Source organism: Vidua chalybeata, chromosome 4, assembly GCF_026979565.1.
Source record: "Vidua chalybeata isolate OUT-0048 chromosome 4, bVidCha1 merged haplotype, whole genome shotgun sequence".
NCBI classification, from domain to species: domain Eukaryota; kingdom Metazoa; phylum Chordata; class Aves; order Passeriformes; family Viduidae; genus Vidua; species Vidua chalybeata.
Window position 1 is genome coordinate 2,511,402 of NC_071533.1, and position 113,464 is coordinate 2,624,865.

Genomic DNA, 113,464 nt, shown 5'->3' on the forward strand with positions numbered 1-113,464 from the left:
CCGAACTCGGCCGAATTCGGCTCGGCCCGGCCGAACTCGGAGCCGCTCGCCAGGTTCGGCCGAACTCGGCTCGGTTCGCCTGAACTCAGGGCCGCTCGCTGCCTTCGGTGGTTCTCGACTCGGTTCGGCAGAACTCGGAGCCGTTCGTGCGGTTTGGCAGACTCCACTCGGTTCGGCTGAACTCGGAGCCGCTCTCTGCTTTCGTCTGTACTCGGCTCAGTTCGGCTGAACTCGGAGCCGCTTGTCGGACTCGACTGTACTCGTCTCGGTTCGGCCCAGCTCGGAGCCACTCGCTGCCTTCTGCCGAACTCAGCTGCACTCCCCGCAGCTCGGCGCCCTGAGGGCGGCGCCGCCTCACGTTGAACACGCGCAGCCCGGGGCTCTCCTGCTGCCGCGTCCCGCGGGCGGCCCGGCCAGCGCACGGACACGAACGGGAGCGCGGGGTCGGGCAGGAGCTCATTAGGCAGTGACTGCAGACGCACTAATTAATGGGCACGAGAGCAGCAGGCCGGGTTCGGCCGAGCTCGGCTCGGTTCCGCCGGACTCGGAGGCGCTCGCGGTGTTCGGCTGTGCTCGACTCGGTACGTCGGAACTCAGAGACACTGGCCGCGTTCGGCCGAGCTCGGCTCGGTTCGGCAGAACTCGGAATCGTTCGCCTAGTTCGGCTGACTCGGCTCGGATCGTCCGAACCCGGAGCCGCTCGTTGCCTTCGGCTGAACTCGGAGCCGCTCGCTGCCACCGGCCGTACTCGGCTCGGTTCGGCTCCGCTGGGCTCGGCACCGTGAGGGCAGCGCGTGCCGGGCCAAGGCGCTGTGCGGGAAAGCGGCGGCCCCCTTACGTTAAGCACCGGGCTCCCCTCACGGCTGCGTGAGTCCCCACCCTTTCCTTTGGGGTCCCCGGCTGCCGAACGAAGGCTTCGCCGGGGCTATGAGCTGTCAGTTTCCCCGAGGAGGGTCCCGCAGCGAAGGGGTTGCCGTGTCACATTTCACACGACAGCAGTTCGAAACTGCGCCTAATCGAGCTCTCTTCAGCCGAGCTCAACCGAACAGAGGAGACCCTTACAAGCCGGCCAAATCGAACCGAGCTCGGCCGAACCCGGCCTGCTGCTCTCGTGCCCATTAATTAGTGCGTCTGCAGTCACTGCCTAATGAGCTCCTGCCCGACCCCGCGCTCCCGTTCGTGTCCGTGCGCTGGCCGGGCCGCCCGCGGGCCGCGGCAGCAGGAGAGCCCCGGGCTGCGCGTGTTCAACGTGAGGCGGCGCCGCTTTCCCGCGCGGCGCCTCGGCCCCGCCCGCGCCGCCCTCAGGGAGCCGAGCCGAGCCGAGCCGAGCCGAGCCTGAGCCGAGCTCGGCCGAACGCAGCGAGCGGCTCTGCGTTCGGCCGAACCGAGGAGAACCTCATGATCTGGGCTGAACAGGATTGAGTTCGGCCGAACCCAGCCTCCTTGTGACTATTAATGAGCGCGTCTGATGATGGGCTTTTAGACCAAAGCATTTTCCCTGTTGAATTCCCTGCCTGTCTCCCTCTTCCCTTTTCTGTGCTGTCTCAACCCGCTGAACTTCATACCCCAAACCTGCCTTGGCTCCTCTTTACCCTCCAGTAAATCCAATCTTCCCTACTTCTCTCATGTCCCTCTCTTTGCTATATTCCTTAACTTAACTTAAACAAACTATCCCTGACCCGTAAGCTTTGTTTTCGGTTAGATTCGGCTCGGTTCGGCTGAACTCGGTGCCGGCCCCAGCGCGCACCCTGCCGGAGCCGAGCCGGTGCTGCGGCCCCGCAGCGGCGCTTCCCGAGTTCCAGCGGTGCCGGATCGCTCTGGCGCTCGCCGCACTGCTCAAACGCCGGGCGCGGCCCCGCCTGCACCCCGCTGCAGGCGGCTCCTTGCTGCTCGCTGCCCGTGGCACATGTGCCTGTGACGGGCCCGACACTGCGCGGGCAGAGTGAAACAGCCCCTGCCACCCCCCGTGTCCCTGTAGGGCCCTGCCCGCTCCCGGAATGGGACCCGTGTCACCCCACACTGACAGCCAGGTTTGGTCCCCGATCATTCCCGGTGAGAAGCGATCCCAGCGATCCCGAACGACTGCTGCTGTCAGAGCTGCCCGGCGTGGAGAGGGGGTGGCCGAGTCGCATTTCACACGAGACCAGTTCCTCTCCGGAACTGCCCTCCGTGGGCCTGCAGCCCAGCAGCAACACATGGCTCTCACACACCATAGGCCCCCTGGGATGCTCATTTCTGCAGCATGGTTTATTACACAGGAACGTGAACCCTGATCGATGCTTACTTCCAGTCTTTATTCTTTCCTGTAAGCAGTTCCATGGAGTCAGAGGCCTGCTGCAGCACGGAGGGACTGAGCCAGCTTTGCACAGACCAGCCCTCCTCTGCCCCGAGCACAGCAATGCCTCTGTGCAGACTGCAGGAGCAGATCAGCAGAGGTGGACATGCCAGGCAAAGTGCAAGTTCTCCTTCTCGGGCAAACATCAGCAGCTCTTGCTGCCCCTGCGATGCTCCGGGACAGGCTTTGGCAGAGCTACCGTGCTCTGCACCTGCCCTGACAGGCTCGTGTTTCTTCTCTTTGCTGAGGAGGGGACCTGAGCCAGTGAGGGGACTTGGTCCTGATCATGCAAACAATGATCACTCTCTATCCCAGACAGACAACTCCTCACGTGTGCTCCAGCCGGAGCACACGCACTCCTTACCGGCTTCCGGCAGGGCACAGTGGCCAGGAGGTGACACAACAGGCAAATTTGTTGTCCTTGCTGCCTCAGGACAAATGTGGTGACCACACGTTGCCCAGAGCAGCACTTGCGTAGCTGCACTTTGGAACTTGCTGGCTGTGAAGGCTGCAGGGCAATGTGGGTTTCTGTGGGCAGGGAACTCCAGGTCCTTGGTGCCCTGCTGTACCAGTTTTGGTTTAACCACTGGATGTCACGTCTCAGGGCACTGAGGGACTCCAGAGTTAGGGACAGGCATGCAATGAAGCCTGCACTGCAACAAGGTGGCCAAGAGGAACATTGTGTCAGCAAGAGCTGCTCTCAGCTTTAATTCCTACACACAGACACTGCACTTCCCACTGTTCCCACCCTTCCGAGGCAACAGCAAGTGCTGCAGCACCATTAGCAAGATGTCTCCTTTCAGCTCAAGCCCAGGGAACACAAGGCAGAGCACAAACCAAAGGGACAATGACTTCCTAATCTGCTTTTCTTCCCCTTGCAAGAAGCCAAGCTTTACCCAGACATCAATGGCTTTTCCAAGGATTATCAGTCAGTGTGCTATCTTCTTCTACCATATCCAATAAAACACTGTTCCAAGCTGGATTTCTCCACATGATATGCAAAACCCCAGCAATCACTGTACTGCAAAGGCTTCTGTAAAAGCACCGGGCTTTGTAAAGGTACCGGAGCGTGGGCACTGCCAGGGGAACGGGCGAGGTCTCTGCAGCACCAAGCAGGTCGCTGCTTTGTGACATCCCTCAGCTGTCCTGGCATTTCCTCTCACCTCCACTACAATCACATCAGCTCCGATGCTGATAGAAGGTGCTCTTGAACAATCTGAAATATGCGAGACTTTGTGGCACAAGTAAAACCAGGTCCTGGCTGACCCTGTGGAGTTTCACACACCATTATCTCCTGCCCTTCCCTGTCGCCCTGTTCTTTTAAAAGTTTTCAAGTTCCTTTAAAAGTTTTCCATGCCTTCTGATGTTTACACATTTCTACTGGAGTTCTCACACACTGTTCATGTAAATAATGGTTGTTTTGCATTCTTCTTTGTGGGAGGAGAGAATTTATGAACTGTTAGTTTGACCAGTGTGGCTGGAGAGGTGGCAATTTCATCCTCCAACCCACTGTCACTTTTGGAATTCTATATATTGCGAGGTCAGAAATAAAAGTTACTTCTTTTTGCTCTTTTGATCTTAAGTGTGAGTGCATGAGTTATTTCGTGTCGTAGTGCGACACTTCCCCTCAGCCCCAGGTAACATGAACCAGCACAATTTACCTCACAGTTCAAGGCACCAAGGTCTGAATGCTGCAGGCCCTCATCGGTGGCACAGGGCATCGTGTTTCTCTGGAGATCAGCAGATCTTGTAGCTGTGGAGGATGCTCCTCTGAGGAATTTTTGGTGACTCTGGCTTTGGGACTTCTACAGGATCCATTTTTTTCATTCCAGTATTCCAGCTCACACAACTGGATTACTTTCCAGTCACTTCCTAACTGCCTTTTATCAGGAAATATTGACAGGCAATACATGCTTGTCAACAAGATACAGCCAGCAGGAACTTCAGAGATTCCACAATTCGGCCACACCTTATCTATGAGCAGTGCAAGAATAACCCTTTTACCAAACTTTTTGGTAACTGCCAACAAACACAAGAAGTAAAAACCAGGAAATTGGGGGCAATTACTTCTGCACCATCAAAACTCTATGATACTAGAGTAAGCAACTCTAGTCTGTTTTAAAGACAGCTCAGCTCACATTCCATCACAGCCAGATGCTGCAGCCTGGCAGGGTGTGGAGGGATCCCAGCTGGGACATGTCTGAGAGGAGCTCACATCCTCCCTGGGCCACACACACACCCCAAGGTGAGAGAAGCCACCAAAGTGTAACACTTCAAAGCCCATGGTACTGTGCTGCTGCAGCTTGCCACTGTCACCGGCCAGGTCAGCAACGATGTTCTTACAATCTTTTCTGTGAGCGAGGGGTGCCAGGGCTCTACAGCCACCTGCATGCAAGAGAATTAGGGACATGGATAAATGCTGCAGACATCAGTAGTTTATTGGCATGTTTAGTCAAAACACATTCAGAATGGAAACTTAAAAGTAAAAATACTTTCCACCTGCAACAATTAAACTAGAATCTACTAGCATATAATGCTTGACAAGTTACAGCAATAAAGATGGTAATCCACTGTCTCGAATACCTACTAAAGTCAAGATGGTCGGCCAAGTTTGTTGAAGTAGAACCGTAATGACAAAATACTCCCACCATTCACAAATCAGCGACTAACAGTAATGGTCAGTGAATCCCTTCCTTTGCTCTAAGAGGTACATTTACTATTAAGAGGGTCAAAGAACACGTAAGAGTCCACAGTACAGCAGGTGAGCTATCACCATGTAAACTTCTCTGGATGATGTTCCAAGGGTTCGTGTCACTTAAACAAGAAGCAAGCCAAAAAGCAGAATGGCTCAGGAGCTCTTTTTACTACTCCGTTTCTGTTGTCAATTATTTCCAGTGCCATTTGCCATACAAACGAATTAGGTGGCAGCAGAACACCACAGCACTACAGAAGGAAAAAAGAACCTCCAGGCTACACAAACCACACTGGTGGCAAACTGCTAACTGATGACAGCAATTTGTCCGAGGGCTTCAAACCTAAGGAGTGGAGTTGTGTGGCGAGCAGTTCAAGTACTACAGATTTCCAGGTAACAGCTGAAATGGCAAGACCTTCAACAAAAAAACTGAAATATGAAATTGCCAAATGCTAGAAATGTGTCCCAGAAAAAAGTGTATGAAAATAGTGCAAGACTTACCATGGAACACAGAAGACCTCAAGTCTGGGAGAGACCAGACAGATGCCACTTCCCCTTGCCTAGCGTATCAGAAAAGATGAGCAAAATCTTCCGCGTTACTCGAAACCAGCAAATGATTGCATAATCCAGAGCCAGACTGCCAGGATGCCCTCCCTGCTTTTGCTTGAAATTGCCCTTCTTTAACTTGAAGTCTTCCACGTTCAGAAGCAGCTGTCGGGGGTCACGCTTTTGCACGGACGCATGCACAAACACCCCCTTTGCTCCCGAGCCCGGAGCCAGGGCTCGTCGCAAGGCCCGGCACCGCCTGTACTGCCTGCTGCAGCGGCAGTTTATGGGAATGTGCTCCGGGACATCATCCAGAAACACACCTCTCCACGGAGAGCCCACCAGTCACACTGCAGAAGAGAATGCCTCCTTTCTATCCGTCAGGCCAGAGCCACATCAGTGTCAACATCAGCTGAGAGTTATGTGCAAAATGAGTACAAGTTTTTTTAAAAAGTGCAAGTGGAAAATGCAAGAACTTAAGAGCTGCTGTTTAGTTCTCTGAAAATTGCAGTATCCCCATTTGAAAAGCTCACCTTTACAAAGGATGCTTAGGTGTACCCATTACGAGCTGGCCAGAAGCGTCCACCATTCTGGACTGACTTCTGAAATTCAGGTCCAAGAGAGCTTAGAACTCCACTGTCTTTAACTCTGACACTGATTAAAGAAAAGAGACAACCTGGAGACTACTTGGATGCCTTCATCCTCCCTTCCCCCCACTGCAAAAAAAAAAACAGGCAAACTTGTTAATTGAAGAGCAAGTGGATGATCATTTTAGCAACGTTTACTCATTGAAAGATACTGCAATTTTTTTAATACAATTTTCCGATTATTTAAATGCTTTGCAGCTGCTTGGCTTTGCAGCACAGTACTTCATACACCATACTGTACAAAATCACCAGCAAGACTGGAATGATGTATTCATAGAAGGCACCATCATGCTTATTACATTACCAGAGAACTCAAATACAGTCAAGACAAGTTTCACTGTACAACGCTTCTCGAAGGGGGAAGGGGAAGGAGGAGTGTGTTGAGCAGCCATCCCTGCACTGAAGAGGGGAAGATAGAAAAATCTGATGTGAGCTATCAAACTTGTTGCATACTCAGGGCTACGACTTGGAAACTCTGGGTTCTGGTTACAGCTAACTGGATTCCTTCTGGAACAAAGGTGTAGTCTTATTAAGGTTTGTGTGTGTACAGAGGTTGGTCACAGCAAGCAGAGCAGATGCCCGCATCGTTCCCCAAGCTATTCTGTCTGAGTAAGAGGATGAAGGTTTTCCCTCCGATGCCTCCTGCAGCTGTCAGTATAAATGAGTTCAGAGGACCCATTAGTGCATTTTGATGAGTGCGTAAACACGAGTTTGTTTGGAGCCGAGTGTTCTAAGAAGGAAAAAAAAAAAAAAAAAGCCAAGCTTCTCCAATTGCACAAATTGCACTATTTGTGTTTCCAACAGTAGTAGGCAGAAACGGTAACACTTACACAAAATGTGCAGCAGAGGGTTTTTGACTGAAAGGACCTGAATTCTACTGGGCATGTCCTTTAGTTCAACTTCTGTTGCAGATAGTTAACTGGTCTTTTCTTTTGTTTCTTTTCTCTTTATTTTTAGTCTTCAATTCTCCACGTATACATTTATAAATTAAGAGTGTGACTCCTGTCGTGAAACTGGGGAAAAATGTCCACCTCAATTTAAACTGGAAACCAAAGGATGTTTTCACATCAAAGAAATGATCAGAAGGGCTGTGTCACATTCCAAAGCTAAAAAAAAAATTAACAAGAATGCAAACACGATGGATAATGTACCACTGCCAAGACTGTCTGCCCACAGTGGAGATTTCAGCGACGCTGTCCAGTGAAACGGCCTTCCATCTGCCCGGTTCCTCGTCCAGAGCCAAGTTTTTGTGCCATGCCACCTCGTGGAGGAGGTCCTCTTCCGTCCCGGTCCCGCATCATGCCACCACCCACTATTCCTCGGGGCCCCCCCGGGCCTCTCTCATTGCGGCGGATATCCCTGCGCTCGTCGCCGCCGCCGCGCGTCTCTCGCTCACGAGCGGCTCTGGTTTTTTTCTCTTCCACGTTCAGGCGCACCTCCCCGCGGAACATTATGGGCTTATGGGGAAAAGCGGTCAAGGCACACGTTAGTCACCACGGCACAAAGCCCATTCCGTACGAGGCACGCGAAAACTCTGCACTGGCTCTGGGGCCCACGTGCCCAAGACAAACGTGACCTGTTAGGGGCTCCCTGCAGCATGCAACCTTAGCCCTGTGGAACACCATTTTTACATTCACTGGGGCAAGCAAGGAAGTAAAGTGTTTGTCTCAAGCAAAAGCAGCATTGTCTTTAGCCTCTTCACTGCCAGCTTTAGTCTTTTCACTTCAGGGTTGAAGTTCCTGAAGAATTGCTCTACTAGGTCTCACTCCCACATCACGGAAATGAAAACTGCTGCTTTCTCCCTTCCAGCTCCTCAAAGCAAAACTGCAAATAACCCTGCTCCCTCCTCTTAACCCCAGGGTGCAGAATTCAGAGATCCATGTGATGCTCTTTGAAAGGTTACCTGTTCCACTTTCAGCTAAAGGATCTCTAAAAATAAGTTCTGAGCTCTGTGTGGAGCACTTGTATAGAGGTAAAAATCCCAAATTCCACATGGTGCAGTTTGAGGAACACTGGCAAAGCTTTTAAAGCTACACAGCACTCCTAACAGAATGGGTATGCTGAAGCTGTTTTTCTTTCAGCTGTTTTTTGAATGCCAGAGCCAATGGCAATGCAAACTAGGATGACCCACAATACATGTGGTTTAGGGCTTTTGGTCCATCCCTGGAACAGGATACTCGGTACCCAATGCCAATACTTACTTTTGCAACTAAAATTCGCTGGACCGGCTCAGAATCGTCAAATACCACGAAACCGAAATTAGGCAGTTTTCCTCCCACTCCCTTAGTATTTATGCGAAGTTCTACCACATTTCCAAAGCCTGGAGAAACACAAGGGAAAAGACACTTTATGAAAACCCACAGCGCCAGCTCTACCCTCTGCTCGTCCCAGACATCTGTAGGGTGTAAAAGCTTACCCAGTCCAAATCAGTGTTATTTGACTTTTTAACACAGTCCCTGCAGCTGGAATCACTACTTACTCATGAAGAACTCTTTCAGTTCACTCTCATCAATGTCGTGTGGCAAGTTCCCAACAAAGAGCTGGTGGCTGTCTGGATAGCGAATTATCCGACGATTATCCGACTCATTCTGCTCCATGTCTCCCCTTCCTACCATCAACACAAAGAGGAAGGCAGACCCACTGAGGTTAAAAGATGTGTGTAAATCTGCATGAACACATCTAGGGGCAGCAACAAGCATATTCACTCCAGCCAGCCTGGACTCCAAATCATACTCCCTCATTTCTAGTTGAAGGCAGCAGGCACAGGCAGTTCATGATCAGCCAAGCAGGACACAGGGACAGACAAGGCCTCAGCAGACACCTCTTATTAACCCGTCCCAAGCAGTCACACAAGCTCATCCACGTTACCTGGCCGAGGTCCTCGTGGTGGAAAACCCGGTCTTTCCCTGGGACGCTGCTCACGAACACGAGGAGGTTGAGACTGAGCTTCAGGTTTAGTTTCCACTCTTGGCTAAAAGAAGAGAACGTGCATTATTTAACACTGGCCTGGTTAAAAAAAAAAAACAACAAACCCCTAAACTCACCAAACCAAAAACCCTCACAACACAAGACATGGGTAAGTGGCATGCACAAAACAAACTCCAGAAGACAGACATCGGTGTCAATGTGTTTGGGAGTGGTTTTTTTCACCTGTCTAAATTCCTCTGTACCAATCCAGGACTGCAGTGTTCATTTATCACTGTTAAAAGGTGCAAAGCAAACATCTCTCAATCAGAGCATCTCCCCAAAACTTGGCTAAGGTGAATTTTCTATGTTTGACCAGGCATTGAGACCCCAACATTCCATTATTCACAAATCCCTCAACCTGACTTAAATCATAGAGGGCATAAAGCTTCCTCAAGCCAAGCTCAAACTTCATGGATTAGGAGGCAGTCCCAGATGAACACAAAGAGATGGGCAAATCAAAGTTCTGTCCAAGTCCCTGAGGAATTATTTTCCTCCAGTGCAGAACAACTGTACGAAAACTGTCAAAAAGAGGAGAACAGAAGCCCTCAGAAGCGTAGTAAGCATTTCCTGAAATGAGTTTCTACAGACTACCTCTTATGACACGCTTCAACTTTCCTGATGTCAAGACCATGATGCTCAAAATATACCCTTCATATTCAGGTACTAGAACACCCATTCCAACTTTTTGCAAGCTAAAAATTTACTTCATGAGAAATAGACAGAACAATAAAAATGTTTCTGTGCAGACTGCTGGTCACTGAAGCAATTCCCAACATTTTAAAAATTCCATTTTCTGTACAACAGTTAAGCAGCTGCTGGTGTGCTGGGTTCTTATCTTAGAAAAACAAAATTATCCTTAGGAGCACAAAAATACACAAGTAGCCTGCAAGTAAGATTAAACACAAGGTGAACAGCTATAGGCCCAGACTGCTGGGGAGAAGTTGTTTATTTTAAACATCTCCCTTATTTTCCTTTAAGGACTCAGGACAACTGGTGGTTCCAGACACAGCACTTCCCAGGGGAAAAATGGATTTTACATGCAACATGCAAGTGTTACACACCGAATAAATGTCTCAGCCCTCTTATCACTTGTGCTCCATGCAGCTAGGCAATAGTCTGTCCCTATAACACTTCTAGGATCACTTCTTCAGTTCCAAGAACAAGCTTGGAAAATCAGCCTTCCTGTTAAATCTTGTTCTGTTGTATTTCATGAGTCACTGGAGCTCTTCTGCCATCTTTCACTCACACATCTTGAGCACATTATAAATTACACCTCAAAGGCAAAACTTGATATACCTTCAGATCCCCATTTCTTAGATACTCATGGCTATCAGGCTTAAACTCTCTCCTTCTGTCAGCCCCAGCCAAGACCTGCTAAGTCACTGATGTCCTGCCAATTAAATCCCAAGTAACAGCGACCTTGTACCTGCTTGCTTTGTGTGTCACTCATCTTCTCACCCAGCACACAAACAGCTGATCTCTCTGGTTGTTTTCTAAGGAATACCATCCTTTTTCATAGAAAAAGGCTGCCTCAGTGTCTCAAGAGGAAAGCCTTTGTACAGAACTCTGCTCCCCAAAACACTGCCACAGCTGGCAGCACCACAAGACTCCAGATCAGAGCTGCCATTTATAGCCCAAGCAGCAGCTCATTGCAACTCACGTCTTCCAGCATGTCCCAGCAAGCACAGAGTGGATGGAAGGACACTGAATAAAGAGTTCAAGAAACCCAGATTACCACAGGAACCAAGTATGCCACAAACCTCAGCCTGGCGGAGTTCTGATAGCCATTAAGGAAAAGGTGGCACTGTCTCTCCTCTTCAGAAGCTCACATGGGGAGGAAAAGGGACTCACCCCAGAAGACAAGAATCAGGCCCTTGCCTACCCCTGCCCCTCTGCAGCCCTATGACAAGCAATGCAGTAAAAAAATGGGAGATAAAAGTACCTGAAAATGCTATAAGGAAAAGTCCCAGTTTGCCAATGTAGCAGGTTGATTTCTAATCATCCACAAGAGCAAGAAATGCTGACCTGTTTTGCTCCACAGTTGTAAGGAAACAGGCCCTGAACCAGTTTATATCCAGAACAGCATGTGTGCAGTCCTTTCAGGAGTTAACACTACAGGGGCTGTATTTTTAACTTGATGGGGGTGGGGGGGAACTGTAGTGGTGCAGAGAAAAGAGTGAGCAGGGCAGTTCAGTTATTTCTCTGTAACATCACTGACACCAGCTAGAACAGCATCTCAAAGGAGCGACCCACCCACCCACCTGGGCATCTTCTGTCCTTGTTTACATGCACAGTGTCTGGCACTAATGGATCCCTGAGAACAGGGAAAAGCTGCTACTGATTTGCAGCTCCTTCCTCAGGTGCCTTTTCTACCCAATTTCTACATACCGCATCTAAAATACTTTTAAGAAAAGGAGCTCAGAACTGACTAATTCTGGCTACAGAAGAGCCGAGAGTTGAAATTCCTGCCATGTCCTGCCATGTCAGTATTGTTCAGAAATTTCTACACACCATTATTTAAAACATAAAGTCAAAGCAAAAGAAACCAAAAGACCCAAAGCACAACAGGCAACAGAGGCAACACAGAGGAGTTTAAGGGGACATCTATAAGCTATCTCCTGCTCTCTTGGGCAGATCATTTGAAATTATTTTTGCAGCCAGATTATAACCATCCACCTTCTCTGTGGCAAATAAATTTAAACCAATTTTGGCTTTGCATAAGGTAAACCTATCCTGCACTAGAAAATCCACAGTTTTTACAGGTTAAATACCGCCTAAGTGTTCAAAGCCCTGTTTAAACTGATGAAGACAGACAGACTTCCCAACTCATTACGTAGCCTTTATCTGATGTGCATAATAGTCCCAGCAGACCAGAAGCAACACCACGTAAGGTGTTGGGGTTTGTTTGGTTAGTTTTCTTTCATTTTTCTCTTTTTCTTCCCTCTTTCTTTTTTAACATGCATTTGGCTGAAGGCTAGTCCTAGACAGACATCTCTCTGTTACCACAAAATTGAGAAGAAACCAGTGCAAGAACAACAGCTGCAGCAACCCAGCTATTCTACAGAAAATTGCAGCCTTTCCAGAAGGCAGGACAGGAGCAACTCAAGATACAGCGCTCCGGCACACCCTATCAATGCACGGGGGTAAGGGACACATTTTCTGGTTTGAGCACTTTTATACATATGGAGGAAGCTGAATTGAGAGTCTCAGAGTGTCTCACACCACCTTGGCATGAGCAGGACATGAACTGTCACCAGGTCAAACTTGCTCTCCTCTTTTCCCTCCTCACCCAGTCAACCTAGGAATGGGAAGATAGCATTGTCCAGGCAAGGAAATGTGAATCCTTCCATTCCTCACACAGTCATAAGTTGGTACAGGGTTCTCTGATAAGCTGATTATCCATGGATAAGGAAATCCAGCATAGTCCTGTGGATGTTAGCCTTACAAGGCAATCTTGCACCTCAGAAATGGTGCACTCTCTTTTTACTGCAGGGCCACTTCCATCAATGCCCTTTTCAAACACACTTCAGAAAAGTAACATTCTATGGGGAAGTGGTGTTTCCCCTTTAAACCAAACCATATGCCATTAAGTTAGGTTAAAAACCCATGAGTGATTTCCTGTTTCCACAAGACCAGATTTTAACATTACCGTCACCCAAAGTTACACCAGTTACACATTCGTGCCTTTACTTGCGACAAGGAGGTGAGTGCATTAACACTTAAGACACAATTAATTTGTGCAATTTAAGTCAAACAAGTTGATCTGTTAATTTAAAAAACTGAAGCAGTTTGCAGAAGTAATGAGACAATCCAAGGTGTTCACAGATGGGTTACCTGTGAGACTGGTGCTTTAACATGGGGTGGAATTCCAGAGGAAGAAACAGTACCACTAGGAGGCAGGTTTTTACTGGTCACTGAAGCCCAAGAGAAAGCCTGCAGGAAATGCAACAAACCTAGGCTACTAATCACGGCAAACCACTGACATTCCTACAGGGAAACTCGTCTGCTAAAAATACACTTTTGGTTCATATCTGACTATTAAATAATGGTTGTGCAAGCATTACAATCGAGATACAGAAGGGTTTGCAGTTCCAGCTGTCTGTGGATTCCAACAGCATGGAACAAGCATGTACCGTGCCCACTACCGCTACTCGAGTGAGCCCAGTGCCCTCAGCATTCCCAGATAACTGCTTTCCATGATGTAACCAAACCTAGAACTGAAAACCCTGTAGTGTTAAGTGTCTTTTGCATGAAGAAAGGAAGCAGATGCCTGAAGTTACAATCAAATATGAAGAAGAGAAAAAGGATTGGGAAAAAAATATGGGAGACACACTGGAGCTAGAAAATGATCTCGCTCCGGCTCTCCCTGGCTGCTCCCAGGACTTTGCAAGCCTGCAGGTGTAAGCACACCAGAGGACGCACCGTGTGCAGTCTGGTTTCTAAGATTAGGCATCCTGCCTCTAGGAGACACTCAATGCCCCCAGATTGGTTTTGAACCTCTGCTGCAGCAATTTTGCAAGTGTCAGTGTGTTCTATTTATTTTCAAGGAAAGAGCAGCGGTTCCCATTGTATGAGATTTTTGGCAGTGGTAGCTACACGTGTTTTCTTAACATGTTAACTGCACAATTAAAAATGTCTACACATGCATATACCCACACACACACTTTACAAGAAGAGCTTAAAATCTACCATAGGTGATGAGCAGCACTTAAAAATAAAATTTTTTTTCCTTTTTTAGTGAAACTTCACATTTTTACAAGTTCAAAGGTCAAGCCTAGTTGTTCATACAGCATGACACTAAAGAGAGGTACCAGTTTAGCCACCCAAAAAGGCAAAGTCTAAAGGCCAATCCGGTTTCCATCTGCACTTAGTAGCACAGATGTGACTTGTAGCTAACCTTTGGTGGTTCTTGCGGCAGCGAAACAGGTTCTACAGGAGGTGGAGATGGAGATTTCTCTTCTAGCTCCTCAAGAGTCTTTTCTTCTACTTCAGTTTTCAGCTCCTCAGCTTTTGTTTCAGATTCCAATTCTGGCTCAGGTTCATGAGAAGATTCTTCCAGTGCCTCCTCTATCCCATTGCTACAATAGTCAAATGCATTTGATGAGCTTATCAATTGCTTTGCATTTTATCATATTTTGTAAGCTGTGCTATGGCAACAGCGCTGCTATGAAAAAGATCTTGTGTCTCCATTTGCTACAACATGGCTTGTACGTATACAATACAGTGAGAAGTGAAGCTGTATTCCTGTGCTGGGTACAAAACCAGATTTTACTTCTGCTGAAGCAAAGACATGTTCCACAGTTCTCTGCAGAGAATCACACAGCCTTTTAACCCTGGAGAAGAGGTGCTCAACTCAAGAACTGCTGCTTCTAAAAGAACACGAACACAGTGAGGACTAATGGACAATTAAGCTACACACATAAACAAAGCCAATTCTGGAATGAAACCTACTGTTTCTTTACCAAAATGCTACACAGCTTCCTTACCAAAGCAGCTGTGAGTCCCATTTACAGAAAATCACATGCAATTTCTTCTCTGCTCTGTGTGGTTGAAAGGTAGGGGATCTGAATATCTTCTCTCTTCAGCCACCCCAGAATCCTACCTTACCTCCAGTCACCTCTGTCTATACAGCTCCTGTTGCAGGTTGCCACACGCCCAAGCGACTCTATGATGAGCAATGCCTTTACAGCCTCTTTCCAAAAGACACAGTAAGCCCAAAACAAGACCTGACTTCATGCTCTCAGGCATCCAAAACATACTGCATTATCTTGAGCAAGTCCCTGCCAGAATTCCAAATTCCAGCAGATTCCACTTCTCCATCGCATTTCTCATGAGAAGCATTAAGTGACTTGTATTTAGTATTATCACTGATGCATTCAGGAGGTATTGTCCAGTGATGTCATACATGGTTTTTTTAACAGGGGAACCAGAAAGTTGGTTCTGGCCCTCATTATGCCACTACTATGTTTCAGAAAAGTCACAGGGTTTGATGTTGTTTGTTTCTTTGTATTTGTGCAGGGTTATTTGGTTGTTTTTTGTATTTTTTTTTTACAAAATGAGAATTTTTTTTGCTTTAATCTTGCTTAGATTTGCAGACACTCAGGACAAAGACATATTCTTCCAAGAAAGCTGTACAGCAGGCTCTCAAAAAGTATGTCTTTCTCTCAGTTCCAAGTGAAACCCAAATTTAAGTAACATATCCATATGTCCCTGCTCAGCGCAGGGGGTTGCACTAGATGACCTTTAAAAGGTCCCTTCCAACTCAAACTATTCTGTGATCAAACATCCTTTTGTTAATGTACCTGTGACATAAATCACATCATACCAAGTCTGGATTACAAAGATTCCATTAAGTGTGTACATACATGGGAGTCACTTCCTTTTGAGACCAGAAGTGAAAATAACTAACAGACATAAAATAATACCCCATTTCTTTTCTTCAATAAAGAATCTATGTCTCAAAATAATGTAATGTTAACTTAACACAGATCACTAACAAGCTACGTGTATTTTTCTAAACTATCTGTTAAATCACATACAGAACCTAAAGCCAAAGCAATTCTGTCTATGGTTTTTATTAAGAAAGCAACTTGATATAATAAAAAGGACTTCTTACGTTACAGGATGGTTTTCATAATAAGTACTGCTTGCATTTTCTTGCACAGGTTCAGGTGATGGTTGTCTTTCCTCCTGCTCTTCTTCCACCTCTTCCTCAGATTCTGACACAAAAAAAAAACCCTTTGTCATCTCTTATAGTTCTCCACATGTGCACACAAGCCACAGTTAAAATAAAAGCATATTAAATTACTAGCTTCACCAACAAAACATGGTAAAATGAGCTGCAAAAAAAGATGGAAAAGGCTGCCTCTCAGTCAAGAGGCTTGGCTGTTTACAATTTTCACAAAAAGAGGAAGCCAGAGACAAATTACTGCTAGGAAGTTCTGGGAGGAGGTTTTGAGGATCTTTTAAAGCAGCAGATGCTTTTCATACGGTGGCAGTGAAAGAGAAAGATTGCACTATTACCTCATGAATCTCAGTGCTTCAGACTAAGAAGATGAACCTCAAATACAGGGATGATTGCCTAAAATGCTCTGTTCCACAGAATCGATATGAACAGATTCCAGAAACCACCCAATGAAAACGCGTACGTACGTTCTGGCTACACTCTGATTTGCTCCGCCTCATTGAACAGAGGGGAAAAAGCCCAACTCAGGTCCATTTCAGCCCTCAAGTAGCAATGAATTACTGAGTGTGATGATGATGTGAAAGTGAACTATGTGTCATATTTGAAAGCCAGTTAAGACTTTTCTTCAAATTGCATACAAATTTGACTGATCACAGAACACAAGTGTGCCTGCTGCAGCTATGGCAGCAGAAGTCCAGTTGCTCACTGCTTCCATTTTCTGTCAAGCTTCACCCTCTGTGAGCCAGTTCAGCCCTTCAGGGAACACAGCACAACTACAGGACCTTCATTTTCCAGAACATTTTGGACCTGCAGAGCTTCAGTAACAACAGCTCTGTGCACCATGAGAAGGCAACACAGTTTGCATTCCAACATCTCCACAAGACACTTCTGCCAGCTCTGCACACAGGAGAGAAGAACAAGAATGACACAAACCCTGTGCATGCAGTCCTTCTCACCTTCATCAAGTTCTCCTTCTGAATCCCCAAATACTTCATCTTCGTATCTGAAGATATCATTATGGACATAGAACTTGTTTGGAACAGATCCCTGTAAAAGAGGAACATGCAGTGTTTAGCATATATGGAGTATCAGCAGGCAACAAAAGGATGGACTACAGACCTAAGTTTCGGGGTAACACCGACATTTTGCAATAGGATTATGCCACTGAAGTTATTTTCTGAGTTATTTTCTTCTTCTCTAAACAAACAATTGAACAGTAGTTTTTGCCCAACTGAAAAAGGAAGTCTCAAGGAGAGTAAAATCTGCTAGTTTTGCTAAGTCACAGCAATCATAGGTCTTAACTAAGTGTACAGCCCCTAAGTTTCACTGAGGAATTTCAATTTTCTCTACTACAAAAACTTTACAATGAAAACCCTGAACTTTCATGTGGTTTCATATGCTTACAGCACTGTGCAGTGAAACAATCAAGAAATTCAACAGGAACCTAAAACATTAATCTCCAGCCACACAATAGTTCAGGATGCAGCGGGGGGAAAGAAGTAGAAAGAACACAAGACACCTTCTACCTGTACACAGCTTTGCTCTCACCAAGAGCTAAAGTTGAGCAGTAACCTGTGTAACCCATACCCACCTTTGCCATTAGACTTGAAACACTACAGCAGAGATTTGATCTACAGAGCTGAACCTTGTTTTTCAAAAAAATTATTTGTGTCAATGGCAGCTCCCAAATGCAAGCTTCAATTTTCTTTGTATTACTGCTCTAACACTTCAAGGAAATAAAGCAGCTCAGGATGGGTCCAATACACTAGTGCACTCACACACTGTGACACATTTAATGATACTCTCCAGACCAAGTTTTAAAGCCAGATCCTATTTTTTGTCCCAGTATGACAAATTGTAGCTACAGGTGAGGTCAGTTTTTTCCATCGTTATTTGAAGCTTGACACAATCTTACATATACTTACTTCTGGAGCAAGCACAAAAGTCTGCATGAACTTCCTCATTGGCTGCCCGTTGTTTGACAGCTCTCCCATGACTTGCACGACCACGCCATCGCTCAGAGTGGCATGAGCATCCACGTGACGGATCTTGGTGTGGCACTCACTGAACTGCAGTGACATCACCTTCTTGTGTATCTCCTACAAAGAGACAGATACTTTTCAGCTGCAGTGAATTCCGTACAGAGCTTTACATCTTTTACTGACACGAGTCTCAACTAACCCCAAAGGAGCACTTCCATGAGGCTCAAAAGATAAATACAGGAACCAAGAAGTGTCTTTCACTGAGAAGAGTCTTCCTGAGCTCTCTTAACTTTTAATCGGAAGTTTTTCACTAGGATTCAAGTATTTCTCAGAGTAGTCAAACAGCATACAACTGCTACCCAAGTTTTCCAGCTGCTTTAAAATCTATGACCTATTTTAAGGCTTTCATTTTTTAAGGGCTTGGGAAAGGGACAGGATTTAGCTTGCGTTATAAAAATAAAGAAAACCTCCAAAAATACCCAAAAAACAAGTAACGCCAGCCCCAAAGCAAAACAAACAAACAAAACCAAACCAACAACAAAAACCCACACAAAAACCAAACCAAACAAAAAAAAAACCACCAAAAACCCAAACCAACCCTTTACACATTGGTGAAGTACCAAACATAACAGGAGCAGAGAATATCTGCACTGCCAAGATTTGTGTGCCACAAATGACATTCTGCCAGTGAAGGGAAAGGAATCCAAGCCTGCCCTGGACAAAAAGACACACTGCTCAAAGATGTGGCTGCCACATGAAGAGATGTCCTAGGTGACAGACAATTCTGATAATGCGGTACAACCAAAGCAATCCTCAATTCACTTCATTAATTTCTTCAGATAGTTTTGTTCCACTTCAACGAAACTCCGCTCATACAAGAATTTCATGAAACTCACAAAGATCAGTCTTTTCCTGAGGAACTACTTCTAACTGAAACCAGATACATTTGTAGCCCAAATCTATCAGGACCTCTTGATTTTGTTTCCCATCCTAAAGGTATTTTCTACAGCCCAGATGCAAAGCTGAAGGATCAAACACAACTGCCAGTGAAAGCAGAAATAAGCAAACAAAACCCCTCAAGCTAACAAATTCCTATCTGCCTCTGAACAGGAAGGAGTATCACAATCCATTACTCACCAGGTAAGAAAGTCAAAGTCACTAGTAAAGAAAATCCTTGTTTTATTCTGAACATTAATGAGGATTACAGGACAAATTGTAATACTCACAGCTTGACCATACACTGCTTCTTGTGGTTTTCCACTGGCATCCAGTCCTCCATGAACATAAGAAGAATTCCTGCCATAAAACCTGCAATCAAAGAGATGTAAAAGTCACAAAGTGAAAAAATAAAACCAAATCCAAAAATAATTTTAGCCAAAAGTTATAGAGCTCAATGCTTCACAAATTTCACCAGATTCAAGAGGCTCCAAGAATACCGGAACAAACAAACTTAATATTCAGCAGCGCAGTTTGCCCGAGGTGCTGTAGCAAACTCCTAAATCAACCTCAACCTTTCCCTTGCTTCCTTTAAGGAAGGTGGTCACTTTGGCTGGAAGGTTCCTCACCCTCAGAATGCCCTGTCTCTGACAGAGGCATCAGCCCAGCGAGGTACAACCCTCCTGCCACTCCCCTGAACGCTGTTCTCTTCACAGCCTTGGCCAGCACTGAGCATGTGGTTTGGATATTTAAATACGTACACTGGCTTGCAATATTCTTCTTACATTTCAGAGATCCTCTGGCACTTTCATTCCATTTCCACATTTTGAGCCTAGAATAGTCTGATCTGATTTGAATGTTACTGTCAGCTTATAAAGCATGTGACAAATGCTTTATATTTTCAGTACATTTATATTAATAGAAAGAAACATTGTATCACCCTGTGTTTTTATTTAGGAGCATGCTTTGCCTTGGGGGTGATTGCCATGAGGTCCAGATGCTAATACGTACCTTTACTATCCAGCCTTGGATGGCATATATGAAATAAGGCTGTCATTAAGTACTTCTGTGAACTCAGTGTCACACAAGAGTGGCAAAAACATGGAATATTTCTCCTTAATTGAACAAGCCAGTGCAGAGGGTCAGCATACAGAATTAAACCCTAGATCTTCCACATTTGCCATTTCTTGGTTTATTCTACTGAACTTAGAAACTCTTTTTAGTTCTACTTTTGTGGAAATACAAGCCCAAGACTTTTACTCCCTTGACTATGTCCAGAAAAAAGTCTGGGAAATACTAGATTGTTTTCTTTGGTACCAACCACATACTCATGATTTTGAGCACAGCCCAGCATTTCTAACAGCAAGGAAATACAGAAACTTAGCTGAAACAAAGCACAAACAGATAGGAAAACATATTTTCTCTAAAACATTTCCCTCTAAATTCCGAAGTAATCTCTCTGAAAGTCAGCAGTTCTTACCAAGGGCCTTCACAGGGGACCAAGAGTTTTAACTTGCTTTTAAGGAACTGCTCTGGGTGGTAGAGTCCCCAGTTAAATGGAATTAAAGACTTTTGGTTAAGGGGCCTGAAAAGCCTTATAAATTCAACTGAAATACAACAGGCATTCAGCCACATCGAGTAACACTCATTCAGAGGGCAAACTGATCTCTGCTGCTCCTAAGGCTTGAGCAAGCTTTAGATAACAATCACCAACAGGATCCTCCATGCTCGTCTCAAGCTTTTAGCAGGATGAAACAGTAACACTTGTTGTCCTAACTCCCTCACTGCTGCAAAGAGCACATCAAGCACCAGGACACTAGGGAAACCCGAATCTCTGTGGCAGAGAGCAAGCTGCTGTTGAGACTAACAGCAAGATAAAGAGGAAGCATAAGACACCCTCCCTGGAGAACATAACTCAGAAAAAAGGTGCAGCCAGAGAACACAAAGGCAAATGTCCTCCATATCTGAGCCTGACCAGAAGAAAGGGGCAACGGTGGCAGAGACTGCAAGTGGCTAGAAAACATGTCATACAAGCAGCTCCAGAATTGGGTAAGACTAAACCAAACTGAATCAAAACCTCTTGGACTCTTCTCTGCAGAGGTAGTTAAGAGAAATTCCACAGATGCTGCTGTTAGTGACACTTGTGCCACCTTTCAAATGGACAGAGAATGTTCATGAGCACAGAGTAACACCTGCACCAAGGCAGTTTGCTCAAGAGTATCTATCCAGCCTCCCCTGCCTCAGCAGGTATTTTTGGAATCTGTCCACATTACCATTTTATCGCCTTAGAAGCAGCACACTTTTCCACAAAAGAAATACATTGATAACATGCCATACATCCACATGATCTGACTTGGTTCTAGAGCCTAGGGAGCTAGCAGTAAAATGAAACAGTTTTTCCAACAGCCCAGAAGTTAGCCAGGTCCATCTTGTCCCATACTCAGGAATGAATGTCTGATTTACAACAAACAGGACACATTTTTGTTCACAAACATTATCACTTGGTGAGTGTGAGTGTTACCTGTGCAAGAAGTCAGGAGCTTTGTTTAGCAGGGTGTAGTACTGTCTCACAAACTCCCGCCCTACGAGCAGGGGACTTGGCTTCTCCATCACCATTTCTTTGGTACTCAGTGTCAAACGCTGTAATTGAAAATATTCATATTACTTGGAAGGCACCCCTATGAATCACAACTTCCCCATAAAAGGATAAACGTTGTGATATTAGAATTGAAACAATTACGCATACAGGACCTTAATTGGCTAGAAAATACTCAACCAACTCAGGACACCATCTCCCACCTCTTTTGAGTAAATAAGAAAATTTCAGTCTATTCACGTATTACCTTGATGAAAAGAGAGTAAGTCCCTTACAGAACAGGTGCTTTGAAAAACATAAAAAACCACCCTTAAAAAATGAACAAACAAAAACCCTGTTAAAAATCTCCTGCACCATTTACTTATCCCCTTGGCTGATGAATATTTTAAAAGCCCAGTTCAACAGCCCTGCAAAGCAAACAGGAATACACTTTCTTAAGGCAGCTGGTACCTCTGCTTCAAAAGGTTACTGTCACATCTGTAAGATGAAGAGGGGAGTACCAATATGAAGTAACCAAGTGGCTGGATTCACATTCCGTGAAGACAGGGAAGGGAAACCTTAGTGTCACAGAGACGAACAAAGTCTTAGGTACTAGTTGTCCAACCGAACCGCGTTTCACTTTTGTCATAGCATCACCTAAGTTGGAAATGACTTCCAGGGGGTCACCTGCTTCAACCTGCTATGCTCCTACCCATCCATACTGTCCTGCAGATCATCCATGTCATATAATAATCCTCAGTACTCTAAAACACTTTTTGATGGCTTGCCAGTACCCAACATGTTGCTTTTGCCAGCTCACTTAAGACTACCACTGTCTGAGATCATAAAATTCCCTGCAGTTCTCACACAGATGCTTCATCCACTTTCTCTCTCCAAAAATTAATGTGTATGCAAGGAAACAGGCAAAAAAGACCAAGTCAAAAATCCAAGTTTCCAACTTGGGAGATAATCCTAGAGTAAGATTTTTGGGTTTTTACCAAAATAACCTTGACCCATCCATCTAAACCAAAGGCCAAACAAAAGACTGTTTGCAATTACAGCCAGACAGCACATAAAGCACATGAAGTGAAACTGGGAGATTAACCTCAGCTTAAGAAGGGCCTCTAATAAAGGCAGAACACACACAGGAACAATGCCACGAGCATGTCAGAGTTCCATCATAATGGAACTCCGAAGAAAAAGGCCCACATACTTGGCTCAAATAGTTTACACTTCATGGACAACCAAAATTATCGCAAGCCAGCAATCCAAGCCACAAGACAATACCAAGAAATGCCCCCAAATACAGTTAATCAGGAACCACAGCTGAAACGACAGTCTCAAAAACATGCAGGTAAAGCAGAAGGCAAGGCCTAAAACACAAGTCTTGAACTTGGAGATAAGAAAGCACCAAACTTATGATAGGGTTATCCAAAACCCTATCATAATACAGGGTTTGTAAATAAACCCTTTGATATAACTCAACAATACTCTGGAACACAGTATTAGTTTTGCCTCACAGGAAGCCCCAGAGGAAGTAATTATGCTAATGAGACACAAAACCAAATGTCAAAATTCTAAGGGACATCAAAGATTTGAGCCCTGTGCATGCTCAAAGCAGGAGCAAAGGAAAGAAAACAAAATATGAGCAATTTGAGGATCTTCCCAACACAACTCACACTACAGCAATGGCATGCACTAGGAAATTCCACTTAGAAACCAGCCTGAAAAGAACAAGGACATCTCTGTTTCTACAGGTGAGACTATTCTTTTATTTTGTTGCCCTGCCTCACAAGTAGATGATGAACACAAAACTGGTGACAGGATCTTCACCATGAGCACCTGGGATAATACACAAAGATGGAGCCTCATCAGGATTTTTTTGGAAGAACCTGTTAAAAAGCAGATGATGGCCACCACACATTCTTATGAATATAGCAATAAGCAAAGTATACTTGTTAACAAATTTCTGGCATTCCTCAATGAAGACTGAAAATGTCTCTGGGTAGAAAACATAATAATCTGTGACAAGTCATTACACTACAGGAGATCTGTATCACACTACCTCTTGTCTTCATTGGAAGCTGTCCTATTTCCTCTCTGTGCACCTCTTCTGTATTTCACATGACAGCACCATGGTGCTTGACATACATGACACCATCACATAATTTTAGAGGATGTCTCAGTACAATTCTTCACCTGTCTCAGTATTATTTCCTTTTATTATTTCTTCAAAGAACTCAATAGGGATAGCAGAGCCTTAATGAACTGTTCAGGTCTCCCAGGTCATTAAAAGGCAGTGAAATAAAATCAGAGGTACTCCTTGCTAGCAACATGGGTGCCATGAAACCAGGTTTTCAAAGTATTAAAATCTCCACATGCACCAATTAGTACAGCACCTCCCTAAAGACAAGGACCTGAGCCTTAGCAGGCCCAAGGGGTTTGGAGGTAAAGACATCAGTGAAATTTAAGCCAGAAGTCAGGGCATGAGCATCAACAATTTAAACAGGCCAAATTTACAAAGAACAGTATGTTCATGGCTTACCAGGCACCAGGGGAAGCCCTATCGATACCAACACTCTATAAAAGCTCTACTTCCAGTTTCCATCAGTACACACTCAAGAGTCAGTGAATAACAAACTAGGAAGGAAGACTGAGTGTTCTTCTCAGCTGAATGCAATGAGCCACACTCGTAGATCAGCCTGAGCAGCCATTGAGAAATAAGAACTTATGGCTCGAGGCACTCATGCACACACTAGCCAGAAACAAAATACTGCTGTTAGTCTGAGATCCCAGCACTGAGGTGGCAACCACCAGAAATCAAATACACTCGTCTGCTGGCTCCTTTATGGTACAACTGTACTGTTAAAAAAAAATCCCTGCATCATGCACAATGGCCAAAAACCACAAGCCACATGGACAGGGTAACAGGAACACCCATGCAGCTGCTGCTCATCCACAGGCACTCCTACCTACATCCAGCTGACATAACAACTCATGGACAAGATTTAATTTCCACTTTATCCACTACTTCTGATTCTTCTGTTACCAGGAAGGCACGCTAGATTTCCAGTGCTTTCCTCAACCAAGGAGAATCAGGAGCCACACAAAATATTTTGCAGTACACTCACTAGCTGAAAGGCACAATGCAACATGGAATCTCAGAGGTGAGGAACCCAATTCCAAAACTTTATGGGGCAGTGAAATACTCCTTGCAACTTCAACTGGTGTGACTCAAGTTTACAACAATAACTTCAGCCTACAGGCAGGATTTCTTTCAAGAGAACAAAAACAATGAGAGAACTGGCACAGAAAATAATTATTTGCAATTCACAGGCAAAAATAAGCAAACAAACAAAAGCAGAAAAGATAATTTCCTCCAAAGAGCAACTGTGTAATACTGAAATTCACCTGACACCTTCCCATAGCCATGACAAATAAGGCAAGGAATCAGCCTTTGCAATAAGGTGCTGAGGGCTAACAGGATGAGGTACAGCCCACACGGAGACAACTCTGTTGAAGTATGTGAGAATCAACTACAATCACTTCTCATGTCCATGCTCCAGGAAGAGCATGCAAAATCATTCAACCTGTAATCATCTTTATACACAGAACTTTATTAAGCTGTGTTTGTCTCTTGTTTAAGTGAATGAAAAAAAAAAAAAACAAGGAGAAACCAAACCCCAATTCATCATCCATCAGTTTGCACAAGAGGGCAGCAGCAATTTGTTTCTGAACAAGTAGTGAAGGCTGTGTAGTGAAATGTTCCTCGGCATGCATTTTGCTCAATAAGCAGCTCTGACATTAGCAAAGCTTTTTTCCTCCTATAATATATGTAATTATTATTATTATTATTATTATTATTATTATTATTATTATTATTATTATTTCCCTTGCCCTGTAGAAAGCAGAAGTATGACTCGTCATCTGTGGCAAAGCACTGTTACCTGAGGCCATGACTGAGCTACAGAATGGTGGCCTACATGCTCAAATTTAGGTATCCAGAGAATAAACTTTGGCACAAAGTCTTTGGTTGTGCCCAAAGAGGTATTCCAAAACCACTTTTATCCTGTTTCAAGACAGACCAACAATACTGAAGTGGCCTGGATGTTTCATCAATTCTACTTGGGAAAAAAGAAACAAAAACCAACTAAACCAGAACAAAGCTGAACTGAATTCTGACAGTAGCTGAAGAAAGCTACCTGAACTTGAACATAACCTCCATCAAGAGAAACTTCTAAGCTTTGCAAGGGAGTTGTGGGCCTCACCAGTTGTTTTAATAAAAAACTATAAGCAAATAAAATCTTGTTCTATTGACAAGCAAATTTCATCCTCTGAACAAGTCATCCATGGATCAATTTGTCCATAACTATAGGCACACAGACATCAAGCTATTATTTTCAATAAATCTGTAACAGCCTGGCTTGTTCATATATCCACAAGTTTGCAACTTTTGTCCAAGTCATTAATCAGATTTGAATACACCACTTAAAACAAAAATAAATTTGAGAAAGATGTTCTTGCAAATCAGGAAGATGTTCCCCACACAGCGGGCACACTAAGCAAAGCCATAAGGGACTCAGTGCCACCTCGCACACCTCTGGAGCTGAAGGGAAACAGAAGGAAAGGGGAGAGCAGCTTTCACAATCTTGGACATGTTTGTCCTGAAACCAGATTATCAATTTTAATCTGTGTTTCTTACTGTAGACAAGCAAAAGATAATGCCTTGCAGAGCTCGCTTTCTCATGCAATCCATAAGCACAACTCTGAGAAGCCATCAGTGGCACACATGGTGTGAGCAACCACAGCTCGAATAAAGCTGAAATTCCACACTGATAGCCCAGCAAAGCCCTGCAGAGGCACAGCCCTGCAGAGCCTGGTGGGCACCCCCTGGACAGGCAAAGCTGCACAAACATCCTGAAGGGGCAACCAGAAGGCCCAGACAACGCTCCAGTATTGACACTACCATCCCTCTGTCATGCTCTGCAAGGTCAGCACTCAGAGCATCCTCCATCTGCAGCAAAGACCAGCAACCATGTGCAATCTACCAGAATCCCTTTACTTTATGATCTCCTTTACCTGTGCGCTACATTCTGAACTGGCTGAGCTCAAAGGCACAGCATGCAGTTCTTTCAAAGCAAGCTCTCTTGAGAGATCGGTTTAGTTTTGGTTTGTGGTTGGGTTTTTTTGGGAGGAGTTTAACAGCACCCTGTGTCTTAGGCACACAGCTGCCACAGGGGACCATCCTTTGGGCAATTTAGCTGGGCAGTCCAAAAGGGCCAACACTCGCCCGGAGAGCAATAACAACAATGATCTGCTCTGGGGGAGCCATTCCACCTCTGTGTCATCATCCAAGAGCAGGTTCAGTGCCTTTCTCCTACTGTCTCATCAGATACATCTATTAGTCTGAAATACCCATCTTTTCATGTTACTGGAGTTGAAACACAGTTCTTTATTTGTTAAATGCTCTCAAAAGCAGTGACATCCAGCACCACAACGACTACAGCAGACTAAAATCCAACAGTGTGCCTCTTAAGGTACAGTGGCTCCTCACTGTATTTTCAGTGCTGTGAAACAATCTTAAGCGAGAGAATAGATGCTTAATTTGAATCCTCGGTTCCATAAAGGAAAACAGTTATGTGGATGATGGACATTTGGTTTTCTCTTCAGTTAAAGCTAGTTTTCAGAGAAAAGATTTTCCACTCCCAATGAAAAAATCACCAAATACAGATCATAATTTCACACAGCAACCCCACATCTGCTAAGCAGACAATTGTAAGAACACTTCCAATGGCAAACCAAGATAATGTTTCTGACATCCAAGCAACCAGGGTTCACAAGAAGAAGGAATCCTTCAGAATGACAAGCTTTCCTAGGGAGGCATGGCCCTGTACCCACACCCACAATCACAATGGACGCAGAATGCCTCCTGCAGGAGAAGTCAATGCTGGAGGTAAAGCAACACCAGTTTGCCAGCAACCACTTCTCAGCTCACAACCCAAGCTGACAAATCCTATACTCACTCGCAGTGCTACAGTAACAGAGCCACACTACATTCAGAAATTTGGTATACATTGATATAACTTCCCCTATTTCCCAACTGTTCCAAAGTACCTTGGGCATCTTTTGCAGAAAGCAGATCATTTGCACACTGAACTGAAGAACATACAGAGGCCTTCGGAGTCGCCAAACCAGCACGAAGGGCCACAGTAACAATATCTACGTGACTGGCTAAGACCTCCTGGTTGAAATTAAACAATAATGGCATATTGTCTCTTTCCCTCCTGTGATCATCCTTTTATGCAGTGGTACCTGGAAACAAGCTCAAGATCCAGGCTCACCCAGCTACCCAAGGAATTTAAAAGATTTGTTGTGGACATGTTCCTGGGCACCCACATTGCAACTGCAGTGACCTCCGAGGTGAAGGGAGGCAGAAGCCTGAGAACCCAATGAGCTCAACTCAGGTGACCATTGAGAGCAGCTCAGAAAAGATCTACTCAAGGCATCCAGCTCTGCAGAATAAAAGGTGCTCACAACAACTTCTGCAGTATCACTCCGTGTGCAAACAGAGCAGCCCAGGTTACGACTGGGGAAAGGGGAAGCGTAGAAAGGTGAGGTCTGCAGAGCTGGGGCAGCCCTTACAGCCAGGTTGCCACGCTGCACTAACTTGTAGGAGAGCAGAGGGACCCGCTGAACCGAGGATGGGGAGCTAAGGGAGCTTCAGCAGCACGACCGAGGCCGCCGCAGCAGCACCCTGCCCATGCCGAAGCCCACGTACCTCTGGAGGCCCCTGCACAGGGATCGATCCATGAAGTGAGAGAGGAAGCGGCGACCGCAGGGCCCAACACCACAGCCAGCATCGAGTAACGCGGGGCTTGGGGGCGCTTTTCCCCGGCCTCCCCGCGCCGCCCGGGGCGAGGCGGAAGAGCCGCCAAGGTGACGGCGAACAAAAGCCGCCCCCCCACCCGGAGCCGAGCCGGGAGCCAGCGGCCGGGGCGGGCAGCGAAGGGCAAAGCCGGGAGCCAGGGCGCTGCCCCGCTCCGCGCCTCGGCGCCGTTCCCGCCGCTGCCCTCAGCCCCGCGCGCGCCGTTCCCGCCGCTGCCCTCAGCCCCGCGCGCGCCGTTCCCGCCGCTGCCCTCAGCGGCTGCGGAACAGCCGGCCCCCCCCCCCGCGCACAAACAGAGCCCGCGCCGGGGCCTACCCTGCCCCCCGCCCCCCACGCCGCTCACCTAAGGGACAAAAGTCTCGGAGCCGGGGCGCGTTTTCGCCCACGCCGCCGGGAGCTGCGCGGAGCCGGGCGCGGCGAGCGTGTCCCTCGGGCGGCGCGCACCACGGCGCGGGCAGCACAGGGCGAGCGGGGCGCGGCGGCGGCGGCGGTGTCACAGCCGGGCGGGCGGGCGGGCGGGCGGGGGAGGGCGGGCGACCGCGGCTCCCGTGCGTGCCTGCGTGCGCGCGCGCGCCTGCGCAGAGCCGGGGGACGGGCGGAGCAGCCAGGGGAAAGGCGGGGCGTCCCCCGGCGCTCTCCGCCAATCACCACCGGGCTGGCGCGGTGACGTCAGGCGCGAGTGCGGCGGCCGGAGCGCTGTGGCGGGCAGAGCCGGCCCCCCCCCCTTTTCCCCTGGCCTTCCCTGGTCTCTGGCCGTGCACGGGTGTCCGGCCCTCACCGTGGCCTCGAGGCGCCGGTGTCTATGGTGGAGCGTGGCCGGGAGAGTTTGGTGCCCCTTGAGGCTGCCTGCCGGAGCTGTGTCGCTTGGACGGAGGTCTCGAGCCTGTAGAGCCACGGGGCGGTCAGTGTTGGGATACACCAGGGGTCTGCGGAGAGCTGTGCCCCCCATCCATCGCTCAGTTAGGGGTTTACAGCTTCTCACTGAAACAGAAACGTTTTCGATTTATGCTGAAATAAAAAACTATCCGTGATTACAGGTTGAATACGAGGTAACTCCTTTACTGGGGGGGCAGAATTTGCCCCTTGGAGTATATTGCGTTTCCAAGAGGACAGCTCAGGTGTGTCAGACATAGCTTTTGGAAGCAGCTCACTTTGTTTGTTGAGGTTGTGTATGTGAGGATGGAAATACTGAAATAAATTTTCGTTTATGAAAGAACCTGGTGTCGGTTGTTTCCTCTTTTCTTGCCGAGGACCAGAATCTCATTACACCAACTTGAACCTGTCAGGTGAGTTCTGCTGTGCATCTGCACTGGCCCAGAATGGGCCTTGAATCATCACTGTTGGGAAGGGGGCGGGGGGAGGAATCTTTCCTAAACTTTGAATATCTCAACATCTTCAGTTTAGTAGAAAGAGTTTTTTTTTTTCTTTTCTCTTACTTGTTTTGCAGCTGGTAGGGAATGAGGGGTAAGAGGATCTGGGCCTTTACAAGCTAGGGCTCTTGTGAGTGAGCTCCAGCTGGGTTTTGTAGCATCAGCACGCTGCTGGGCAGGCTGTGGGGAGAAGCAGTCAGGAATGCATAGCCCGGGTATGCATGACTGTGCTCAGCAAGGCTGCAGCACAGCTGGGGCTGTGTGGTGACTGCAGGCTGGAGTTGCCCTCCTCTGCATCAGGAAACTGCTGACATGTCTATGGTTGCTATAACCACCTCATCATTTGGTGACCAAACCTGACTGAAGGGTTCTTTGTTGCCCAACAAGGTGAAAACCCTCTGGGCCACGTGCTGGGTTCATTTCATTCTGTAGTTGATAAGGAAAATAAAATCCTCAAAGGTCTTGATTTAAACTGCCATGTGAGAGGGGTCTCCATGGAATGAAGTGAACTCGTTTTTGGAACTGATGGCATTGACCCTTTCTGTGCCCATGTGCTGTGGTTGCAATTTAAATTGCTTTGATTGGCTATGTAGAAAGCCAAACACTGTCAAACCGTACCAGAAACCATCAGGAAGGCAGCATCAGGCTGGGAGCTGGTGTATGAGTGCAGTGCCTGAAGGGTTTGAGGTTCTGCTTCTTGGCTGTTGCTCCTCGGCAGGAATCCCAAATATGTCGCAGTAGCATCCAATGGGGGCATTCAGCATCTGGAAGTAATTTAAGAACTTGGTGGTGCTCTTGGACTTGAACCGTCAGTCTAATCTAGGTAAGCTTCTGGCTCTCACTGAGGTGACTCAGTTTCAAAAGTGTTTGGACATTTTCTACTTGTAGTTAAGGGTAGCTATCACCTTGCTGCTTTTCATTAGAAGCGAATGCAGTTTCTGAATTCCAAGCCTGAGCGTTTGCCTGGGGGTTGTTGTGGATGCGCAGAGCCCGAGACGCGGGCGGGGGGAACTGTGCTCAAGTTGCGTGCTTTTGTACTTTTCAGACAGGCCAATGCCCCCAAGCCCCTGCGCATCTGCTGTTCGCTGCGAGCGAGCCTCTCCTCATGAGGCAGGCAGGCCGCGCCCCGGCACCCGAGCACCGTCGGGAAGAGCACCGGCTGCCGGCCGCAGCTCGGCGCTCCCGGGCCGTGCGGAGCCCGGGCCCCGCCCGCGGCCGCGGCCGCGCCACGTGGCAGCGCAGGCGCGGCGGCCGCTTCCGCGGGGCCGGGGCGGGGGCGGCAGCGCCGGCCGGGCCGAGCCGCCATGAACTTCTTGCGGGGCGTCATGGGCGGCCCCAGCGCCGGCCCGCAGCCCTCGGGAGCGGACACGGTGAGCGGGGGACGCGGCCGGGCTGGGGCAGGGCTGTGGGGCCGGGGCCGCCCCGGCCGGGGCCGCCCCGACGCCGCCGGCTGCGCCGCCGCCTCTGACAGGCCCGGGTGGTGCCCGGTCCTGCTCGGGGCCGCGAGCTGCTGGCTGGAACGGGCAGGGAGCAGCTCTCCCCTGCGGTTCCTGACCGCAGGCTGTGTGTCGGGAGTCTGCCCTGCAGTCGCGCCGCGCTGGCTTATCCCGTGTGTTGTTGTACGTACCCTTCCAGATCCAGAAGCTGTGTGACCGCGTAGCTTCGTCCACGTTGCTGGATGACCGGAGGGATGCTGTCCGTGCTCTCAAGTCTTTATCCAAGGTACGTAGCCAACTTCCTGAGTAGCCGCGTGAATTTCAAGTAGCTTTGTCAGGTACTGTTAACAAGTCTTTGTTTGGTGCTTGTCCTCGACCATTAACTGTTTTGTGTGTTGTCCAAACAGAAATACCGGCTGGAGGTCGGCATACAAGCCATGGAACACCTCATCCGCGTTCTCCAGACAGACCGGTAAGCATCCTGCAGCTGCTCTGGGCTGCTGGCCTGACCCTGCTCTGCTGCTGACACAGCAGCTGCTGACCTGGTGTGCTGTACGGACAAAGCTGAGAGGGCAGCTGGTCTTCTGAGAACTCCTCTGCCACCTTGGCTTTTTATGCTGGTAAATGTCCTCAGAGCCTATTTGGAGGTAAAAAGAAAGAATTCCAGGAACCGGGATGAGGGACAGAAAGACAAGCTCTGGAGTGAAGGTACTACCAAAGTATGTCTTAATGCTTCTCAGGGCTGTCTTTGCACTACTGTAGAGAGGTGAGTCCAGACGGATCACGTTAACTAAAGACACTGTTTGGAATAACCCAGATCAAGCTGTTATTGGGCAAAAGGGGAGCTAGACAGAATTAAGAGAAAAAGAATAAAGTCAGCAGGGGTGTATTTTTACTCATGCGTGTTAAAAACAAGTTGGGTTCAGGCAAACAGGAGAGCAGGGCTCTGAGGCTGCTGCTAAGGCAGATGGCATGAGTCTGAGTGCTCTGTGTGGACTAGAATGTAATACTTATGCAATCCAGTGTTTGGAATGTCTTTGTTATCCATCCTTGCAATCACTGCTGTACCTGACAGTGCTCACATGTTGTACTCTGGAACCTGTTTGCAGTCCTTGGATTTAAGCTTCAAATACTGCACATACGTGGTATTTAGGTAGGCAAACATAAGGGGATAGTCATTCAGTCTGGATTTGAACCTCAAGCTGGTCAATTTGAGAGAGTCATGAGCCTTTGGAATACCTAGATGGGCATAGACTGGAAGGAGGAGCATGTCCTTTGATGCTGGTACTGAGGAGAATTAGGAAAGCTGCAGTTCAGTGTCTACCAGGAGGCCTCCTGCCCCAGTTATGGATATAGGACTTGACACTGCCGATTGAGGCCTTTCTTGCCTGGCCAGTTATGCCAGCTGGGAAAAAGGTCTGAGGCTGCTGTCTAGGCAAGTCCATGTTATTCCTATTCTGCGGGCTGGGTAGTTAACATTGGATGTCTGACCTGGTGCAAACAGTGAAAGGGAAGGTTATAGGAGTAACTGTCACGGATGTGAAGGGGAAGCCCTTAAAAAAACTAGGTTAAGGAGCCTACTTTCATCCACTTATCTGCTCTGAGGGCAGATTTGAACTTTGAGAAGGGAGGCGGGGCTCTACTGATCCAGTTGAGAAGGCAACCTGAACCCTTTAGGGCAGGAACTTGAGGCTTTTCAGTGCTTTTTGGGCTCCAGTTGATCCTTTGGAAATTGTGGCGTCCTGCACATGTCTTGTGTGACTTAGGCTGCAGTGGAAATAACTAATAAATACATGGGGGTTTTTTTGGGTTTTCAGCTGAAGAAAAGATGTTGCTCTGACAAGATGTTGCTAGAGTCATATCTATTGCTTGTTTGGTGGGCCAGCACATGAGCTGGGCCAAGTGTTGGTTGCTGTGGCTTCTTGGAGAAAGAGTTGTAGTCTGTGTGTGCGATCAGTGCAGTTGTTACACGTTGGATTTCGTGTTACTGTTTGGTGTCAGTAATGGTAGAGGTGACGTTTCCTGGACTCTTCTCAGTGGAAATCAAAATCAGTTGAGCTGATTCAGTGTTTAATAAGTGAGTCACAGGCTCAGCTGTCCCCAAAGCCTAGTCTGATGGGAGGCTGCTGTTTTGGTCTGATCTTTGCACATTTCCAGTGTCCACTTGAAGTGTCCTGAAACTTTATGCAGAAGTGGAAAATGCTCTTTTCCACCTGTTAGGGTTTTTTTTTTTTTTTTGCCCTGCAGCTGCTTAAGAAGAGAGGCCAATGAGTGACTGAAGTTGTCTTCTCACATGTCACTGTGTTCATGTAAATCATAGGCACGTGCTGGTTTGTGGCCATTGCATGTGTTGCTGTGAAGTTTAAGATGACAGCAGGTTTAATTTGATTAGAAAAATATAAATTCTGCTTGTGTCCAGTTCTCAGTTCCTTGGATCCTGGGGTCTTGCTGTGAATTAGTTACAGCCTTTACCCTGAAACAGCAACATGCAACTTCTTAAGTGGAAGACATCATTTCACTTGCTAAATTACTTGTAGGTTGTCTGAAGCTCAGTCTCCTGCTCAAGGGCTTAAAACTTGTTTCATAGAAAACTGATTTCTTTTAAGTTTTAAGCTCTGTGAACTGGGCATCCTGGAGCCTGAGTCAGCTTTTACTTGCTCCAGACTTACATACACTAGAATTCTTATGCCATGTGTTTATTTTGTGATATGAAATAGTGATCTGGTAGAGGACTGAGTTGTTGTTGAGATGTTGCTACGTCCCACCAGGGATTATTTTGAATAAAATTTAGCATTTGACTGTAGAACTGGGCAATACCACTCAACTGTTGGTGTGGGAGAAGGCACTGGAGTGACAAGTCAACTTGATCCTTAACTGCTTTGTTTCTACATATATTAAAAGGTTTTTGAATTTCAGTGTGACAATTGAAGGAGTTGAAAGAATTTGGAGCTTAATATGTGGACCTAAGAGATGGCTTTTTTTTTTTTTTCCTAAGGCACAAACCTAGGTTATCCATGTGCAGGACAGTCCATGCACAGGTGCCCTCACTTCCACATGGTTCTGGTTCTGCTGTTTTTGGTGAATTTGGCACCTCGTTTGGGTGCTGTGGAAAATCACCACTAGCAGAGGCAGGTTGGCTGAGGTTCCTTGTGCTGGATTGTTGCCTTGCACAAAGGCTGCCTCTTAGGGATGCCTGAGAAGTCTTGTTTCTTGAATGGCTTTTACTGTACAGTAAAAGCTGGACAGTTCAGCATGAACAGAATAATCAATGAGATGTGCTGAACAGCAGCTGGTGGCAAGGCAGTGAACAGCAGAGGTGGGATGCTGCTGTCCTCATTTTGTGATGTCTTGTCTTTCAACCAGGGAAACAAGGCCATGCTTTTAATCATGTGTACGTTTAATGTGCTTATTCTTTTGGAGCTGCTGTAATTTCCCTATCAAGGGACGTTAAAGAACCCACCAAGCTGCAGCCTTGCTTTTCAAGTTTCCAAGAAAGACTTTCTGTGTGGTTTTAGATGTGGATCTGTTTCTTTTCTATGAAAAGGGAAATGTAGACTTTGTGGTAGTGTGTTCAAGAACAAAAATGACAGTAAAGGGAAAGCATGAGCAGCTGGAGATGTGGTCATACCTGCTAGATGAGGCTGCTTCCATGGACTAAAAGATTAGGTGGTTGTTCAGGCCTCTGCTCTAAACTGGCCTAGCAGCCTTGTGAAGTGCAAATTTATCTCTGGTGTGGAGGCCTTACTTGGAATGCCTTGGAGATCAGTGAGAGTAAATACTTGGAAGCTGGAGTGAGAGGGTTTTTTTTCTGACAGTCTTCTTTTCAGATACTTGATAGAGTAATGAAAATGCTGTGAGCTGTGTCCTTCTGCACTTGGATATGCCTTTCTCTGTGGTTTTATGTTTTATTTTCCTTTTTTTTTTAACCAACTGCTTTCATTCTCTTTTGGTTTAAGAGCAAGAAAGCAAGTAGCAGAAATGATATAGTTATATTTTGCCCCATAAACTTTTGAGCTGTCTTGGTTGTAGCATAGGGTTTACAGATGGTTCAGCCTTGGTAATGCAGAAGAAACAGGTCTTTCCTGAGAGAAGAGTTTGGGTGTGAGCAGGTGAACTAATGCTTTGGGCTTCCCTGCAGCTTCCTGGGGATGCTGGAGTACAAAACCCTGTGATAATTAGGTTTAGTGGGTTTGGTGACACAGTGGCCACCTGTTTGTCAGAATCCACAGCAGCTGCTGCATTCCCCGAGCTCTGAGGTCTAGCTCTGGTTCTGCCTAAGTGTAGCAGGGAGGGTCCCACCTGGGAAATGCTGAGGCTTGTCTGCATCTTCACTGGGTGATCTTCTGGCAAGTCTGAAGTATTCCTAGGATTTCTGCTGGGATAGGAGCAGGCTGGAGGGAGTGACTCAGAAAATTAAAGATGCACCTACAGTGAAGAGTCCTGTGGTCATCTGGTTCCATCAGACTTCCTGAGGCTCACCTGAGGGAGTGGAACTGGGAAAAGGAGCTTGACTCTGTTCAAGGAGCAGATAGTTCATGGTTTTGTGGTGCTGCAATAAATCTGTGCTTCTTACTTGGCCTAGTGCTGCCAAGGCAACTGCCTGGGCAGAAGAGCAATGTTGTAAGAGTAGTTGGAAATAAGTCATTAAAGAAAAGTGGTTCTTTTGTTTGCAGTTCAGATTCTGAAATAATTGGCTATGCTTTGGACACACTCTACAATGTTATATCGAATGACCTAGAAGAGGAGGAGCAAGGTAAGCACTTGGTAGTAATAGTTGTATTAACTGTGGCATTGCTTTCCTTGGTTCAAGTTATCAGCTGTAATACTGTGATTTACTAATGCTCACCTAGACCTGCTTTGTTATTGTGTGTAGCTCTTAGGATAATGCTTAAGATCTTGGATGTAGCTTGCATTGAAGTAACACTAGATCTCTTGCTTATTAATTAAAAAACCCTTGTTCTCTGAACAGGAGCCAGGTTGGAATGGGGAACTTTTTTTCTAGTTTTCAAGTCAAGAGTCAAGTCCTTCTTTGCTGTTGGGAAAGGATAGTTCTGGCTGTTACTGTCAAATGAGACATTACCATCTCATGATTTAACAAGGGTTTTGAGATGTAACATCTCAGGTAGCTGTGATAAGGTGCCACATATAAGTGTGAAAACCTTTTTCAACCCTGCTGTGGCAGTGGATAAAGAGACTGGAAAGATTCTACTTGTCTTCGTACAGCTGGGCTGTGAAAATCCATGCCACTCCTACCTGCTAGATTTTTGAAGGCCATTAAACCGGTCTCCAAGGCCAATGAATGTTATTCTAAACCACATTTCAAATTGTGCTTGGCTTCCTTGGCTTTCTTTTCCATGTTCCTCCAGTTCCCTGTCTTGATTAAAAAGGTTTAGAACAAGATCAGAGTTTCATAGTGCTGGTGTATTCATGTTTGTGGTAGAGGCCTTGATCATGGACTGGACAAAAGTGTTGTGAAGTTTTTCCAGAGAGCCAAGAATTGTCCAGCTGAAGTTGTGTGTGAGAAATGACCAGGGTTGTAAGGGTTATGGGATGCTTCAGTTTGACCCCTTCCATCAGAACTTCCCACAGGAGTCCAGCTGCTGTAGGAAGCTGGGATGGCTGCTTTGCAAACCTGGGCTTATGCTGTAATTGGTTGTGCTGTGTGGAAAGCTGTTCAACTGGTAAACCTGTCTCTTGTTTCTTTTTATTTTATCTGCACTGACAGATGACTCTGAAGGTAAAAGAACCTTTACTTATATAAATATGGCACTTTGTTTTAGCCCTAGTCACTACTCCTGCTGGTTACACTTGCTGCTGTTTAAAAAGGACACTGTAGAAACGTGCAATGGAGCTCAGGGAAGGCATTTTGCCTTCTGCTCTATCCTTACTCTTTGGAGCTCGAGTGTCTTTCTGATTTGACTTCTCCTGTGATTTGGCACGTTGAATGCCAGCAGATCCCCAGAGGCTGCAGTACTGGTAAATTCTTGCTAAGGATCTCAAAGGTGTGCAGCCCCAAACTGGTAAGATTCTAAGGGACCAAAGTTAGTGAACAGAGTTTCTGTTTGCAAGAAGCCCTGAAGCTGGACACCAATGCATCAGCTGCACGTGAGCATCCTTCACAGTGTCTCTTTTAAGCAATGCATGTTAAAATATTCACAGTATTCACTTCTACCCTAGGTTGCCACTAATGCTTTGCATGTTCTCTTTTTGAAACTGATTTTATTTTTTAAACTAAATTCTAGTCTGCAGTGCTGCTTGGTAGTGAATTGATCTGATCTTGCTGGATGGAAGCTGTTGGCTTGATTTGACATAGCCCTGGGAATGTGTAGATATAAGGAACAATTATGGGTGGAAGGCTGGTTGCAAGATCTGTGGTGTAAGTGGAAAATAGTGTTTCCCTTTGCCTGTTTGTTTTTTTATTAAATGTAGCAGAAAAATACTTGAACAGAAAGAAATGTGATTTGGCCCTTTCATAGAAGAATACTGGGCTAGAGTAAGAAAAAAACAACTAGAGCCTGAGAGAGGCTGTGCAAGTTGTGTATGCTGCTCAGGTTTTGCCATAGCACCTGGAGCTTGTGCAAGGGCAACAGTTGGCAGCAAGAGTTCAAACACTTGCTGTTTGAACTGAGGGTGGTACAAGGGCATTCAGTCACAGCTCATGGACAAGTCTAAGTCAAGTATTTTGACTTAATGGTTCGGTTTTCTGGGTTCTCTCTCCTTGGCCTGCAGCCAGCTACAGGATGTGCAATCCATGTGTGATTGATTCCCAGCTAAGTTGCCTTTTATTCTACAGCAGCAAATACAGAAGCTGAACTTGTGTGGAGTTGTTAATCTTCATTTCTGTAAATTATGTCAGTTCAGGAGTGGCCTAGACTTGGTAAGACCCTCAGCTTCAGAGAGGTTGCAGTAGGACTCTGTCCTGTTAGATGCTACGTGGCAGAGCTAGAGCTATTTTTGCACATAATTTTGTGTGCAGACAGTCTTCCCTTTCAACTTTTTTTTGTAATGTATTGTAATTTCTGCAGCTAGAACTTTAGAGCAGAGTGGTTTTTGGAGGAGAAAATCCAAAGTCAGAAATTTAATTGCTTTACTGTTTATTTCTATTAAAACTAACACTTTCCCTTTGAATTAGAGTTGCTCCTGCTCAAGTTTTTCAGCTGCCATTCCTTAATTATGCCAACCAGTAGTACCTAGACACCACTGTTTTGTGCAACAGTTACGTATGTTGTCACTCAGCCTAGAAAAATAGCAGTGGTGCAGACATGTTGCTTAGGTGGAGTTTGGTAATTCTGTGGGATACTTCAGCATTTGTTTTTTGTTCGTGCAACAGTGATGCATGAAATAATTTGGTAAGACAAAGTGCTAGCCCAATTCTATTTAACTGTAGGCTGAAGAATGGAATGGTGCTCAATTCTGGCACCTTTGAAATCAATTCAGATTCCAAGAGTGAGAGGTTTTGATGCTTGTCTGTGTGACTCGTTTCCCTTGCCGATGTTTAGGTCTTTTTCTATTGCTAAACCCAATAGAAGAATTAAGATCTTTTGGGTAATTAGCTTTAGATTATTTATATTCCTTACCCTTCAAGGCTCTTGGTGTGACATGTACTTTGCTTTTGTCCATCAGTGTAGGCTACTCATGAGGGGCTGCCCTTTTGGATTAGTGGAGCTATATGGGGATGTAACTGCTGAGATTGAAAAGTTACATTTAGAGTAATGTGGGTTTTTTGTTTTGTGAAAAGCTTGTTTTGGTGTTTGTTTTGAAAATAATTCAATTAACATTTATAACAGTGACTCAACATTTTATGGTCACCCGTGGCCTTATTTTAGTAAGAATAAAAATCACAGCTGCTCAAGTTGTTCTAGTTGTGTTGCAATATGTTGTTTTTTGCTGTTACAGAAGAAAACTCAGCAAAACAAGTTGATGATTTGGGGAGTCAGTTCACAGAGATTTTCATTAAACAGCAAGAAAATGTCACTCTGCTGTTGACTCTGGTGGAGGTGAGTAACTGTGTCATGTTCAGGCTGCTGAGAGATGGGTGGTGCTTTACCTAATGAAGAGAGCCATGGTTTTGTCCTTGTCAAGCTGGTGTCAGGGCTGAGGTGTGCCAGCATCCAGTGAAGGTGGGGCTGGAGGTGAGTCAGGACTGACCTGGATGAACACCATTGGTGCAGCTTTTAAAGCAGGGGAGCATGGAAGAGAATCACAGAACTGTTTAGGTTGGAAAAAGCCTCCAGGATCACAGAATCCAACTGTTAACCCAGCAGCACCACCATGTTCACTGCTAAGCTGTGTCCCAAAGTGCCACATCCACGATTCCTGAACACTTTAGGAATGGCTCCACCGCTGCTCTGGGCATTCTTTGGAATGCCCAGCCACCTTTGGAAATTTCCCTGAATAGCTAATCTAAACTTCCCCATGTTCTCTCATCCTGTTACTTGACAAAGGGGTTTAGTTACTTCAGTAGAATGAATAGATTATTGTTCCCCAAACAGCAGCGGTTGTCCCTTGTACAAGGAGTACTTTTTAGATGATCATTAAATCATCAGGAGACAGTTATATCTGAGATGCAGTTGAAGTGGAAAGGATGACTGCTTTCCAGCAGCATGATAATTGACTCATTTTCTGTTGCAATGTTTTGTCCTCATGGACTGCCTTTTTACTTGGAGCTGTTAAAATTTTTGTTCCCAAACTGAGCATATGATTGTGCTTGAGAGAGACAACAACACAATACTCTCTTATTTTTTTCCTTTCCTTTGTAGTCCAACTTCAGTAAAAAGCATGATATTCTACTTTTCCTGTGTGGAACCTATGTCATGCTTTGAGCAGTATTAAGGAACTGTCAGTGTATCTGGTTTAAATACTGAGGAGTTCATGCTCCTTTCCATCCTTTCAGGAATTTGATTTCCATGTTCGTTGGCCTGGAGTGAAGCTACTGACATCTCTCTTAAAGCAGCAGGGGCCTCAAGTGCAGCAGATCATTCTGGTCAGCCCCATGGGTAAGTGCTTGAATCCATTGCTGATACACTTGGAGCTTGATGCTCAGCAGACATGGCAGAGGCCTAGAAGAGTCTTGAGCAAGATGTTTTTGAGAGCTCCAGCATGAAAAAGCTGCACCTTGCACTGTTTCTTGCAGGTGTTTCCCGCCTCATGGATTTGCTGGCAGACTCCAGGGAGGTTATCCGCAATGATGTAAGTGCAGGGCTTCTGCAGGGCCCCTTGGCATCCTCTGTGCCAGCACGTGGAGGCCCGAGGAACCCGTGCCTGCTGTCCATGGGGGGTGTGCATGTGCTGAGCTGCAGGGCGTGGGGGTGTGCCTGTCATCCTGGCTGAGGGTTGTGCTGCTGATTGAGCATCCTCCCAAGAGCTGGGACTTGTGAAAAACAATGGAGTTCTGTTAAAACCCAGGTTTGATTTATTTTCTTCTCCTCCTGTCAAGGGAGTCCTGTTGTTACAGCAGTTGACCAAAAGTAATGCAGCCATACAGAAGATTGTTGCCTTTGAAAATGCCTTTGAGAGACTTCTGGATATCATAACAGAGGAAGGGAACAGTGATGGAGGTAAAGTGGACTCTAAGACTTAGCCTTGTGCTTCTGCAACTATGAGCTGATGTTTCCAGGCTTACCTTAGTGGGAGGTTGGAACTCAGTCAGTGGGTAAAAGGATCAAAATTTATAGACTGGTTGTAACAAAATAAGCAAAACCAGATTGTCCAGGTAGCTGTCTTTTGAAAAGCTGGCATACTTAGTTAAAACACCAGGTCACTCTGAGCATGTGTGCGTCAGTTAGTGTGTTCTTGCTCGACCTGGGACTGCGGATGTATCTGCTTGGAATGGCAGTGTCACATGTCTGTGCTGCATTTGTCACTTACCAAGTTAAGCATCTGCCTTCTTCCCACGAGGTCCTTGGATGCTTGGAGTGGCTGGAAGTAACAGCTTGCTGAGCTCCTTCAGCTGAACCAACGACTTCAGTTTTCTGGTCACCTTCTTGAGGAGTCAGTCACCTGTTGGGAGGAGAAAATAATTTTAACAAGGAGCAAGGAACAATGCAGCCCTTGAGGTCTTGGTTTTTTTACTAGCAATATGTGATGCATTTACTACAATCTATTTCAGTAGCATGACAGGTTGCTGTTCCATGACCTTTCTGTGGGCTGCAGGAGCAGTTACTGCTTCTCTCCCAGCTGTATTATTCCAGGTATGTCGGCATGGAGGTGTTCAGCAAACCTTTGATTTAAAGCTGCTATTTTAGGCAGTTAATATTTTTAGGAGACTTGTTATGTAAATTCCTATGTGCTGAGACATCTCTGCCTTCCCCCCTGCTACTTATCTGTTCCTCTGATAGGAGGAGCCTTTATCTGAATGTAATTCAAAAACTAAAAAGTAGATTAGAAATAAGTTGAAGATGGTAGCCAGTAATTGTAGAGAATGAATACGTGAGCCAGGAGGAGGTGCTGCCTTGGAATCACAACGGAGTTCAGGAGCAACTTCCAGTACATTTCATAGGGACGGTGTAGACTGATTCTGGAACAGGTGAACTTTGGGACACACAGTGATGGTCAGTTTTGTTGGCAGTTTTTCCCATTTACCCACTTAACTGATATGAGCTGTACATGCTTTGGGGATTTGCTTTGTACTTCTGGAAGCAAAACAGCTATGGTTTCACAAAGTTCCTATTTATTGATCCAAGCCTGATGTGTGTTAAGAAGGAAGAGTTCAGAAATGCCTGCTCTGTTCCATCTAGAACATCTTCAGTGTATGGACAAGCTAATTTGTTTCCATGTGGTGTATTTTGATTCACCTTGTGATACTTTGTCTCATCAGGCATAGTGGTGGAAGACTGTCTCCTCCTGTTGCAAAACTTGTTGAAGAATAATAATTCCAATCAGAACTTCTTCAAGGAAGGTTCATACATCCAGCGTATGAAGCCTTGGTTTGAGGTTGGAGATGACAACTGTGGGTGGTCTGCACAGAAAGTAACTAATCTTCACCTGATGCTCCAGGTAAGATGCTATTACAGCTCCCAGTTACCCATGTCAGCTCTTGTGCAGTGGCAAGTGTCATGTCACAACTGTGAAATCCAGGTCTTGAGCTCAGAATTAGCCACCAGTGCTCATGAGCTGTGCTGCTTTCAGCACAAACCCTGTCACAGGTGAGTCTGTGATGGCTGGCATATCGCATAACTTGATATCACCTGAGATGTAGCAGAGATTTCAACTAAGAACATGATTAGGTGTGTTCTATGTAAAGAATCCCCTGGTATAAAACTGAAAATCAAGCAGCCATATATAGCAATGAGATAAACATTCTGTTCATTCTCTCCAGTCTCCATTTTAAGGAGCAATTCTGTTTTATAGTGAAACGCCACATGAGGTTGATTTTGCGTTCAGAAGGTCCCAGGCTCTGTTCACATGGCCGTGTTTCCTCCTCTGTAGCTTGTGCGGGTCCTGGTGTCCCCCACGAACCCTCCTGGTGCCACCAGCAGCTGTCAGAAGGCTATGTTCCACTGTGGGCTCTTGCAGCAGCTCTGCACCATCCTCATGGCAACCGGCGTTCCTGCTGATATCCTCACGGAAGTAAGAGGGGCAGTGGATGGAGGGGTGGGAGCGACCAGATGGGTGATAACAGCAGTCTGCAGGGATAACCAGCTGCTGCAGAGACTAAGTGAATATTTGCTAAGCACCTGTTTGAGATGCCAGAGGTGTCAGCTTCCTGTGTGGGCAGTGTAAATGGCAGAGTCATTTATGTTGGTGAATTTCTGGTGTTCTGCAACCAGAAGGAATTTGGGTTAGCCTGTTTTTTTCCTTTAGATTTCAGCATATCCCAGAGCAACTGAATTGGTTAATGACTTTTCCTGGTTTGGGGATGGGTTTATTGTTATTTTTATTTTTTGGGAGAGTCTACAGATATTCTAATTTGAAAGGTTTCCACTGATGAGGGATTTTAGCTTCTAGAAAGCCCTGCCAGCAATGTAGGGTGGGGGATTTTTCCCTTGATAAAACCATGTGATTGGATTGAGTGTGGACTCCTCTATTCCAGTTGTTAATTTCTTAAAAGGTTTCACCTTTTCACTTTTTAAAAATGTGCAGTTTAGCTGTTATTTTGCTATCATAGAAAAACTGATCTGGCAGACAAAATGAGGCTGGAGGTATCTGAGCTTTGTGTCCCTTAAGCTTTACTCAGAATCTTTTACAGCTGTTAAATGTTACTTAAGTCTCTGAGCTGAGACTTTGTATGTGCTTTTCAGTACTGAACTGTCAGGGTAAACTGGAATAGTTTTGGAAGCTCTAGGTGGTAGACCATGGCTCAGATTTAAACATGGATTTGACTTTCTTCTCTGCCCTTTCCCTAGACCATTAATACAGTATCGGAGGTCATCCGAGGATGCCAGACAAATCAAGACTACTTTGCTTCTGTAAATGCACCTTCTAATCCACCAAGGTAGAGGAAGAAAAGTGTTCTAACTCTGTTAGGTGATAAGGTATTGGTATGGGATCAAAAATCAAAAAGATTTTTTTGATTCCACACTTGGAATTATGATCTGGAATAACAGCTTCAAGTTCATGCAGGGTGTGTTGGCTACAGCATTAAGGTATCAGGTGTGTTTGCAGAGAGATGAGGCCTAGAACTGGTGTTATGTAGCACCTGAAAAACAAATGAGCAGTGACTGAAAAATTCCTTGATCAGGATGAGCTGCTGTTGCTGTTTGTTAGCCAGAGGATAGTCCAAAGAGGACTTAGAGCCAAGGGAAATGGATAATCAATCTCTTATTTTGTGTATAAATAACTGAAAAACTTTTGACATCTTGGGTTTTAATACCTTTGTTTGAAATAGAAATAGATGCAGTGGTAGGCCACAGTATCTTTCCTTACCATGAAATAGGTCCATATTACACACTTGCAGCTGTTTTCATTCACAGTTCAGTTCTCAACTTGTCCTTGCTCTTAGTTCTGTGCTTTTCCTTGCTTTCCCAACAGGCCTGCAATCGTAGTGCTGCTCATGTCCATGGTAAACGAGAGGCAGCCGTTTGTGCTCCGCTGTGCTGTTCTCTACTGTTTCCAGTGCTTTCTGTACAAAAACCAAAAAGGACAAGGAGAAATCGTCTCAACGCTCCTGCCATCCACTATTGACGGTAGGCCAGGGCACCATTTCTGCAGTGGGTTCTGAGCTAGCACCTGTTCAGTGCACCACCTGCTGTCTCGTGAGAAATTATTTACCTGCTGTTCAGTGACTGGTCTGGGCAGAGTGACTGGACTTAGATTTGTCTAAAACCTCCTTAGTTTGTTTTTTCTGTGTTTTAGCTGTGTTGTCGGAAATATTTTGCCAGTTCTTTGGCTTGTTTTAATCTCCCTCGTACCTCTTGGCCACTCTGGTAGCTACAGGTAACTCTGTCTCGGCGGGTCAGCTGCTCTGCGGGGGCCTCTTCTCCACGGACTCGCTGTCCAACTGGTGTGCTGCCGTGGCCCTGGCCCACGCCCTGCAGGAGAACGCCACGCTCAAGGAGCAGCTGCTGCGGGTCCAGCTGGCCACCAGCATCGGCAACCCGCCCGTGTCGCTGCTGCAGCAGTGCACCAACATCCTCTCGCAGGTACGGCACCAGCTGCCCCGCTGCAGCTCCGTGTGTCCAGGGGTGGTGTCTCTCCTGGGCAGGGCCATGGTGGGGACACAAGTATTGGCTGGATAAGGAGGAGAATAGGAAGAAATCTTGCTTTTCAATCAGATTGCTGCTTGATGCTGCCTCTTCTCAGGTGGCCCCAAAGCATCCAGGTCTTAGACTTGGTTTAAAGGACAAGGCTAACTGGCAGAATCCCCACTCATGTTTTTTGCTGAAGAAGTGCCTGTTTGGTATTTAACCTGAACCTGCTAACTGGAAACATAATGAAAAAAACAGGCTGTCATGTATCGATGGCTGGCTTTGCTATGCAAAGATAAAACCTTTCTGAGCTTGTTCAACATGTTAATACCGGGCTTGGCAAATGTCAAGTGAGTGAAGTTCACCTCCTGGCCCATGCCTCCTTGTGTTGGAACCATTCAGGGAAAAAGCCTGCTAGTAGTAGGAAGTTGGTTAACTCTGGTGGCAACTAGATTTTGCTGCACGTGAAAATAACGGCTGGAATTTGGAACTTGTTCCTATGACTTTTCTCCTGCTTTAGCCAAAAATAGCCAGTATTCATTTTTATCCTATTCCTGGAATGTCTGTGTAAGGTAAATTTGAGTCAGTACAAATGCTTGTGATTGTTCAGCACAACATGACAAGAGGGACTCGGATATGGGGGGATGTTTCTGAAATGTTTCACTTGAAGGTTCTCAAGTAATATGTGTGTAACTTGCAGGGTGATAAGATCGACAGACGGGTATGTATTTTTTGGCACAGCTTGTGTATTTTCCTGCCAAAGGCAGGCCTTTCCCTCTTGTCTGGGGTCTGCTGGGGAGAATTGCTTTAACTGCTTTTTGATGTGTTTCCACTTACAGCTTTGTGTTGCAGTGGTTTGGGTTTTCCCTGGCATAACAAACTCTTGGTGCCTCCAGGAGAATCTCTGGGGGTGCTCCCAAAACTATGGGATATGTATCTTGGGCAGCACGGGTGCTTTCTTTCTTTGGGGGCAGACTAATGGACCATCTGTTCACATAATAGGTGGGGTTTCTTCTAAGGAAACCTACAACTGTTAGAAATAGTGTTTTCTGAAGGGCCTGTAGCAAACACTGGTACATCAGAAGTGGGGATATGCTGCTGATGTCCTGACTGCTAGAGGAAGAACCATTTAGCCTGCCTGATTGTGAATAGCAGGGATCTCTTATGAGCAGATGATCCCTGCACAGTTGTTTGGTTTCCAGGCTATTGTTTAAAACACAGCTGAGTTGGTTATTGGTGGCACAAAAAAAAAGTATTTCTGCTGTGGAGTTGTGTTTTACCCTGTTGATCACAGCTCAGTGTTATTACCAGCTCTGAACTGCGGAGTTCAGAGCTGGGGAGCTGTCATCTGTCAAAGTAGGTGTTATTATCATGGTACGTCTAGAAAACAGCTGGTTTTTAGAGAGGATGTTTTGGGCTGTGTGAAAATCCTTAGGCAGAGCGCATCAGTTTGACCTCTGAACAGCAGGCAGTGCTTGAGCATAAATGTGGTTTGCAGCTGTGTGCACCATGTGGGTGTGCTGAAGTGTTGGGCTGCACAAGCAGAAATAACTCCATGTTTCTCAGGAGGGAAGGGCCACAGGTACCAAGGCTGGAGACGGTTGAGGTACAGCCATGTGCCATAGGGGCATTGCCAGTTACAGGGGTTATTCCCAGTGTGCATGGGCTGGCAAATCCTGCTGGGACAGTTAGAGCCAGTGTTTGTAAGTGGGGGAGGGAACACTTTCCTTGGTTGCCATCTGAATGTTGACTGTTGGAAGAGATGGGTGCTTGTCTTAGCTCAGCTGGGCCCAAATACCTGCAGCTGAGACACAATTGGCAACAGTCAATTTGGAGATGAAAACTAATTTTGTCTGTCTAGGATAAATAGAAGGCTGCAGTTAGCATTTGCCTTGCTGGCTTAATGTGCATATTGTTTGAACCAAATGCCATTACAGGATTATTGTTCTTTTACTCAGAAGAATACTAGGAACACCTGGCAGTTTTAAGTCAGCAGGGTATGTCTTGGTGATGCATCTTTTCCAGGGAATCCTTATGTCACTTAATAAAGGCCTTGTTCCTTTTTTTCAAGGGGTTTTGTGTATGTTCCTTCATGTCACCCTTGTATTAAAAATGCAGAACTAACAATTTTATATTGGTGCTGATTTGCGTTGAGTAATATTTCACATCTGTGTGGCTTGCTGGTTTGCTCTGAGGACAGTTCAACATGAATAGTTTGATCCTTGTTTTATCCAAGCATTAAAGCTGTTCAGTATAACTAACAAACGGGTATTTGGAAAGACATGACTTGCAGTTTATGAAAAAACAAGGTGGAAGTAGGTGAGTTCTGATCCAGTACAGCTTGGGTTTGTATTTTAGTCCTCTCTGTGGTAAGGTAATGATGGGGGTGTTCATTCTTCACAGGGCAGCAAAGTACAGACCAGGGTTGGACTACTGATGTTGCTTTGTACTTGGCTGAGCAACTGCTCCATTGCTGTCACCCACTTCCTTCACAATCCAGCCAATGTGCCTTTTGTATCCTTTGACCTGCTTGCAGAGTGGAGCCCCCTGCTTAGCCACGAGCTGGGTTATTCATGTCCAAGTTAAATGTTTGTCTAGATCAGTTTGTGGGGATTCTGCAAAACAGAAAATGCACTGGGCCAAGAGACAAAATCAGCCTTTAGCTGCCAGCGCTCTGCGTACGCTGACTTGTGTGTAAGGTGCACATACCAAAGTAGTGTGGAAAACTGTCTCAGTCTGCCAGCCAAGTGAATTTTTAGAGCAACAAGCCTGTTGGTATTTTGAGCGTGAATTAAACTTACACTCAAGAGGCAAAAAGAATGCTTTGTACTTCCGTTAACTTCTCTGTTTGCTTTTCAGGTAAAAATTAGTCAAGTGCCTGAGCACATAAAGCTTAACTGGCACCTTTATCTACACTGTAGGTGTGCTCTGGAGCAAGTAAATCTCTCAGGTTAAACAGACAGCTACTGAGAAATTTCTGGGAAACCTCTGATCACCCGAGTCCTTCAAAATAGGAGTTAACTTTGCGAGGGTTTTGTCAGCTCTTTTGTCTTGCTTCCTAACAAAGCTTGGGTTTGTGTGTAAATAGAAAGGAATGTGTACAGGGAGAAGCGTTACATGTTACGTGATGATGAAATATCTCCAATATCCTTATCAAGAGTTCCAGCTCACAGGGCAGATAGCTGAAAACCTTGGAGAAGAGGAGCAGCTTGTCCAAGGCCTGTGTGCACTTTTGCTTGGCATTTCCATCTACTACAATGACAATTCCCTTGAGAATTACAGGAAGTAAGTATGATAGAGAAATAACAGGACTGTAGGGAAAGGTTCTGTGAAAGGCAGATGGTGGTTCAAGAGGCTTTGAAGTGGGACAGCAGTGGGATTAAGACTTGAAACAGATAAAAAGAGTTGTGTTTGCAGAACCCACCTCGATGGAATGATGGGTTCTCTTCTTGTCCTCTTGCTGCACTGGCATTGATTTGTCTGTTCCTTGTAGAGAGAAACTGAAGCAGCTGATTGAGAAGAGGATTGGCAGGGAGAACTTCATTGAGAAGCTTGGCTTCATTAGCAAACATGAACTTTATTCCAGAGCTGCTCAGAAACCACAGCCTAGTTTCTCTAGTCCAGACCACATGATGTTTGACCATGAATTTACAAAGCTGGTAAAGGAATTGGAAGGTGAGATGTTACACTCATTTCTCTAGTTTTTGTCATAAACTGTTGGATGAGCTACCAAACATATTGTGTTGCTCTTGAAAGTAGTGTCATGACACTAAAGGTTATGGTAATAGCTGTAAGTAATCACATACCCAAGTTGCAGTTTAAGTGTTAGATAGATATTCTAACTGGATTACCTGGTATTCTTCAGTGAAATGATGATCAATAGATTTTGTGAGTTATCACACTGGCCAAGAGGTGTTTACCTGTGCTCACACGGAAACTCAAGTACTGAGCACATAAAATGGTCATAGAAGCTTCATTTGTTGAAGTACATAATCCAGATAGTTGCTGTTTCTAATTGATAAGTTAAAGAAGGTGAATGCTGAAATTCTTGGCTTGTTAGGAAATGGACTTGCTTTAGTGTGTGCTTCACAGGTTGTCATCAGTCTAACATCTGACCGGTGTCCTGTTTATTAATATTGCAGTGAACTTAAATCAGTCTAGAGCAAGATAAAACCTTAAAGCAGCAATGGTAAAGATGGATTTGCCCAAGCAGTTTCATCTGCTTGTTGCTCTTGCAGTCCTAAGTCTTTAACTTATTCACAGAATGATTTGGGCTGCAGCTGTAGTGGAGCCGTAGCGCAAGTAGAGCACAGCTTTTTTCATATGAATTACTCTAAGCACCCATTTACTTACCTGGAAGGGAGGAAAGCAGTAAATGTGTAAACTGCAATAAAGTCACCATTTCTATTAAATCTGTTACAATCCCTTTTTTAATGTGCAAATTGAGTTTGTAATGCAATGAACTCAAACAGTGAGACTGTTCTGAGGACCAAGATGTGAACTGGGCTCTAGCTGACTAACTGTTTTTGACAGGTGTCATAAGTAAAGCAATTTACAAGTCCAGCGAGGAAGATAAAAAGGAAGAGGAGGTCAAGAAGACATTGGAACAGCATGACAACATTGTGACTCACTACAAAAAAGTCATTAGAGAGCAGGTAAGAGAGAGCACATACATGTGCCTCTAAAAGCAGTCAATTTTGTCTTTGGAGGCACTGCAGTGCACTTCAATCTCCCTTGTTCCAAAACAAGTAACAGGGAATCTAGCAATGCAGAAATGCTTCTAACAACACTCATGTCAAGATTCAACTGAAATGTCAGTGTTTGGAACACTGGTGAAGGTCTTTCTTTTTTTTCCCTTGGGCCACATGCTCTTACCTGTGTTGGAGTGTTTTCGTTTCAAATGAGGAACTGGAGAACTTGCAGCCCTTCAGAGATACAGTTCTTAGTTCTGGGCTCTCCCTTGGACAGATGAAAATGGGGCTGAATGAAAAAATGGTTTGTTGGTGAAGTTTGGCCATACCTGCTGGGATTGGACTCTCAAAACCTTTTTCCATGGGTAGTTAACTTCTATGGTTGCTGCAGATTAGATGGAGAAGTAGAGGAACAAAGCTAATTAACATGCTAATGGGAAACTGAAGCAGGTGTTCTGTGTTCAGAGATCAAAGCATGGGGTATGTGAGGCATTAGGGATGCTTTGGAACTACCAGAGACCTTAACGAACATGTGATGTCTGTAGTTACCATGATTTCTTTAAAGACTCCTGAAGTAGTAGACAAAGCAAATGCAAACTTTAGTATGCTAGATAAAAATTACAATCAGCAAATTTCCCACCTTTCCCTTTCTCCTCCTGTTATTGGTATGACAGGCTGCTGCTGTCTTTGCTGAGTGTTTTTCCTAGGCATAGTTAGCTAGGTTTGCAGGGGGCCCTCCTGCTCATCTGTCCTGGGTAGCACGAGTGGTGGAGCTCAGGCTTTGCTGCTTTCCTTCACCTTCCTGACAGAATTGTATTCCAGAGTTAATAGTATAACTGTATATATATATGACTACTGTATGTATATAGTATGGTGCTTTATTTTTCTTTCACAAGGACCAGGAGCTTGAAGAACTAAAACAACGACTCAACACTTTAACATCTCAAAATGAACAGCTCCAGGCTACAGTCACACAGCAAGTGTCTCAGATCCAACAGCATAAGGACCAGTATAATCTCCTGAAAGTACAGCTGGGTAGGCTTCATGAGTGACAATGTAAAATCAACTTGCTTGTGCAGAAATGTTTTGGTTTCTGGCGAGCTGCAGCACAGCTCCAGCAGAGACAGCCTTGTGGGTGTAAGAGCTCACACTTGCAGTGGGAGCTGCTGGGAGAGGCTGCCTCTGCCTTGGGTCAAGTCAATCCAAACCAGTTACTGCCTCTCCGGGTTCAGAACATGACCAGATGGGCCCTGAAGTGGGCTGAAGTTTGGGTCTGGAATGCAAGTGTGAACTGGGGAAGATGGTCTGGCAGATGTGCAAGATAAAGCCTGTTACTGTCACTAGGGAAATTGCTAATTTAGTGTGTAAATCAGGGCAGTATGTTCTCCTTATCCCAGGATCAAAAGGCCTGATAAGGTATACATGACATGATTAAAAATACCCAAACTGCCTTCATGATTACTTATGATTAAAAACATGTAAGCAATCAATTACCTTCAGAATTTGTCCATGCTGTTATTTTGGATGAAGGGAATAGCTGAAGCAGCAGGCAGGACACATACCTGAAGCAACGGCAAATGAGAGCTCTTCATTGTTGATTCTGTTTTATATGTAGAGAGTTCTTAAGTACTGTGCTTTGCTCCTTTAGTTAGAAAGAGAAGGGGCTTGTGGGCCAGGAGCAGGATGGGTAACAAGTACTTTGATTGGTCTGCTGGAAACTAAGTTATGGAACTGCTTGTTTGACCTTGGTTGTAACCTCTTGCTGTTTAGGAAAGGACACCCAGCATCATAATTCCCATGGTGACACATTGCAGATGAATGGCATTCAGACAGAAGAAGTGAGCAAACTGAGAGAGGAACTGGAAGAGTGGAAAAACAAGCATGAGCTGCTGCAAGGGCAGTTAAAGGAAAAGGATTCTGTGATAGAAAAATTGGTAAGTGCTGCATTTGCACTGGTGGAAGGTCCTTCTGCACCCACCTCAGAGGACACAACCAGCTGCTCTCATCAGAGAGCTTTGATGTACATTGCTCAGGCTGTTTGTGACTTCTCTGCTGGGAATTTGGTAACACAAGAACAGCTGTGAGTTTTTTGACAATGTGACTACCTTTAGAATTCTAGTACTAAAGCTGATTTTTTTCCCCCCATTTTTCTTTCAGAATTCTTCCCAGTTGGAAATGGGAGCTACAGAGCAGTCTTTACAGACCAGCAGATTTGGTGGCTTGGAGCACAGTAATGAGCTACAGAAGGTGAACTTGTGGTATTTCAGCACAGATGAACAGGGGTAGCTTGGGATGGGAAGGGAGCTTTACTCCTCAGGGAGGAGCATTGATTCCTGAATGTGTTGCTGCTTTTCATCAGGCATCTTTGTGATGATGGTCCTAATCTTGGAGTATCAAGTTTATGCATCTAAAAATGAATCAGTTGTTTTTGCTAAGCAGGTTTGAGCCAGCAGAAGACACTTGAACTGACTTGCAAAATGTATTTATCCCAGTGCAGAATGTATGTTTAAATGTTGATATGAGAGTTTGCAGGTATTAGATGTACAGCACAGAATAAATAACTGGAGATTCAGTTCTTTAAGGTAGCTGTTGCTCAAAAAATACCTGGCTCAGTTCCTCTGTTGGAGAACTAATGGTGCCTGGATTAATAAGTTGTCATGGGTTTCTGCACTGAGAGGGGCAATGCACAGAGGACACCAATGGGAGTGCAAGTGGTATGAAACACCTTTATAAGTGACTGAGGCTCAGACAGGTGCCTTGGTTGGGCATTCCACAGGAGAGGGTTTGTAAGAGCAGAGTGGACAATGGTGCATGTTGCTCTCTAGCCTTGTCATTTCAGGAAAGAGCTGTTGTGGTCTCATTGAGAGGCAGCTTTCCTGTTACATTTGCTAGTATGAAGCAGTTAGTCTGGGAGCATTTAACCTCAGGAAAATTTCATGTGAATATGTTGTTTTATCAGATTAACTGAGAAGTTTTGTCTCTGTTTCCCAAAGGAGTTAGAAATGCTCAGGAGTCAGACACAACTACAGTCTGCGGAAATCTCTAAGCTTCAGATGGAGAATCAAAAGCTACAAGTGATGGTACTGGTGAATTAGTTCTTTCTTCTATTTAAGACTTGCCTTCCTGCTACTGTCTGTAGCTACTTCCCTAAACCAAACTCCTTATAAGTGCACTCATTGGCAAGTGATTCCAGCAGGGTTTCAAATTAAGTCATGAGTTACCCGGACAAATCCTTCATGAGCATAGAGGGGACTTTTAGTCGGGTTAGTTCTCTCTGATGGCACTGGTCCTTGGCATTTTTAAACAATTATAAACAACTGGCTGTTCCAAGCTTATGCTCTAATTAAACTAAATAGCCTTTGTGAGACACAGAGTGTGATATCATACACGTGAGAGAGATCATTATTATTACAAGCAGTTGAGGGTACTAATTTGAAAGTTGATGTTTAGTTCAAGGGCAAATGATTGGGACATCTGTCTGTGCAGGCCTCCAAATACTGCAGAGGTTTTTTTGGCTGTGTACTGAACTGATGAAGCAGTAAAGCCTTGTGGCTTTATGAATGTGACTGTCTTCAAAACTAATAAACTGCTTTAGAAAGGCAATGTTGGGCTGCAGAACCTGAACAAGTTGTCTGAAAATGTTCCAGACACTTCCACAGCAGAGCTAACAAATAAATCATGCTGCAGGAACAGGGGCCCCAGAAGCAGCTGACAAACAAGTGTTCGATGTACATACGGTCTGGGAGAGGCAGACTCAGCTGCTGGGAGGGAAGATGCCATTGCACATGTGCTGGCCATGTGTGCTTGTGATGATGCCTTTGGAGGTGTGTCCCTCCAGCTGTCAGGCCACATCCTACATCCTACTGCCTCCCTTCCTTGGAGGGCTGGCTTAAGTGTGCTCCAGCTGGAGAGGCATTGGTCTCAAATTTGTGCCATGTGGCAGTTGTAGCTGACAGGCAGCTGCCACATTTTGGAAATAACTTTGTGTAGGGCTGACGGAGATGAAACTGTTGCTATTTTTAGTAGCCTTTTGCAAAGAATTGGAGCTTTAGCCTAATAAATTGGATCTTCGGCCTAATAAAAAGACTTCTGTGTCACTTGAGAAGTATCAGAGCAAAGGTGGGTTGCCTGTAATAGGGTCTGCCTAGAAAAAACCTGCAAGTCTTTCAAGTGCATCGGCTAGGAAATAAAGTTTTGCTTTGTCTTCTTCTTGGTGTGTATGTGTGTGTACAAGTCTGAGATCTGAGGAAGCACAGATCTGTTTGCTGATGCCTTGCAGCATGGGGTGTATGTCATCACCATACCTTGGCTATGCTGTAAAAAGAGAATATGCTTTGAAAAAAAAGTCTGTGTAATGTCTTGGCTTAGTATGTGCAACACTGAGGGGGAATTCCTTGTCCACAGAATACAACTGCAGGTCCCATGTTAGCAGACAGTGGTGCGACAGCAGCAACAAGCTCAGAATTGGAGGGACGACTGGAGCAAGAAGTCAAAGAGCTGAAGGTGGGTAGGGGGTGAGCACCAAACCAAGCCATTGGATACTCAGCCTTCAATTAGGAGGCCTCTACAGTAGCCAGGGAGTGAAGTGGTTTGTTTCCTCAGCATCCTCAGTGTTTCAGGCTCTGGAAGGGAAGCTGGATGTCTCCTTCATTTTTCACCTGGGTAATAAAAATTTGTCTGTCTTTAAGGTGTAAGTCTAAGGTGTAGCTTTACTCTTGACACAGACAGTCCAGTTTGACTGGGAGGAAGGTAACCACTGTTTATATTTGTTCCTGCTTTATCCAAGCTGTAATAGTTTGTGTAAGGATGTCTAAGTGTGTGGGGGAACAAGGCCACAGGAACCAATGGTGGACTGGAGCTGCTAAAGGTTGTGTGTAGGATGTGTTTGAAGGATACAGGACTTCAGCTTTACCTATGCTTGCATTGTAATTTGATGTGGGATTTTCCTGTTGCCAGAATCAAGTCAAATCCCTTTCTGAGGAGAAGGAATCACTAAAGCAGCAGCTGGATTCATCCACTAGCACGGTTGCTATATTGCAAGAGAAGAACAGTAAACTGCAGCGAGAACTTGCAGAATCCAAGAAGGAACAGGATGATCTCCTGGTGCTTTTGGCTGACCAGGATCAGACAATATCTGCACAGAAGATGAAATTGAAGGACTTTGGTGTAGCGGTAAGCGAAGGAATGGATCCAGGGAGTTCTTGGGTCTGAGACAGGCCTGGGCACGGTAATCCTCGATCCAGAAAGTCTGGTGAGGCCCCTTTCTGTAGAAGGAAGTTAAATCTATCAGTTTTTCAACAACTTCTGACAGCCATCAATGAGAGTTGACCACTGCCTGTTTTCCCCAGTGGTCAGCCACTTCCCTCTTCAGCAGAGAAGTAAAGAACTATGGACATTGCGAGATGACAGCTGCATTTAATAAGCATTAATTGATGTGGCATAGTTGTTTTAGGTTATCTTGAAGTTTATTTGCACTCAGCATTTGTCTTGCCTTCAAAAGCTTGGATCAGAATAAGCGATATTACAGCTCACAATACATCTTGTATTTCAGGTTGAAGATGAAGATGATACTGAATCTGGAGATCAAGGGGATGAAGATGAGGATGGAGATGAAGAGGAACAAGATGAGAATGCTGTTGCGTGTTACCATGAAAACTAGATTGCATTGTTTTTGGGGAAAAATCTATTACTGGTGTACAAAGGAAGACATCTGCTTATGGGAAGCACATGGGGAAATGACAACCATGGGCCATAAGTTACTTAAGTGTTGGAAAATCCTTTGTACTAGGTAAAGCAAACAAATCACAGTTTCAGTTCTACATGAATATCCCAGGTTGTACTTGTTTAGAAGTTGCTTCAGACACTGTTTAAAGCAGGGAATGACAATGTTGCTGCCTTGGTTCATTGTCATTGACGGTTCTGTGCATTTGTCTATGGTTTTAACTTCCTTGAGCTCTTAACGTAATTAAATACACAAATATTTGGTTTAACATCTCTCACATGGAGTCATTCCCCCTGCCTTCAGCATGGAGTTTCTAGAAACTACACTTAGTTTGTGGCTTCCTCTCAAGAGCAGTGGGAGGCAGAAGGGTTGGGGTGGCCTCTGCCAGCCCAGGGTCTGGCTCTGGGGGTGCCAGGGGCCCTGCACTCAGGTGTGTGCCTGGACACTACCTGGGCTGCACTTGCTCCCTCCCAGGGAGCCACAGTGCTCTGCCAACACCATGGCAGAGTTTTCATTGGAAGCTGTGCAAGAAATGTAGCCTTGGGGTGAGGAATTGCTGTGGAAAACAAAGACCAGTACACTCAAAGAGCTACAGTGCTACTGAGTCAGCATAAATCCAAGTTTAAATCTTATTGACTACTTCAGTAAGGAAATGAAAACTACTCTGATTTATATAACTTATTGGCTCTTTATGAGTAAATAAAAGATTAAATTTTAAAAGAAAACAGAATGATAAATGCATCAACTTTTTTTTTTTTGGTAATAAAGAGAATGTGTCTACTTTGTCCTCATTTAATTATCTTGTCCTAACTTAAAGACATATATTTTAATCTGCATAAGAGCATCTACAATGAGTCTACCCTGGTGGATTAAGGTAATAATACACCACATACTGTTTATGAAAGCAAAGGGCACTTGAGTGCTGCTCTGGCCTTACCTGAAGGGCACTGGTTAATCTGGCAGCTAGACCTTGACTCTGGTCCTCCTCCCAAAAGATGGCATTCTGCAAAGTATTTTTTGTTGCCATCCTCTGCAGTGTTATGCTTAGGAAATTCTTTCTTTTGGATGCAACTTCAAAATGTTTAAAATTGCAAGAAAGGAAGGAAGAGATAATGAGGTGGGGGTAGGGAGTTCAGGAGACAGACAAACTGGTTTGAAACAGGTTGTAAAAAAGCCTGTTCAAAGTGCCTTTCCCAATTAGAAAACCTGTTTTGTGGATTATTTTATTGCACCATGCTAGTGATCTGTCTTCCTGCTGGTAGTAGACGTGTCTGGTGATAACTGTATTACTGTCAAATGGAGGTATTCACTTGTCTGCATTCTTGGCTGTGTCATGAAAACCAGATTTATTCTTAGTTCTTTGGAATCTTTTCTCGTCCTGTTGTGACTGGGCTACCATGAGCACAGGGGGCTTTTCCTCACTCTGCACAGCATTTGGATCCCCTGCACGGGCTCTCTGTCAAAGCAAGCAGCTGCTGCCAGCAAGAAGGGAAATCCACACATTTTTCCTTTTCCTGTTGCATGTGCGCACATAAAGAGAAACAGGAGGAGGTGCTGAGCTGCAGAGAGCACCAGGAGACAGGAGCAGGAGCAAGTAACTCTGATGAGGATGTGCTAACAGCAGAGCTGGGGCCTTGTGCAGCATGTCCAGACCAGGCAGTGCGGGTCCCTTCACGTCCACCCTTTCCACGATGGGTTTCCAGGAGCAGTCATGTGCTGCACGGTCTGAACACGGGAGGGCTTTGTCATTTCTTTAAGACAGGTGCTACACTGTTTTCTGGACCAGTTGTTTGCAAAATAGGGATTTCAGGGAAGCAAAAGCAGCCTGACCTGTGTTACCTGACCTGTGTTACTAGCTTCTGCCAGCTGCTGGTCTCCTGCAAGCTCAAAAACTGCCAACCCCTTTTCATTTGTGTGAAGTTTTTCCTAGACTTTATTTTCAACAAAGGGTTCAGCAGTGCATACAAGCCTAAGATATATTTCTTTTTGTGAATACTTTACTAGAAAGATTGTCTCCCTTTCTTTAAACTAAGGAATGAGGAGAAGTTTGAGTGGGAGAGACTGGAGACTAATTGAGGGGGAAACTGGTTGCCAAGCAATCAGCCCTGGCCTGTGTGGCACTCAGGTGAGGCAGGTGTGGGGCTCTGTGGAACACAGCTACTCACAACAGCCCTTGGGACAGCTGTCAGTGCCGTCAGTGGCCAGTGGCTGAGGGGGATTTAATGCTGGCAAACACCTCTTGGGATAGGTGAAGGGCCCCCGTACCACCTGCGGTGTCATTTGCCATTGTCCCATTGCAGGGTTGCTCCCTTAGCCCCTAAGAGACCGGGAGGAGAATCAGGGCCTTTCCTCCTGTTCCTCATAAGTGCCCAAGTGTTCAGCCAGCAGCACCTCCTTTAAATAGAATGCTGAGTGGGTTACCCCAGCTTTGTGAATTTATGTGCAGATGGACAGCAGCAAAAGGACAACTGCCATCAAACAAGAGCAGAGCCCCTGTGAGGGGCCAGGTTTGCACTTTGCTTCTAAAGTCAAACTCTGCTGTGGAAAGAGAAATGCAATAGATGGCTAATTTGCTCCCTGCCCCTCTCAGCTGCTCCTGAAGGTGTGACTCTGCCATGCCTCTTGGCCCATTTGTACCTCACACCCACATGGCACCCGCATGGAACACACCGCATGGAACAGCCTCAAAGCGTCCCTTTGCAGAAATGGCTGTGGGGAAGTAGTTCCTACAGCTCGAGTCCCCATGCTCACCTGGTATGCTGATCCAGATAAAATGACCTTTGAAAATCCACAGGCCCTCTCTGTGCAGGCAGGTGGTGAATCTATCACTAGACATGTAGTTGTGGTACTTCTAAGCTGCTCTTTGCTAATTTTATAGCTCCACTGTGCAGGCTTTGAATTTTACTGTACATATCCAGCTTGTTTTCTCCATGAAGCAGGTGCTAGAATGTGACATGTATTTGAAATGGCATTTCAGAAACAAGAACTGGGTCTGAACAAGCTTGTGATCGTGTCCTATCACTTCTATAAGAAACCAATAGCCTTATGACACTGTTCTTGATAAAGGACATCCTACTGGGGGCAAATGGTGATGCAATGGCTTTGCAATGGCATCAGCTGAGGCTGATGTGAAGGTCAGGCCAAGGCTGAAAATACCATTGGTGCAGTGTTGTGCCTTGAGGCTGAAAGTGTCAGTGCTGGGCAAGGAGGGGACAGTCAGGGGTCATTAACGCTGCTGGCAGGCAGCACGTGTTGTTCCAGACCCCAGGGCAGCCAGCCCTCCTGACTGTAGGGAAATACTGCAATCAGTAGTGCCAGTCAAGAAGGGACGTGGCTCTTCGGGCTGGTGCCTCTACACAGGGGAAGGTCCTTGAGAAAAAAATGTGCTCTGGGGTTAGTGTTACAGACTGGCCTCAGAACAACCCTGGGACAGCAAGTGACAGATGAGCTCAGCACCAAGAAAAATGAATTAGCCCTGCTCACTGGGGAGACCTGAGGCACAGCACAGTGGCAACCCCCAGCCGTGTCAGCAGGTGCAGCCCCTGCAGCCAGATCCTATCTCCGTGCTGAGACGGGATGGCCAGGCTACGTGACAGACAGGGCAGAGACAGCCGTGCTTCCCAGCGGCCAGGGCTGGCACTGAGCACACAGCTCACAACATCAGCCCCATACTGCAGGAATGAGCTGTTTCTGACTCCTCTCTTGTTGCACCTCCATTTAGACAAGGGCAGAACAGCTTGGCTTTTATGCAAGTCCCTGGCTGTGTCTCGAAATGTCCCCATGAAAACGAGCAGAGCAGCACGGGTATGTGCCTGGCTCTGTGCTCCCAGCATCTAAGGGATGCTTGAGGGCATCTAAGACAACACAAGAGGACTACACTCCACAGAGTGAGAAGGCTCCCATCTGAGTTTCACCACCAAAGAGGGACTCCCAGAGCTCCCCTGACAGCTTGTCAGGTGCAGCAGGGCTATAGGCAAGGCAGGAAATTCTAAACACCCCGTCTTACACCAAGGAGCCAGGTGATGAGACCGAGGAAGGCACGTTCTGCACCCATATCAGGAAACCAGCTTGCTCTTGGGCTTCTTGGCTCTGCACTGGACCCATGCTGGGGCCAAAGACAGAGCTGGTGCTTATGCCCTTCTCAATCATGCTGACCCCAGATTTCCTAAACTGAGACCAGGCCAGCAGGTTTGCCCCAGGCTGTCTTCTTCTCCCAGTGGCTCGAGGACATGTGTGCAGCTGGGAGGGAGAAAGCTGTCAAATTATTTATTTAGCCCTTGTTTATCCCCTGGCATGGTTCTGTATCCATCACGGCCTGCCACTGATCCTGGGAACGTTTTGCTACCAGCTTGCTAAGCTCGAGTGTGGCCACCAGATGTCAAGCCTTACTCATGGATGGACCGAACCCAGCCGGCTGCAGGCTGGAATGACAGCCAGTGGATGCAGAGGTTACCTGAGTGGAACGGTTTCCAAGCTAACTAGATGGCTGCTTTTGGTTTTAAACAGGGCTGTCAGCAAAGAGCTATAATACAACTTACTCTCCTGCTATCTAATCCTGGTAATCCTCATCCTAAAACAGTTCTAGCAGCTAGCCCAGTGTCAGGACACAAATTTGTTTAAAATAAAGGAAAAACATTTTCTGAGGTGGTTAAAGCAAAGAAGAGCTATTAGGATGCCTGGTGATGAGCAAAAGGGCAAAGGGCTTGTGTGGCCTGTCACAGCTGCAAATGAGTACAGGAATATGAGGGGTAACCAAGGCTCTGACTTACTGGATCTGCTTGTGGTAGGAGACAGTTTTGGCCCAAAGCAGCAAGCAAAGACAGGAGGCATGGTATGCCAAGGTGGCAGCAGCAAGATGCTCTCCATGGAGGTTAGTTCTTCCTTGCTCCCTCCCACTGAGCTGCCCCACAAGACCAGGGGCTGCAGCAGCAGAGGCAGGGACAGAGCAGGCTCTAACACAGTATTTTTAAGGGCAACTGCTCCTTTCTCACTAGAAATGAATGAGGTTGTGTCAGCCTGCCAGATGTACAGGCATATGCCAAAGGTAGAGTGGAAACATGCCAGGCTCACTCATCGCTCCAGGAAATCCGCTTGGATAAGAACAAACTTTCTCTGTTGTTTTTTTTAAAACCTCTTAGACACCTACACTCACCTTGTCATCAGCCGTCTGCAGCTGATGTTATCTCACACGCTATGTGCTTCACTGGGAACGACGGGGGCAATTGTTGGGCAAGTGATACAAGGCTTCTACTCTGAGCACCCTCAGCTGCAGGTACCCCACTGCTCCCTGCTCTTGTTGGCAGCACCCAGCAAGATGTTCCCCTTCCTGTGAGAGGGAAACAGGCAGCCACGGGGGCTGCCACTTGCCCTCATTTATCTGCAAGTCCACAGCAGTGTCTGGACATAGCGCAGCTCCATCAGGTGCCCTTTAGCCGAAGCTGAGTACTGGTTGTGCGCTCTGAGGCTGGTTGCATCATCCCTACAATCCCTGACCTGGCCACCGAAAGTCGAGTGCCCCTGCCCTGCACACAGAGCGTGTGAGGGCCTGAGCTGGGCCCGGTGCTCGGGGTGAAGTGCTCTGATGTCAGTACTGTGGGACTTGAGACAATTTCCCGGCAAAGTTTCATGTACACTTGAGTCACTCTGCCCTTTGCTCTAGAAATCTCCTGCTTTGACCTCAACAGAGAGCAGAAAAGAACAAGGGAGAAATTGCTCCCCCATTTCTGCTCTTGCCCTTGCAACGCAGCTTTTACAATGGGGTGGCCATGCAGAAATTTTCTTCAACTTCAACTCCTGTTTGAATGTTCCTGGTGGTGCACCCAGCTCCTCATCAGAGGAGCAGACTTCTGATTCAGCAGATAACATGACTGTCATATTCCTTCTTCCCTGTTGCTTGGGAATGCAACAGGACATTAGCCAAAATATTTGCTTCTCAGGTACACGCTGTTTAACCTGTCTACAAATACCTGTTACTTGCAGATTTTTATAATTTTTTTGGCTGTATTTCCCAAATGAAGTGTCAGGATAACAGGATGGATGATGTAGCACATCTGTCCACTTCTGAGAAGATGACAGGATTGACAGCAGCTGTTTCCCAAAGCCCCTCCAAATGTGCAGTCCCCTCTGCCAGCAGTGGAAAGCAGAACTGCTTTCCTTGGAGGATGCTGGCAAAGACGTGCTCCCAGGTGCCTGCTGTGCCCGGCCTTCAGCAATGTGTGTGAGCTGGCTGGAGCCCTGCAGCTGCCTCAGCTGTCTGCTCACATCTGGTGCCTGTACCCCGAACCTGCGAGAGGAGCCCACATTCACGTTCTCCCTGCATCTCTGTGGTTTTCCAGGCAGATTTCCAGGGGTGCCTGTCTATGTCTTACACCTATCTAGCCCCACAAAGAACCCCCCAAGTCCTAGACTCCTCAGGAAAGAAAGAGAGCGATGAAAATCCCCATTTCAGACGGCTTCTCTCTCAAAAAGTGTTAGCCCAAGAGACCAAGGGGCAAAGAAAACTCCAGAGGAATGCATGGCTCTGCATGGCCCACTGGCAGCTGAACAGAGAAAACTTGGAAGCTGTGCTTCCGTGTTGCTCCCTTTCTTTCTATTTGGTTTCCCTTTCTATATTCTCAAGGTAATTTTTGCCAAAACAAAACTGAGCAAGCCCTCTGGCTTCACAGCAGGCAGAAGAAGGCACAGACTCAGCTGCCAGGATAGATTCTGCCAGTTGCAGAAGGCAGGCCTCACTCCCCCGGTCATAAAATTAGAAATGAGTTAAACACGCAGCAGGTGTTAATGGGAGGCACGAACCAGCTGGCAAACCGCAGGCCTTGGAAAAGGTACAAACCAAACGCAGACAGGAAATCCCCCACCCAGCCAGGAGCTGGAAGTTGTCTACACCTGAAGGAAAAGTAACTGGATGATTTACTTTAGATCGATTATTTGCAAATGACTGAATGTGAATGACGTTCATTCTTAGTTCTACAGTGGCATTATCAAATGAGTGAAAAACCAGCCCTTGCTATCTCCTGTGACCGGTTTCCTCTGAAGAGTAGGTTCTCTACGCGCTGCAGACCTGCTCCTGACCTCCCTGAGTCACTTCATCGTGACGCAAGTGTCAAAGGAGCACTGCTGCCAGCCAGTCTCTCTCTATACAGCTGGGTCTCAGTCTGACACAGGGCAGGCAGGGCTGGCTGAGGGATGTGCAAAGGGAATTAAGTCCATGAGCTGCAAGGAAGGCTAAATTTATTGGTAGAACCAGACTGCGATGCCTCAAGGATTTCTGCTTACATAAAACATGTTTGCTCCCACCTTTACTATTCCTCCACAGTGATCCAAAAGCTGGAAAGATTACAGGGCAACACCTAGAGGTGGGTATTTTACAGATAAAGCAAACATGAACAATGCTCACAAGGAGGAAGCTGGCTGGGACAACAGGCCCATACTGTTCTCCCTGGCATGCCATTTCACTAGGCCTGAATCTCTGCTTGAGCAGCAGGCCTATTCTGAACCCCCACTCATTCCTTCAAGTGGTCAATTTTTTACTTCCCTATTCCCCCCCTCCCCTGCCCCAGCATGCCCCCATTAGCTCACACTGGCTCCAGCCAACTCTACACGTATTTATCTCGCAGAAACAATCCATCACTTACATTTTGTGGTTTATTGACCTTCTCCCATCTGGCACATGGCTCCATTACGGTTTGTTGTGTTACGTGACCTCCGTGTCCTCATGGAGACACTGCCATGGCTCCCAGCTCCAGGTCAGCACCAACACCCTTGGTTAGGCCCTCCAATACAACCGGGAAGGACCGTGTCTCCCCACTGGCCAGTAATTCCTTTGGATCCACAGGTATGCTTTTGTTGGGAAATGGGAACTCATTTTAACTGTCTGCTGGCAAAGGCAGACTGTGCTGGGTGAACATTGGAGTTCTTTGACTGTTGCTACAGATGGGACATTAAACTGGTCAGAGAGACACCCAGCATGCACACTTCCACGTGGCATTATTTCAGCACAGAAACTACTCACTGTGAATGAAGGGAAAAGGATAACCCAAGGCCTTCGAGGGAGGCTCTGGCAGTGACAAACTGTGCTCCTAAAAGAGCTATGAGCTTGTTATCTAATTCTTAGTGTACCAAGGGAGCATATTTACATTGCAAAGTGTTCCTCAATTAGTAAGTATTTTTAAACCTTTCCAAATAAATTTCAAAGCAAGAGCACTTCCTTTTGGTAGGGAAGGGCTGGCTACGAGTGGGAGCTCTGAATGTCACTATTAATCACTTCCTTCCTGACATCAGGACTCTCACCACGGGGGGGCTTCTCTTTCCTTTGTTTCCTACCAGAAAAGCATCATGAAATCCAAGAAGGCTTTGGGGAGGGGGCTCAGAGTGGGCTGCTTATCACCTCTCTCCCAGTCAGTATGACTCGTTTCAGAAGCAGGACTACTACAAGTTGCAGGAGGCTTGGCTCCTTGGCAGCCTGAGAAAGCTGTGCTGCTTCTTGGGGCAGAGCAGCAACTACGTGCAAGGAAAGTCAGGCGTTAGGGGAGGACACCCAGGGGCACCTGGCCTGCTGTCCCTGTACCCACCACATTCCCCAGGGTCAGGCTCAGATTGCAGGGCACATCCTGGTTTAACTGGACACGCTGTGTAATTCAGAAACATGCGTCTCTTGGAAATATGATTGACCCTTTGAAACTGACGCACCATGAAGGTGAACTTAAGAAAAACAACAATGCACTGCGAATATTTGGGCAATTTCCTCTTGGCACATAATTGCTTGTTTTGTGACCTAAACCCCAGTATTCCTTCCAATCCTTCACAAGGGGACAGGTTACTTAAACTATTTATAGATGCTTTCATCCTTTCTGCAATCAAGGTGGATCAACCAGATGTGACAGAATTCCTGGTGCTGCCATCTTGAGCCATGCCTCGCGTGACCTACTCCTTGTAGGTGCTATGGGCACACGTTATCAGCTCCATCTATTGCAGACATCACAGAGGTCCCTCCCTAGCACAGAGGATGCTTGGGAAATGCAGGATACCAGGCATGCTATGCAGTGTCATTGGCTCTTGAGGAGGAGGTGAGGGAAGTCCACCTCGGCAGTACTTTTCCACTTGCTTTCCCACCCAGGAGCTGGTAACTAGGCTGATGGGACAGAGGTCAGATGTAGCTTGGAATTCTTCAGTAGTTCAGTGATGCTAACGCTGAGTTATTCTCAGGTATGAGAGGTCTCAGGTGCTTCTTCCTTCCAGAAAGCACCTCCCATTATCTAGGGAATGATTTGTATCAATAGTCACTTGAGCCTCTTTTCAATCAGCAGTACTTTGTAGCTTTTTCCATGGTTGGGCAGGAGCAAACTCTAGAGCTGTCAATTTCCAACAGAACTGGAATCCTAAACAACATGAACTTGCTGTCTCGATGCAATTGCTTTGTTGCCATAACATTAGTGTGTTTCAATTTTACAATGGTGACAATACATTTTTGGCAAAAGGCAGTAATGATGTATTGCATATAAGATATGAGACGGTAATAAACATAACTATGAAAGCAAATTTCAACACAAAGAAATCAGTGAAAATTACAGGTATCCTTTGGAGTTATGATAAGGGAAGGGGAGCAGACCCTCTGTAAAGGCAACTTGAAGGGAAGAAAGAGGGAGAATGCCCCACATAAGAGTCTGGTTGGGAAGCCAAAAGGCTGGCTGTTGAGCAGATGCACCCAGCCTGGGCCACTGGTGCTCAGAGCTGAGGATGTCAAGGATGTCTGGAGGCCTGGGACAAGCTGCAGGCTTTCTGGGCTGTGACCTACTGGAACGAGCCAGTAAGATTTTGATCCATTTCAAAAGAAACCTGGAAAAGGCTCCTCTTCTTTAAATTTGTATCACCACTGCAACAGCAAAGCTTAACTTGGAACTTCCCACACTGATCTTCAGCCCCTGAAATCTTAGCCTTTCAAAGTCAGCATTCCCATTTGACCGCCTTCTGTGGTTCTATTATCAAGAACTTACATATACAAGGAAATCACTCCATCCCCTGCCTAAGAAATTATGTGACATATAAGCAAAAGAACCTCCAAGCAGAGCATCTGAGACAAACTTCATTAAGTGGCCTGTTCCTCAGAAATTCCATTTCCCATAAATATTTTTTCCTCTCATTTCCTGTGTGCTACTTGTTACGTTAATTGTTTAAGTCAAATCACATGTGGCAATTGCTAAGATATGGAAGCTGACTGTAACTGCCCCAGGAGCAAGTGGAACTCCACGCATGAGAAGGACAAATAAGTGAAAATGGAAATCACTGATATGGCAAAGTGCAAACTGGTAAAACAATAAAAAGTCCTGTCCAACCTGCAGTGGCTTACTTGGTTCAACTGGCCTTTAAATATGGATGAGAGACCTGCTCTAGGAAGAGTTTTTTAAAGACCAGAGGGCACAGGTTTGGGCTGATGTGGCTGTCCATGACTCAGGGCCTCTGAGGTCATTCTTGCTACTGGCATGAAAAGAAAGGGTAGACCGAGGCAGCTTCTCACTTAAAATGAGTGGGATGTCACCCACCAGACTGGAGGAAGGCAGTGGCATCCCAGTTGCCTCTGCATGTCTGCAAGTAAGTTCAGGGGAGACACCATCTTTAAAGTCCCTCCTTTTTCTCTTGTCTCCAAGAGGTTAGGGGTTTCTTCTCTTGTCATGCCTGCTCCAAGTGATTTCCCTTCTCCCTTTCCCATGAAGCAGCATTTTGTCCTCAGCATCGACTCATCCTCTGCAGCCTGCACAGGCAGCATCAAAGGAACCTATGGCAAGCTGTGGCCTGTCCCTGGGAATGCCATACAGAGGCAGAGGGAGCAGAGGGAGCAGAGGGAGCAGAGGGAGGCGCACAGGACTGACCTGGCTGCTGGAGGCAGGGAACTGCAGAAGATAAAATGCACCTGTTTTATTGAAGGCGTGTTTACATCAAGGATCAAATCCTGCTTTACTCCGCTAAAACCGTAAAGTCGAGCGGCTTTTCTGGAGCAGCTCCCGAATGGGCTTGTCCAAACAGCAGCCAGGGAACATCAAAAGGTAGAAGTGATCACCCACAGATAAGCACCCCAACTGTCTGATCCTGAGCTACCCCCAGGCATGGCTCAGCATCTTGTCTGCCCGCGATGAGCTCTCTCTACAGCCTGCCTTTGTACCAGAGCCTTTTTTCATGGTGACTGCTCCATCCACATGGCAGAGAGCTAACTGACTGCCAGTCAACAAGTTCTGATCTCCAAAGAAAAGAAAACCCTGAGTGTGGGGCCCTTTGAGGAGAGAAGGGAATGGGAACACAGGATTGGGTCAGTGCTCGAGCAGGAGAGTCCTCGCTGCAGTGACCCAGCCGCAGTGGGAAGCATGTTTGCATCAACCATCGCTCAGTAATTATAGCAACAGCTGACTCAAGATCAAAGTGCTTTTGCGAATGATGTGGCGAAGCAAATCGATGGCAATCTGAGCTTTTTTATCTTTGGATCTGTCTTTAATGCTGACTTTCTGTCCGGCTTTAACCTGCCCTGGGATAACATCTCTGCTCCCGGTGCTGCGGCCCTGGCCCAGGCAGAGCTCCGTGCAGTGCCCGGCTCCATCCAGGTTCCTGCCTCCCGCCTGGCAGGGATGGAAGCAGGCAGGGTGGCAGTGGCCACTGGGCTTTGGGGCCTGTTCCCCACAGTGGTTCTCAGTGCAGAAGGGCACGTTTGCTGTCACAGTGAGTCAACAGAGCCAGGTGCCTGAGTGCTTTGTGCTGACATGCCGAGGTGCTGCTGGTGCTGCTTCCAGGGGCTGCCCCTCCCATTATGATCACCCCAGCAGGCAGCTGCTCCTCCGTTGGATGCAGCCCAAGTGCTCCAGGGACGGCTTCTGATTCAACTGCTCCTGGCCTTGCCCACCCATAAAGACATATCCTAAAGAGGGCTGGACAGGAAGGCCTCTTCATTCAGGGTGACACGGCACATGAAAACCATGGCTGAACAGCACGTGAAAAGGGCACCATTTGCCAAGCCCTCTGAGTATATGCCACGATCACCCTTCACCTAGGCTGCATCTGTCTCATCTGCTTTCTGTCACATATGCTCCTATCAGCTTCTATCATGTGTTTATCCTGAATTTTGGAAAGAGTTAATTACTTTGCTAGGATGCTAAGCTCCAGTGGTTGCCACACCAAGTGTTCTCTTGGTGCCATGGATCGGTGAGTGCTCCATGGGTTCCACACATTGGTCTCTTGTGTGGTTGCACAGTGGCTCCAGACATCTGTCCTGCATGGTTCCTGGCTAAAGGTGTTTGAGTCACAAGGGGCAGAGTGTGGAGAGAAGGCCAGGGTGGCTCTGGATTAGGTGAAGAGAACAAATCCTGGCTTACAAAGTGTTCCTCAGGTGTCTCTGAGACAGCCTTGATCTCTCTGGGTGATCTCTGTTGCTTTAATTTGCTGTTTTAATTCCACAGGCAGTGCCTCCTGCATAGTTATCACGTGGCAAGGAGGCCCATGTTGGATAAAGTTTCGAGCTGCCTCCTGGTACTAGGCACCAAGGCCACCTAAACATGGGATTTCCCAAATCACATCAATCATCTGGGTTTTTTCCTGGCTTCTGCTGAGATGCTGTGCTGCTCCTACCTGCTTATTTCTCAACAGAGCAGAGAGGATTAATTATTGGGTTGCAAAGTTCCCAAGGGTCTTATGAATATTGAATTGGAAAAGCGAGGTATCATGACATACTAGACTGTGATAAATTGTTATCCAAAAATTTGTTGTAATCCAGGGGAAGTCTGCCCCCCAAACCAGCTACCCAAAGTGCATTGTTTTGTTTGCTGTCATCAAAGTCTACAAGATAAACAGGCAATTCATTACCATTTTGAGTAGGGCTCTGAAAGTTATCATTTGAGCTTCTTAAAAGGTTAATCTTCTCTCCCTGGGATCCCCATGAGGAACAATTAGAGTATCCTGTGGCGAAACACTGGATCATTACTAACGAAACTTGTGCTGCCCTGGAGTTTTAATTGACTCAAGTGTTTAGACACATGCCTGACTTAAAACATGTGGGCATTCTCATTCCTGCCACAGGAGCTACCAATGGGCTTCATGCAATGCCAAGCAATGTTAACTGTTAAAACCATGTTTGACCATTTATTAACCTTAGTTCCTCACATGTCCTATCCAAAATCCCTCAACAGGGAGGGCTAAGCATTTAATGTGCCCTTGAGACAAAGCAGGGCTTTGAGTACATTTTTCTTTCCCATAGGACTTAAAGGAAGAAATGTCTGGATTCTGTCAGGGCAATAGGTACCCATAACTTTTGGGTTTCTCTGAGCCACCTTCAGCTGGAGTCTGTAATATCAGGAACTATTTTTGCCAAAATTTTCAAGATGGGAGCTAAGCTTTGACGTTTTCACATGAAATTAAACTATCAGGATGTTTGGCAGTGCCCACGGCAGTGACAAGCTGTATGGGGCCTTGCATCTTTTGCTCACATGCAGAAGGCAAAGGGAGGCTTGCTGATTATTTAAAGGAGGTCAGGGTTTGACATCAGTCTGTTCCCTCATCCTGCCCTTGCAATTCTCCTTTCCCATTGCAAGCTATCAGTTGGAGACAGACAGGTTTCAGGACAAAGCCTGGTGTGCTACCTGTGTGTATGACCAGGATACCGCTGCATCTCAGTTCCTGCATGGAGATTCCCAACCACTCCCTCATTACTGGCTGGATTTCCTGGGCCATGTGTTAGAGCAGATCCAAATTTCTTGCATAAGAAGGCACAGACCTGGCTGGATTTGAATTCAGTGGGAGTAGGCCCACAGGGAGCAAAGCAAGAGATGCTGCCAGTGGCTCTCAGTGAGAAGCACTTCATGCAAGTCCCACCTGTGTCCCTGCTCAATGTCATGATCTAGGAATGCAGCTATTGCTCAGGCAGTTGCCAGCTGGCCACAGCAACTGCAGGTGTGTATTTCTTTATTTGTTTATATATGTAAATCGAGTCCAAAGTCTCAAATTATTAAGTCATGCAATGCAAGGCATGTGACAGAGTGCTTAATAGTGAGGGGTAGACAAGGATGACAGGAGGAAGGCATTTCAAAGTGGCAGCTGTGAGGTAAATCATACTGGAATTGGGTAACCTGGTTTTAGGGGAGAGGTTGGAAAGGAAGGGCGTAGCACCGGGAGAGATTTTTTTTTTTTTTCCCCTCTGGGAAGGGCGCTGATCCTCAGATTTGGGCCCTGATTTTTATTTTACATCTGCTATTGTAGGGCTGATGTGCACCCACCAACCTTAGTGGAGAGAGGCCTGACTGACACTAAGAGAAGCCTGAAGTTATTGGGGTTTGCTACAGATTTTGGGACATGCTTGCAACAAAAGCATTGGCTCTCCCTCTCTCTCCTTCTCTCCCTCTCCTTCTCCTGGCCTCTCTGTGGCACATGAGAAAGGGCAGAGGGGTGAATGAAATGGGTTTGTCTGCAGATGGGAGACTGTCTGCTGGACTCACACTGGATCCCACATGGAAGCCTTAACCTGAGTGGAAAATGCCCACTTGAAGAGCAGCTGGATCTGAACCTGTAATTACCTCTGCCATCACGTGTCTTTGCAGCTGTGTGCACAAACAAATGACTTGTCCATGTGCTGCTCGGTCCTCACACGAAATGCTCCTTGGTCTTGGTCTTTCAGAAAAGAACAAAACATCTGGTCTGATCCTCATGGAGAGGAGTGGGGACCTCTGTAAGGACTTCCAGGAGAGATGTACCCTGAGTCACAACCAGCCCTGTGGCAGACATCAAATGCTGTTGTTCCCTAGCAGTCTGCTGATGTTATCACTGTTTCTTTGAGGAGTGAGAAACAACAAGGTCCTACAATGACAAACCGCAAGTCTCTTGTGGTACAAAAAGACAGGTAAAAAAAACCACCACCACCACAAAAACCCCAAGAAGAAACCTTCCCAAATAATTGCCAAAAAAAGAGCATTTCATGTACTCTGTGTTCTCAGTACCAAGCATCTTACAGACAATTAGAGCTCATGATCTGCCGAACAAAGGGGAGAAGGGACCATCATGAAAGACAGACATAAAGCAGCTAGAAAATCAGATCTGGAGAGGAGAACAGGACTGTTCAGGGGAATCATTACTCTTATATTCAAAACTCTAAATAAGAACCACATTTACTGAGCTTTCAGGCTCACAATCCCAGGGGACAAGGAAAAGCTTATTTTACATTAATTGATATGTTACTTTGCAGGATCTTGTTGGTGCCTGCTGTCACTCAGAGACTAAATGCTGTTTATGGCACTGCCTCATGCAAAGCACCACAACAGCAAGAAACTGTTTCACCTTCACCAACTATTGGCTCGGTAGAAATTAAGGATTTTCATTTTTTGCAGTGAGTCTTTTTTAATTTTTGAAGGATGAGGCTAATAAGAAAACAGAATGAAGAACTGGAATGGAATCTCTGATAAGCATGAGTGTCAAATTTTACAGACTGTTGTGGCCTATACAGTTTTGCTGCCTTTTTTTTTTTTTTTTTTTTTTTTTTTTTTTTTTTTTTTTTTTTCCTAAAGGGATTTCTAAATTCTTAAGGTCAAGCCTTTTGAGGTTCTGAGTCCATAATAAACCAGCAAGGTGATGTGAAATATGTTAAGGACCAAACTTGTGTCCAAACCCAGTCCAACAAAGAGTAAGAGGTGTGCAGTCACTCAACAGGGATGCACACTGACATCCTGATGTGATCCTTCAGCCAGGGAAGCTGGGGCACGAAACCAAGTGCTGGAAACTGGAGCGTGATAAATGAATTAACTGGATTACATAAGGTGTTCATTTGCCATGCCAGTGCCTGGACTTGATGCACTGAATTACTTTCCAGTCCTGTATTCCTACACAAAAATACTAATTAAGTCCTCTAAAGAAAAGTGTTCCCTGATCTCCCTGGATGTTGCATGGATGTGGCTCAGAGGGGAAAAATCAAACTGTCCATATGCAAAGTTTACTCATTAGATATTTATATTAACATCACAATTTACAGGACTGCTGTATGTAGATGCTGACCTGCATTTTGAGGTTGGATTGAAGGCATTCACTGCAACAAGTCATTTTAGCTTGGCCATTTCCTTGCTAGATACCCTTGGCAGGTCTGCCCTGAAAAAGGAGCCACTCCAGATCTAGAAAGATGCCAAGAGTGCTGAGCAATGTGCCCCTAGACTGCTGTGTCCTGTCATCAGGAGTCCATATGATTTCATGCAATTACCAAGGCCTAACACTCTCGTGGCACTTTGGACCAACAGCCCGCTGCCTTTTCCAGAGCTGTTAGACAGAGAGCAAAAGTATTTTTTTCAACTGGCGCTGTTTGTTTTTCCACTGTGAACTCCCCCAACTCCCTGGTGTCAAAACACCTGGCAGGGCTGCCGTGTTGGTACTGCTTGTTTGTCCTGTTACTCCGATGCTGTGGCGGGTGGGAATTTGGCTGGCCCTGGGGATGCGAGCCACATCAAACACCGGCGCTCGGAGTCGCATGGGGATTGTGCTGCCTGTTTATTCCCTGCTGGCATTCAAGTGGCTCAGAGCTTTGGGGGAAGATCATCCTCCGAGATGATGTTGCTGCACCAAGGAGAATGATGGGAAGGATGTCCAAACATGATATGGGGTTAATGTGGGGAGCACAGTGATTCTGGATAACAGCACCAGAGGAGGAGACATCCCAGCCCCCTGGTACTGGCCACACGTGGGGTCGTATAAGTCAGCTGTGAGCTTGAGGGAAGAAATACCACGTGACCTTACAGGAGTGAAGTGCTACATCCACATCTGCATCACCAGGTTTGGTTTCTCTCTTTTCAGAAGGCCCACAAACTCAGCCAGGTCAGCTGCAGCCCTACTACTGAACGTCCTCACATAGAGAAGCACCTGCAAATCCAGTTCAGTCCCTAGAAAAACGTGAGCAAAGCAGTGGTACAGACCATACTTCAGGGTGGAGACTCTTCTCCCCAAACCAGCTGTTTGTCGTGTAATGGTGCTAATGAACTCCCTCACACACTGTGAGGATTCATTTGATCAAAAGAGCAATTTCACTTTCTGGCATCTACCATCCATCAAAAATTCCAGACCAGAGCTTTAAAGAAAAACTAATGACTTAGGATCTTATGACTGCTAAACATTTCAACTGAGGCACCTCGCCAGGAGTGTAGAGTCCTCCTCTCCAAACATCTTCCTCAGAACAGACACCAAAACTGTGAGTCACCCCAAAAGCCCAACCGAGGCTGTAATGTGGAGCTAACAGTACAAGATGAGGCACAAAAGGTCCTCCTGAACCAAAATGTCAGCTCTAACCCCCAGATGAAGATTCCTGCCCAGGATCCCTTCAGAGAGCACATGCACCCTTCCCTTGGCTATGGGAAGCTTTGGGTGCAGTGGTGCCACAAGCATGAGGGGCACAGCCTAGGAACGCTCGGGGCTGTGGCAGAGCTTACAAGTTCTGGCAGTGCTGACAGGCTTATGGCAACACCAAAACACAGCCACTCTCAGCTTCCTGCCAGGCTTTGAAGCTCACACAACCAGCTGGCAACATGTGAGGGGGACATGAACACAGGGCAGGGTTGAACACTGAGGGTCTGATGGAAGCCAGTTCTCTTCTGGACATGCTTTGGACAAGACTGGGCTTTCTTTGGGGGATCCTGCAGATAGCCCCTGCAGGGCACACCTAGCTAAGCAGTTCCAAGACCTTTCATCCAGTGAGACTGACCCTGTTTAGGAAGTGTGATTCCAGCAAAGCTTGACAACTTTTTTACATCTAAAGTCTTTAGTTAAGCTCTGAAAACAGCATCCTACCTTCCCGGAACCCATCTTGAACTCTGCCCTACACCAATCCCTAGCAAAATGGTACCTGCATCTGTTCTACGGAGGCATACAATCAAACAGTGACTCACTGTCACAATCCTTATTCATGCATTTATTGCCCAGATAACTCTCCATTAAGCTAATGAGTCATTCTTTTACACCCACCAAATGCATAGTTTGAATGCTGCTGATTTCTGCTATTCATAAATTGGAAGAAGAAGAACAGACAAGAGCCTTGATCTAGAAAATCTGCCTCTAGTGGCAAGCTCCAGGAATTCAAGGGTTTCCATGTATGTTAGCAGGAACAAGCAAGTCTCCAGTACCTTCTTCAGACAAGCACTGGAGAGCTAATGCTCCTTGATGAAGTACTTCACACCAATCTACTTCTAGAGCTGGAGGATGTTCACCAGGGCTTCACAGGCCTTGGGTGCCCAGGACTTGATGGCTATGTTTGAAGCAGCTTTGCTGAGATGAGCAGGCAGCTTTATTCTAGGAATTACTAAATTTTAAGCGGCACAGGAGATAAAATACTTGGCATAGCATTAACTACATGGATGCACAATCCCTGCAAACTTTTCCAGGGTATTAAACTAAGAACTTCTAGGTGTTGCTAGTTTGACAATATTTTGAGTCATATATTTTTTTACATGCCTGGTGTGGTCCATAACATAAAGCTGTAGCTAAATGCTCTCTCGACCTCTTTCAGCAGTGCTTTGCAGCTGAGATGAGCTGCCTGACCCCTGTAAATAAAACAGGTGACCAGAAAAGTTCCACTGGCTTTGCCTTTGGTTTGTGCTGCTGGCACAGGCTGGGAGTGTGACAGCAGCCCTTGGTTTCACACTGACCTTCCCCCCTGCCGCACAGCGGTGCCGTCAGACAGGGAGCTGACAGCTGCTTATGGCAACAGCCAACCGGTTCAGCTTCTTGAAGCTTATCACACTGTTTGCATAAACACTGGGATCAGAGCAAGAATGAAGGAAGCATGGGCTGAGCTTTAGAAAGGCTTTATCCTACAGTTTTCTTATCTGCTCTACTCTGTCTGTCCCCTCCGTGCCTGCTTAAAGGACTGGCTTCCCAGGAACTCATGATCCCAGGTTTCCTCTGGATTGGTGTCTAGAGCTGGAGCCTGCAGGCTCTCTGAGGTGAACTTACAGTGCTTGCAGTTCCATCCAACGTAGTTCCCTCTCTGGTCAGTTCAGCTTTGAATCCAAGGAGACTGTTGTGGAAGGGAGCAGGGAGTAAACCAGTCCATATGCACTTGTGAGGAAGCAGGTCCCGTGGCTCCCCTCTGCCTCTGGAACTCCAGACTCCCCACTGGACTGCTGGAGCTTTTGCAAATATTCCATGTTTCTTTTTCTAAACAACTAGGCACATATTTAAATGCTGATCTCTTCTTGCTAGACACTGATGCTAGTTCCCTGAACTTGCAGAGGATCCCAGGACTATCATCTCTGCTAAGCAAAAAAAGTTCTCCCATCTGTTCAAAATGGTAAGGATGAAACATTGACTAATATTGAGAAATGTATTCTCCTGGTTTCAGAGGCAGTTATTGGAATGTGCTTGGTATTCAAATGATAACTTACACCTGTAGCAGCTTGCTGAGTGATGCCTTGAATCACACTGTGATAAAGGGACATGTTTGAAGTTTTTGAAGGCAGTACCTCACTATCAGTACCTTTCAGTGCTGTCACTCAGAGCTCTGCAGCCTTGCCTGTGTCAGCAGGTAGTCAGACTAAACTTCCCATTCATCTGAATCTAAAACTCATCTGGGCGTACTCAATCATTGATTAAAAACAGGCACTGGACAGAACAAGGAAAACAATCTTTTCCTGAACACGTTATCTTAATACAAAGAGCAATGGTGTGTTTTCCCCCAGTGAATGCGAGCTGCAGACCAAGACCCTTCCAGCCACGCTGCGAGTCCAGCACAGGCCATGTCACACAGATTTTGGGGTGTTGGCTTCTCTCGTTTCGAGGCTCTCTCCTACAGAAATGGGGTTTAATTGCTCCTGCCACCAAGCCTGACAGGGGAGTGCTAACACACCCACTGGCTGTGAGCAGGCCTGTGACTGCACATCAAAGCTGATCCCACCTCACAGCAGCAGCCACGAGCACATTCCAGAGCAACAAGAGCCCTGCGAAAGGTAGACAGAGAATCCTGTGGCCTCCGAACCTCCCCACCCACTGCCGACTTCCATTAATTAATTAACTCTGCAGCTTTGTTCCCTTATCATAATCCTCCCAGCAACAGCACGATAAATTGTACTTGCAACAGATGCCTAAACGAGATGATCCCAGGTCTTTGCAACTTGAATCAAGGGTGGGAAACTCACAGCTTTGTGGTGATCTCCAATTCATTCATTATACAATCGGATCTTAATTGCTTTAAGAATGTGATTCTAGTAAATCTGGCCTCTAGTACCACTCCTGTTAGAGACTTCTGTTGCTAAATCTCTGCTGCTAAACACAGTCAGTCCATCCCTTGAAGTCTTTTTTCATTTCACTGGGCTCTGAAGTATTGACATATCTGTAGAAATTAACACCATATTCACCTACCCCATATTTACCCACTGAACAGACAGGCACCAGACCCAATTTAGTTGTTCCCAGCAGCAGCAGTTTCCAATAGCTCCTGGGAGAGCCCCATGCTATGAACAGGTAATATAGAGAAACATCCTTGGGTTGCTTTTGAAGGTGATTCTTCCTTAAAAGAAAACACTGGCATGGAGCAAACTCATCCCAAAATCCTGCTATCCAAATGCAGTATGTCTAAATACAAATACAGTGCAAGAGATTGATGCCACTTGTGAAAACTTCAGATCCAAGGGACCCTGACTGAGATCCTCCCCTCCAGCAGTGTGCCAGCTGGGAAACCTCAAAGGCACAGCCAGGTGTCCCCAGAGCCAGCTCTGGGGACTCAGTAGGTGGCAGTCTTCACCTTGGCTTTGCAGAGATCTGTCACCCTGAGAAAGGTGCTGGGGGATCGCTGGGCACAGAGGACACGGACCTCCTGGACAACTGAGAGGTGGGCTGGCTGCAGTTGACAGCTCAGGAGGTACCACCTCTCTGACTCCAGTGTGCTCCAAAGGATATTTATGCACAACCAATGCAATTAAAAAGACAAAATGAATGGGTTTGGCAATTTGGAAGAGGTTTGGATCAGCAGAATCACTGTTTATTCATAGGGTAAGCAAGAAGAGGGAGCAGTGTAGTATTTAGTCTTTCCCTATTTTTTAGGGGACAAATTTGATACGGGGATGAAAATGGAACCCATGAGAGTTGTGTTTTGGGACAGAGACAGGTTGGGAAGAGAACAGAACCTAGCAGAGCTTTATGTGGGATATAACTCACAAGCCCACAAAGAGGGGAGCACCTTCACCATGCAAATCAACATTCACTCTTCGAGGAAGGTGGAAGGAGAAACTAGGGGAGTGGGATCTGACCACAGAAGAGGTGAGACAGGCTCCTGGCTGTGAAGGAAATTGCTGATTTCAGCCTGCCTACTCCTAGAGCCAAGAACAGGAACCAGCCCCAAGGGAACAGTTTGGTGAGGACCAGCATCCTCCACCTGAGTAGGATAGGGCTGAGTGACGGGGGCAGAAGCCTCTTCACGTGGTGCAGCTGGAATGGCCTAGCTGATCCTAGCCTCGGCCTTTGCATCCCTGCAAACCCAAGGTGTTCCTAAGCATTGTAGTTTTGAGCTAGTTTTGATACTGGTCTGCTTTCCCAGAGCTCTTATTGTTTCAGGCACTGTCAAGCTGAAAATGAGAGAAGGAGGCACTGCTGATCAGAGAAAGCATCCTGGTTTCTTCAGTGGATACTGACAAAACCTGCCTTAGTACTCAGCTTTACGCCCGCCTGCCTTTTTTCTCCCTCTGAGTGATCTTGAAAGAAATAGCAAGCATATTTTCCCCTCACCCAAAGGCAGATGTATACTCATGCTCCTGCCATTCTCTCAGAGCATCTTACATAATTTACCATTGTTTTTGGAGAGATGCCAAAACAAGTCTGAAGAAATGTGTACAAGATCTACCAGAACAGGGTTTCCCCATGTTTCTGACTCTATAATCCCTTCATTCAGAGCTAAACCAATAGGCTCAGACCTCCTAAACTGAAAGCTTTTGCCAACTCCATCCACTGCCTTTAAAAACAAACAAGGAAACCCACAAGTTCATGCCCAGTTATTACCATGAAAGAGAAAACAAGAGACACAAAGCAAAAGAATTTGACACATGCAGCTCTGTAAGTGCTAAGTCCATGAGTGAGGAGACACTTGTATTTGTTCCATGTAGTCAAACATGTCCTAATCTTTAAAACACCTTCACTCCAAAATTGCAGCTGATTGCTTAGTCACAGGGCATTTGCTATTTAAGCAAGGGCCTTTGCTCAGACCCCAAAGTGCTGATACTACTAGACCATACATTTAAGAAATAGGCAAGGTTTAGGGAAGAGACTTCTGTGAAGAGCTGCCTGAAGTTAACAGGGGTGGTAGGACTTGCCTGGGATCCCTGTATTGCCACCACAGGTTGAAAAACTCAAAGCTGCAACTCGGAATAGGCTCCTCACTGTGAGTGCCAGGTATAGAAATCGTGGGGTGTCCACTAAACGCTCTGGCAATCAGCTTTGGGGAAGGTGATGATGAAGGGCAGAGTTCCCTCCATCCTTGCAGTGGTCCAGCCCTGATGCACCTAAAGTGGAGCAGTTGGTGACACCAATAGTGACAGAATGTGACTAAGGCTGACAACACATTTATAATAACAGCTAAATATCTACCTGGAAAAGACTACTATCACTGTAGGGCCTAAAGCAGGTAATTGGAGAAAGGCAGACCTGGGGGTGTTACAGCACGGCTTTTGAAAGATGTTTATCCTAACCCAAGGGGAACAGGCAAGAAGCAGTGGATATACTCAGGGAGTCTCCTCTAAGCACCACCTCCTGCAGCATGATGTGGCAGACAGCCCTTCATGAACCCCCGAGTGCCTAACCTGCTCTGGTGCTTCAAAGACTCCCCTGGCTATTCCTTCTTCCTTAAATCTCTATAGACATCCCAAAACAGCCCAGGGTCCTTGGGTGGCACAGACCAAGTTATGTGCACGCAGCTAAATGTGCTTCTGCTGTCTGGCTATGGAACAGGAATGCTCAGGCTTGCAAAACACCGTGAGAACATGTGAATGATGTCTGCAGACTTCTTCCTTGTTCCCAGTTTACTCTGGAATAATAGTTTACCCAAGCTCTTCCTGATCCATATCCACAGATCAGCATTAGGCTCAGCACTGCAGCCTGGCATGCAGACAATGGGGCAATTTTCTCCTCAGCACCTCTCTCTGACAGCTTTGAGGATGTCGTGGCTCTTCAATGCAAGACAGCAAATCCCGGGCTGGTACTGGCTTTGAGTCACTACCTTTCAAGCTTGAGCATCTGGCCAGCTGTTGGCCCCAAAAGTGCAGTGCCATTTTCCAGAGCAAGTGTGGCTATTCTGTGGTTTGTCCTGTTTACATGCTTGAGAACCTTGGCCTCTATTTCCTGGTCTCGTGTTTGGCCAAGAGCATCCTGGGAATCTCCAGTGGCATCTTGCTGGTCCCAGCCACGTGGCTGGCCTGGGCTCCTGCCTGTGCCTGTTTAATGTGTGCCCCATGCACAGGCTGCCCCTCAGCCACGAGGCTTCGAGCAAACAAAGGAGTGACCCACCTCTGGGTGCCACCCAGGGGAAGGCTGTGCTCAGACACCCTGTCCTGATGCTAATCACCCGCCTTTGATCCGGCTGCCTTTCAACTAACATCTCCCTGTCTTCCTGCAGGCTCCCAAGGAAGCTCTGCACAGCTGCCAGGGAACACGATAGAAGTGCCACATCCAAGCAGATCACAAATCTCAAGCCTTGGCCAGGATGTCCGACGGGTAATTGAGGGGGTTTTTGTGTTTTGCACCAGCAAAGTCAGTACCAGTTTGTGTGCTAAGTCCATGGCTGCATCACTGCCTAGTCTGGACATGCAAATGGTCCTTGGTGAGAGCAGGCACAGCCTCTGGAGAGACAACACAAACCTGAGACTCAAACTTCATCCCTGCCAGCCCCAGATAACTGAGATTTACCGTGCTAGCCCAAAAACAAGTAAGAAATTCAGTCACTAGAAATCAATGCTAATTTCTTGACTTCAGTGATCTATTAGAGATGGGTAAAGCTGCACTGACAGCCCCTGTAGATCTTTCTGTGTTCTTCTAAGTGTATTTTCTATATACCAGTATCAGAAATGTTAGCATTTGACAGTTATTTTCATTTTACTCAAAATAAGAATTTAATGAGGTGTCCATGGTAGGTTATCTTCATGGTCTGGGGATGAATTTTATTTTGATTTTTAGTTAGTAGGTTTTAAAAAGTTGCTTTTGTCCCCTCAATTCATATATCAGGCTGGATATCAAATTCACAAGCATTTAGGAGACACTATTCCTAACCAGAATCCAAATTTGACTCCAGAGGCAGCTTTATTTTTTACTTTTGAAATCCAGAGCTTAAGACCAGACCCTTGTCTGGGTTTGGATCCAGGTATCCAACAGAGGACCAAAGTACACAGTGCCCCTCTGCTCCATCTAACTCCCCAAACTAATCCAAAGGAGTGCATCCCTGGGCAGGCTGTTTCTAGGAACAGTATCAGTATATGAGCCTTGTAACTCATTAATGCTAATAGCAGTTGCATAATGTACAGCTGAAATGTGGTTGTACGGTGAGCTAAGAACATATCCCAGCTACACAAGGTAAAATTGCCAGGCAAAGTTTCTAATGGGTAGCCTTCCTTACCATCCCAGCTGAATTTATCTTTGATTATAAATGCTCTGGAGAGGCCAGACTTCCAGACATCAAAAAGTTGTGCTGCCAATTCTAGCATAATTCTCTGCTTAAACACTGCATGAGTATCCATGGTTTGGGAGGAGGTGTGAGCTCACCTTGTCTTTGCTCTCTGTACAAAACCTCAGGAGCAAAACCTCAGATGTCCAGAAAGGCCTTGGTCAGTCACTGTATCTAACTGGAAGGGAGCTCAAGCATCAAGGATGGCACGATATCTTCAAACCCTCAGGGAGCCCTGAAGCACCAAGATACAATGGAAACCTCAACCTTTACTAAAACTGCTATAGCCTGGTGTGCTGCACGCAGGTGCAGAGTTGACTTCTTTCATATTCTGCAGCTTTGGTCACTTCCTACAACTCAGAGTAGCTGTCTCATCCACAGCTGGCTTGCTATGAGAATATTAACTATGCCTTCTTAAGGCCCTGTTTCTCTTTTTCTGCCATAGCCTCATGAAATGCCCTTGACTGTCTTTAGATAAACAAGCTTTGCTCCATATTTCAAATCCTAGGCTGCTGTATCCCAGGGCCATCAGGCAACAGCCAATGGAGCTCCGTATGTACAAGCAGGACTTAGCCCTGAGTTTCTATAGCAATCAGCTTTCTACTGCCTGCTCCCTGCCAGCAAAGGTGTGGCTGGGACACAGAAGTGTGTCAGGAGACGCTTATCTGCGTCCTGACCCTTGAGCTGACCATGCCAGCTCGACACGATGCAGCAACAACACACAACACAGACTTGACTGCTCGAGGATGCTCCCTACCTTCCCCCTGTCTGGGGGGCTCTGATGCCACGGTGGTGCCCAGAGGGATGTGGGGTTTATCCTGCCCCCCATTCTGGCCAGAGCCTGCCCTGTGTCCCTTGCAGGGGATTCTGTCACACGTGTCCCCCTGAGATCAGGGCTCATCAGGAGGTGGCTCCCAGCTTGCCAAGCCTTCCTGTTCTTACTCTGATAATCCTTTTGCTCTGGAGGCCAGGGTTTTGCCCAGAGCCATAGAAAATAGTGTTCAGCTATGTTGAAGGTTGCTCCCTCCCAGTTTCTGTGCCTGCTGCAGTGTCACTTCCATTTGGGAATGTGTCCTGATTGTAATTGAGTGAAATGAATGATGAGGCTGAATTATGAAGATGTGGGGCTGTGAGAGGATGAAGAATGCTGCTACAAATTTGAAACAACAGAAAATATGAAACAAATCTCAATTGCCTGCTGGCACATATAAGCAGTATGAATAAACATTATAACCATGTGAATAGCACACAGCTCCTAGGAGCTGGATCATCCTCTGCAACAGCAGGCAGAGGAGTCTGCTGCTCTACAATAGAGGGATGGTGCTTGGTAAATTACCTAATTCATTTAAATTCACACCGTACAGTAACATAATTTTTGAAAACCATATTGTTTGGCCCTCCAAAGTGATTCCCAGAAGTTATTCCTGTAAGGAGCACACACCCAAGCCAGTCAGAATTTCTGGAATGACATTCCAGTTGCTCAACACCTGGTTATGCAGATAGAAGAGAAAACAGAGCAACGCCTTAGCCAGTATAATAGATAAGGGTGTGAGAATCCAGCTTGCTGGCTAACACATGAAAGTGTGAATGACCTCGCCCCACGTCCAGGATTACTCAAGCCAGAGGAGATGTCAGTATCAATACACACATCTTCCTTCATAGTCACAGGACTCTCCTCAATGCTTGCTGCTGCCCTCAGATCTTAACCCCAGAACAGAGGGAAAGCACCATGCCTGTTGAACAAGCAGCTTGCAAAATTTTTTGCTTCTGCAAACCAAATTCAGAGAAGGATTCAGGAAATTCTCTTTTGTTATTCCATCCAGTGGAAGACCTTCCACCTCCTCAGATAAACTCACGTGCAAATTAGAGGGAGGTCAAAGTAACGGGTTCTCCATTTTCTTCAAAATGAGACTTGTGGCTTCACTGTTTCCAGTGGTCATAGGAACTGAGCATATCCATTCTGTCCCATGGAATGGCTGGGATACCCTCCGTGTACTAAATAGAAAGCACCTCCTCTGGGTCAAAACCACCGAGTGATTCCAACTTATTTTTTTATTAAACACCTAACAGCATGAAGTAAATACTATTTGCATCTGTGTCCTCAAGTATCCATCAGGACTAGGCTGGTATCAATAGGATAGGATAGGTATCCATATTTTCTTGGTTTTTATCTCAATGTCAATTATTGACTATCAACAGCCTTCCACAAGACTGAAGTTGTCACACCAAGCACTCCCAATTCATAATGAACCTTCCTTCTTCCTCCTTGCACATGTGCCTCATGGAAGATCTCAAAGTATAGGCTACATCTGGCCATGCCCAGAATTTTCCTTCATTAATTTGTTTTAATTGAAGTCAGTGGCCAGACTGTTTACCTGTTCAGCAGGTAAATGTCAGTGAAATCCACAAAGGGGTTCATTTGACTTTGTGCACAAAGTCTGTATTGGTGGGTACAACTCATATTAGATAAAAAAGAGAAAAGGAGATGAGAACAAAAAATTTCTGTAACAGACAGATGTGAGACACTGACCAGCTAAGGAAACCCCCTTGGCCAGCACTAGAAAGCCCCTCTGAGGTTTTCAGTGTTGATCAGCCAGCTCTCTACCCAGAAAGCAGAGCATGGGATAAGTGACCAAGGGTCACCAAGGGTGTTCCTTTTATCAAACCTATGCCACTGAGAAGAGATACATTACCAATTCCTTTGATTTAAAATGGAATAAAAGACATGAAGTCAATAAAAGGTCTGGGTTTACCTCAAAGCACTGCTGTGCCTGTTAGCTGAATGAGCGAGCTTCCCTTCAGTATCACTTTGGTTCTATATGCTTTCTGGGAATGGCACTGGTTTCCAGGCCTTTTGATATTTGCCTGCATGACCAACGTGTTTTCCCACCTGCTCACGTGTGCTGCTAACGTACTTTCCCCAGGAGATGGAATGTTTGCCATACCAAAATAGCAACTAAATGAATGAAAGTTCAAGCAGGGCTATAAATAGAAAGGGCACCAGCTTTTCACAGTGTACATATAAGCTACTTCACACCCACTTCCTTTTGTCTTCCATTAACTCTGAGATCTGAGGCAGAATGACCTTTCTGCACTTTGGAAGAATGAACAGCAGAACAAATAAGAGAGCGATCTGTCATGAGGAAGCCATTGAAGTGCTGTGTAGAAAAAATGGACAGACTATTAGACAGAGATAGATAAATAGATAGATAGATAGATAGATAGATAGAGCTGTGCCTCACAACCAGAGGTAATTAGCAAGACTTACAGGGAATCTGGCTGAATGAACTGCTTTGAGTGAAATTTCACTGTGCCTGTCCTTCTTTAGCCATCCTTCTCGTGCATCATGTGTAGCACAGCCAGAGCTCAGGAAAGGCACAGCGGCCCCTCCTGATGGAAGCCAGCTTCTAGGGCTGCGGGGGTTGCAAGGGACAGAGCAAAACGTGTGATGAGGTGTAAAATAGGACAGAAAAGTTAAAAAAATAAAGAAATTAGTTTTTATTTTTTTAAAGGACAAAACTCACTTGCTTTTCCTACCAAAGGCAGAACTCACTGGCACTATTCCAGTGTTGCTTTTCCATGTAAATAAATGACTTCTCATATTGCCACAAGGTTTGTTTAGGACAACTAGGGGTGGAAAGGAGGGGGTTACAAAAGCAGAAGGGGTGGGGAGGTGCTCCAAGAAGTCGTGTCAGCTCAAGTCTCAAAGTTCACAAGCCCTCACACTGCACTGCATTTTTCTGTGCTCACCCTGGACCTGGCTAGAAGTTGTCTTGTGGAAAGCTGTTAACAGTCAATAATTGACATTGAGATAAAAACCAAATAGACCTGGAAGAAAGTACCTGAGTCACGCAAGGTTAGATCAGGTGGCAATTTACTATTTCTAGTTTCAGCTGTTGGATACCAAACGCAATCTCACTTAAAAGAAACACCTGCCCCAAATGTAAAATGTTACAATTAACAAGGTAACAAGTTCACAGGTCGGGTTTATTGTGGTTTCAGTGTGCAGTATGAGAAGTGTATGGATAAAGGCAGCCTTTTCTCTGTTTATGGAGGTTCTTTGGAGTTTGCCATGTGGGACACTTGGCATGTTGGGAGTTTGTTTCTAGGTACAAATGCAATACTGAGTAATAGAACAAAGTATCAAGACATGTTCTGATGCGTCTCATCTGCTGAGAACTCCAGACCATTTCTGCACAGCTGTCTGAAGAGAGCTCCCAGCTGATCCTTATAATTTTGCTCCTTGCAATGGAGGTGTCTGTACTTTTTTTTTCCACTTTAAAAATGTTGAGGAAATGAGATGGAAATGCTGACAGACCAGCTTCCTCCCCTTTCTTCTGAGCAACTGGATGTACCAGATATTTGTGCACTGTGCTGAGGCTGGCTGGAAAGGGGACTGTAGATCTCCTGTGATCCCCTGGTGCGTTGCCACTTGTTATTCCTGGGACTACATTTACCTAGTCAGATGCACTGCCAGTCTGTTTTCTCTTTCGTCCATTCCAAAACACACCTAAAGGGAAGCGCCTGCATGAGAAAGGAACTCTAGTTGTGTTTAGAAAAGTGCTGCAGTGCAAAGCTGCTTATGCCAGGAGTTGCACGTCTGTACACAATGTGAGCAAGGAAATAATCTGTCTGGGAAGATGCTGCTTCACATGAAAGCATCTGCCTGCAGCTAGATTCCATCAAAGAGCAGATCTGTGGATTGATTTTCCCAGTATGACATGTTCCATCTGCAGAGCACTCAAAAGTTCTTTCATTAGCTCTGCTGTTGTTCAAGATTGAAGCAACAGGACAAAACAGCTCAGGAAAAGGCACTCAGCTCCCAAACACTGCCCCAGAAGCACAGAAAGTGCCAGGATGGGGTGGTGGCAGAAGCAGAGCCACGGTGCAGGGGCAAGGGAGTACCTCAGAAAATGCTATGAGCACAGACAATGGGAGTGGTGACGTCCAGGGCTGGCAACTGCATTTTCCAGTCTGTGTTTTTATGGAAGCCCACCTCATTCTCTGGGGACAAAGCCCTGTGCCAGCACAGCTCACCTGAGTGTGGCACCAGGAGCACTGCAGCTGCCAGCACTGAAAGCTGGCACGTTCCTTTGCCCTTTCAGTCTCTCCACTCAGGCTCTCCACATGCACGGGCTTGTTTTAATGCATTTTTATTTTATTTGCAATGATGTCAGAGGCAACCTTTTGATGACTTATGACCCACAGAAGGCTAGGTACCACTGGCTTATGAAACAATGAAGGAAGAAGAAAGTCAGGAAGAAAGCTGGAATAACATTAATTAAATAAACTCAGCAACCAAAAGGACAGAAGTGGCACATAATTTCACAGTGAGCTGCCACAGATGTTTCAGGAGGAACCAGTGAATAAGGGAGGCTTTCAGAGTACCTAAGAGATTTGGACACAGCAGAATATGCTCCCTAGAGCTGAGCCTGAATAGCCACATCAAACATTTTTGGGCCATAGCACACAGCACGTCAGTTTCCTGGGGACTGGGCTCTGCCACAGGATATGTGAATACTGCACAAGTGGTCTCAGTGAATCCTGGGAAGAACCACACAGATTCACATATCCTTCTTCAGAAATGGATTTTATTAGATGACCTGAACAATGTATTTGGCACAAATGTGCTTTTATGTCCTCAGCCTACTAGAAAGCCCTATTAGGTCATTATGCTGTTGAAATACAGTCCCTTACGTGTCAGAGGGAAGCTTTTTCTGGGCCATTCCATACACTTTTAATTGACAGGAGAGAAATATGTTGCTCCCCAAAAGCATTTCCTACTGATTCACTTCTCTTTATCATCTGATTTACAGGTCTGATCTTGACTTTTCACCACACCCAGATCTCCCATTGACTTCAAGGAACAGGGCTCTGTGGAGGCAGTGTGAAAGTCACCCAATAAAGGTTTTCAAGAGGAAGCTGCCGAATTCATTAACGCCAGAATTTTCATAGGTCTAGCAGATGCCAGCAGGTTCTCCATGACAATGACGAGCTGTGTCAATGGATGTGGCCCGCTGCCCTGAAGAGGGATGGTGGAGCAGGGCCCTGTGTTTGCAATGACAATCCTTCCCAGTCCTGGGCAGGGTACAGCACATCCACTGCATCTCCCCCACTCCAATGAGTGAAGGAGCTCTCAAAAACACTATTTGTGGCTCATGAGGGACTGCAAAGTGTACAAACTCACAGCCCCCCTCCACAAGGATACCAGAAGCTATCACCTCTAAGAGAAGCTGGAGCACATTACAATGATTTCATTTTCTCCATGAAGAATTTGCCACAGACACTTAGATAATCCTCAGCTCAAATTAGAGACTTGTGTGAGATGCTCCATAATCACAGGAAGCACGAGCTCCCTTTAGAGAATAACAAACTGCAGCACTTACAAAGGGCCATGATGCAGTGCAGACAACCACAGGCAACGCTGCAGCAAGGGAAATGTTGACCCAGACCCCCTCTCCAGGCCCTGGTCTTGGAGAGGCACTGGGACACACTGAGGCTTTGCCAGCTGCACCCTTAGAACATGGTACATCCACAGCAGAGTGGTCTTGTGCCTAGATAAACCTAATATTGCCATGGTTAATTATAGGTGCTGCTTCTGTAACATTTGGATGGGAAGAAATCTTTTCCTTCTTCTAGGGAGAAAGAGAAATGACACCTTTGAACAGCATAATTTGTATAAATTACTGTGCTTTTTACCCACGGCTCATCTGCCAAGTTCTCTTGTTTGGGAGGAGCCTGCATGTGTTTTGATGTGCAAAGTAGGATAAAGGATTACCATTATTAAAGGGCTTACAAATTGGGCAGGCAAGCCCCGGGTGAGAGGTCACTCTGACTGTACAAAGGAAAGTTTGAACTGAGTGAGGAAGCTCGGGTTTGACTGAGAGGACAAGGAGAAGAATTTTGTTCTGCAAGACTGCATGTCTGTCAGTCTGTCTGCAGAGAAACCAGCCTCAGGCCCTTTGTTTTGTTCTGAGTTTCTCACTCTGCCCATTTGTAGAGGGTGCTGAGCATGTGTGACAACAGAACACATCCCACCGTGCTCCTCAAAGTCTCTCTGCTACAGAGAGGAACTGGAAACAAACTCCTCATGCTGTGGGGCTGCGGAGGGGTAGGGAACAGTAGGACAGCTGTCTGAATGACCAGGGAAGCTTCAGCTGTCCTTCCCAGAGGGTGACATCTCCCTGGGATGGAGGTGGAGCCACAGCTTCATTTGCTCCAGAGAAGGAGCCCTAGACAGACACATGCTTGCCCCGGGTATTGGGCTGAAGGGTCGTGTCATAACGACAGGAATGATACTTGGTTAAAATACAGCAATGTGGCAGCTTAAAGGGATGCCCTTAGGAAAGGATCCAGCCTCGTGCCACAGAAGACAGAGCTAATGAACATAGATTGGGGTGTCTGCTTACCTGCTTGGAGCCTACTGCTGCTCCCCACATCAGGCTGACACTGTCACCAGTTTCAGGGGTGGGTGGAAAACGCAGGCTTCGGACACAAAAGGAAGTGTCCTGAAACAAAACAGGAAAGAGGAATCAACAGCTTGTGTTTCCCAGAAGGATGAAGAGGGACCTAGTCCAGCATTTCCCAGACAGAAGTAGTACAGAACAGTCTGTAGTGTCACTGACTATGGTGACAGTGCTCTTAGAGCAATTCTTCCTTTTTACAGCTGCAACTCCAGCAATTATATGAGACTACCACTTTTCATTTTAAGGAAAGAAAGAAAAAGGAAATATCTTGCTAGCCCACAGGGTTTCAGAAAGATATTGAACTGCTTGACCCCTGAATTCTGAAGGATGATTAGCAAATAAATGCAGTGCAAAATATTTCGTCTAAGAGATCGTGGTATATCAAGTTTCTACCAAGCATAAGAGCTTTTTGAGGGCTCTACTTGTGATTTCTGAGTATGAGGGTTTAGTTACACTGTGCTGTAAGACAGCCATGCTTGTTCTAGAAATTTCCTACCAAATACACTTCATTTACAAGCAAAGAAATGCAAATATAACTTGTGATTTGAGACTCCTGACTCCTTACTCTTTGGCCCAAGCTGTGCTCTGGCAGCTCTAGTCTAGACAGGACAATTTGGGATGGCAGCTTTTACTCAAGGCCTCTGGAGGAGCCTGAGGTACACTTGAGCTTTTGATTCCCATTCAAGCTCTCGTGTTCAGCCCCTACCTTAGCCCAAACCAAAGAGTCTTCATTCAGTTTTTAACTCCTTCCCTTTGTGAATCTCACCCAGACATCTTCCTAGAAAAGAATTCTCTCCGCCCTTGGACAATGCTGTTCTCCAAGCTGCCAAAGCTTTGCCTGTTCTTCCTTTACAGTTTCATCAGACTGTGGCAGTAAACCCCAAAGACCTTCCTAGAACTGTGCAGCCTGGATGCAGCATAAATCTCCCTCCCCCTACACAGTGTCCTGCAGAGGCCAAAAAGGCCAGGAGGATAACAGAAGGTATTAAGAAAACCCAGTTGTGCCACAATGTACTTTAATAATGTGGTACTATCTTGAATCCACTTGCAGTCTTACCCATCCCATTGCTCTTTTTCCCTTCAGAACTATGGAACTCTAAGGTGACACATTTAAAATGGCTGTAGCAGCAGGTGAGATGCAGCCCCTTCCACTTGAAAAGAAGCAACTGAAGGTGAGTATGCTGGGGATCTGCAGTGAAGCAAAGAATGTGAAGAGGGAATGATTTTTCAGTTTGTCCTGTAATACAAGAAGTAAGCAAAAAATAATTGTATTTATGGGACTACAGGTGTGAAATGGAAGAGCTGTTTCACCAGTGATGTGTTCTGAGGCTGCTGCCTGAATGAGGTCACTGGAGTCAGCATTCTTTTTCAGCTTTTTTTGTCCACCATGTGCCTGTGGAACTCACTGCCGCTGTCCAAAGTGAAAATCAAAAGTATAAACTGGTTCAAAAACTACCTGAAAGTATTCAAAGACAGGTCATCAAAGTCTAGAGGACACTGGTGTGAATGTAATGTTATTGTTTCTGTTTTCTCTTTTTTCCTACTTCTTTTCCTGCCTTCCCATTTTCCTTTGTTAAACCTATATACCATCTTCTGGGCCACAGAAGTTTTCTGTATTAGTCCTGGGCTTGAGGAGATGGTTCCTTTTCTTTGCCTTTCCGCCACAGGGTGCAACTGCATTTCACTATAGTTAGGAGTTAACAGTGAGGTTTTAGGATGTGATAAGATATTTTTTCTCCAGAAAACAGATTTCCAGATACCAGAAAGCTTGGCAGGACCATGGATTGACAACAAATAGAGAGAATACATTATCCCAAACAGGTGGGCTCAGCCCCAGAAGTGTTTCCTAAGGGTTACAAGTTTTTGGGTTTTTTTTTTTTTTTTGTTCATTGGATCCTTCTTTATTTTTCAACTTAGTGCATCACTATGTCTTGGATTTCAAGTACTGCAGATCACTAGAAAGGCATGCGACCATGTCATCAGAATGTGCTTGGTTCTGGATCCATAAACTAATAAACATTTGACCACTGTCTCTGCACTGAAGAGGTCATTACCAGAAATGATCCATGGTACACAAGACACCCATGTCCAGCCCAGGGGAGAGCTGCTATCTGCTGTGTGGCAACACGGCTTTCTGTGCAGAAGAGAGTTCTCACAGACCCACCAAAATCAACAAGGATCTTTGTTAAGTTACTAATTTATCTCTGTTTCCAGCACCCCTACAGAGTGGTTTATAGTTTGTGAAATACTAAATAAACACTGAAAGACACTTCGGTTTTACGTCAGTGACATTAACTCTTTGCCATCCCTTGCTCCCCATCACTGTCCCGCGGGTTTGCAGAGATGGGCCCAGCTTTAGGAAGTGATAAGAGAGGGTGGAAAGGGCACAGGGACATTGCTTGCCCCAGGGCAAAACTCTAAATCCTCCAGACAGGACAAGGAAGTAGCATGCCAAAACCAAGAAAACCCTGTAAGACCCTCAAGTGTTTCGTCTGAGGCAGTGCTGGAAAGCAAAGCTGTTCTTTACCACAGCAGAAAGAGAAACAGGGGTGAAGGAAGAGCTTTCTGCCACAAATCAGACACAGGAGCCTTGTAAAGGACCTGCAATGCCTGCCCTGCTTGAACAGCTCGATGCAGCAGAGAAGCCTCAGCAGCGAGAGGAGCGGACTCGATGCCGTTTCTCTCAGCTCCTGAAGGACAAGTCTGCAATCAGCACATTCACAAGAGGGTTGTGCTGTGGCCACGAGGGCAACTGTGGCTGCTGCAGCCCTGCAGCACTCAGCACGGTTCAGTCACTTTACCACTGCAGCAAGAAGGTCCCACTGGCAGGAGAGAAAACACGCAGGGAGGTTTTTCTCCGGGGAAGCAGGTCTTTCAGTGCAGAAGACAAGCAAGAAAAGCAGGGGATGCAGTACCAGGCTGGCTGTGCCGGGGCGCTGCTTCCCAGCACAAATCTAAAAGATCCTGGTAGAGGCAGCGATCCCTCGGCAAGAGTCAATGGAGAAGGAAGAAAGGCAGCTGAAGGGTGCAACTTTGCTGTCAAGGTCTCGTGGCTCTCAGGTGAGCATGAGCCTGCTTAGCCAAAAAGGTAGGAGGGAATTAGAGAGTGCTTTTACTTTGCATTTGTTGAACAAAACAAGCAAACCCTAAAGTGATTCATTTCTCCACAAAATGTGAGGTGTGCAAACAAAAGAAACTACTTCGTTTACACTGGAAGACCAGTAGAGACTTCTGCACAAACAAGCATACACGAAGTAATGCCAGATCTCTTTTTCTCTTAATTGCTATGTCATAGCCAAGATTATTACAGATATCTAGGAAGCTTCATTGATAACCTGGGTACTGTGCATCCAGCAATACAAGTTTGATGTCTAATTTATTCTACATATTCAATGCAAAACCTACATGTTGATCTTACAGGTGGTTTTGGTTACTATGTATATCAATATATTTTGTTTATGCTCTGCCAGACTTCCCAAATGATCACAGAGCTGTGTGGATCATGAGATACAATACAGAGGATATGGAGACTGCTGGACAGGTCAGAGGTTTCTGACAAAGGTCACTTTGAAGCATCTTGGAGCACCACCCACTTACTCTATCTCCTTCACCATCCTAAGCTACATCAGAGGGAATAAGAGCTGTTGCTAGCAGAAGTCTAAAGGGGGATGGGAGACTTAAGTTCATGCTTTTGTCTCCCCTCATGCCTAAGCAGAGATCCCAAATCTTTCTTTAATCATTCACTGTTCAAGGGCCTCTCCCTCCCTGTTAGGATGAAATACCTGCTCTTGCTGCCCCGACAGCCCACAGGTGCTGGGAGTTGCAACATGCTTCAGAAGCCAGCACGGAAACCCTCGCCCCTCTGATGGTATCACTGCACCAACAGAAGAGCTGGAGGTCACACAGAGGAAGGGCACCACAACCTGGGAGGTCAGCAGCTCCATGACACTGAGAGGTGGTTCTGGGAGAGATGAAACACTTGAGACCCAAAACCAGCAGAACAAGACTTGGAAGCAGTGCTTTATCTCAGGCAGGTGCCCAGATCAATGGGCTGTAAACTGGGTCTTTTTCTCTCCCCTCAGACTCTTCTGCTGGAGCTGCTCTTCTCCATAGGTGCTTCTGGGTCTATTTTACCTCTCTGCATCCACAGTCCAAAAGAGCTGCCAGGAGCAGGACAGCCAGCACAGTCCCTGCTTACTACAGGATAGGACCAACCTGCTCCTTTCACAAATGTGGCATTCTCAGGGGATTGTCTTCCAATCTAACTGTTCCTCTCCACTAATACTGAGCTGAGCTGAGGGTAACACTTCAGATACATGTGGCCCTGGTTTGAGAGAACATGGCACAAGTTAGTTACCTTGAGCCTCTCTCAAATCTCAGAAAGTAGATGACACCAAAGCAGAAGCACTTCAACAGGAGAGAAGGAGTGCAAGTGGCTCCCATTGTCTTAACAGCCTGCAGATAAACATGTTCTCAGCAGGAACAAGAGGAAGTTCAGGCCTCAATCTGTACCTCACCAAGGACATTTTCTTGAGAGCTGAATGGCAATCCTTCCAGCCACCTAGAACATGTTGTTCCCTCCTGGCTGTACCAGCACACTTGGTAGTGCATTGGAGACCAGTTAGTACAGTATGAAAAAATGATATTAACTGAGATTAACCCAGAGGAACATCTGCTACAGCTGCTGTGATCCAGGCACACAGACTAGATTCAAGAACTGGTGGTTTGGAAGAAGAAGCCCTTTTCTAGGGCTGACCAAATTGATCCTGACACATCCTTTGACTAGTGTCCAGGCTTTTACACTTCTGTCCCCCCGGGACAATTCACAGCACTGCTATACAAAGGTGTGACTACTTGAGGAATGGCTCGGCAGTCTGACACAAGCACCCTCACCCACAGTGCTCATTCCCAAGTTGTACAGACTGCCAAGCATACCCTAGATTCACCTCAGAGCTGGCTGGTTTACAAATCTGTCCAAATAGGGCCCATAAAGAGCAAGTAGAAAGTTTCATTTATTTGGGTACCCTTCAGAAACAGCATGTCTGTACAGCCCCCATTTGGCTGTCCTGTGTGAATGTATTATGAAACAGACTCATTACACACACAGATAATACTGTGTTTTTGCCTCCTTTCCTACACAGGACAGGGCCTGCTCCAAAGATGAATCAGAGGAGAACGCTATTGTCTGTAGCATCCCAGCTTCAACATCTGTTGAAATTGGACAATAGTGTCTAAGTGAAGCAGGAAACTGTAGGAAGAGAAAGGATTAGTGCAGCCAATTGCTGCCCTGAGGACCTGGCTGCTCTCCTGCCCTGCTGTGCAAAGGAACGAACCAGAATTGTTGGGGACTCATCACTAAGAATGTGTGCATGCACCCCTTTTCTGAATGTCCATCTGCACAGCCTTGCTCTGGTCCTGCAGAAACGCAGCAAACTCAGACACCAAAAGGAAGGAATGGGTTTGGTTTTAAGCTTAGTGTGTTACCAGTCTCAGTTGAGTTTGCACTACGTGGACCAGTGTCTCTGAGTTTTTCAACAAGACTTGCCAAATACACAGGTATCACAGGTGTGGAGGGCTCAGAAAAGCTCAAGAACCATCTCACTGGTTTAGTCTGCAGGGTACCATTTGAAGAGTGGATTGCAGCAAGGCCTCAAGACACACTCACATGGAAAATGAGAGAACTTACACCAAAGCTGGCTCAGAGGAGCCTTCTTCCAGTAAAGCTGTGTGTTTCTCACTAGAGAATGAGAAGGAGAATCACTGGAGCACCACGGGCCTATAGACAGCCAGATCCACCTGCAATTTAGGTTGCTACAATAACTGAGGAAGGGAGTGTTTTGTTTAACTGTAGCCAGGGTTACAGTCACCTATAACTGCGTACTTTTCCGTTTTGGAGCACTGGTGGGGTAACACAGGTTTCCTTGATGCCACAGGCCTGTTAAAATGCAGTACAGTTATTTAGTGCATTGGTGACATAGTGCTCTCTGGCATGGCAGGCCCTATGTGCGCCAGTGTGCGAAGTGAAGTCACCAGAGGTTTATGGGAGGAAGGATGCCTGCTGTGCTCGCCTACTTAGCAAGGGCATTGGGTAAGAGGTGCTTGGCTCTCCAGTTGCCTAAGCACAAGGAGACCTACATTCCCCAGGCACGGAAACAGCCAGCCCCAAGAGCCTCTGCGGAAAAGAGCTGAGGGCAAACCACCCCGTGCCTACAGCACTAAGCTGAGTTTCTCTTTTAAATGGGGAGTAGAATTCATTTCAGTCTGGGATCTTCAGCTGGAATTTCCTGGAGCCTTAAAAAACACAAGAAGATGACCAGCCTGGTTTGTGGCTTCTTCCTGGACTCTGTCCATGTTGAGGCCTGCTGTGGAGTTAAGGTGAGGTGAACTGCTAATGCAGAGGGGTGAAGGACACAGTAAGTAGAATATAACAATTTTATTACAGCAATGATCCATCCAGGCAATGAAATTACTGCAAGTGGTTACTTCTTTTCAGTATCTTTAAAGGATAACTTCTTTAGCAGGTGCACGAGAGAGGGCGTAGGCTTTGCCCCACTGATGTCAGGAACGCCCAGTTTCTTTTGAAGCATCTCTGGTGTGGAAATGCTCCTCTGCTCCCCTCCTGGGAGCGTGTGAATTCTCAACAATCCAAGTTGCTGTTTGGCTGCAGAGGTGACTGATTTACACAAAACCGGATAGCAAGAACTTCCTGAGATGACCCTGTTTTGTGAGGAGATTCTAATCTCATGACAAGTTTGTCTAGCCAGATAATGACAGTAATTAGCCAGGAGGCAAGAAGGTGGATCTAGGTATTCTGCCTCATGAGTAAGAAGGATGTTTTATGGCAGTGGAATTAGGAGGACGATGGAAACTGCTAATATGCTCCAAAATGGAGTTGGAACAAACAGCACAGTGCAGAGGACTGCTCTCCTCCCAGAGTGGAAAGGCTCAGTAAGGGAGAGGTCCTTTTCCAGAATAAGATGGTGCTGAGCCCATGCTGGCATTTGACATCAGCATAATCACATTTATCATTCCTCCTGCACAACCCAATTTGTCTGAAACATGGAAAGTGGAACAAAAAGGACCAGTGCAATAAACAAATGCCAGCATTTCAGATATTCAAATACAATTTGTAGTGGATAAATGAGCAAATAGAAGAGGCAGCCTCTCAGTAAACACCATACTCATTCTAGGATACGATAAGCTGAAATATATCCCTGCAGTTCCTACTCTGCTTGGTAGGTGCTTGCCTGCTGCAGCAAGGGCAGACCTGTCTTATCTCTCGTAATTTCCAGTCAAATATTTGCAAAGTGCTTACATATGGGATAGATAAAAACCCACAGGAATGGAGAGAAGAGAGTACTGAGTTCACAAGTGAATGCATTCTTTTTCCTGGAAAAAAGGGTCTTCGTAAAGCAAAGGTGAGATGTTCCTTGCAAACAGGTAGCTTTGGTGGTATCAAGTGATGTGCTTTTGTCTTTCTGGGGTGCTGCCAGACACCCTGAAATGATAGAGTGGAGAGGAATGTGAGATTTCCCCCTTTCATCATAATGGTTACTTTGAAGCCTAATTACAGCCATTTAAACAGCAGCCTATTAGCCATGCTACTGCTGATGGCTGCACTGAAATGCACGGCCTGGCTGGGCAGCTCAGACATCCCACTGGAGTTTGGGATGGGCACAAAGCAGCAGCAGGTATCCTGGGCCTCTGGCATGCCTGTCCCAGGGCACTGCAGAGGACAGGAGCACTGTGGGACACGCTGCAGTGGGACCCACTGCAAGGTGATACTTGACGTGCCACGAAGGCCAGTGCCCGGCAGCGACCCCAGAGGGCTTGGCCACATCACCTCAGAAGCTCTGCAGCTCAGGATTGTGTCAAAGGATGGCTGCAAGAGAAAATAAAACCAAGAGGCAGCACATCAACTGTGGTTCCTCCTGAAAGCACTAAGAGCCCCCGCTGATCCCCAGGTGCTGCAGGACGCCCTGTAGGCAGACTCCCACCACTTCTGTGGTGTGACGACCACAAGGCCTGGTCACACTTGGTGCTGCTTTTCTCTTGCAAGACTTGCCCCCTCGATTTTGCTTCATGTTTCTGTCTCTGTGCACTCCAAAAATCAGGCAGCTCAGCTTAGACCTTGAGTGTCCAAGCACTTTGCCCGTACCCAGGAGAACTACAACTGGTAACCCAACTCTACAATAAAGGTCTAGCATGATGGTGTGCCTTCAACAGTGGAGAAGAAGCAGACAGCTGAGAACACTGACTCTTTTACAATCTCATCTTCCACTATGAGTTACACCAACTAATTTCTGCATAGTTCCTTATGGTAGTTGTCACAGGTGGGCCACCCAGCACCAGATACTCACCTGGTGTAACTAGAATAGCTGTGTCTACTGGAAGTCTGAGGGGGATATTCATGAGCTGCAGATCTGACACTAATAAAGGTCCTGTGCCTCTGGTCACACTGTAAGGTCAGTGAAACCAGCAGGGTGCTACTTGAACTTGTTTGGTTATAAACTGTGGCAGGTCAGCTGCTCTGTGACCAACCAAGACACCCCTGCAGCGGAGGCGGGATCCTCTGAGGGCTGGAGCTGGGAGCTTGGGCAGGAATAACAACAGCTGTCCCAATACACAGTGCTCCCACTTGTGAATCAAAGCCCTTGCTAAGATCCTGTCATGTCCAGACATGTTTCATTCTTATTCTTGCAGACATAATATGAAGGCAAGGATCCATCTTTTTTCAAGTGCACTTTTTTTTTTTTTTTTTCCCCTGTTGCAATGGGAGAGGAAGACAAACTGAAACATGCACTTGCTGGAAGATTGGAAACAGGAAGGTCTGTTTCATTTGCACATTCCCTGTTCCTAATGAGAAGGAGGAAATATAGATCACAGTCTTTTATTTCAAATTTGGCATAAAACTTTGCCTTCAAGGCAATGTCAAATAACAGACTTCACACTCCTTGGAATTAGACTGATGAGAAGTACAAGGCAAAGGCTCACTTCTGGGAGCATTTCATTTAGTTACAGGTCCGCATTCAAATCTCGTCTTTGAGAAGCCCACAAAAATAGCTGCAGCAAGATAATAAATAATAACTCTTTTACATAATTTTTACTTATAAAAATTATTTTACATAATTTTTACCTATAAAACACTTTTTCCCTCCTTCTGCCTCACATCATGGGGAACACATTAGTGTTGGGGAAAAGCACTTCATTTAAATATTTTTTATGGAAAGAAAATAGGCTTTTTTTTTTTTTAATTATTGTGTTCCCCTCTTTTGCTTTCCTCCCCTTATGTAATTTGGCCTCTTTTTTAATCTTTTCTGGTCTTCTGCTATTTCCATCTAGGAACACTTCTGGTTATACTGGAAATTGAGACAAGGACACTCAGCTATAAAGAAAAAGTGTGAAGTGAGTTTGTTTTGAATTTGAAAGAACAAAATCAACTTGAACTATTCAGTGCACTGTCATGAGCCTTCTATCAAACCAATTCAGCCCTATGTCAGGTGTGTGCACAAAAGTTTTCTTGAAAAAACTGTTTTTGTTAGAGATGTTACCTCATTCACTACAGTTATTCTGGTCAAAACTATCTTATTTATCTGACACATCTACAGACACAGAGATAAAGGATTCATCACATAAAAACTTAATGAAATTATTCCAAATGTGTGATGCTGGCATTCAAAAGCAAGTACTTCACATTACTTCTGTTCAGTTTCCACTTCATGTCTGTCACAGTGTTGGCATATATATTTGGGAATTTATAGACCTACAGAAAGGGAAAAGGTCAAGAGACCTGATTGCCTGCTGTCATGGTAATGGCCATGGACAACTGCATGGTCCTGAGATGAGAAACTGCTCTGCAATGTGATCTGGACCTCCTCCTTGGAGCTGTGAGCTCTTGGAAGCCTTGAGCCACAGAAACAAGTCTTTTATTGTACATGAAGCGCTGTATTCTGGCTACTCTACTCACATCCAAAGGCATCTCACTACAGCTGCGCTGTCTGTGCCAAGGTCCCAGCCTTGGGAAGGGCTGGTTCCACGCCTGGGAGGGCAGGGCATGGATGACACCATCCTGCAGCTCAGCCACGCCAGCCAGTGCAGGGAGCAGCTCTGCAGCACCGCTCTGGGAATACCTGCTCCTTCTAAACTGACAAAGAGGAATATTGGATTCGACCTGGAGGGATGGGGCCTATACAAGTTCTGTCTAACTACAAACAGCACTCAGGACCGGCAGTTTCTAAAGACAAAACTGAGTTTGTGTGGCTGCACTATCCTAAAGACCAGACTAGAAGTCCTTCCTGATGTTCCTCCTCTAACACCTCAGAGCACAACTCTCGTAACTGTCCTCTGTGGAGCAGCTCATAAATTTTGATCTGATTTGGCTTCTCAAAATTTAACAAACATGTAAGTGAAAACATGCTTTGGAAGGTAAACACAAACATCCCTGTCCAGAAAGCTAAAATGGAAAGATTCACAGGATTCCAGTAAAAAGTTGTGATAATCACCATATAATTGCAGGAAGGTTTAGGCCCAGTGAAAGAGCATTTCCTGAGGTTAATTCCAAACAAGCTGTTATTTGAGCAGAGGAATTAATGAGTTCTAGCTCACCAAGTACCTCTGTCCTTTGTCCCTTAATCTTCCCACCACAAAAACCTCTGCCTCTGTGTCAAATGTAGATGAAATTAGTCAATGCCTTCAAAAGTTATTAAGAGGAGACTGATAAATGATGAGACAGATAATACACTCGTGCAGGCTCACCTCCTCCAGAATCCAGGCTCAAAATGACCCACACAGCTTCAGCCCAGCCTAGCAATTATCACTGCTCACAGTAAATAACAACACAATATAAACAACATAAATTCATTTGCATGTAAATATGACACTGGTGTTCCATGCACAAGTATAACTCATGTTGCTGAGGCTATAATAATCCAATGACTGATTTTAATAACTATTCCTCCTAGTGATACAGGATTTAAGTCTTCAGGGAGACCTTCCAGCACCTTCCAGTACCTAAAAGGGCTCCAAGAGAGGAGAAAAGGGACTTTGGATAAGAGCATGGAGTGAAAGGGCAAGAGGGAGTGTTGCTGTCCATGGCAGGGAGTTGGAACTGGATGGTCTTCAAAGCCCCTTGCAACCAAAACCATTCTGTGATTTTTTTTTTTTTTTTTTGATGTTTGCTAAGCCTAGTAAAGATTGCAAAGAGGAAGCAGTGACCCAAAGTTTAGAATTAAACAACAGAAGAGTTCCTGTGTCTGGCCATCTGCAAATAACACAATGAAACTCTTGTCACAAGTGGCACATGGGTCTTCCCCCTGTGCCTGGGCATTGTATGATGAGTTAAGTGAGATGGAGTCACCTATAAATTGTTCCCTCAATGAAATTTCAACTAACAGAAACCCACCAAAAATGAGATTTTTTTTCTGAACAACTCCTATGCCTGAAACACGTAGATCATCAGCACTAGGATATGAGTATGTGGTTAGAGAGTAACTTCAATGATCTGGCTTGGCAGACCCACAAAAGGTCTCAAAATATCTGAAAATCTATCTCAATAGATCAGAATTTATCTGCTCCTACGCTACAATTCCAGCTCCTGGATGTGAAACCACCCTTCTGCATGTCTGCTCTATCAGTGGCTGCTCAGAGGGCTTGTTTCACAGGATTTGTTGTAAAAAGCCTGCATGTTCATACCCTTCCCTTTTAACACGAATCTAGGAGCTCTCATTTATGCAGTGCTACGGAAATGGTTGTCATGACAGGAGAATTGTGACTTCCAGAAGGGAATGCATAGGAGCAGATGTCCATCAGTCTGGCCACTCCTGTAATCATCACACAAGCACATTTCTAAGAGTTATACCACAGTTTCAGAGTTCTCAATCAAGTTTTTATAGCTGAAGTTGCTGAACTGTCCAGATATTGAGTGGGTGATTTAAAAGCACATTCCTAGCTTCAAATACCTGAGCTAAGGAAAATTTCCCTGTTTGCATATAATCCAAAAGAAGACTCTGGGGTTTTGTTCCACTTGACTAGCCAAAGGCTGGTATCACTAATCACCTCCCTGCTGCTCACGTTAGCAGAAACTTCTGCCCAGGTACAAGTACAGGCAAATCTTGGGCTGTGCACAGCACAGCTGGCCTTGGCCTTTCCTGCTCTAAGTCCCTGTCACATGCTGCAGTCAGGCCTGAGCCAAAGCCCTTCGATTAAAACAGGGTTTCCTGAGGCTTGCCTTTGGTGTGCTCCACCTGCCAAGCTGAATGCAAACAAAATTTGATTCCCAGTACCAGGCAATGCTGCCCAAACACAGATCAGCCTGTGTACAGTCAGAACTACAGCAAGTGGAGCTACTTGATCTCCTCCAAGCCTCCTTTCCTGGCTTGGGTATTGTATTTCCCTTTTCCTTTCACCAGTGCAAGTGTTCACTCTGGTGGCTTAAGTAAAGACAAGCCCGAGTAAAGGGTATGAACACTTCTGCATGAACAGCTCACAGTGCCCAGGTGGGAAGAGCCCTGAGTGCTCAAGAAGAGGAAGATAAAGAAGTATTAAGGCTGATCAAAAGAAAGATCACAGTAAGGAATGCTGATGTGGGCCATTCTCCCCCGTGCAAGCACTTAGGTGTGTTTACAGCAGGGGAGACAGTCTTCCTAGGGCAAGAGAGCAAAAAGGGTAGCTCTTAGGGTATGGATATGAAACCAGCACCTGGCAGCAAAGGGAATCTATTCTTGTGTCCCAGCATAGCCTCTGGGAGTAACTGCATCCTTGCTGCACACCAGGTGTGTTGCTCCAGCATCAACAGCTCTCTGCACTCTCATCCTTTTCCTCTTCCAGGAAAGAGCTTACAGGACAAAGATGATTAATCTCATTTTGCAGGAACAGAAACTGAGGCAACAAGGAAGCAGAAAGGAGTAATAAAACCCATGCCAGCTAGTGGGCCTGGCAGTTGTGCTTCTCCTCCAGAAGGTTTTTGTGCATGGAAAATCACAAGCATGAACAAGAAGCACTCTTTCCAAGTCCCAGGAGAGAACATGCTTGGATTTCTCACTCCCAGATGGTGGAGCAGCCCAAAAACACAGAGCCACAGAGACCCAGCAGTCTTTAGAAGAAGCCAAAGGATGTCAATGGAGTCAGCTCTATCTGCAATCTTTATCTGAGTTGCTCTGATCTCCCCACACAGCCCTGTCTGCGGGAACGCCATGCATCTCCGCCATGTCCTCCAGGAATGAGCCCCCAGCTTCCAAACAGCAGAAGGGCAGGCAGCAGGAAACAGGGCAGGTGTGTCTCTGGCACCGCTGGCCTCGCTCCCTGGCCCAAATCAAACACCAAACCACGCTGGACTTGCAGCCATTATGAAAGGAAACATCAGAGTCACCAGGTCAGACTGCAAGGCATGAATGCTGTAACATTCGGTTTCTCTCTGTTTCGCTTATTCTCCTTTGTTCAGAAATTCTTAGTGGTTATAAATGTAAAATCCTTTAGTTTTAGCAGCTCTCATTGCAAATGCAGTTTCTGCAGATTCATAAGTCATTCTTCCACAAAAATCACAAACTGATGAGTTTGGGAAAAGAAAAGAGGTTTTTTCCCTTTCTGAACCTTTGCCCAACAAAGCAAACTAAGCCACTGGATTTCCCTGCTGGACTTTCCTTTAATTGAATAATGTGGCAAGTCCTCATTCCCCTCTTTGAACTCCATTATCCCTAATACACCTCTGAGGGCAGCATTTCTGACTGTGCCCTGCCAGCCCCTCTGCAAGGTACAGCATGGGAACATGTGATTTTGGGGACCTTATGACTGCAGTGGTCAGGTGCCTTGGGTCAGAGAGGATAGCAAGGAGGCAAGCAAGGTGCATAAGGCAATCTGCTGCTGTGGGAAAACCTGGCTTAATTTTGACTCGACTTGCACTGAAGTGTGTCAGGTTGGGGTAAGTGAGACACAGCAGTCTGAGCCTAGAGAGGCAGTGCAGCTGAGAGAGAATGACTTGCCTCCAAAAGCTGCATCTGAAGGAGTGGATCTGTATAAATGGGCCTTCAAGAGATGTTCATAGTAAAAATATGAAATAGCACCAACAGCTAGAAATACAAACAAACAGGCAAGCACTTATGTAGTGATGCAAGAGCTGATGGAAAAATCAAAATGGAAAAATGCGGTTTCTTCAGGCTGAAGCGAGAGAGGAGCAGCTCTTGTCTTTCCTGTGCTAACAGTGCTGAGCTGTGCCTTACAGCATGTCCCAGCCAAGGATCCACAGAGCAGCTCAGCCAGCGTGCTTAACCAGATTTTCCAACCACACCTTTGGGCTGCAGCACACAGTCATTATATCATGCATGCCTGAAATATCTCAGTAAAGACAGGATAAAGGAATCGAGGGACCTGTTCCTGACTTTGTTCACTGGAGCTAGCAACAGCTCTGTGAGGCTCCTGGGGGCTGTTCTGGAGGGGTGAGGCCAGCCAGTCCCCACACACCTCCCTGCTCATTCTCTGTATGCAAGGCCCAGAATCTTGGCAGATGAGCGGAACCACGACAGGGCAGGAAAGTGTCCACGTTGTTACGGGGCACACAGGGCCTTTCCATCCCTGGGTTCAGCCTGTGACACAGACAAGTCCTGTCTGCAGACCTATGAGGGAGAGTGCCTACAAGCATCCTGAGATACAGAGGTGCCACTGCATGCAAATCCCTTGCAGACAGATTTCAGATTCAGAAAGAGAAAACAGCCCAAAACCTGGACAACTGCAGAGTCCTTGGCCAATGCACAATCTACTGGGCTTGGCAAAGTAAAACAGCAACAAAACCTGCATGTTACTTGCAAGTAACTTCAGCAAAGTCTACCTACCTGCACAGCTCAGGTAGGTCCCAGCGAGGCCAAATTCCTCTACACAGACTTGCATTAAAACAGGATTCCACGTCCTGCCTGCTCCATCACCCACACTCTGAATGGCCTCTCACTTCACAACACATTTCAGTAACTCAGGAAAAGTTTTGGGTTCTTCCCACTGGTGAGGAAAGGGGCTGGGGGTTTCACAGCTCATTCTTTGCCTAGCCCCAGCCACAATTACTAACTCACCTTATTCTTCCAAGACCCACACAACCTCTCCAATGGAAAAGCATGAGTCTTTCTATAGGATGGGCCCTGTCATTACTATTAGGAGATCATGGCTTGCACTTTCCTCATTCCTTTCTTCTGAGTAAGACCTTCTTTTGCAAATAGACAAGGGATGGAGAGAAGAAAAGGAAGTCAAACAACTGCTTCACTGCCTCATAATACGGTAATGTCCACAGAATATTTGTTTGGGGTTAGTTTGAGCCCAATCAAATGGTTTTGATTGACCAGGACCAAGGCCTTATTTCAACCTGTAGTTGGGCTGACACAGACCCTTTGATCTCCTTCTTACAGGACATTCAGACCACTCATAGCTGTCTGGTTGCAGCACTGTCAAAAACAACCTGGCTGCACAGTTTAACCCTTAGAGCAGAGGAAGGTCAGGCAGCACCTCAGCAACATTGACGCATCCAGGTTAGTCCAGCAGAAACTGAATGCTTTGGCATATACAGGTGGAGCTTGCTTGTGCACAAAACACCTTCTCCTTCCACTTCCTAAATTCAAGCCAGCACAAAAGCCCAACTTATGGGCTGCACAAGAGCAGCCTTGCACTGGCAGGCAGAGGCATCATTCCTAACTCTGCCCATCTCTGCAGTCTCCACCTCTCCACTACCTTACTCCTTTTCTGTGGGCTGGCCTTACAGCACTTATTTTTGCTCCACCTCAGATGTACTTGTCAGGTGGCTTCACCAAGACCATACCAACTCTACTTCTGCTTTCCCTGCTTTTCAGTGGCACCAGCCCTGGCTCAGAATCTTGACATATTTCCTCCACACCCAGACTCATGGCAGGTCCTCACTGTCTCCTGCGGAAACCAAGAGCCCATTAAAAACTTCTGTCCTCCCAGACGGACTTGGTCCTCTCACTCACCACATTCCTGGAGTACATCTTAAAAACCCCAGGGATTTGCACACAGACACAATCACAGGGAGAACAAAGAACAAACAAACATCAGGACGCAGTAGGCTGCAAAGTGCCCAGGTAAACCCAAATATGAGTGCAGTTATTTACCTGTATTTCCCCGCACCCCCAGTGGAGAGCAAGAACTTCATGAAATGTTGACCATATTTGTTAGTAAGAGCACCTGCCCCTTCTGCAGCTGTGCTGTATACTTTGTATACATTTTATAACAGATACCAATGGGTATCTGTTAAGCACTTACACTGGAGGTGAGCAGGGCTGCCAGATCTTGCTGTCTCTTACAGTGGTGAGACATCAGTGAGTTCACAGGAGGCGATGGCAGCAGATCCACAGCGGCAGAGCAGCATTTTCAGAAGTCTTCAGCATGGGCCCAACTCTGCCCTGTGGAGATCAATGGGGAAGCACCACAATTAGTGACTTCAGAGTGTGCTCCTGGCTTTGGAAAACCAAGTGTAGATTTCATTAGGACTCCTGCTGTCCTCCGTGAAACTTGGACCAAACGATGTGGTTATGCTGCACCTGTATTTTGCCTTAAAGGATCCCAAACTATTTATAGTCACTTGTGTTATACTTTGAGGTGTGTTTGGGTGGGTAAGCAGCAAGCACCTCACAGTAATTATTCTCTTGTGACCTTAGCCAAGTGAAAATACTCCCAAACACAAAACTCCAGGTCCAACAAAATGTTATCTTTTATTCAGAACAAATAACTCTGTGAGTGATTCTTTTTTCATTTTACAGAAAATGAAAATTAACAAAATTTAAAAACTGATAATTTAAAAAATAATTACAAGATTTTTGTATTGAAAAGACTGAAATTAGACCTTACTGCAACATTTCTTTTTCCCTGGACTTCACAGATCTGCTAGACAGCCATTGTGATCAGATGAAAGAAAAGCAGCATGTTCCCCAAAAAAACCTCTCACCTGTAATCACAGTCAGAACAGCAGCCACTGGTACTTTACTAAAGCCAGGTACTTTACCAATAACCCTCACTGCTGATCCTGGGGCAGAATTTCCCATGCAGTCTCCCCATGTGAGATTATGTGTTAATCATAATCAAAGAAAAACAACGCAAACATCACACTGTTTCTCTTTACCTCTAAAACAAACACAGAAGCCTTCAGATCACACCCATTGTTTCACATACCTGAACCTTCTCACGTGAACTTCGCTGTGTCCTGCAGCTGCGTGCGCTGACAGCGGGGAGGTCACTTGGGGTCCTTGCTGCTAACCCTGAGCAGCACAGCACACTGCCTGTGCTCCCTACAGGCCTTGTGGCTGCCACATCTGACTACACTTCCTAGTTTTGTGCCATGTCCCAAAATTAGAAAGTAAGAGAAAACCCAAATGGTACCTCTACTCTTGTACAGCAAAGGGAAAACCAAACAACGAGACCCCAAGCCCTTCCCTCTCCACCACAGACTTTCCAGAGCAGTACCACCTCTGAGATCCCTCTACCTTCAACATCCAAACAGCTGCTACTGCAGCAAAGGCCATTCTGAAAGGTGTCCTGGATCTCAGACATGATCCAATATGACAATAGAAAGATTTTTTTGTTGTTGTTATTTACACTAAAAGACCATGAAAAACCAGAAGAGGAAAAGTCACTTCTAGGTTAACAGAAGCAAAGTGATACAGTCCGAGCAGCTAGTGCACAGTAGGTGCCACTGATTCCCAGGGTTTCCATGGTTTGTTCCTCCTCCTCTGCTGGAAAATGGCGTTAACGCAGAATTTGAGGCCTCTGGATATTTGCCCAGGATTTCTAGATGTCCTACAGGTGAGTCAGGGCACTAGTTCTTCAGAAATCACGGCCATGTCCTTAACACACATACAAACCAGCAGCCAAACTATCAGTTTGTGAGTCACTGTGAGAGACAGTACCTGTTTTATTTATGTGGCTCTCATTTGAGTGCTGGAATCCCTTAGAAGCACAGTACTTTACTGGATTGCAGAGTGCAGAGGCCAAAAGAGAAGCCCAGGATCCTACCCCTAATGCTGCCTGAAAGGAAGGGGAATGGCACAGCACTGGTACAGAGCACAGGACCAAAGGGCCTATACCATTCAGCGTCTGCCATCATGTGTCTCAGGGTCATCTTTAGAAGGAAGCTGTACTTTGATCTTTGCAGTCACTGCCTTTCTCTGGAGTTCTCCTTTCAGTGGCTTTTTGATTTTAAAGCCATGCATATTCCAAGCCAATCCGTACTAAAAATAGGATTCCTTACTAAGAATGGCACTGGCATTAATCACTTTGTGCTCCGTTCTCATCTCATGCTGCCTTGCCACGCCTCTGGCTGGAGGAGTGTGCTGCAGTAATCATCCACAACTATGTGCTTCTGTGAGCAAATTTTGAACCTTTGCCATCCTTTGGAAGCTCCCACCGTTTTTTCTTTCATGTGCTAATATAGTTCAGTGGCTTATCTCCTTTCGAATCCTTGGGGCACACCTCTTTCAGACTGTACACTGACAACCCAACCGAGTGGAAAAAACACACAGGAGATAGAGCAGTCCCCTTCCCCCCCCCTTGCAGCTTGAGCCAAAATGCAGCTCTCAGCTGAAAGGGATGCTGTTCTTACTTGCATCCAGGAGGAAACAATTTGCTCTACTGGGAAGCTACTGCATCCTTTGGCTTGGACCATCAGCTACACCCCTGCAAGTGCTCATCAGTTACTAGCAAGGAGGCTTTCAGGCTTTCCTAGTGGGAGGGACACTTTTCCAGCTCAGTTTCACCAGATGCTAAGCAGATGCAGGGTATCCCTCCTCCTCAATATGTCTGGAAAGATTTGGGAGGTGGGGGCCAGGTGCAGTTTCGTACTCAACCTCCCTACATGGGTGTTTGAGGGCTCTTTTAAGCTTTCTTTTGCATTTTGCACATCACTTCCAAATGCAAGTACAGGTTTCCTTCTGGCCATCGATGACAGAGGTGGAGCCAGTGCCAGAGCTGACTGTGACTTACTTGCTCTGATAAGGGGTTAAATATGTACAGGTAAACCTGGGCGTATGTTCATAATGCAGGTGGCAGTGATACTTTAAAGGAGGCACCTTTCTTTGTTCCCTTAATGATTCATTCATTGGGAGTGTGGGAATTAACCTATATAAATTTTTGCTACTAAGTAGATACACCTAGATCCTGAAATAGTGGATGGGTGAGAACCAGTTGCAGAGCCTCTACACATTGTCCTGGTAGCACAGAGAGAAACAAACCCACAGCAGTAGGCTAGGAATAGATGACTGCATGGATTTCTCACAGCAAATTCTCTTTACCTCCCATTTTCCAGTGACTCACCAAAAATCCCACAGGGCTGCAGGAGACACCCCTGAGAAAGGCCAGAGCTGACTGACACCTTCACCTGGGCTCTCTCTTCTGGGGGCTAAACTCTGACAGCTGGCCCTTTCTAAGGAATACAGCTCAGACTAGCAGGCAGCCACACTTTGGTCGCAGCAGCACTGGGAGGAAGGATTGCGTCAGGAAGACAATATGAACAGGGAGGTCGGCTTTCCAAGCCTGGCTCAGTGCCTCCTTTGTACACTGCAGCTCACACCTCATCTGCTGGGAGGTGGAGAAGAAACAGTTCTGTATTGAAGGCATGTCACTAATGGAGAATTTGGCTCTCACCTGGCCAGAAGAAAGAAACCTTTCTGGAAGGCGGTGCAGAGCAGGGTCAAATCTCCAGACAAACTCCTGTACTCCTAGTATCTTCTGATTCTGTTGGAAAAACCCTTAAGGCTCAATAGTTGATCAGCCTAATACTGCTTAGAGAGGGCAAACCAGTGCTGGTTTATGCACTGGAAGTTAAAAATTCCATGAGCACCATGGAGCCATGCAGTCTGACAGAAGCACGAGGCAATGGTCATTGCCCTGCTGCTGGTTTCCTACTGCTTTGAAAGGAGGTCACAAAGCGCTCCTGTTGCGGTGTGGCGAGGTCTTGGTTGCTCAACCTCTTCAAGAAAGGCTCCACAGGGAGAAGTAATGCCTCAGACACAGCAAGACACTGCCTACACCTTGCTGGAACCTCCAGCCAAACATCTCTCACCACAACAGCCAAGAGAACACAGCTTTGGATAAAAAGCCAGGAATAGCTTAGAGAGCACTATCCTGAAGGAAACAGTAAAGAGGTCCTGGAGAGGCATCATCATCCCACTGCAGTTGAGCCAGGACACGAGAGCAGTGCTGCTACACTAACAGGACTCTCAATGGCCACAAATTAATCACAGCAGTTAGAAATGTGCAAACAGACCTGAGGCTCACGGGATATCCTGCAAGCGTCAGGTCTTTGTGCCAGGGATGAATTCCCCACGCAGCTGTGCTAATTCTCTGAGAGAGCATAGCACATTTCATAGATCCGACAGGGGTGCTGAGAAAAAGGATGATTAAAAGTGTGAAGTACCACCAATCTCAGCTTCTTAGGGAAAGGAAAGCAGAAGGTCAGGGTTCCTAAGGAAACACAGCATAGAAGGGCACATGTATTGGGGGGAAGAGCTATTCACACAAAGAGTGCCCACAGAGAGACACAGTAAGGAAGAACAAGAGGTACCAGGAGGCTACACTCTAAGCAGGCTGAAGCCTTCCCAGCAGAGCAGCACAGAAAAAACCACCTCCAGCACATCTTTCGTGCCCAGTACCCCCGTGCTCGGTGTCCCCAGTGGCATCGGCCAGGCCTCTGTGCTGCAGTGAGCCGTGTGAGCCCGGCGCTGTGGCTGCGGGCGAGCGCACTCTGGGAGGCCAGGCAGACACGCCACGCCAGGTCACGCAGAAGGTGTGTGGGCACAACAACCCAATGCAAAGCACTCTCTTGTGTGGCATATCCTGTTTCTCCCCAAGACGTGTACAAGCCGCACTCGTGGGTGATACCATCTGTTTAATCACTGTTCTCTGTGCTACAAAGTCATCCCAGATGCTTTGCATTGGAGAAAGCTTTTCCAGCAGTCATTAGCAAGGTAGGGGGGTGAAGAAGGGATTGTCTGGCTTCTTTTTGCATAGGTCGTGGCTTTAGTTAACAGCCTCCTCTAAAGCCCTGCTTCCTGATCCCCTCTCCCCTGGTAACTGTGAGTCTCCCTACACTCCACTTTGGGAGCTACTGTACAGGAATATTTCATAAACAGGCCTGAGGGTTTGTCTGCTGCCTGTCCTACTTCCTTCAGAGCACACGAGATCAGCTGGGCTGGAATGTCAGCCCATATCCTGCTCCCGTGCTGCCTAGATGAGAGATGGAAACTTTGCTGCTGCTGCTGACTTCTCACTCATGGTCTCTGGCTCCCAGCTTAAGCCACGTTGCAGCTGGCAGACAGACCTCCCAAACCATGACACTGATTCAAAATTAGGAGAGGAAATAAAGTTATCTTGCTATTTTCTAAAGTCTTTATAGCAATATTTAGGTTATACACTGAATTCCATCCCCTCCATCCCTACTGGTCCTAGGGGCCAAAAATGCCCTTGCTCCAAAGAAGTATGTGAAACTTCAGGTTCCCAGGCCATGCCTCCATGCCAGAAGCCAGTCCTTGGTGTAAATAAGCATCTCCAGGGACTGGCCCCTGAAGGGAGTGCCTCACAGTACCAGGCAACTGTACACACTCAGACCTGATGTGCACAAGAAAAAAAACCAAAAGCTCCCACAAAGCTTCACATCAAAACACTGTTCATACCAAAGACCAAAAGCTACAATTGTTTCCTCACTGAAGCACCATGGCTGATAGAAAGGTTCACAGTAAAGTCATGAGCACTGATAACCCTGCACAAAGCAGTTGGTCCGAGACAGCCCTTCTGAAAGGCTGGAGTGCTTTCCATAAAATTATCTGCAGCATCAACTGTTAATCATCACAGACCAATTGATTTAATCTCCTACTAAACAAGGGCCTGGCTCATCCTTGTTTTGATAGATGCTAGTCTGTGATAGTCCTACAGTTAAGACAGTATGGCTTGACAGCACTTTTGTGCTGTTTCACATATCACTTCACGCTGTCCCCAACTTTGGAGCTCAGAGAAAGGTTAACCTTCTCTGCTCTTGCCAGGTAACAGCTGCTCTACTTGCACGATGGTCGGATCACCCAGGTTTTGGTGAGGTAAGTGGATGTCCTTGCAGGAGCTCTTGTGGGAGGAGCTTTGGAAAACCAGTTAGGACAGGTCCCACCAGCCCTGGGAGCATTCCTGCTCCCATGCTGATGCAACTGGATCCAATCTCCTGGCGGACCAGCTGGCTACTTTCCAAAGAGCTCCCTCCAGACTGGCTTGCACACTGAGCCCAGGGGATGGCTATGATGAAATTTGAATGAGGGGACAAGAGGCTTTTGGCCTTCCTTAAAGGTGGGAACACTTGATGAAGATCATGTTGTTATTAATTGGCTCCTCCCAGGAAAACACAAGCAGCCTAGTTCTGCTGTGAGTTTACCATTCTGTGGAGCATCTCCCCAGCACCAGCAAGGCTGTGGATGTTGAATCTTAGTGCTGAACCGTAGTGCAATCACTTGGGATGTCTGAGTGGGATTCATTTAGAGACTCTTGTGCAACGCTGGTGTGAGATGGAAAAGCACAGTTATTTCAGTGGCAGCACTCGCCCTACTCCCACTCAGGATTCAGTGTGCAACAGCTTTTATGTCACATGCTCTGCATCAGGGCAGCAACTGAAACAAATCCTGAAGATGAAATGGCCTAACAGTGAACACTGTTTAAGTATACTCAGAACCAGATAAAACCAGAAACAAGGTTTTAGCAGAGAGTAAGATGCAAATTCAAGCCATGTGTTCAAACAATATTCTTGATGCACTGACAAGGCCTCAGTTACCTATGGATGCCTTCTGAATGAAAGGTCCTTTTGGCACAAGCCAAGATCATCTCAACAAAAAGAATTATGAAATGCTTTAGTCATGTCTTAAAGCAGAATTTTTCAGACACCAGCAAAAATATGGGATCTTCTGAACATGCTGTTTTCCTAGATTTCCCACTAAATCCATGACAAAACTCAGCCTGATGTTCCTAGGACCCAGGTGAGATAGGGTTGATGATGACCAAGCACCCCACCATCACTGTTTGACCCCTGTACCAACTTTTCCTGTGATAGTTTTGTTAACAGACACACATTGTTGAGTCTTGCACTTCTTGCTCATTAGCGTTGCAGTAAGTGATTTCTTATTATGTAAATCATGTCAGCCCAGAGAAAAACCAGTTCAATTCCAGTCTGCATTGCTGGGATGGACATAGAACAGAGGAAAAGTGCGAATGTTCTTTTTTTCCTTTTTTTTGGATAGAAAACCAAGGACCAAGCATAAAATCAGTCATTGTCTACCTTCTGCTATAAGCAGGGATCCCCTCACATCTGCAGAAAAACGTTCCCAAATACAAAATTCCACCGGCTGTCTTTTTGCAAGTACTGTCACCAAGCTTGCACCTACAACAGCAGTTTCTGTGCACCTAATTAGAGGTTTGAAAAAACGATGAGCATTTTTGTCTGCGGATATCATGTCTTCTTTCAAATCTTAACTTTATCTTTTAAAGGCATGGCTACATAGCTAACAACACCATATCTTTCCTATGTGATGTCTCATAACCTTATAAGACTGTAAATGTGACTGAGAAAAATAAGTGTGCAGCCATGCTAAGAGGATCCTTTTCTTCCTACTGCTGCAAAGGCAAGCTTCCCAAAGGCCTGTGAATTGTTTCTGGCTTTATCCCTGACACAGCACCGATCATTCTATCAGTTTTCCCTCTAATCTCTCCCCTGGTGCAGAAAGGGAAGGGAGGCTTCCTGCTGAGCCTGGTAAAGGCCCTAGAACTGGTATGCACTGGCACTATGATGCGCACTTCGCACAGGGGTCATTCCTTAATAGGCCTCGATATGCCTTAGTATTCCTTGCTACGCCTGTGGTATGAGAGAAGTGGTTCAAATCCTGTCCTTAATCTGGTCCACCTTGCTCGACCCTGCTACTCTGTCCCTCCACCTCACTCCTCTTTCAGGCTGATAATCCCAACTGCTGCTGTCTTTACCAGGCAATATGCTATAGTGCTTCCCTAGAACATCTCACAGGATTGACACACGTCACTACTGTGCATGTATTTGAAAAGCTTTCATCATAAATGAGGGGGACCGAGACCTGCGAGAACGTTTGTTGCCCTAAGCCCTGGTTTGGTTTTGCTGTGCTCTGCTCCACCCAGAAGGTGTCTGCCTTTCTTCCCCAACAGTAATCATCCCCAGGCATAAGGCAGGGAAGTGCCTTTTAACTGCAAGGAGTCAGATACAGTCTGAAAGCAATGCAGACAAGTATCAATGGGAGCCACACTAACTCTGTACCTACCCAAATTACACTTGGAAGCTTCATTTGAAACTCTTCACCTGCATTTGGTGTGTGGATCTCCAATAATTTCTGAACATAAATAACACTACTTAGAAATGTGGGGGCAAACAATGCAAGAAAAGGGCAGTCTTACAGGTAAAACCTGGGACAGCTACCAGGCTCAGTCCTTGTTCAGTCACCGACATTTCACATTACCATCCCAGCAGCAATGCAAGGAGGGGAAGGGAGGCCTGATAAGACATTGGCCTGAGATTCTGCTGAGATGCTATGACCCTGCACTGACAGGAGCTGTGGACACACTAATAGAGACATTTTAAAATATGTTCCTCACTTTAAACTTCTAGAAGTAATTTCTGTTTCCACTTTTTTTTTTTTTTTTAACAGGTAACCTGCAGTGCTGAAAAGATTTCCTTTCCTAAGCAAAAAGAATGTAACTAATGGCACAACATCAGCAGCGCTTTTTTTATCCTCTGGAAGAAGAGCAGGTTTCCAGCACCACTCATGAACCAATCCAGCCTCTGAGTGCTGTCTGATGCTCAAATACAAATTCACTGCAGCAGTGTAAGGAAAAAACACACCCAAAGAAGGAATCTATTTTCCAAGTTCTGGAACAAAGCATCAAAAGGCAGGAACCCAAAGGCAGTTAGAAGCGATGACAGTGGTCTCTGACTTAGGGCGCATGGTGTTGGAATGAGGGTATCATATGTAGGTTAAGACATATTGGAAATGCTGGATTAGATCAGACTCCCAGACTACTGAGCTTTGCTTTTTGTCTCAATATGCAAAGAGAATAGAATGTATTATTTCAGAAAAAAAAAATGCTGAGCTGAGAATTGGCTATTTTTCTGAACCATTTGAAAAAAGATATATCTTAATGACACAAAAAGCCTATAAATGAAAACTTGTTCTTTCTCAAAAAAGATGCACTGACAGTCCTTACTAGGAAAATACATTTTGACATAATTTCTCTGCTTTGGGCTTAGAATGTGCTACCTCAGAGGTCTTCTTTGGCTGAAAAAAGCACAAATCCTGCTTCCTTGGCTGTGGGCCTCTAGAGAAAGCAAACCACAGCTGTTTCCCTCTGACACTCAGAGGCGTAGCTGGCTCAGCTGAGCGACTCCGAAGTCATAGACAAAGCCAGACCTGCAGCAAATGAGGATTACTGGCTCAGGAAAGGTGTAACCAGCAAAGGAATGATAGGTATGCACATCTTTACTCACAAAATGAGAAGGAAGCTAGGTTTGTTTATTAAGAACTGTCTGACCCTTCTGTCCACTGATCTGTCCCACGTGAACAGAGTCCAACAGTGACAGCAAAAAGCAGTCTTTGCTCCTTGCACATGCTCACTCACTGCATTTAGCAGTCACCAAGGACACGCAGCCATGGCTCCCTATCCAAGAGGATGCCTCAAGAGCCAGGTGAGTGCAGCACTGTTCTTTGAAGTGGAACATACTGTTAGCACATCAAGAAACCCCATCCCAAGACAGGCAAGCATCTGTCCCAGTTCACAGCCTTGCTTTCAGGCACGCTTGCTCAGGGAGTTTACTGAAGTATCAGTAGTGCTAGGTAAGTATATTGCTATAAAAACACCAAAAGTCTTTTAAGGACTCAAACCTTTACACCAGTTATTGGAAATGGCACCAAACAACTCAAATGTGGGTGAAACAAACCACTGCACAGCTACCTGGGATTGCTGACAGTACAAACACATTTATAGATGCCCATGTACATCTGAATTTACCAAGGAAAATGTCTTAAATTCAGACTAACATCTGCTACTGCTCTGAGGGAAAAGGGGCATACTGGGAGGTGGGCAGGAAGAGGGAAGCCAAGTCCAGAAGCAGACAGGAAGCTCTCCGGTCATAGACAACAACAAACACTCAAAAGCTCCATTGAGTGCACAATAGATAATACCACGATGAGCTATCGTTCTTTCTACAAGAGTCACAGAGGACAAAATGTTCAGGAACGACGACGGA

At 46.1% G+C, this 113,464-nt stretch overlaps 2 protein-coding genes across 7 annotated transcripts; one reads left to right on the forward strand and one right to left on the reverse strand.

Moving 5' to 3' along the window:
* Positions 1-1,842: 1,842 nt before the first annotated feature.
* Positions 1,843-41,029, reverse strand: G3BP2 (G3BP stress granule assembly factor 2). 3 transcript variants are annotated; one of them, XM_053940122.1, is made up of 12 exons: positions 40,925-41,029; positions 21,312-21,430; positions 19,081-19,162; positions 17,798-17,971; positions 16,829-16,919; positions 15,804-15,906; positions 14,085-14,265; positions 13,022-13,120; positions 9,089-9,191; positions 8,700-8,828; positions 8,422-8,540; positions 1,843-4,720 (listed from the first exon to the last, which is right to left on the reverse strand). In XM_053940122.1, exons 1-12 carry the CDS (start codon positions 40,934-40,936, stop codon positions 4,547-4,549), a joined length of 1,386 nt encoding a protein of 461 aa, XP_053796097.1. In that variant the 5' UTR covers positions 40,937-41,029; the 3' UTR covers positions 1,843-4,546. The 3 variants fall into 3 exon arrangements, with proteins under 3 accessions (XP_053796097.1, XP_053796095.1, XP_053796096.1); XM_053940120.1 differs by lacking the exon at positions 1,843-4,720 and adding an exon at positions 4,749-7,677 and having other exon boundaries at positions 40,925-41,009; XM_053940121.1 differs by lacking the exons at positions 1,843-4,720; positions 13,022-13,120 and adding an exon at positions 4,749-7,677 and having other exon boundaries at positions 40,925-41,015.
* USO1 (USO1 vesicle transport factor) lies at positions 30,897-55,363 on the forward strand. Of its 4 annotated transcripts, none has more exons than XM_053940116.1 (25): positions 30,897-30,991; positions 31,257-31,343; positions 31,465-31,529; positions 35,731-35,810; positions 38,954-39,054; positions 39,951-40,053; positions 40,191-40,246; positions 40,494-40,614; positions 41,874-42,052; positions 42,485-42,625; positions 43,402-43,490; positions 44,027-44,181; positions 44,426-44,637; positions 45,383-45,403; positions 47,086-47,196; positions 47,849-47,967; positions 48,176-48,357; positions 49,216-49,337; positions 50,270-50,408; positions 51,144-51,307; positions 51,531-51,620; positions 52,367-52,453; positions 53,778-53,876; positions 54,330-54,545; positions 54,925-55,363. In XM_053940116.1, exons 1-25 carry the CDS (start codon positions 30,926-30,928, stop codon positions 55,030-55,032), a joined length of 2,913 nt encoding a protein of 970 aa, XP_053796091.1. In that variant the 5' UTR covers positions 30,897-30,925; the 3' UTR covers positions 55,033-55,363. The 4 variants fall into 4 exon arrangements, with proteins under 4 accessions (XP_053796091.1, XP_053796092.1, XP_053796093.1 ...); XM_053940117.1 differs by having other exon boundaries at positions 44,432-44,637; XM_053940118.1 differs by lacking the exon at positions 45,383-45,403.
* The last annotated feature ends 58,101 nt before the right edge of the window (positions 55,364-113,464 follow it).

Coding starts and splice junctions, on each gene's coding strand:
- USO1 (XM_053940116.1), top strand. CDS start 30,926: ATGAACTTCTTGCGGGGCGTCATGGGCGGCCCCAGCGCCGGCCCGCAG. Junction 30,992..31,256: donor AGCCCTCGGGAGCGGACACG/GTGAGCGGGGGA, acceptor GTACCCTTCCAG/ATCCAGAAGCTGTGTGACCG. Junction 44,638..45,382: donor GCACCAACATCCTCTCGCAG/GTACGGCACCAG, acceptor TGTAACTTGCAG/GGTGATAAGATCGACAGACG.
- G3BP2 (XM_053940120.1), bottom strand. Junction 15,907..16,828: donor AGAAGGAGAACTTGATGAAG/GTGAGAAGGACT, acceptor TTTTTGTGTCAG/AATCTGAGGAAGAGGTGGAA. Junction 8,541..8,699: donor ACTGAAAGAGTTCTTCATGA/GTAAGTAGTGAT, acceptor GTGTTTCTCCAG/GCTTTGGAAATGTGGTAGAA.